The sequence below is a fragment of the Hippoglossus stenolepis genome, chromosome 5 (assembly GCF_022539355.2).
Source record: "Hippoglossus stenolepis isolate QCI-W04-F060 chromosome 5, HSTE1.2, whole genome shotgun sequence".
NCBI lineage: Eukaryota > Metazoa > Chordata > Actinopteri > Pleuronectiformes > Pleuronectidae > Hippoglossus > Hippoglossus stenolepis.
In genome coordinates, this window is record NC_061487.1 from 20,371,311 (window position 1) to 20,490,982 (window position 119,672).

Genomic DNA, 119,672 nt, shown 5'->3' on the forward strand with positions numbered 1-119,672 from the left:
ACATTGGAGTCTGTAATCCATCATCTGACATCACTTCAGGGCCTCGACCAGTCTGATCCTGTTCTTCATCCCCACTCATCTCTTCCTTATTGAATTTAAACGTGGTGTTGCTTGGTCAGCTGAGCTCATAACCCTGGGCCGCTGTGTTGTGTGAGTCAGATCGAGTCAGATGCAGAAAATGAGACGATTGCTTGACAATAAAAGAACCCAGTAGCAGACTGACAGGGAAATGGTTAAAAATGCTGAGGGCTAATGATGAGCGCATGTTAATTTTGTTGCCCCTTCATATTGTTGCGTTACCATAGTTCCTAGCCTAATGAAATGTTTGTGTTGAAACAGCCTCCTTGTGTCATTAGTATGCCGTGTCTTACAGGCCTAATATCTTTTGATGAGGTATGTGGTTCTCACTTTGGAAGCTACATCATTTTCTGTTTCTTATTTGTGGTTTGTGCACTACTTTATGTCAAGATGCTGAAATCATGTCCCTTTTCGAAACCTTTATTGTGCTCTGCCACATTGTACTACCGGCCTGACAGCGGCTGTTAAGCAGTGCAGTTGATCAATGCCCTTCCAAATATCAGCTCTGCCCGAAAATACATGCAGCAAAACATGCTCTGACATTTCCTCGGCTTTCCTGTCGCAGCCTGACATTTACTCCCCTGACTGCCGCCCGCCAATCTCTGCTCGCCAATCTCGTTAAATGTAACAGCTGGATAAGAGAGCCGCCAGACCTGAGGTGATCAGATATTTTTCCCGCCAAGGTTTTTGATGAACTGCACGTAGGTTCTTGAAGATAGCGCGGCGGCTCGGGCAAGGTGTGCAGGTCAGACTCATGGACGCACAGTATGCTGCAGAGGGATGGAGGCAGTTGCTATGGCGACAGAAGTGGGCAAGCGAGCACTTCTGTTGTGCTGGTATTTGGATGTCCTTCAGATATGTTGGGCCAAATAGCAAAATGGGCCTGAATGAGTCTGCACCACACCCGTTTCGCTATCCAGCTCCTCCCCGTCCTCCTGGGCTCTGTCATAGATGGGTTCTCCATCTACCGCATGAATGAACTGGTCCAAGACTTCCAAATGAAATCAAATGGATTGTTAACGGATACTTTGTCTTATGAAGGAAGCTTGTGTTTGGCAGGATAAGAATAAAGGATCAATTATGAATCATTTGCTCACTTCACAGGAAAAATCCTAATGGTTTTATCCAATAATAAACCATTTCAGGCAGGAATCTGTGAAAGTGAATTAGTATGAAGCATAAAGTGTCTGTTATCTATGCTTTTGTAACTGTATTGATGTGAATACCATACGCCTGTCACATGCTCAGGGGATGTACAGTAAGTCCAGTGGGGGAGGGGCTCGTAAACATCTTGTCCTTGTGATCAGCTTGTGACCAGAGGCTGATGTTGAATATATGACTCTTGTTATAATCTGAAAGTTTTCACTTGTAAGCAACAGAGGGTCAAAGATTGGTGATTGATTTTCATCTGGAACCATAAACAGTGACATATTTTTCTTTCCTCTCGTTCCCTGACTTTGGCGCTTTACAGGGAACTTTCCCTGGTCTCCCTCACACACTCAGACACACACATTTCCCTGTGTGAATAGGCTTAGTGAATGATCGCCAGTGTTGGGGAGTGGCTTGCTCTCATCCACATTATCTCACGCTCAAGTTTGTTCAACCATTGTTGACAGGATTTCCTCTTGTCTCTCTCCATTTTCCCTTACTGCCGGCACCTCTCTATTCACTCGTCTTTTATCTGAGTCGTACAATTTAAATACAAAAGCTGCCCCAAAGTTACCACCTTGGACTTCCCCTTCCTCCTTCTGTCTGAGCTCATCGACAATGTGCTACATTTAGAACTTTAGGTCATTTCTTTGAAAAGCCTCTTTTACCCAGCATCCTGAAAAAAATCGTGAAAAAGTCCCAATGGGTAAAACAGATACTGAAACAAAGTTACAAAAGCGGAATATACGGGTTGTCATAGCTTTTTTGTCTCAGTGTTTATTCACATGCTCCTTGGAAGCTCTATTTGTTCCCCAGTGAGTTGTGAAGTAGTTTTGGTGTGTGTCATGTGCTTGGAAGTCGAAATGTGGGAAAAACAAAGATGCTCTAAACAAAAGTTGTTGTGTAGAGCTTTTACTGCACTTCTCCAACATTTGCATGTGGGCAAGTTGACATTAGAAGCTACTATTTAGAGCGAATTGTAAAACTATTTAAAAAGGGATAACGTCAGTATCACGTGTCACCAACTTTTTTGTAGACTTTACATTTACGTAAATTTACCCCATTGTGCAGATAGAATCAGGAAACTGCAGCTTTTGAACAACTAGAACAACTGGATTCCAGAGTCCAGTACAAACCTTAATACACCTAAAGTAGTTAGACAATAGACAAAGGACAAAAAAGTGTGGCATCTGCAAACATTTCACCTGTGAGATCACAGAGGCTTATCGTGAGCGTCCTGACTGAAAGTACGACCCAGATGGGGGATGACACACGACATTCCAGTTGGCTATACAGTAGTCTGTGACACTCGCTGTCCAAACACGCCTGCTGCGCTGTCCCAGCACCCAAACACAAGCGAGACCCTTGCTTTGTTGTTGTTGCACAAAGCCCGGCCTTTTGAAGCAGTCCAGTCATGCTCCCATGACGCTGGCATAGCTCATTCAGTCCGAGACACTGCTGCGGTGAGGCAGAGCTCATCCATCGACCAAAGATACACAATCAGGGCACACTCCTAACAACCTCCCTCACCTCCCCCACCTCCAGCACGGGTTGCAACATAGACAGACCTTCGATCGCCCTCGGTAGCTTCACTGAAGAGAAAGAAGCAACAGGCCAACAAACGACTGTCTGATAAATGTCCTTCTTTAGGTGGCTCAGATCAAAATGTGTGGAAACTTCATGATATTTTGTCACCAGCTGATATTTTACAGAAATATTCTGGACCACAAACTTCACAAAGTAACGTCATTACAACACATCTGCGCAAATTTGGATGGATTTCATCTCACTTGCTCTGTACGTATATGGTCATCTCCTGCTCACATTCCAGTCAGTGCGCTGGATGGGGGGAAAAAGGCACGTTGCCTCAGAGGAATGCTGAGGAGGTGCCACTACTCGGCTGTTTCCACAATGATCCCCGGCCGCAAGGACGTCTGATGAGAACGCGCATGTGGGTGTCCTCACTGAGCAGCCATCACGGAAAGTCTGGTTCGGATGTGTGCTGGCTGCTGACTCAGCACTCGGTCAGATGTTTAATTTAGGCTCATGCCTCAGATACAGATGTTTTCTGTTGTCTGCTGCCGTGACGTCATACATCAAAGATGGTAAAGATATTAACCCTGGAGCCATCTGTGGTCAAGCTGCTGTGCTTACAAATCCGCTTTGTCCCTCTTCTTTCAAAGCCACTTCAGAATATAAATAAAGAGATATGATCCATTTAGGTCACATTCATGTTCACACAAGCTCCTAAACATGGACGATCGGCTGAACAAGTTTATTTTATTTGTTTAGACTGACGGTGATGGAGAGATTCGTGCATTCCGTCGCACTGAAGTGTTGACCGACTTGATCTTTTCTTAGCCTACAATGGGACATGTGTCCTTGTTCGACTGTTTGAAAAGAGATTTATCAATCACTGCAAATGTTCCACACCGACTCAACTATTCAATGAAAGGAGCCGATCGCCTTTGCTGCTTGTGTCAATGTTGTTTCTCCAGAGGGAGAAATGAGGACAGACATTGTTCAGAGAGGGAAACAAACTCAGGCTGGATAACAATTTATCTCCAGTGTCTCTGTCTCTAATGCTCAGTTTCTCATTATCTGTTGGAGGTTTCAATGTTTTACCTTTACCGCAGAATATAAATACATTTTTACTTTTAACATTTATAGAAAACACACTCATTTGAAATCACACTCTTCAAGGGCAAACTTTATTTATGTTGCGCATTTCATACCGAGAGCAAAAGTTCAGTGTGGTTTGCACACACACACAAAAAAAAGTGAACTAAACCGTGGTTTTCCTGCAAGGTGTAAACATGCTTGTTTTCTTACTGTCATTGCTACAGAGCAACGGTGACTATGGCAACAGGTGAAACAGGAAGTCACTCATACGTGTAGGGGGAGGAGGTGTGAATCATTTTCATCATGATCTTTTCTTTTGAAATAACAGGTGCGTGACAATTCATGAAAAGAGATACACTTTTAGAATCTGTGTTACGTAATATGCTGCATCTATAAACTCTCCAGTGGAATCCAGTATTTACCTACAGGCCATCAGTCTGTCAGTTTTTCACAATCACTAGTAAAACTTGACTTAGCTCTCTGATCTGCCCCAAACCAGAAGTCAAGAGGGAAGTCCAGGGGCTAGTCCCATTGACCCATTGGGACAACTCTATTGTTCTCATGGTTTTAAGCATTGTTTGAGTTCCACATATTCATTGCCTTGTCCATTCACAAATCAGAAGTAGCTGTGTGTTGGGATTCATTTTAAGGCTCTAATGTCAGCTTCTGTGCTCAGGTGTATTTTGGCATTTTTAGCATGGCTCTATCTGTTCTCTACCTAATTCCACACGGCAATATCTCAACTATTACATGAATGTCCATGAAATCTGCTGCAGATATCGTGCTGCCTTTGGAAACCCCCTGCTTTTCTCTCTTGTGTCACTACAAGGGTGACATTTGTGGCTTTGTGTGAAATCTCAACACACGCTTCTTGATTGATCGCCATGATATGTGGTGCATCCCTGATCCCCTTTGGATGAACTGAAATAACCCGAACCCTATAACCTCAAACCCCTTCAAGTCAGAAACCCCCTTATTTAAAAGCTTAGCTGGGGCTGCACTTCAAACAGAGGAATATAAATCAAAGAATAGACAAAGATCCATGTGCACCAGCCCCTGCATCACAATTGGCTCATCATTTCAACTGGAAAAAAAATCCAGCACTTCAATATATCTTTCTCCTAATTCCAGGTGTCTGTCTGTCTGAGGGTGGCTCGTATATCTCAAGAAGAGTTCATCACGGCTGATGGAACTAGTCAACCTAAGTGATGGTATCGATTATGACAACATACTTTTATTCTATTGCCTTTTTTTATATTATTATTCTTTTCTCTGCCTCATTCTGAGCTGCCTGCTGCTGTAACAACTGAATATCCACAGTGTCTGGATCAATAAAGTTTTTCTTATCTTATCTCATAGCGCATTACAACAATGGACGACAGCTGCTTCTCCAGTTCGGGGGGTTTCCCGAGCTTTGGATAAACAGGTGAGCAGCTCTTTGTGCAGCAGCGGTGGAGAGGAGTCCGTTGGTCTTTTATTTACCGTGGCCCAATTAATTAAAAAAGGTAATTAAAAAAATATAAAAAAATGCAACCAGCAGCATATTCCTAACAGACGTTTTTAGCTGCTGCACTAGTGAAATATTCCCATTATCCTCAGCTGTGCTCTGGTAAACATTAGCTATGTACTGCTAAACTAATACAATACTAAATAAAGATTGTTAACATGGCAAACAATAAAATTGCCTAATATATATTATATTACATGTTAGCATTTGTCGTTACGAGTAGAACTATGTTGTTGATCTTAGCATTTAGCCACTATACACTTACAGTCTTCTTGTCTTGTAACTTCATGTTTTTCACTGCTGAAGAGTGAAAGAAGTTTCCAGTTGAAAGAGACATAACTTATAATTTTGCAGTTTAATAACATTGCACACAGCCACAGGTTTAAATTGCTCTGAATATCGTTACTATTATTAGATAATCTCAACGTGAACAGAATATATTTCCTCTCTCTCCCTGCGGCCCCAGCCTGAATTCAACAGGTCCCAGCTCATCCTGATATAATGGAGTGACTTGTTTGAAACAGTTTAAAACACCATGAGCCTTTGATGGTAAGAATAACGGTTTGAGAGTGGAGGGCGGGCCAGGTCACATCAGTTTATTTGAGTGCTGTTCCCATGACTACAAAGTTACTGGCCACGCTGAGCCATTACACATTCTTTATGGTCGGTTGGTGAGGAAGTCACACAATTACAGACCAGCAGTCATGCTTTCTATTCACAGTTGTTAATCAAGATATTGCACATCACATGCAAACAACACAAGAGACGCTGTTGCCGGGGAGATTCCCAGGAGCCAAGATGACTCAATCCGTCCAATAGTGAAGTCAAATGTGAAACCTGAGGGTTGGAAGTGGAAAGTGATCTGGATGCTGAGATAAAGTAGATGGAGTAGATTTTCTTGACCATTATTTTTGCCATTCGTGCGTCTTGCGATCAGAATTTAAAGTGAGTGAATCCCTCTGCTGTAAGATGAGATAAGGAAAGCAGAGAAATGTGCGCAACAGGAGATTTCTGTCTCCGTCTTATGTATCTGTGAAAGCTTGAAGATGAGGTGTCTCTCTTTGAAATGGATGCGACCCCTTTCAATTGGTGGCACAGGATCACGCTGAGCAGGAGAGGAAGAGCGCGTGCGAGGGAAAATCAGATGAATCGAAAAAATGGACTGAGCAAAGAAAAAAAAATGGCCTCTCAGAAACTGTTGCTGTCAGGAACATGAAAAGAGAAGGAGGAGGGACGGCTAGGCAACAAAAAAAAAACAGAAGAGAGAGATCACCTTCTTCTTATCTCACCTTCCTCTCTTGCCCCCTCCTCCTCTTCCTGCCTTGACAGGAAGAGAGGGTGGAGGGCAAGAGAGGGGAAAGCAAAAAAAAGAGAGAGAGAGAGAGAGGCTGTATGAGGTGGGGCGGGACGGGAGGTGGGGCAAATGTGGGAGAGGCAGAAGGGTGTGTGGTCACATGTGTGTGTGTGTGTGTGTGTGTGTGTGTGTGTGTGTGTGTGTGTGTGTGTGTGTGTGTGTGTGTGTGTGTGTGTGTGTGTGTGTGTGTGTGCGTGTGTGCGTGCCACCAGCCTCTGCGTCTCTCGGGCACAGAATAGAAAAGTTGGGGTAAAGTCTGAGTCAGCTCCAGGAGCGACCAGACACTCACAGCTACTCCCTCCACAGTACCAGTCCTCTCTCTCTCTCTCTCTCTCTCTCTCTCTCTCTCTCTCCCTTTTTTTTTTACTGCTCTCTCACTCATTCACAGCCTCTCTCTTTCACACACATACACACACACACGTGAGCACACACATACACACACACACACACACACACACACACACCACTCCTGGCAGAGGGAAGACAGGACCACAGGAGAACTGTTACACACCTTTACAACCAGATAGTCACTGAACGCCAGACGCTTTGCCCAGGATGTGGATTCTTCTCTTGGGGGTCACCTTTGGATTACTGGCCTCGTCCAGGTCAGAGCAACTTCAAGGTGAGGGGATTGTGCCTTCGCCCAGTGGATGGCTCTTTGTTTGTGGATTTAAATTTTTTTCCCCCCATCTTACTCTGCCTTAATTGTGACTGTCTGACTGTCTGGTAAACCTCCTTTGTTACCAGATTTTACAACCAGACAGTATTGATTACTTTTTTTTAATATTATTTTGCATCTTTTTCTTACAATCCTGAGCTTGTAATTGAGAAATTGTGTTCATGTGAGGAAGAAGACAGGGAAAGAAAAAGAGGCTGAGGCTGCTGCTCGTAAGAAGGGACAAGTGGATGCCGGCAAGAGAGCGCGTGCTACACCAGCACAGACAGGCTTACGTCTGGCAGCCTCAGACTCCTGTTAGACACAAAGGAGACAGGCGCTCTCGCTCATGCTCTGTCTCACACGCATTCACACGCCGGGAAGTATTTAGCAGGGATTTGGATGATCAGTCTATGGCTCGCAGAAGCCGTTCCTTGTTTTTAGTTAGAGGCAGAAATAAGAGATCTTTTCCTCTTTTCTCCCCCCCCCCTCCTTACAGTGCTGCTACAGCTGGAGTCTGTGCCGCCACGCTTAACGCTCTATTCTCTGACACAAAGGATGTTCAGCAGTTGCAGTTGCTGTAGCTTTTCTCCCCTCAGAGTCTCCCTCTTCTCTCTCTTTGTCTCACATGTGCGCTCTCTGTGTGTACGGCTTTGATGGGATTTATTGCTCGGAGCGATTTATATCTCTGGCGGAGAAGTTGGTGCTGAATCAAACAGGTCTAAGGGTTTTTTTTGGCTTGATCCCTTGAGGTGGTGGTGGTGGGGTTGCTCACAAAGACCTTTGGTACAAGTACAATCAGCATCAAGTTATACATTCGACCAATATTTTCCATGTATTCAAAGTGAAATAAGAGACTGTAGACGGACTCTATGTGGAAAGATGGAGGGAGGTGTATCCCCTCCCTTTGTTATCGGCTTGCGTGCATGTATCTCTATGTTTGAGTGTTGAAAGCAATTGGTGTCTGGTTTTGAATCAAAGCGCCCTGAGGTGGTTACTGGTCGTCCTGGTCCAGACGCCCTCTTTGAACCTGAAACTCATAGCTGCGTCTACAGCAGTAAGAGCAGGACTTGTGGACTTGTGGACTTGTGGCCAGACTTCCGTGTAAACCAAGATGGGATTTATAGAGGATGCACACCAACGCTGTCTGGATGCACACCAATAAGCATCTATGAGCCTGAATGGCTTGGTCACTGGTTTCTCTTGACTGAACCTGCTCTAAAGGCAGTAAAATTAGTTCGTTCCAGTTGCTAATTGAATTAATCTCATCTATTTAATTTCATAGCTATATGACCTCTGCAAGGGGTGTAATAAAAATCCAATTTGGAATAATTTCAATTCATTAGTGCCATTCAATAATTTAGTTGACGAGTCGACTGAAAAGAGTTATGACCAATCTGAGACCTTCCAAATTTAATAATTTCCTGTCCGTAATCTTTTTACATTGATGAAAAAAGAGATAAAGATATTCAGAGCTTTCAACTCATCTAATACTTTCCGTTACTTTATCTGATGTGTGCTCTCGTATCTTTTGAGTTTCCTCCATCAAGTGCAGATATGGTAACTAACAGACTGACCACAACCAAAGAGGATCAGTATCTTTCACCCACACACAAACTCAAAAGCATGCACTTGGGCAAACCTGTTCACTGAACTTCCTGCAAATGCTGTATTTGCCTCCTTGGCTTTAACCACCCGTCCTGCATGTTGCCCGTGTCATGTTTCAAGGTGACGGGCGAACAGGGGCCCCGTGGACTCGGACCGGGCCCTGACAAAGAGGGCTTGTGCCTGTGGAGCCTCTGAGTACCATCTCATGCCACCTGAAACTCTCAGACACGTGTTTGCCTCCTCTACCACGGTACCATTCTTTGCAAACCAGCCACCCTGAAGCTAAATGGCCCTGCACCAATATCTCATGTAACGTCCTCTCCTCGCTTTCCCTTCTTCTCAATGAGCCGCCGACGCTGATTGAGCTGCTCTTAAATGGTTAGGGGTTCTCAAATTTCGGGTTTTGTGTGCAGTTAAACCTACTAATTACTTTTTAACACCATTTTATGAGTTTCATGCTCTCCACACATACCAACCACCCCCCACACTCACACCCCCACTACACCCGTCTGCTTTCCCTTCTCATATACACTAAAGTCTTTGTGTCCCTGGGAAAACTGCTCAGTAAGAGCTCTGTAATGTACAAACATCTTCTAGCACGAGGCTGGGATTTTCAGTATCACCAGAAAAACAGAGCATTGTATTGAATCTTTAATTGACATTGAATGTTCGCGCTGGGCCAAAAACAACGAGGTTTCTTATTCATAGTTTTGCAAAGAAGACAAAACGTGATCAATAAAAACAACCATGGTTACATTAAAAGAATAGTTTGATTAATCTGATCATTTAAAAAAATTAAGAAATATGCTTTTTCCCCCTGGAATTATATTAGAAGATTAAAACTGCTTTCAGACATGCACCGAGCCCCAGACATTTTGTGGGGGGGCCGGATGTAAGGATGCAAATGTCAGAGTCAGTTGCTTCAGACAATCTGCTGAGTTATTCCTGCTACAGCCCTCGGGTAAAATGTCCAGAAAATATCTAAGTGAGCCCATGTGAGAATTCAGCAACATTCACAGCAAGCGAGTGGGCATGTTGATGACACGCACTAGATGCAAAACGGCATAAAGCACTAAATACCTCGAACAGACAATGAGATTGGAGAGCTTTTGGTGATAAGGGCGAATGCTGGTGTTATGTGCTGTAAACAAAAACAAATGATTTCCGCAGCGGGATTTTAACGTTATGTGTCCAGGCGCCACCACTCGCCTGAAAGTCCCGGACAATTTCCTGTTGTCGTGGACGTGAGAACCATCTCCTGATTTGGAGATGTTGCCTTTAATGTGCCAGTAAGCACATTTCTGAACTATGGAGCGAGCAAAAGATTTGTTTCTTCATGTTTTGTGAGCTAAGCTAGGCTAACAGCCTCCTGCTATCAGCTAGAAAAGTGAGTAAGGGCATTTTCTTAAACCACATTTGATAAAAAAGAAAGTAAAAAGGCTAAAAGACTAAAGAGACAGATATTTATTTGATAAAAACTTTGATCTGGTAAAATGTTCCTCAGGTTGCCAGTTAATAGTTCCAACAAAAGCAGCCAGTGAAAGGAGTCCTCTGCAGAGAAAGAAGTGTTGTTAAGTGTGTTATTTCCACCAAAGTCTCTATTATGACTGTTTGAACAGAACGGAGGAGGTCGAGCTTCTTATCGCAGATCGTCTATTTAGATTCACTGGATTTAATTCAGAGGAGAAATGTGAGGCCAGTCCTTCTAAAACAAATCAATCTTAAACAAATGATAAGAACATCTGCCTTTTATAGTTAGAGGAACACTTGGTGTTGTTTTCAACAGTGATGGGTGGAGGTGTTGGAAAAATGAAGGTCAGAAAGGAAAACTAAGTGCATGTGTGTGTGTGACAGTGTGAAGACATAGGTTTAGGGTTAAGGTTAGGGAAAGTTTTTGAGTTAGCCATTTATTGTGTACTTGTACTTGAAAGTGGGGATATTTTGGCTGGTCCTCACTTTTTCAAAGGCCTGTTTGAGGGTTAAGACTTGGTTTTAAGGTAAGGGTTATAATTAGGTTGAGGTTAGGGTTAGGCATTAGGTTGTGATGGTTACGGTTAGTGTGGGGGCTAGGGAATGCATTATGTCGATTAGTGTCCTCACTAAGAAGACATACAAGAATGTGAGTGTGTGTGTGTGTGTGTGGGTGGGTGTGTTTACTCACCCTCTTTAGGACCAGCATAAACACTGACCTTGTGAGGACCAGTAGTCCTCATGAGGGACCAAAGCCTGGTCCTAACGAGGCAAAACATCGTATCTGAGGTCCTGGTTAAGGTCGGGGGTAAGATGTGAACTGTTAAGGTTAAGCATGAAATGGTCATGGTTAAAGTTACGGTCAAGGTTTTGGTTAGGCTGTCCACAACGAGTGGAAGTCAGTGCAAAGTCCCATTAAAGATGACAAACTTGGGGTTAGCCATTTAGTTCTGATGGTTACAGTTAAGTTAAAAGGCTAGGGTATACAGTAGATTCTGTGTTCATGTTCTCATGATATTTCCAGAAAACTCTGGTGAGAACATTTACAGCAAAGTGTATGTCAGAAAGAAAAAGTTATATGAGCCAGTTTGGTGAGTGGTTTTAACCTTGACATCAAGATATTGACCTGATGTAGTCTGTTGCTCTTGTCCATGCAGGGTCACAGCTCAGCAAAAGTTATAACTCAAGGAATCATCTGCCGAAATTCAAGTGTGTTTGCGCGCCAGCCTGCAGGGGGTAATTTGTACTTTATTGCTGGCATAGAAAAGACAAACACAGAATAATGAGAGAAAACAGGAGGAGAGGAGATAGATGGAGGGAGGACTGTGAAAGTGAGAGTCAGACTTGTCTATTACTTCTTGAGCAGCTGGAGATTTTGGCACAGACACTGTGTTACAGCTCCCTTTCTCTCTGGTTCTGTCCACGCAGACTTTGCAGTCTCCTTGGTTTCAACTCCATTAGGTGACAATGGAGGCTTTGGGAGAGTCTGTGCTTTGGCATAGCCGGCCTCTGGACTGTATAAAGACACCCATGACCGTTCCCTCTGCATACTAATGATCAGGCCTCAGATTCATGTCAGCCCCCCTTTTCTCAGCTCACTGATAGCTGCGCTGTCTTAGATCTCTCTGGGCAGGTTTGCAAGGCCGAGACTGTTTTTCACCACTTTACTTTCAGGGACACTGAGCCATGTGGCAGCATGTGTAGAGGTCCTTTCAGATTTGTGTGTATGTGTGTGTGTGTGTGTGTGTGTGTGTGTGTGTGTGTGTGAGTGAGTGAGAGAGAGGGAGGGAGCGAGCGAGAGCGAAAGAGACAGAGAGAGATAACAAAGAACTGAAACTACTTTGCAAAACAAGTGTTGGCACTCCTGTTGCCCAGCTGCCACCAACAGTCGAGACTTCAACTTCCTGCTGTTGCGAGTGCTCTGTTTACTCATCGCAGTCAGTGGAAAAATCAGGGGATTTTAGTTTTTTAATCATACCTATTCATATCTAGTCTTTTACGAGCCAGCTTTCTGCACACCAATGAGATAAACACGTCCAAATCATTGGATGATTTCAAAATGTAATTTTCTTCAAGCCAAAATGCATATGTTTTTTTTCTTCATCTCAATATTTCACTATTTGCATTCTGCAATACAAGAGTCAAGGTCAGAATGTAGTATCAGAAACCTGTCCAAGTGGTTTCTAAACAGTGCACTTCCTTCTTTTCTGGGTTGAACTGAAAAGTGTCTATTAAGACTGTATTTGTCAAAGAAATTTGCTGGAACGTGGAACGTGGAACTACAACAAGTACAACCTACTGGAAAAAAGTTGTTGAGCAGTAAGATTATTGTGAAGCAACAGGTTTTATAGGTCCCAAAAGTTTTTTTCATACTGCCGCTAAAAGAAAAAAAATATTGTAGAGTTTGATGCTCTGTTATTACATAATGCTAACTGAAATAACATAAGATGTAGTGTGTCATCTTCCTGTACGAGTCTCATGTGGCTGAGACATCTTTAACAACTCGTGCACCCGTCGCCATGGTAACGCATTCAAACAAGCAGCAAACAGCTAATGCACATAGGGACTTTTTCCTCAGTGTATGTGCAGAGGCCACTTGATCTTCATCTCCATTCAGTGTTTGTGAAGTAGATTACTTTTTTCCCAGAAGTGGATATGAAAACCACTGATGCTTTTATTTTGTCCTACTGCACAAATCACTTCATGATCAGATTTTCACAGTTGATACATGTTGATAATGAATTTTAAGTCATTTGCTATTTCACCCGATGATCTTCATGGCAGCCATCAGATTTTAGTTCTATATTTCAATTAATGATCATGTGCTTTCAAAATAGCTGCACAGAAATTCTCTTACACTACATTGAACACTTTTTTTCTGTGTGGAAAGGGGAACCATGTAAAGAGCACATAAATGACTATGGAGACAAAGTCACGGGTAAATAGTCAGAGTACGAGCTCTGTCTCTGTTTATATTGCAAGATCTTCCCAGGTTCTTTCTCTGGTTTTCTTCACAATGCAAATGATTATCGGCTGATATCGGGAAACTCCCAAAGTAAAGTTAAGTGTGTGGCTATTTGAATAATGTGACCTGCATGTGCACACGTACTCATTTGGCTTGCTGGGCCTAGTTTGCATTTTTGGTTTCATCCCAACAAAGTTTCTCCTTTACTATGGCAAATGAAGCCAAGAAGAATAACACTAAACACGCGCTGTGTTCTAGTCTCCAGATTTTATTGTTCAACCTTTCATTGATCTATAACTTTAAAATATGTTTTGTACAATAAACAGTTTTTTGTGGTTTACTGGCAAATGACAACAAATTCATAGGCTCTTGTTGTAGAGATATTTTTGAGATATTGTCAATGTCAATTTTATTTATATAACACATTTAAAACAACTTGGTTGACCAAAGTGCTTTACAAATTGAAAGGTACAACAAGAAAACAGCAATACGCAATATATCAAAAATACTAATGATAAAATCTCCACTGAAAGAAGCTAGACCTGACAATGGAGGAAATCTGCTTGTCAAGTTTAAAAACACTGTCAAAATAAACACCTTCACAGAGGAGTGAATATTTGGGGCTAGAGGGCCACGGGTGCCCACATCCAGCAGTTCAAGGTTTCTAACACAATGACCTCAGTCTTGTTTTCATTTAGTTTGAGGAGGTTTAAGTTCATCCATGATTTAATGTCATTTAGGCAGTCAAACAGGAGCTGTATTGAACTATTTGTACATCATCCACAAAGCAGTGGAAAGAGACGTCATATTTCTAAAAAATGTACACTGTGGCAGCATATATAAGAAGAATAAGACGGGGCCTAGAACAGAACCTTGAGGGACACCACATGTAAGTGGGGCCGTCCCACCTGTTGGTAGGACTGAAACCACCTGAGTGCAGCACCTTTAATTCCTACACTGTTACCTAAACGTGACAACAGGATTGAGTGATCGGCAGTGTCAAAAGCAGCCGTCAGGTCTAAGAGCAACAGGATCTCCTGAATCAACAGTTAAAATCAGATCTTTAAAAACTCTCTCAAACACTTTTATACTGGTGTTATTTTTATATTTATTTCTTTTCTATCTAATTTTGATTTGGTGATAGCAAACGACTGCTATTTATAAGAACGCTAAGCATAGATCAACTGACAAGATGTGCTGGGATGACATTTGGTGAAAAGCCATGGTACCTGTTACACAGACGTGGTAACTTCTCTAATCCATTTGGCATGTGCCTCAAAAGCTCACCGGGAATGGGCGGGGTTATTCAAATTTAGCTTGACGACTATTGGTTATTAAATTCTATTGGCTTGCAAATCTGAGGGCGGGAGATATCTTGTTGCGGGGGAACGAGAGGCATTCCAGTGATAAGCCAATACATATTTTCACAGCCTTTATTTTACACCTTCAGGCATATAAGAATGTTGGGTGTTTCCATTTCGACAATTGGCTAAAAATGTTGTGCTGTATGCAGTTACAATTACTTGACTAATTTTACATGGCATGGATGCGAAAGCATTCACATGCTCCATCACGACATACGACAGAAATCAACAGCAGAATGAAAGATGTGGAATTGAAATCAAGTGAAAAAACTGCATCTCCTCAAACAGGACAAAAAAAGCTACAAGTGTCCTCAACACGCTGCCTGAAAAATATCACTGAGCAGTGAAGAGCTCCTCTTTCAAAACCACTGAATGAATCCCAGCTGTCTCAAATTGATCCCACTGTGTATTACATTAATCACGACTATGTGATCATTTCTATTGTATGAGCCACAGCATCTGCATCCTTACTGTGGTTTGTAGTCAAAAGAACTCTGGGTCTTAACCTTTATTCTATTTCAGTATCTGCTGTTATAAATATGATTTTGAGATGCTGAGGTATGAAGAAAATTAAATCATTTTTGATTTTACATGTATTTTAAAAAGATGTGTTCAGTGTAAATCTGGTATCTTGTGTTCTTGAGTGAACTGAACAGTTTTGTTACTCTTCTAAAAAATATTGTATTCCCTCTGAAGCCAAAACACTCAAATTATGGACATATCATCATTATTTACAATATAAAGTGTATTTTTCCCCCTTTTCTTTCCCTGCAGTGAATTCTCGGAGCTGCAGCTATGCCGGAGTATTCCTGGTTGAGGGACCATCCCGTCACTCCCTCACCTTCTCCATGGCTGAAAAGGTGTGTGAGCAGCTCAAGACCACTCTGGCAAGTCAAGAGCAAGTCGAGGAGGCCTACGTTAAAGAAATGGAAACCTGCAGGTGAAACTACAAGTCTTTGTATGAAAAAATGTTCATTATTGTGAACAACAATTTTAATTAAACTGATTGTACAGATTGGACATTTATGATGAAGTGTTTACTGGGCCCCATAACGTTGATCTTCCTGAAGATGTTCTCTCACCTGAAAGTCCAAACCAAGGTTCAAGTCTTTGTTACATTGCAAACATTAGACGTGTGTGTCTGATACCAGCGAGTTGTCCATTTGACTGGAAGTAGTTTTTTTGTTTGAATGGAGAAAATTTATGAACCTGTCCACATTGTTATTGTCGTTGCCACTCTCATTGTGGTATTACTACTAGCAAAATGAGATAACTGGACGGAAAGACTACGAGCAATCATGCGAGCTGCTTCTTTTTCTTCTTCTATTGTTCAATGCTGTTTCAACTTCCTGGAATTGGCCTGAAAGTCTGAACTATCAAAACCAAATGTTTTCACACTGTAACGATGGTTCTGTTTGATCTGGGGTCATATTTTGGTCCGTGGTCTGAAGGACCTTTCACACCTGTTATTTTAACTCAGACCTCCAACATCTGAAGATCAGGACTACACAAGGTCTGAAAGGTCACAATGAAATGCATTTTTTTTTCATTAACAATCAAAAATCATAGCTAAATTTAACTATTGAACTTCAACTTTAAGTGCACAAGATCACCCCACACCACACATTTATAGATGAAAAACCAGTAAAGAGGAAGAGGGTTTTCCATATGTGTGATGATACACCCTGTTTGTCATGTGGCAGAAATCCAACCAACTTCCAATAAAGCAAAACGAGCATCTGCTCTTCAACAGTGTTTGAATTAGTTCCATTTTTCATATGATGAAATATGTTCTGACGTGGCTACTTGGAGACATCTTGCATCAACAAACGTCTCTAAGTTGTGTCAGAAAATGTCTTCTAATAATAACATTGCTGTGTCCATTCAGGTACGGCTGGACCAACAATGGGAGCACCGCCATCCTCAGACACTCGCACCATGAAAACTGTGCAAAGAACTTGAGCGGCTTCATTGTTCATCGACCCACTGGAGCTGATGAAGAAGTTGATGCCTACTGCTATGATGACAAAGGTGACTATAACTACAGGAAACAGTCAGTTCTCGTCATGTGAATCTACAATTTGCATCTCTCAGACCTGTTGCTGTTTGCTTCTCCATTTTGGTAACATCTACTTCTTGTTCACCATGTTCCAGTTGGGCCTGAGAAGAACTGTGAAAAAGCATTCGCTCGACATTTACCCTCAGATGAACCAGGTCAGTTTAATATGCCTTGAATACAATAAGCTCATTCACCCTCAACTTAATTATACTCATATGTTGCCATATATCAAAGGTTTAAGCACGAATAATAACTGATAAACAAAGCTTTGAAATGATGAATGTTCATACAGCCCAGTTTCTATCATTACACCTACTGACTTTTAAAAACATGCAGTTTCCAGGTTATTAAACTCGGTTGATGTGAAATGTCATAAAACTGAAAGGGGACAAATTAAATTCAAATTCCTATTTAAAGTATAAATATTTGAATTAGAACAGAATTGACCTCAGTCTTGTAAGTAAATGATCTCATCGCTATTGTCAACGCCCAACATCCTCTCATCTCCGACCTACGTAACCTGAGGTTGGGACATATATTGTAACGCAGATCAATCTGACTCAGAAAGAAGACAACTGGGTGGCAACCTATCAGTTACTCAACCATTATTCATCCTGTTTACCCTTTTTTTGTTTTTAAATTGCAAAACCAAGACGCTGTAGTAACATTTTGCATTGCCTCATTTGTCTGTGCTGACAAAGAAATGCAGCAAATGCAGAAAATGGATTGAATGCAGGAAATCACGAATAACTTGGTGTAGTAAAACAAATACTATCACGTGGGATCTCAGAGAATGAAACCATATCAACTGGTCAATTAACACTTTTGTTAAGAAGCATAATCAAACAAAAATTGTGATTTTTAATGTTTGAAATTAAAGGGGAGAGAGATTAGTGTTTCAAGCAAGAAGTGAGTCATTTTGTTCTGTCATTCATGATCCGCTTTCTCAATTATTTAGCACTATTTAACTTTTTTAAAGATATTATGCAGTAACATAATGTGAAGAATGGCTCAGCGTCAAAATAATAAACTCAGCTTCACTGATAAACTCTACCATGCATTTTAATATGTATTGTAATGTAAATGTTGGCACGATAAAACTACATGAGATGATGAAGTGAACATTAGTTCCATATGAAATAATAATCAGGATTTAAAACCACTATAACATTATCTCTAGATTAATGCCAAGAGAAGTCTAATATGTGTACACAAGCGATAATAACCAATGTTTGAACTTTTCTATTCTCCAACCAGCCGAGCCCTCACCACTGCCTCAGGGCCCAACAATATCAGGCGAAGCAGACTCAGGGTCCACTCTCCAGTCACAACCCAAGGATACGGCTGACATTGAGGGGGGTGACACCACGGTAGCTCTCTGGAAAATTGAATTGACCACCATAGTCACCACCCCTCCGACAGAAGTGAGTGAGAACAGCACGGGGGGGTTCATTTTCACTCTGGCGGACCTCGACCAGCCCATTGGATCTGGGATGACGCCAGGCCTCCCTGAGGAGGAGGGAGCCTCTCCGACGGCCCCTGTTGGAGAAACAGAGAAACCACAAGCTCCCGCTGGAAAAGAGGAGGAGACTGGGGGCACAAGCGATGACGCCACCAAAGAGCGTAAGGAAGTCACATGCAAAAGTTAAACAGTGCACAACTAGACAGCAGTCATGTGATTACAACTCAGCTCTTTACTTTATCTATAACACAAAAACACCTCAGTGGTACAAATTGTATTCATGTTTTTGTGGAGAATGCTGATTTATCACTTTTGGGAGTATATTCTGCAAGTTTGCCGTTATGTGGTCCCCCCGCTATACATCCACAAAGACGATGATTCAAAATGGTGACGTTTTAGTTCATCTGTGCTCAAAATGCATTTTTCTGAGAACACCACATCCTCTCCTGTGCTGCAACAGGTTTCGAGGGGACTGAAGGAACTTTAAGAACACAGGACGCCCCCTTGTGTCAGTTTGAGCTGTGGAGTATATTTGCTACTAAACAGGCCTCAATGGTTCCATCACTTTGATTTTCTCAGTGAATTTAATAAACATTTCAAACATAAAACTGCGTGTTAAAGACATCAAAGTGAATATAAGTATAGTTCAGCTGGCTGTACATGTGAATTCAAATAAAATACATTAATCAGATTATTCCTGTGTAACTTTCAGTATTTGGTTAAATGACATTGTTTGTGATACAGCCACAAAAACTCTATATTTGTGTCATCCAGGTTTACGCTTATATATTTATTATGTCAGTGAATAATCTGTATCTGAGAGTCAATGTCTGCCTTTTGTTTTATCAACATGCAGCTCCACAACAACCAAATGACAAAGGACAGGTCCGGAGTCCTGTTGATCCGAAATCTGACCCAAAGGAGAGCCGCAGTTCACTGGGTGAGAATATTTCCTATTTCTGTTCCTATTCTCTCCTGACAGTGATTTTTTTTATTTCCAACTGACTCAGCTTTAATACTGTCGACTCGTGGCTTCTTATTTCTCCCTCCAGACTGGCTGGTAATCATTGGGGTGATTGTGGCAGTTGCTGCTATTCTTTTAGTATGTGCAGTTGTTGCCAAAAGAAACAGGTGGGACCTCCAGTTTATATTTTCATTTCATTATTCTACACTATAATGTAATGTGTTTTAGGAGCAGTAGACATTAGCCAGAGTTTACACATATTCTGCTGCAGGCTAGAACATTTTTTTTAATACTAAACAAATGTCTGCGTCCAGTTTGTGCAGCAAACGACAGACGCTGATGATCACGTCCAAGGATGGCGGCGAGGGGAACGGCGCCGCAGCACTGGCATCCAGCTCCCAGGAGCGAGAGCAGGAGATGGTGACCCTCATGAACAAGGAGAAGATCCAGGAGAACGGCAACACCGAGGAGTTCACCGTCATCACGCTAGAGGAGTCGCCGGATAAAGAGCAGCAGGCGTGAGACGGGAGTCGTGGAGTTTGAAGGCGAAGAGGGAGAGCGCGAGGAGAAGATGGAGAGAGTATATACAGACGTGGGTTGGGGGCTTCAAACACTGGAACCACTTCGGTGATCAGCAATGAATGGACGCTGAGTGAGGGTCTATGTGTGTGTTACTATAGAACGATTGTCTAACTTAAGTGTTTTGGGTCTGAAGCTGTTGCCTCTCAGAGGGGACCAGGTCTTTTCAAACCAACATGTGCAGCCGTTAGTTTGTGTGGTGTCCCCAGATGGTGACCCTCATGTGGTGACCCTTGAGTGGCGGTCAAAAGAGGGCCGTGCACGGTGGGGTGTCATGCGTCGGTGCGTAGCAGGGTGTGCGAGCGCGTTTCGTGTCCTGTTCTTTGTGTTTGCGAGAGTTGTGCGTTTGCGTGTCGATGACGGGACTGGAGAGGCATGGGTTTAAAAGGGAGGGGGGTGGGTAGAGGAGGGCGTCATTTGTGACGAACATGTTAATTACAGATTATTCTCTTTGTAATAGAATTGGTGAATCCTAAACTGTAGGAAGTCGATGATGAAAACTGTGTTATTTTATTTGAGAAAAAAAAAAAGAAGAATTTTCATGTGTTTTGTTTTATTCGTTTGCTGAATGTTGTAACCTTGTGTATATTTCAGACGTCGCCTGTGGACTGAAGCTTGTTTTTATTCCATTTTCAAGAAAACCTGAGGAGTTCTACCTTAATACCTTAATTTATGCATCTTTAAGTCCCCTTTTCCTTGGTCTCTGTATATAAAGTACATGTTTGGAAATGCCTTAGCATTAGATGCCCATGCTTTTTTTTATTTTTGGCAGGAAGGGGCTTTATATCCTCTTTAAGTAGAAGAATGTGTTCATTTTGAGATTTATTCAATCAGAAAAAGTACCTCTGAAGTAAAAATGGATTTTGCAATATTGCAGTGGGTATTGCATGAATCAGCTCGAGCATTCAAGAAATGTGCAATTTGTGCAAGTTAATATGGTATAAATTTACATCGAGTCCCTGATGTTATCCTGAGGATAAGCAGAATGATAATCATGATGTATATGAAAACACAGTGTGTACTTTGATTTGGGGGGGAAATGAGCAAAAGAAAGATTTGGATTGTATCTGTAGCAGATTGATCATTTTGTAAATGTGAGATTATTAACTTGAATGCTAAATATCATATATGATATTCAGCATGAACTAAATATTACACGAAGGGGGAGCCCATGTGCTGCAAACACTTGACAATGTAAAAGACTTCTCATGAGATTCTATTGAAATGTCTCTGATTGGAGATGGGTGGGTGGGTGGTGGGTGGGGGAATGAAGCCTGTGTTCTGGTCTCAACAAACCACTCACATGGAAATGCTGCAGTTTTTGCGACTGACCTTCTCATTGGCTAAATATAACATACATTGTGTCATTGTGTAATCAGTTTTATTCCCAGTGTGACAGCTTTTTTTTTTTTTTTCTGGTGTAAAAACTGAACTGTAAACAGATTTTTTGTTTCTGACTTGTTTCGTTGTCGCTCCTGCTTTTTGCTCTTTTATCATTGACTCCGACGGGAAGTAGCAGACGTAGTCGTGTAGGCAGGTTTCATGACCAATTAACAAAAAAGATGTTGCTGGTTAAGAAAAAAAAAAAAGCTTTGTGAAGTCATGAACGAAATAAACGTGTATAGAAAGAGATGGAATGTGGTGTTCACTCACTGATTGCTCACTGTGTGCGAAGACAAAGGCGAGCGGGTGAATGGCATGACAGGGGATGCAAATGGTGACATTGCCCCCGCACTGACATAAGAGGAAGTGAGGTTTCCATGGCGCCGGGGTCGTGATGAGAGAACATGCTAACGCAGAATACAAAGAGGGCCCTTTTGAAAGAGTTAAACTGCATGAAGCACAGTTGAATGTTCATCAATAACAGAGTAATACTTAATTAGCATACATTTATTTTGAAGTTCACGTAACGTTGGCATTAAAAAATGACGTAGCGGTGATTCAAAGGAAAATTATACTTCTTTGTCTTTGCAGGAGCCTATTAAACCAATGCACTTAAAGAGTTCTGAAACAAGCAGGGAATGTGACTGATGGGTCAAAAATAACATCAGCGATTTAAACTTTTTTCATTGATGAGGCCAATTTTCTTCTTTCATTTTCATATCTTCACTTAGATATTACATATAATCAGAAATATACCATTTTAGCCTTTAGCTCAAGTATAAACTTCTAAACACATACTTACATATACACATAACTGCTGTTGACCTATTGTCCGTATATTCATATATATTCATTCATTCACCAGGACCACCACCTCTGCAATATGCATTATTCCTCCATGAGCATCTTTTCATATTTTTTGTGATTTTTCAAGGATGCTGTTGCAGATCTGAATAGAATCTGAATCCAACTGATTTTTACATTTTCATGGGCGGTAGTGTTTTGTTAAACCGTAGCTCTTCGAGTTTGTGTTGCTATTATGTGAAGTTTATTTCCCTTGAGCAGATCCACGTAGTGAAGAGGTAAATATGTCACATTGGTTTTCATGTCCACATTAACATCAACATGTTCTGAAAAGTATATAATTCAGGTTGTCAGACCACATAACGATTTCTTTTGTATTTCTACTATAATAACAATTTAATGTATGGTTCTTCGACCTTGGCAGAGATACACACACTCTACTGAGTGTCATTCTAGTTCGTATTACATCAAGCTTCCTATATTGTCAAATCTCGCAAACTTGAGTTCATCAAAGGTTTGTTTTTCTTCAGCATGTGCATCATCTTTTCAAATTGAATTGATTAACTTACTCCCTTATTGACTCTGCAGGGACATGAATGACCAAAGCAGCTGAGATTCCTTTAGAAAAAGCCAATAAACAGATTATTGTCCATCTCAGGATATTAAACCATAGTCATTTAAAAGATTGTAGATAACATTAGTTTGCATTCAAACTTCGGGCCATGACGCAAACATTTCTGTGTTTGTGAAATTGTGCAAAAATACAAAAAGGAAGCAGAATTTAGTTATGAATCAACATTTATTAGTTATATTTGTATATGTACACCAAAGGTACAACACTTGATATGTAGAAACAGATTTTTTTTGTGTATACCATAGACCGAGGAAAGAATTCATGTTTTTTTTTTTGTCTTTTTTTTACTCGATAGTGTATCTCCCCCCACACATATGCTCTGCCTTTACATCAGAATTACAACAACTTTACAAAGAAGGAAGAAGGCCTAGAAAAGTAAGATGAGGAAAGCATGTTGTAGGCAGGAGTGAGACGGGTTATCAGCAGTAGAAAAGGACAAGCTTGAAGATATACTGGCTCTTTGTCGAAACACTGTCGGTCGATATCCATGTGATCGGTACCGTTTCACTCAGGTGTCTGTGTGTGCATAATATAGTTTCTGTTTTAGAAAGCGAACGAAAAGGCAAGCGGAGTAAAGGCAGATTGTGGAGCTGGGATTTCTATCAGCCTCCACGATGTTGCGTCTCAGCGGGTAAAATGTGTGACGATGCGGCAGCTCGACACAGGATCTAAAAGACCTAGATCTCTGCACGGGGTAAACAAAGACGCCTGAGACTAAAGCCAGTTTTCTCCACCGAAAAGACAAAATGCTTCAGATGAGTCACCTGAGGAATGTTGCTTGATACTGTAACAGGCATCTGAATACATGATGTCTGTTCTCTCGCTCAAATCTCTCGTCTATAGGTCGCGTTGGATTCCTCACTCTGCTCTACGTCCTGGGCTAAATTAGTTCCCTTTAATACGTCTCTCTTCTCTTCAGCCTTTATCAAAGTATAACTCCCTCCTAAATAACTCATGTTGGCCCCTATAGTCAAAGCAAAAACATCCCCTTGCTCTCTTTCTTCCTCTCTCTCTCCTTCCGACTCTCATTTCCCCTTTTCTTTTCTCGCCGTCATGCAAACAGCGTTTGCGTGAGGATCACTGTAATTCTGGAAAACTCTGCACTGCCATTGAACAGAACAATTATATATTTATTTATGTACAATGAAAATGAATGCACACGGCTTATATCTTCATGGAACAAACATTCAAAACGCTTACATTAGATACAAAAAAAATGATATATATATTGGTGTGTGACAGGTCAGTAAAACAACTAGTTAAGAGCTATTAGAGAATAAAAAAAACAAGCAATTTATTACACAGTTTTCCTCTCTATACATTTGTATCTAATCTAATTTTACTCAGGACAAAGATGATATTTTTTTCTTTCTAGAGGATTACATGAAAAATGTCACAGCAATGAAACTATACTCCTACGAACCATTTCAACGTCCCCCCAAGAGAAAACAAAAAGGAAAAAAAAATCTGTTACCTACAATATATACACAAAGTGCAAGGAGGCACTTCAAAATATCATGCTTTTAAGATAGTGGTGCAAAAAATAATCATCATTATATCTTGTTTTTATTCATGCTTCTAAAACTGTGAGGTTGAACGTAACAGCGGTCCAACACTCAATCCCCACGGGTGACACTATGGTCTGCATCGTCTCCTCGCTGGGGAGGTTTTTCTGTTTTCTATAATTATAATTTTTTTATCTTTTATTTTTTCCTGGAGATCACAAGGTCAAAAGGTCGGGCTCGAAGGCCTTGTTAGGGTGTCAGTGCTGTGCTCTGCAGTGCGCTGATTACAAATGAAAATGGAGTGACCTTCAGCGTTTGTATGCGTGTGTTTGAAAAAAGAAATGTGTGTGTGTGTGTGTCTGTGCATTCGTGTTTTGTGTATGTCTGCGCAGTGCACGGCAGAGTGTGCGCTTACGTCGAATCACACTTCAGTCAGCTGTGATCAATAAAAAAGCAAAGTGAAAGGTGTCATTTGAGAGGAGCTAAAATGACAGGGTGCTGCGCTATTTGCGTTAAAAGTCTCCTTTAGTGTTACTGCGGGGGGGGGGGCGCGGCGTGTTGTCGGCGTTTGTCTGAAGCGAACCCCGTCAAGGCGAGGTCTTCGTTAAGCACAAAAGAAAAAAAGAAGACAGGAGAGACGGACACCTATAAAATAAAAAATCTGATCCACATCACAGGAGTCTCACCTCTCACTCACACAGGCTAAAAAAAGAGCCAGTAGTCAAGCTATTTTTTTTTTTTAATGTATGCAGATTTCTTTACTTAAGCCATGTGGTTGTATGAGAGGAAAATGTGTGATATTACCTGATAGTTGGCAACATTCTGGCATTATGTGTGTTACTGTGTGTGTCCATTGAACTGTCTTCTCGCCTGTATGGACACACAGCTGCAGCATGTAGGGTTTGTAGGAACAGTCTTGAGCTCTGGTGGCGGAATGGATTATTTAACTTTTTTAGGTCTGGCTAAATGAGGAGCTGGAAAACTTCTCCAATGATCTGTCTGCCATATTTCTTCTATTTCCGATGGTTCACCCTTTATACTCTGTCAGTCGTCAATAGTCTGTGCTTTCAATTTATTCAACACTGGATTTAGCCTGAAATCTGTGTGTGTGTGTGTGGTTTTATTGTACGTCCTGGGGAAACGTCCCTTCCTGTGATTTTATCATTTTATAACGATTATTCTCTTTCAACATGGAAGGCAAAGCTTTCCACGCATGTGCTGCTTGTGGCTTTTTTTTCTTGAGGTGAAAAGCTCAAGTAGTGAGCGAGTAAACATTTTATCATTTTATTCCCTGTAAAAGAGTAAACATACAAGCCTGAGTATCTTTTTCTCTCCCTTATTTATCTTCTTCTTATTTTACTTGGAATGCGATCAGTGTCGACGTGGAACGATAATGTGCGTGACTTTTGATTTTATCGCTGACTGATAATTATCCTCATTTTGGCTTTGTTTGTGCTCTGTTCGCTTCGTTTGTGCTCTTTACAGATCTTTGCTTTGTGCTTCGTTTAATTCCAATATGTCAATTACATATTATTCTGATTCACTCTCGTCATAATCACGTCAACGCTAATTTAACTTTAATTTCACTGGCGTCACAATAGAGGAAGTCTTGTATAAACGTCTGTATTTAGGGTTGTGCTTTTCTTTGCGTTAAGTTGTTGAGGCTTCGCCGTTAAAAAGTGAAGCTGCCGCTGTCTGCGTCAGTCAGGGAATGGACGTCGATACGAGGAAACTGAAAGGTGTGTTGCGTCATGGAGGCAGGTCGAAGGCCTCTGTGAGTTGATTGATTTTCTGCCTGTTTGGTCCCAATACTTGACTTGGTCATGTTCTCTCTTGCTCTCTCCACCACACACACACACACACACTCACACACACACACAAACACGCACGCACACACACAAACAAGTGTTATATCTCTCAACAGGTGACTTAAAGAATAAAAAAGTCCCTTTTCTTCACAGTAGGCTAAAAAGAAGGAAAACAAAAGGGAGATAAAAATGGGCTCTATAATATTATTATTTGTGCTTTATAAGTGACTGTGCTTGTAAGTGTATGAGGCTCAGCATTGGTTTTCCTGTTTGTCTCACTACCTCCTGCCTGCTCATCAGTTTGCTGCACCTCAGGACTTGTGGGTAATATTGGGCAGTTACGCGATGGTCTTAAGATGAGAGACTGGGCTGGGAATGAAAAGCAGCGGCCTTCTGCGAGTACGTGAACCAGACAGGGATGCAAAGCGAAAAAGAAACTACGTTGGTCGCCATGATTAACGCTCTAACCCTCGCCATCCTGCGTTAGCAGAGTTAACCACCTGTACGAAACTTGGAAGATGATGTAAAGGCATCCCGTGTTCTACAGCCACTTCTTCTCTCACCTCGTCACGTGAAACCAGGATGTATTGCTGAGAATAACATTTTTATTTCTCTTCCTTCCTTCCCTCCCCCAAGCCTTGAAGTATGTTGTGCAAGTATCTGCTATAAAGGACAAAATTGTGCTCTAACAGGTAAAGTATACCTCTGTTATCCTTTCACGGTTAAGTGAATTATAGTATTATATATCAGTCAGATAGACAGTTACAAAAACCTTTAAAGGGACTAATGAAAAGAAAAGAAAAGAAAACTAAACTACATTTAAAAAACAAAACAATTAGTAGTTCTGTTCGTGTGACTTTTTTTTTCATTCACTCTTTTTTTTTTATCAGCAGGTAGGAAAGCTTGTGGAGCCCAGGAGCAGGGGATCTCTGTGCTGCCATTATTCATGTTTCCATGGTTCCTCCTCAACAAGCGTGCACTCCGCAGCAGAGCCGTTAGTGGCTGAGGTTACCTGTAAGCAGTCAGCAGGGACATCTAAATAACCAATCCAAGGCACAGATGATCATAAAAAACACACACTTCATTTCTAGGTTAAATAAAAACTTTGACTTAGCTTCAGCCCAGGAATCTGATTGGTCGACGGCTTTTACAGCTTGTAAAGCGAATATAACTAAAACCAAGCTATGACATCCAAAATAACAACTTTACTAATCAACTGTGCTACATATGCATGGTTTTAGATAATAAAGGCTCTAAACATCATATCAATGTAAAGCCAGAATACCATTTAGGTATTAAAATAAATTACATTATATTATATTTTTATAGTGTATTTGTCTTTTCTGAAATTTACGCTGTATGTTACTCGGCAATTAAAACACAGCCTCTTACTTATTATAGCTACTTTGCAACATGCAAATATGAAGGAGGAATATTGATCCCCTGTCCGACCACTAATGATCATGCGTTTGGTCCTGAGAGTTTCTGTTACTGACCTGGGATCAGACCAAACATTTATGACCAAAAACTCATCAGGCGTTAAACAAAAATGTGAATAAACTGTGAATGCAAAACAGAACATTATACAGACAACAAACACTACAGAATGAATGCAATTGTTAATTTTTGGCTAGTTTGCAAGCGATCTACAGTGGAAGAAGCATCTTTGAAAAATGGTGTTAGAAATGTGAGTCGATCTATTTACAGGCAAACAGAACAGAAACAGAAAAAAACAGTCATGGAATAGCAAGCCTTTGCATTTATATGTAAATGTCTGCTAATAAATGGAGACTCAGAGTGGAGGGTATAACTTTTTTTTACTACGGACAGATTGCTGGTGTGACAGGTTGCCAGTGTTGCTAGGCAACACCTTTCACCCTTTAATAAATGAATAGGCTCATCAGCAGACCTTTCCTGCCAGTGTGTGCGTGTCTCAGCAAAGAACTACATTATTCTAAAAGCCCGTGATACATTCAAAGACTGCATTCAAACTGTGTTATGTTTTACATTGTGGGAGCTGCTTCACAGCTTTTCGATTTCTCAACACAGCTTTCACAATGGGCAAAAATAGATGGTGTCAAAATACAAAAGCCCTGACGGGGAATGAGTCAGTGGCGACGCGGTACATGTGTGTATGTAGGGAATATATGAACTGTTAATTAGCTGCAACACTTCTCCTCTCTGCATTTTAAATTCTACAGCAAAGGGACGACCCCTTTGGAAGTATTTCTGTTAAACAATTGAAACCCTCTTTGTTTCAGGAGAAATCAGAACCGTAGATGTTAAAAGGTAAATTAGAGGAAATGCTCAGAGAAATGATATTCTATCAGGAGATATTTTGTTTTAGGAAACGGATGTAGTGTGAACTTTTGATGGATTGGGAAAGCTGCTAAATAATTCCTCAGGGTCATAATGAGGATTATCTGGCGCTGCCTTTTGAGTCAGAGCCAAACCCCAACGGCTTATAGTCATCAGATTAGCTACCTGTTGAGCTGGAGCCGAGTTATCCCTCATTTACATGCGCTGAAATTGACTCAGCTTTTGGTTTGTTTGAGTTCAAAAAACCCTTTGGCAAAAGCGCTTTAAATTCTTAGACATGCGATTGACACAAACGCTGCTATTCCCGAGAAATGAAATAAATAAATACATACACATGCATCTGTTGTTCTCTCGCTTCACTTCTGTCATAAAACAACAGTGGGTGTATTTACACAATTATAAACAAAGATACAATGAATAAAACAAAGAAATCAAGCAAAGGTGAAGGATGAACATGCAACAACAGAGAGGGTTAGATACAAGTCTCTATGTCCGTTAGCATTAATTGTACCTTGCATTCATCTACTACGACAGAATTGTTAGCAGTAGTGGAAGCGGTTGTAGCGGTAGCGGTTAGGACGCACTGGTTGGAATTGTTTTCGTGGTGGTTCTTCATGTCGTCGTAGTAAGACTGGGTCTTCGTCATCATTTCGATGTCGTCTGACTTAGCCGTGTTTGCATCCAGCTCGTCGAGCTCTGCCTTGGACAGGTGGTACACGATGCCTGCACCGTAGGAGTCACCAACCACGTTCACCGAGGTCCTGAATCGATCCCTGCAGGGAGAGGCACCGGGATATGTAGAGTAAATTAATAAACGAGGGCAATGCTCGGAGGAATTCGCAGATGCAAGAAAAACACAAACCTATAATCTATTTGTAACAACAATACACATTTGACTTGTCAAACTCACAGCAGCCAGTCAACAGCAACCAGCAGACTGATGTCTTGCGTTGGCAGGCCGACAGCAGTCAGGATCAGCAGCATAGTCACCAGGCCAGCACTGGGAATACTGGCTGCTCCTACACTGGCCAGGGTGGCTGTCAGACTGGAGGAAGACACAACAAATCAGCACTCAGTCACATTCTCTGATACACTGAAGGATCCACAGCACTCCTCTTCACCCCAGTGCAACTCTTCAGGCGCAAATGAACGAGAAATTGCTTCACCTCATTATTACAATTGAAGACATGCACTCTCTGTGGCGCTTGTGTAACAAGCTGAAGAGCACCAGAGTGGGTCCTCCATCGCACATGAAGTGATATAAATGTGGGAGAGGGGATGTTTAATTTGAGGGTTCATAGACTGATGCACCATAAAAATGTCAGGCTTAAGGTCATCCATCCTTGACTCACTCTATTAAAAGAGGAGTATTTGGGGATGTTAGTTACAGACACTCGAGACAAAGTAAATGGTGTGTGGAGTTAAGAGTGTTTACTGAGCTGTATCCTCAGGCCTGTGTAAAGTACCTTTAACATAAGCTGTAATTTGGTACTGTACAAATTGAATTGAATTAAAGAATTTTCCAACCTTTATGTAGAAATTGTTTACAGAACTAGAAGGACCCCCTGAGAGCGCATTCCTCCACTAAGGCTAACACCCTGTCACGCCATGTTGGGTAGTTTTTGCTTTACCTTGCTAACTAACAAACAGACAAACTCACACCAAAGAAAACATGACCTCCTAGATGGAGTTATCTAATGTTCACATTTGTTAACTTCAATTCAACAGTGCGACCAAATCTTAGATATTTTAAGCACAAAGACAAACTCTCAAAAGTGTTTCCTGACCTGACAGTGACAATCTGGCCCGGGTCAAGGTAGATACCATTCATTTGGGCAATGAAGATGGCAGCCACAGCCTCGTACAGAGCAGTTCCATCCATGTTAATGGTGGCACCGACTGGGAGCACAAAACGAGTGACTCTTTTGTCAATACCCAAGTTTTCCTCCAGACAACGGAAGGTGACGGGCAGGGTTCCAGCACTGGAGGGGAAAGCAGAAGAGTGTAGGTTATACATTGTATTGAATTAATACTCATTAAGAAGGCTCCATCCATTCATCCATCCTGATGCTTACCTAGATGCTGTACCCAGAGCAGTGATCCAGGCCTGGAAGATACCCAGGAAGAAGGTGAAGGGGTTTTTCCTGACGATAATGAAATAGATGCTGGGCAGGAAGATTGCTCCATGAATGATGAGGCCGATGATTACAGTCACCATGTACATGCCCAACTGCCTTCCCACCACCTCCAGATCCTTGATGGAGATGATCTTACCACAGATCAGACAGGCGATACCGAAGGGAGAGTACCTGATGAGATGTAGAAAGCTTTGGTTATTCCTGTGAATTTAGCAGTAAACCAAAACAGTTTGTCAGGAAACTGTCAAATTCTCCATTAAATTTCACAAAAATGTCGCAATGACTTAAATTTGGTATAAACAGTTATTTCTGTCTCAAAATAACCAAATGAGTTTCAAAATGAGTCAATGAGATTCTTAAGTGATACAAACCACATGATCAGGATGACAAGTTTCATCACAATCTCATTGAGGATGCTGAAGAATTCAATCATGAGTCTGGCCCTCTCTCCCATCTTGCCCATGCAGATGCCAAATGCAATAAAGAAACCAATCAGACCTGTGACAGAAAACCATAAATGTATCCTTAAATTTGAATACCAGTTTGTGTGTGTGTGTGTGTGTAGCATGAAAGAACTCTTATCGATAGGTGAGACATTTTAAGACTAATTTATGCTCAATGCTTGGTACATATACGGAAACGGACATAGCCTCTTGTCTGCGTTAATTTTGTCTGTACTTGTGCACGTCTTCTGAAAGCTTACGGGTATGGACAAAATGGAGCAGTACCATCTGAAATCATGGCAGTGATTGGACGATAGGACGATAGAACACGAGGAAGAAATTTCGACGGTGTAAATTATTGAGGAGGTAATTTTGTGGTTGGTAAGAGACAACAGGCATCAACGTTATGTTACTTCACTTTACACTGGAACAAACTTTTGTCTCTTTACATTAGGTACATTATCACAAACACCTCCACCTACAACTACATGTTAGTTGCTATCATAAACACTTGTCTCTATGCTGCTCTCTAGTGGATGCACGGCTCAACCGCTATGCCGACATAAAGGACCCATTTAAGTATGTGGGCAGTGATGGATAAAGTGTTTAAAATGGACGAATCTCTTTTTATGTGTTATGGCAGCATAAATGAGCTTTCACATTTACAACTCAAAGTCATCAGGTTTGTTCAATGGTTTGCTTCTGTCAAATTGTGGAGGTGTAGTAATGAAAGTGTTGATAATACTTTCAGTTCTAGCTATGATAGCGACATTGCTCCAGGGATGGTAACGTCTGTTGCTGGGGGCCACTACTTTGGTCAGATATCAATAGATGAATCTCCATGAAGTTTGCTGCAGACATTAATGGATCCTAATGACTTTGTTGACTTGTCTTCTGGTTAAATACTAATATAGCATGCTAGCAGTGCTAAACACTGCTAGCATGCTATAACACTAAAAAATGGCGGTGAACATGCTTAATGTGGTGCCTGCTTAGCTTAAGCATGTTAGCATTGTCACTGTGAGAATGTTAGCATGCTGTACATCCTCACACAGCAGCTAGCATTGCTGTTAATCTTAATGGGGGTAATCATCTTGTGAGCTTTTTAATGTGGGACAAAGAAATGGGGTCACACACCCAGGACATTCATGCCACTTTTGAAGTGCAGGGTCTTCTGGACGAGGAACTCAGGCTCCTTGGTGATGTTGGCCACCAGTCCCTCCATGGTGGTGGCATTGAGGTTCTCCTCAATAATTATCTCCGTCTTCTTTGTGACCGTCTGGATCTGAGGTTACAAAGGAAGATATATTAGTGCTGAGCTTATTGACTGACACTGGGCCCATTATGCTATCAAATGACACTCAACTGACAGTCATTGAGTTCCAGAGAGTCACTGGTTATCCTCTATGATTTATTGGGTGTTTGAATTTATGTGTTGATAAATCCTCTGCCAGGCTATAAAGACAGCCCCACGCTTCCCAATTTCCAGACATGCGCTTGTTCATCATCTGGTCCTCCATTACCTGTTGGAAACAAGCCTGCACCAGGTTCTCTGGGAACAGGTTCCTGATCAGATCAAAGAAGGCATCCAAGCTGGAGACATCATCATTTTTCTCGCCCTGGCCCAGATTCTCCTTCAGTTTGGGGTTGCCAGGGTGGATGAGTAACACCAGGATGACTCCCAGGACAGCGGCAATAATCGTGGTGGTCATGTAGTAGATCATTGCTCTGGTGCCCAGGCGACCGCTGGATTTGGCGTCCAAACCGGCCAGACCTGCAGCCAGAACAAGCGACATTGTGTTTACCTGATATTTGCTTGGTGACATTAATTGGAAATGTTAACTCAATACTGTGTTGCATGAGGCCTGAATGAAACGGACATCAGGAGATTGCATAACGGTGTTTGATCCTGTGTGCGATTCTTGCATGGTGAACAAAATAATATATTGTGAATTACAATTTCATTATCAAGATTACAATCAACAGGACTTTTGCATCATGTCTGTCATTATCAGTGAAATTGCCCTGACAATAAAACTCAGCAATGAACAAGCTGGTAACTCGTACTATCAAGTGTTTAAAGATTAAAACAATCGCTAAAGGTGAATCTTGTAATAATGTGATGTATGATCAGTCACACTGTACCTGTGATTAAACTGGAGATGATGAGTGGCAGGATCAACATCTTCAGCATCCTCATCAGGATATCTCCAGGAAAAGCGATCACCATGACGATATCTGGGTGTATCGGGGAGGCCACACGCAGCAACATCCCTGATACAGCTCCCAAGATCACACCTGAAGTGCAAGGCATGTGTTAGCGAGTGAAAGAAGAGCAGAAGAGCATCAGTAATGAAGTCAGACGGAGAAGTCAGAGAGAAGTGATTCCTTTTTTTAAAAGCCATTCCCGTGGGTGTATTCGCTGCTATTGAGAGGAGCTTAGATACAAATGATTGACAATTTTCTCCTTAAAATGGCCTTAATAATTGGCCAGTGCCTTATCGATGGAGTTGTTTGGATCTGTGCAAGAGGCTGTCTGCTGCTTGCCTAGCGAGGACAGTTGAAGAGATAAAAAGGAAACCTGCTATGAGAGAGTAAATCTCATAGAGGATTAAGATCAGATCTCTTGGCAGCAGCGGGGTGGCGGCAGCATGTCAGATTCTCCGGTGAAGCATCTGTAATGTCTGCAAACCCAAGACGTTTATCGAGGATTGTGGCGGCGAAGGTGAAAAAGACTAATACTAACTCTCAGTTAAAGGAGGGAAAGAGAGTTGACCCTAATCTCAGGCTCACTTTGTGCCTCACTGGGATATTGCGGCTATCTCATGGGTTTTTCTACCCCAAACCTGTTCCCTGGCTTCCATTTACTCCCTACCAGCCTGAAAATGTTAAAAGTTCAACCCCTCTCTAACAAAGCCTCTGTTGACCCTTGACATACTGTATGTCGCTTCCAAGCCAACAACTAATTCTCTGCCCCGAAGTAAAGATGACCTCTGTGTCCTCTCACCTCCCTGCAGCCCTGCCCACCAGTTCCCAGAAGTTGGCCTCCGACAAATCCCCAGCATCCCACCCTCTCACCCCCCAGGGCTGCACTTCCTCTGCTACCCCACCACTGCCAAAGATCATACAGCCCAAGAAGTTATTTAACAAAAAACACTTGGAATCAAAAGCCCTCCGGCCTTCTTTGGGGAAAAAAAAAGAAATCGTAAGCTGTCCTCTGGGATTCAATCTAACCTCCAGTCTAGCAGCATCCTGTGGATACTGCACACCCAACGGTTTTGGATGGCACTTGATTTCCTGTGCCTTCCCTTTGGCCAATTTGCAAGCTCCCATTCAGGCTCCTATCTGCCAAGTGACAGATGATCAATGATCATGCTGGCTCACTTGCTTTGCTAGAGTCCTGCCAAGCGGGGTGAGATGTACACATGCACACGAACACACAAGCAGCACACAGATAAGAGACACACACATTGCTGATCTTTATATACACATACACACACACACACACACACAGACAGCACATCCATATCGCTTACCCTTATAAAAGATTGTGAAGAGACCACATAGGTGTCAGACACAACAAAGTGTAAATGATGTGCTGGTTAAACACAAATCTGATTTAAGGCCTTTAACCACAAATTGCATCATTACTTTCGTGCCCTTTCCTCTTTTCATTATATCTTTTTCATTAAATCTCCCCCCTGTGGTGCAGTGAGTCACTGCTATAATCACGGCATTTTTCATGCACCACTGTTTTGGTGACCAGCGCCTCAGAGAGCTGTCGACAGCAACAGGTGGCATGGAGCTGAGGAAGGTCAGGACACCCAGTCATCTTTCTGTCTGGTACACTGAGCAAGCACAGATGGCCTCTCCTTCTCATTTTACCAGCAAGCTGCATAATCGAGCTCTGATTTAACAGAACGCTGATCTCAGTGGTGGTGCCCATCTCTAGCATGCCCTGGGAAATTTTAAAGAAAGAAAGAATGACAGTTTTAACAGCGACGAGGTGACTTACCGAGGATGGTGAGTGTGAGCAGAAGGTTCGTACACAGCTTGGAGCAGATTTTGGCACATTTGGACTGAGGCCTGGCCTCAATGGGCTCCAGGTGACTCTCGTGCATCCTCACCTCCACTTGTTTAGGCATACTGTTGGCACTGTGACAGACAAAAAGGAAACAAATTACTAAATGCACAACTTTCTTCAACACACACTTGTCCATACAGCGTTATCATTCAGTTTACAGTTTACATCACATGGTCATGTGTGGTCACGGTGAGAATAGGTGAAGCATTACACAAAGAAGAACACATAAAACATAAATCAGTTATTACTCTGCATGTGTATAATACCTTTGAAACCATAAATGGAAAGAAAAATTGAGATTTCAAGTGTGTTATCAATCTGTCAGTCCAACACTGTTCATGGTTACAACAACAGACAGAGGACGACAACAAACTGCTGCTTATAAAACTACTGTCCGAGTCTACTGACAGATTCAGTTTTTCTCTGTAGTACAGAGGAGACATCTGTAACAAAGTATTATTATGAACTGCTATGATTTTATGGGATTTTAGAAGAATTTACAAGCATGTCAACATTATGTAATGTTACTGATTGTAATAACTTTCTGGACTATTTTACCATCCATAAAGTAATATAATTAAATATATAATAATTACACAGATTCCCTTTGTTATATAGCAGCATTCTAGAACAGCATACAGATCCACAGATCACACTGAAAAAACCCACAAGTTTTAGACTCACCAAAATTTTGCACACATCGAGCATTATGTAATGTTTTTAATTAATTACAACGCGAGGCGCAGACAAACACTGACAAAATTCCCTGGTGGATGCCTTTGGGTATTAATTTAAGACGGCAATGAAAAAGAGAAACAGATGGAGAGTAAGAAAAAAACGAAAATGCCAACTTCACAGAACAAGCACTCCACAAATTACAGAGAGGAGGAGCAGACACATTGCCTGTGAAACACTCTCCTATGCATCCTCTGCCTCAGATATGATGGTGAAAGAGTTCATTTAGAATCACACAAAACCTCAAATTCAATTGTAGGAGAGAAAGGAAGAGAAGAGGCGTTATAGCTTTAGAGTCATTGTCTCCTTGAGAAGTTGCTGGAACAATTTATCAAATTGCGGGACTTGCTTTGACATATATTTTGTGTATAAGAAAATAGAAACGTCTCTGTGTTGCTATTCATCTTCAATAACCCCACAAAGAAAAAAAGTTCCGCTGGGGTGGATTACAAAGAGAAGCAAAGAAGAAATAAAGTGAGTCTGACCTTTCACCTCACCCCTGGGGTTCATGGCCTTAAACTCAAAAAGAGAAGCCACAATGGTGAAGTTAATTATGATTGTTTGCGCACCCTCCCCCTATAGTCCACTAGGAAGTCAGAACACTTCATAGATATTAATCAAGTCGCCTGTCAGGGTTTTTCTTTTTTCTTCACTGAAACTTGATCAAAGAAAAGACAAATCAATAGACTTCAGTGGGAGAACTTCCTTTCGACCGAAGGTTCTCTATTGTGTTATTGTTGCCGTGTAAGTAGTCACTAATAATTCCACATGAGCACGCAGACACACGGAACCACACACTTAAAGACGCACCTCCCCCGGCTTTGTGTATCGCTGCGTTGTGAGCTTGGCTATAGAAGACCACCTGGTCGGCTTCCAGGCGCACAGATGGATGTGTCCCATCTTATCTTATTCATTTCAAAGTGAGGTGGGAAAAACAGAGGATAGATGCAAACAGCAGGGAAACAGTCGCCGCCATCACACTCTACCTCTGCGCTATTCATACTTCTGACGTGTGGGGGGGGGGGACAGAAAAAGCTGGATGAATTAGTTAAACCCCCAGAAATAAAACGATGAAATATTATGCATTCAAGTGAGATCTCATTCCACGAGAGTGATGATGACTGCCGTTAATTGAATTTTCCCCCCTTTTCTCTCCCTTTTTCATTATTTTTAGCTCGAAGACAGAGAGAGGAAGCAGATGTTGGACGTCACAGAGGTCGGATATTATTCTGTCATGATCCTCTCATTAGAGCTTCTCCCACCAAGTCAGAGACAGATGAGAGTGGGCCTGTGCAACCCAATGATCGATGAATATGAGAATATACAGCAGGATAATAAACTCTGATAATAAACAGAGAGGTGCTATTTACAGTAGAGGAAAAGGTTTGTTTATTTTATCTTATGATTATACAAGATGGAAAATTCCCCTTGCGGATTTTTTAAATTTAAACTTTCATTAACATGGCATGAGATTAGAATTAATTATCTCGGCTCTAAAGAATCATTCTGGGCAATTGAATCTTTTTCTGCCTCCACTTAAATGGATTTGAGCTGCTTCTGTTGGAAACTGAATACAAAAGCCTTTACTGCGACGCTGAAAGTCTCCCATGAAGTGACTATAATTGATTTTGACGAAATTGTCCAGCAAACTTCATGATTCAAAAGTCATCACACACACACCCACACAGTTTATTCTCCTCCGTCTCTAATTGGATCATTTAAGAAATTGGTTAATCTCGGCCGAGGGCTTAATCAGATTAATTTCATTACAGGACCGCGAAAGCCATAAGGAATTAATGAAGATCTTAATAAAACAACTCCTGATATCGAGCTATGTGACACACAAGCTCAACTAAAAGACGCTAAAATGATCCAAAACTACAACTTGTACTCTAAATAAGTAAGAATGCATGAGTGTTCTACAGTGAATGAAGTAAGTTATACCTAGAAGTGTGAAGGGAATGCATAGTACTTACTTCATTTCTGGTGGAGTTGAGGTAAGTGCTACATACATTAACTATAGGATCAAAACTCCAGGCTTTGGTTTTTAAGAGGGAATCAGCAAAAGAAATTGTCAGTGGGATCACAACTGCTCCATCCCCCCAAAAAAAGAGAAGTGCTGCCAGATGTCAGAGGATAAGGTCCCTGGTAGAGCCGGCGGCAGGAAGCACCAGAGCTCTGCTGACAGCTAGAGGCTCTCAGCTGTCCAAGCAGCTCGTCCCAAACGCATCCAGAGAGGAGCGAGTCAACACAGCCCAGACGACGCACCCATTCACAGCCGCGGCAACCTGAATTGCCCCATCTTGATGTCTGCAACACCCCCCACCCCCCTTAGCCCCCACCCCCCTGACTCCATCACCAGCATCATCGGCCACAGCCAGCTAAGCCACACACCAAGACACACAGCATGCACACACACATCAAACAAACCTAGTAAATATAAATACCTACAAAAGAAAAAGTGGAGGGGAGGAGTCAATATTCGGAGCTTAACAGTCAAATCCATCAGGGATCCTCCATTCCCTGGACCCTGTAATCCCCCCAGAGAGCACAGTCACAGACTCATCCCAGCCACAAGGGATGGCGAGGGCAAGGCCGGGCTGCTGGGATGAGCATGATGATGCCTGCTAATGGCACAGTGCTATACTTTGTAAGTAGCCCTTTCGCTGAGAAGGGAATAAACGACAAAGGAATGACGGATGGGAAGATTTAATATCCATAATGTTGTGGTTTTGGGGCTTTGGGGTCAATTCTGATGGACAGCAGGGAGAGGTTAATGTTTACGGCTGCCTGTTGTTAAGCTGCAACACAATATTATACCACAGCAGGTGCTCTCTGCAGGATGCCACACAAGACCAATCATCAATATCCTTTGATTCAAAAGCACAGTAGATATCGGGTTTATATAGAACCAGTGGCCTCATGGATCATTTGTTATCATGGGAAGACGGACACAAAAAGGATGTCTTTTGACGATACTGTCAAAAAAGGTTCTCACATTCAAGTCACATGGTCTCCAACATATAGATTTACATATCCCCGCTACTCAATACGACCCCAGAGCTCTGAAGTCCGAAGCACAAATGGCCAACGTGATTCATGTGAGGATGGTGTCACACTGATTTCTCTGTAGTCTCCCAGCAGCATGGGACTTCACATCGTATTGAGCAGTATCACATTATTCTAATTAGGGAAATGTGTTGGAAAGCTATTTCCTCGTCAGACAAATGACCGGCTGCACAACAAAAGCCGGAGGAATGCCATCTCTGTCGGCTAAGGTTGTGTCATGAGAAATCACTCATCCTAAATCCCTTGACATGTCATACTCATTCAAAGGGCTCTCTCGGGGAAAGGGGAGCATTTTTCGGGGATGAGAGCGAGGGACCAAGACAGAGAAGAAGGGGTTACAGGGGAGGGGGGGTTTTGAGAGGGACACTAGGGGGAAAAGGGGTACTGGGGTCACACCAGCACCTCTCAGCCAAAAGAGGGGCCTGTGAGGGGAAGGCCGAGGCAGCCATCCCTGCTCTTGGCTGGTACCATGTGAAGCTCTCTGCTTCCTCTCTCTTCCTTCTGAGGGGCTTTGTTTCACACGCAAACAGTGGCAGTGGCCCCAACTCGCCCGGCCAAGCGCTGCATCCAAACTGGCAGGGGTGAGAAAGGAAGGGAGGGGGGCTTGAATGGGAGGAGGGGGGGTATTTGGGTATAGCGTGGGGAGGGAGGTCAGTGGGCATGTCCAGAATGCCAGTTCTTTTGGGGCACTGATGTCATGCCTGTGCCCACCGTGGGAGAGCAGCGGAGGGACCAAGGCGCCCCTTTCTCCCCCCCTATCCTCCACAGTCTCTTTTTCCAGGATGAATGAATCTTTCAGAAGCGGCACCCATTGTGTCCCATAATCGACAGCGATTATCCCGATTTTATGCTGCCTTCCCAGTGCGAGGAGGTTCCCCGAGTGCTGGCATTGAGGGCCAGCGCGATGCAGCAAGGACCACGAGGGGTTGTCCTAGCAACACTCTGTGGCTTAGTTAGAGGAGGATGAAGGGGGGGAAAGAGGAAGCTAATGCCACACACACACACATCCCGCACACACACCACAGTAAGATGGGATGCAGCTTGATAGATTAGCAGCTAATATCGTTACATCACCAATGTGAATTTCATACAGACAAAAAAGTTGTGAGGCATTGAAACACTTCTTTAGCGTCTACATAATTAATGACAATCAATGCCACTCTACCAACCACAACGTGAGCTTATATAATAATTAACACGTTTGCGTTGGAGACCACTGGTGTGATTATACTTGTCTAATTCAATATATGTTGATCCTTGCGATCGCACACGGGGGGAAATGTAAATGAGGACACCAGTTTCCCACTGGTCTCTCAAGGGGCCCGATGCCCGTTCTCATGACTGGCGCATCACAATATACTGTGAGGTAAAGACAACTGGAGCCGGGCCAGACTCCGGATATATCTGGCCCCCGTGGGCCTCACAGCCACTTGCCATGCAGTGGGAAGAAACGGGCTCACACATCGTGGCTGCCTAGGAGCTGTGAAAAAGCACCCCCCCACCCACCCCTCTCTCTCTCTCTCTCTCTCTCTCTCTCTCTCTCTCTCTCTCTCTCTCTCTACTTCCCCCAAATGAAGCTCTTAGCAAACACTTCAGGTTGTGCCATGCATAGGAAGTGGGAGATAAATTCCAGCATCAGAAGAAAGGGACGCATTGTCACTCTACGCCTCTCACTTATGTATCCCTAGATGGTCGTTGGGATGAATGCATTCAGTGATAGATGAGAGAGATGTGTGGACTATCATGCAAATCTGGTCAACTCCATCAGCCATGTAAACCGTCTGTTCTTCAATGGAGAAAGACCCTCTAAGAAACAGTATCTCTTATACGTGGAGGGACCAGTGCAAAACAGACTTTCCCATCAGGTGGAAGTTGCCTCAAACCTCAACCCCGACTACCGGGAATGAATCAACACTGCGACGGCCCCTCATTCCCAAGGTTTCTCCAACAAGCGCCCCCAAATTAAATTAATCTCCCAAGGTCTCAGGGGGTTAATGGAGATATTATTGCTCAATGATTGGAAAATATGTTTCATTATCAGCCTCTGCTCTGCACATGAATCATTTTAATATGTCTGCATTTGTCCATTCATCTCAGGCATGCAGGTCAATCTACTCCAGAGCCCCCAGCACACTCGGTTCCTATCAGCTACAACAGAGAGAATATCTGTAACAGGAGCGTAGCCTTTTTTTTTCTGCATTTGTTTCTTGTAAGAGAGTGACCCAACACAAACGTAGGTGAGTCACTCAGCGCTGCAACTTGATTCCAAGTGAACTCTGGAGTGAGAATACAGTTGGATCAACGACTGGGGCGGGCGGAGCCAAATAACCTGCACAATGAATGATGCTGATTTCCGCTGATATTCTCCAAAGTCAATTCCACATTCCCACTCACTATTCCTACACATTTACAGTCTACTGTCACAACATCACTAAGCTGCTGCATAGATCAGTTTGTTGCCATAGTGGAGCAAAAACAAATCAGACATCAAAAGTCATTAGAGCGTGTAATCAGTAATATATTGTTGAAGCTTTATTAATTTGTGGTAATAGAAAACACTTTTGCAGTATAATTATGTTTGCAGAATGAAGCCATTTACAGCCATCGACAATTACAACAAGAATCAATTAGGAGGAAAGAAATGCTTTAACTCTTAACAGTTCAAAAGCCTCAAAGACAGTGTCATGAAAAAGCTTAGATAAAGATGCTTTTCATAGTTTTACTTTTATTTTCTTTATTTATACTTTAGAGGAAGATGTAAATACTTAATTCTAACATTTTATTACCTGCTGTTGATCTGAATCTTTCTTGCAGTTATTGTCAAGGGCTATTTTGGAGGTAATTGAGCAGTTTGTTCTTCAAGGTGTGATCCTTGTAAACTGATATACTGGAGCCTTGAGCTCAGGTCAACCTGTCTCTCTGAAGAGTCCTGAAGGAGCCACAGTTACTAGTTCAGCACGAGACCCTGAAAGTTGTCACATTATTATCATATAGCAATATAAACTGTTTACACTGAGAGGAATTCATTCTCATTTTATTGTCTTTTATCGCTTTATGTTTTCCTATAAGAGCAGCCAAGGGTTTTTTCATGTAAATATTTGCATTGTTAATATTATCTGCAAAAGGTCCAAACTAAAAAATAGTTCTCTCTTCCACTTCATCTCTTTTAGGGGCAAGTAAACAAATTCTTCTTTGTTTTTTTTACTCCTGTGAACATGGATCATCTGCAGTGTTGCAGTATCACATGTTATAAGGGTTTGGTCACTACTTTAAAGTCAAAACTGTTCCAACATATACACATAAACTCAAAGGTCTCTTGGGAAACTCTATGAATCATCAGAACAAGGCTGAACAACAACATTGTCTCTGACCCCAACAATGTCCTGAACACTGAAAACAAACCAGAGATACCAGAGTTTAGGCTCAGACACTCTTTTGTGCTTTAATCAATCCTCAAATTAAATAAGGTGTTTAAGCCCAGATCAAATATTCATTGAAGGGTCATAGATATTTTTTGTGATTATAGTTTTTTAAATGTTAAATGTTTGCATCTTTGTCTTTTGTCCAAATGTAATGGGGTGTTGCATTTGGAGCCTCCCTCTGTATCTGCATGATCAACCTCCTTTTCAGTTCGTGCCAATTTGCAAAAAGAAACCTTTATGTAACAGCTGTAACACTGTCCCTGCGCTTTCACCACATTTCCAATTTTTACCATTCTGTTTTACAATCAGGCTGCAACGGCATCCCGACAACGCATGATTGAACCAGAGGTGGCCGTCCCTCAGCATCCTCTAAGGTTTCCCTTTGTTTGCCACGTCGCTTTGTGTCAATAATGAGACGGTCATTAGAGGGAGCCTCTGGGAATCCTGAGGCTAGTGTTGTAGTCTGCATTGGTCTCTCAGATGTGACCAGTCCCACTGTAATTATGTGCTAACTGCCCATTGTGCCTGTGAGCGGTTGTCATAGGACTGAATATGGTGATTCCCATCCGCCTGGATAATGTCTGCAGAGTTTGATAGCATCTAATCAAACTTGAGCTTGACACTCAGATATAATCATATGCATTTTTGCCACCTTCCCCTTTGGCTCTCCTGATTTCTCTATTTGCATTCAAAGTGCTCCCGAACTCAGAGACACTCCTATTCCACGATTTATCTTTTGTAACTCTGTTTTCTACATGATGTTCTGAGAGCGATGCTATTTTTTCAGTTGAGTCCTTTCAAAGGATTTTGCTACTCCCCTCTCCCCAGCCCCCATCTTTTGCCTAAAGCTGCTCAGATGAAAGGTCAGCGGTGGAAGAAAGATCATCCATAGTCAAGTGAGATTTTCCTGCCGCACCTCCCCTCAGCCTCCTCCATCACATGAGGTGTTCCACACCTCCAGCTCATTCCTAATCGCTCTCTTCCTATAGTCGCTCCTGGTTCACGTCGGCCGCATATGAAGCGATGCGACACTGTTATCATTAGCAAAGGCGCATCTGTTTGACAGAGCTGGCGATATATAGCAGCACGCAGCTTTTTGATGGCTTCGGCCCAATCCCCACAGGACCTCATTAAATCAGCCTATAAGGCAAGACCACCCCCACCCCCTACTACAACCACCGCGATGGCATACCCGTTACATTGCTGAGAAAGGGATGACAGAGGCAGAGAGATGTATAGTCGATGGAGGGAAAGGGTGGGAGGGATGAAACGGATAGATATGTAACAATGTATGGGGGAAGGGTGGAGGGAAAAGGGGGGAGGGTGGAAAAAGGGAAGGTGTGGCTGATGAAGGTATAAACATGGAGACAAAGGAATGAAATGGCAAACACACAAGGAAATCAGGGTTGGAGCGAAGGTCCGATTAAAGAAATCAATTGGAAATCAAAGTGGTGAGTGAGACGGTCTCTATAGTGATACGACAAGCTCCCGTGTTTCCAGGTTATCTGTGGATACATGAGGAGCCGACATCTGTGTTGGGCAGCTGTCCCTGGGAAAATGGGATTACTGCACAAACCACGTTTCATACATCGCTAGACTCACCTGCCACACTCTCAAATTTAAATGTGTGTAGACGATACGTGCAAATACTCTCACTGTGCCCCCCCGGCTAACATTAGTGCGAGCACAACAAATGTTGCAGGCACGCGCGCAAAATATTGCACTGTCGTCTGCGGCCATAAATCTCTGCTGGTCCAGTCCCGTGGTATCTGCGGGGAGGTGAGGGCGGGGTTACAGTCCCACTCAGGATTTGCCAATAAGACGACTAAGGAGGATGGATGTTCTCTCACTAATTAAACCCTGGGGGTCTGTAGGGACTGAGCACAGCCCGCAACAGTGTCCGTGCCCCGCTCTCCTCACACCACCCTGCAGTGTAGACAGGAAGGGCATTCCTGAACACACATGCATATACACACACACATGCACGCACACACACACATACACACACAAAGCTCATTTAACAGCCAGTGTGTCAGCTCATATGGTTAAGAAAATAAAAGAGTTTAAAATGTAGTAATTACCTTAAGATAAGATCTGTTATTAATTCCACTGGGGGGAAATTGGCCAGTTAATTAGATAATTTCTATAAAGGTGTGAAAGTGTGAATTTGAATATCATGCTAATTTATGTGCTAAGGCATATTTACTAAAAGTATATTAGCTGTATATTTAAGTTATCGCACCCTTGTGCCACAAAATATACTGAATACTTTCTCTAACATCATTTCTGAGATATTCACTACAACCAATTTTATAGTGTAGTGCTTGAACTCCAGTGCTTCTTGGATATGTGCCATATGGTATTTACTGGTTGGATGTCATGCTATGCTCATTACTGTAGACAGAAGCTGAAACATATGCAGACATGGCCTGAGGTGATGATGAACACACATTTTGTGTAAGGTAAGATCATTAAACAGCTGAAAACTCCTCATCTGTGCATCTGCACTGAAGAAAACACAGCGCGTCAAGGATCTGACCAGAACCCAACAAGAGGCGGATCAGGAAAGCGGGGAAGTGTGACAGAGCTGTCAGTGTCTCACTCTCTCTTCCTCATTACAAATTCTCTCTCTCTCTCTCTCTCACTGTCTCTCCCTCAGCTTCTCCCTGTTTCTCCCTCTTGGTCACACACACACACTTGTCTGATGGACAACACAATTTCAGTAAAGGCAGATATTTCGAACTGGGTCTTCGTCTTGTTTCGTCTTGTTTCTACGCACCAAAGCACACAGGGCACCAACAAAACCCTTGGACCTGTATGAAAACCTGGTGGGGTCTGGGTCCAGCAAACAGAGACAGGCAAACAGAATTAATATCAACAAATTCATTGATGCCTGACGCGAATATACAGAAAAATGTTGTAAGATACATTTCTGATTTGTGTTGAAACAGTAACTTTTGTTTATTTAGAATCTAAACTCCAGTCTGTTCTGTAACATGAAGGATGTGAAGCTTCTCCTCTCTTTACATCTGCTTTCCTTTCAGGACCATCTCACTGCCTCTGTTCTTTCAGAACCACGTCTATTCTGTGTTTTCCTCAGAATTCTTAAAATCCTGTGAAAATGGGAGCTAACTGTTTCCTATTACTGACTGCTGTTACATGTGAAAAGCCACCGGGGGGGCCCCTGCGACTCCTCAGCTCGTTGTTTTTCTTCCTGTGTCATTATTCGCGGCATACTTTGTCAAGCTATGTAAATATTTCTTCAGTCACATGCAGCACTGGAATGCCGTTGAGAGCAAACACGCTCACCTAATTCTGACAGCCTGCCTATACTCGCAGTCTTGTCAGAAGATCTGGGCAGGAGTATTTCTGACACATTTCCACTGCTTGATCCCCGACGCAGCCAAATCCCCAGAGCTCACTGATCTAGGGCCGCTCAGAGGAGGGTAAACCCCCCTATAGTGGAGATTGAAGGCGTAAAACACAAATTCCCTCCGAAATCCTTGTCCATTGTAATCCTCCTATTATAAGAGGAACCAGGATTCCCAGTGAAGACAGGATCCTGCTGCAGGAGCAGGAGACTGTACAGTGAGAAATAAATGAATATATAAATTAATTAAACTAAATTAATTTAAGTTGACAGCAAACGTCAACAATAATCTATTTAATTCACACATGAGGCAAATTCAAAGTCTTCGCTCAATGCAAAGACACAACATAATATTATGTGGTAAAAACGTTCCTGTTTACCGGATGATGGATAGATAGATAGATAGATAGATAGATAGATAGATAGATAGATAGATAGACAGACAGACAGACAGACAGACAGACAGACAGACAGACAGATAGACAGATAGATAGATAGATAGATAGATAGATAGATGGATGGATGGATGGACAGGCGAACGGACAGATAAATAGAAAGATATGACGATTGTATAATCGATGGATGATAGATAGATAGATAGATAGATAGATAGATAGATAGATAGATAGATATAACGATTGTATAATCGAGGGATGATAGATAGATGGATAGATAGAGCTCCTAATTAACCAGTGCATAATGTGGGGAGCCAAAACCCTCAAACAAAACCCTCTCTGTGTTAATCAGCCATTGAGGCGAGCCGCTCTTGGAACACGCCACCCCGACCAGAATAATGGGCCACTTTACAGGCCTCCAAGTTAGTTCACAGAACCTCGAGCTGGGAAACCGCTCGCACAGGGTTCATGGGGAGGAGGGGCAATTTAATTGTTTCCTCCGTTTTTGTTTTTGTAACCCCCCCCACCCCTGCCATCCCCTCCACACATACACACACACACACGCCCCCCTCCTCTTTTAGGTCTGAAAAGGGGGCTAACAAACAGGCAATGAAGGGGATTGTTGTGTGTTCTGCTGGACGAGTGGGTGAGGTAAACACAACTCGAAGGCAGGGTCCATCAGCTGGGCTCCTCGTTGGGACGGGATAGGCCGAGCAGTGGGGAGCAGCACACAAGCAGGAGGGGGATTGGTCGGGCATGTGTGGGGAGGGGGTGAGGGGCCACTGGCAGTTTTGGGGGAGAGAAGGGGAGGGGGGGTGAGAGGTCCTGAGGGAATCAGGAGGGGGGAGAGAAAAAGAGAGTGAAAGCGAGAGAGACCCAATAAAAAAGGTGGGGGGGGTTCCGGAAGAAGTGGGAGGTGGACGTGGGTGCTGATGTTACTCCTCCGAGTGTGGGCATTGTGTTTTCTTCTTTTTTCACCCAAGTTCTCATGCATGTCCCGTGTTTGGCTCCAGAAAACGTCCCCGAAAAGTGATGGAGCTCTCTGAGATTAAGCGGACAAGTGGCAGCTCCGCTCAGTGCTCCCACAGCTCGGGGCTATTTACATACTCAAGAGGAACATTAATGCCGACCGATGCCCCTGGAGCCGAACAAAGAGGCACACAAACCTGCCTCAGGGGCCCATTACGCACTTAATTGAGGATTTGTGGAATAGTAGAAAAAAAAAAGGGGCAAAGGAAGAGGAAGGTGGGGGAGATGGGGGAGAGGTAGTGAGTGAAGTTGGTGATTTTAACTTAAGGGTTTTCATGCGTGTATGGTTCCCAGTCACCTTCACATTCAGCGGATACAGCAGGAGGATCATATGTGAAAGTAATATCCAGCTACATCTTTGCCACCATATGGAACCTCGAGGCATTATCCAATCCTCCTTTTTCCTATTCATCCTCTTTATTCCCCTTTCGCTGATCCCCCCCCCCCATTATCCTCATTATGAAACTGTCATAAAAGCTTTGCTCTAGAAAAGGAAAAGGATGCGAGGAGACAAACATCCACGGCAACTCAATCTTTCAGTCGTCCTTAATTTATTCTTAAGCATATTCTGGTGATATGATCCAGTCAAAGATCCAGAATATTTTTCTAGAATTTAAATGAAAGTAAAAAGGTTAGAGATTTATTGATTTATATTGAAATGTCAGACTGAGGATCGGGACAAATCCCAGTGGGCCCCCACATGGGTGGGTGGGGTTGACTGTCAAGTGGGCCGTCATACTGGTGGGCCGGTGGACCATCCTGTCATTCAGGCGCTGGGCTCGCTTGCCAGTCACGTGTCGTCCAATCGCAGAAGTCTGATTTTCTTTCCCAGTTCAACCCTGGATATAATTTTTTGTGTGTCTTGAGCCATAATGTTTACAGAGCGATGACACACACACACACACACACACCTTATAACACGGTGCAAATCCGTCAGACTGAATCTGCAGATGAAGTCGTCTATTTGTTTTGAACGACTCACTCAATGTGCTTTAATTATGATTCTTTTGTTGCCGCACAGTGGGCTGATTGTTCTCACTGGCATGGTCTTTGGTGCCAAGAGAAAGGGAAAAAAAACAACAACACAAAAACGACCCCCCAGTCCGACCCCTGCTTCCCGTTCACTCTCGGAGCAATTCCGTGACTCCCCCTGCTGACCTGAATTCCGACGTAGCGGGTGCCAATGGGATGTGGGTGTTTTGGGGTTTTCGGAGGACAGTGGCAGTGGTGGAGCGGTGGGTGGGATGAGGCCATCACTGTACCAGTAAACACTGACTCAGTCCCCTCTGGGGCCCCCCAGCCAGTATGAGAATGTTAATGTCCAACGTTAACGCTGAGAAGCAACTGAATCTGAGTCATAGTGAAAATACATTTCTCAGAAATGTGTAAAAAAAATGATCAGAGGAGTTCACACTGTTTTTCAGGATGTGTTTGCCTCACACTCGTCTCTTAGCTTTGAAAATCAATGTACATTTCTTTAAGATGTGGACCTGACAGGCTGTTCATTACACAGTTACCATGACCTCTGACCTGTGTCTACCGGACAGGAACCAACACGAAATTCCCACATGTTGTTTGCACTGGCAACACAGACATTTGTTAGTTCAACTTTATACATGATTAATTACCAGAACATTGAAATCATTTCAGATTCATACATCTGAATTAGAATAAATTTAAATCATTTTGGTTGCGATTGAAAATTGTACGTTTATTCTTTAATTGAATAGTTGCTTTCATTCTACTGCAATTATTCAATGTTTTTTCTGTATTACAATATGTATATAACACAACTTTTCATGCTGCAGCTGATCTATGTTTTTATGATTTGTGGATTATTGTCCATTTCTGTTCTGACCTATGAGCTCATCAGACTCACAAAGTTTCCAAACAATATCTTTAGCAAAGTCAACTCAACTAAATGTATGAATGTGTTCTCTGGGTTTTCATCCCACGACAGATGTCATGACATGACAGCACGTGGAATAATCCTTAGAACACATGAAAATGGATTGCAAATAAGATGTTATTAAAAAGCAAACCAGATTAATAGCTGAAAAGAGTCCATTCAATGATAAACACACGTGCTTCCACTTTGGGAGGTTCTGCTCCTTCCCTTCCAGATTGTCTGGGCAGTTTAATGACTGCTGCTGTCTCATAGCAAAATCTGAAGAAATGCCTCGACCACGGCCAGCAGAGATCTATCGCTCTGCCGCCCAGCAGCAGACTCGCTGCTGAATGCCTGTGTTTCTGTTCCTGTGCAGTCATACAGAAGTGAAGGGAGCCAGGCTCTTTGTTTGGTCAACCCATGGGAAAGGCCTCACTCTGTTCAGCTCTCTGAGAACTGGTACACTGATTCTATAGGCAGGACTACAGGAGCAAAAAAACTAAACAAAAACAAGCATGAATCCCTCATAGTGGGAAGATTCACACCGGGATCACAGTGATGAAGAGGAGACGGATAACGATCCAAGGTCCGGCGAGCAAAGAGAGCGGGTAAATCAGGTGCAGAATTGAAGGAGGAGATATTAAAGTAATTGGGGAGGACTGAGGAAGTGAAAGGAACAGCTAAGGGAAGAAAAAGAGGAGTATTGAGAGAGTGAGAAAAGAAGAGACAGAGACGGACGAGCATGAGGGTGGTAAAGAGTGAAAAGAGGAACTGGATGGCACTTTGGCAGCTTCAGCGTGTTCCCAGGAGGATTACTCAAGCACTGGATGCCACAGACTGCCAGCAAGGCATAGAGGAGTTCCATGAATGGACGCACAAGGACACCCACACACACTCGGGGACGCACTAACATATTGCTAGATGCCTCCCCTGTCACCTGTTTCCTGTCTTCCATCTTTTACCCAGCTCCTGCCCTTTGAATTCCATCACCTTTGCCAGCGTCTTCTCCGCCTCCTTTTTTTTTCTCACCCTCTATCTACATCACTCTCTCGGCAGTGACACGAGAGGTTTGACTTGGCCAGCGCTTGGACAGGTGACATGTGCTGCACCCCCGGGCTGCGTGTGCGGCCCCTTCTTCACTCCCTCGTGCACTGGCAGAGCTCACGGAGACACATCAAGGAGCGGAGACGCTGCCCCAGCCTCTACCCTCTTCACTCACACACTCCCTCACTCCATCCTTTGGCCATTTATCTCCTTCGAACAACAGAGAGAGGTCTATCTTTTACTGTCTGTCCTCCTCGTCTTCTTCACTTTCCGTCACTCCCACATCTTGGTGTTACTCCCCCGCTCTCTCCAACACTTCTGGCAGTGTAAAATCTCAGTTTATCTGGCAGAAGACGAAGTGTTTCCACATTGTTCAAGGGTTTCATTGTTTTTCCGGGGTGCTAAACAGCACTGAATAACATTATGGAGCAGTGCACGAAACCAGAACACAAAGAGGGAAATAGACGAGGCCCTATCTGCAGCCTCTCAGGTCTTATATTAAAAACATAACGATGTCTTGCTATAAAAAATAAAACCATAAAGCCACATTCTCTCCATTACATGTGAAAATCCTAAAGTATTCAATTAATCTTCCAGCTTACTCTGCAGCAGTGTAAATGCAATTTTCTTTTAATCATCATTCCTGCTCGCTGGTGATGGCTCATTTGCCATCTGGTCTCCCATTACCACTCATCACATGAGTATCCCACACAAATCCATCCAGAGCGTTCGTCTTCTAATAATAATAATAATAATAACTCTCAAGCACAACACACCACTCAAACCAGTCCATAAAAACCAGTCGAGATCGATTGGTAGAAATGTAATTTTCACAGTCAATGGAGAAGCTGTCAGTTGATCAGCATATTGATTTTTTTTGGGCCAGTGTGCTGTTACTTCCTTTTCCTCTCTTTATTATTTACCCCTGACTTATTATCTACACAACTACCCTCCCCCTATGTGTGTGCATGTGTGTGTATGTGTGTGTGTGTATGTGCATTGGTATGTGTGTGTGCGTGTGTGCCTTGCAGAACAAAGACATGCTCACACAACACACATCCATGTAAACATCTCCTCTGCCCTGAGTACCCTGAGCAACTACCCTAATTAAAGGAGCGTCTGCACAGATGGTTAACATAACACGTTCTGAGAAATATGATTTTGACAAATTTCACTTCCACTTGGAGAAAGGCGACGCTGCAGGCTCTAGTCTGGGCATGTGACAGCCTGTAAGTGCGTGTGCGTGTGCGTGTGCGTGTGCGTGTGCGTGTGCCTGTGCGTGTGCGTGTGTGTGCGTGTGTGTGTGTGTGTGTGTGTGTGTGTGTGTTTGTGCATGAAAGGTTGGTCCTTTCTTATTTTCTTATTTCTTATTCTTACAATCCATGTTTACTGTCACAAACATATTCAAATAGTGATATCACAAAATTAATTTAAACTTAATTTTCATCCATCAGTGAGTTTCCTTAATAAGGTGTTCATATATTAAAGCTCACATCGTCTATAAAGAAAAAGTATCATTACATATATCTTGACTTAAATTCCTCCAATTGATTCAACAGCCTGAATTAATCAGGAAGCTGTTTGAACTGTGAACGTCACAAAATGTTAAGAGGAACATTAGAAAGAAGAAGGCACATGACAAAACATCCAGGGAAAAGAATTTGTTTTCTATTATTTCCTGACAAGCGCAGGTAAAAAGGATTAATGTAGCACGCCCAGATAAAAGTCGCTGCATGAATTCCCCTTCACTAATGATGCTCTCCTCTGTGAACAAATGCAAATTATGTGCATAATGTGGCCAAACACTCCCATTGATGTAAAATCTCATGTGTGTGAATTGGCTGTGACGGCAGCATGTACTATCCTTATTTAAGATTTAAAAAAAGACATGCGTTTTTCTTTCAAATGACTCATCCTGCCTTTCAGCGTATGTGCGCTCTCATTCATGTAAAGGCAGCAAATGCCACAGTACAGTAGCAGAGCAGCCTGTGGGAAAAGGACAAAACGCATTAGATGCATGGACACTTTCCTTTACAGACTCTCGCGGCAATTACGCTGAAGGCCAAGGCCTCTTCACATCACATCCCTTCAACACAGTACACATGGTACAGCCAGTTCCCTCCACCGTGGACCACCTACATGGGAGGCAACATGTCCAGTGAAAAAAAAAAACCTCACATCTTCTCCTTATCTGTTCCCTGCAGGAACCTCAACCTGCAACCAATCATCGATACACAGTTGACGAAGGCGTCTGCACACACACCCTGTTCACGTTTTTCATGTGACAAGCCAAGAGTAATGCTGAGGGCGATCAACTGATGGTGCCAAGACAGTCGGTTTCCATGGCGACGCTGATGGTGCTATCGGGAAACTGTGTGCGTGTTTGTGCATGCGTTTTATGAAGGAGGGAAGGGGCTGCAATGATTGGCTCAAGAGGTGGGTGGTGGTGGTAGCAAGAATTTCTGTTTTCCCATGTTTTGACCATTATCTGGGAAAAATTTACGCGCCCCCTTGATGTGGAGCTTTTTCTGGGAAAATCAAAAACACATGGACACACATGGAATTCCGTGGAAGACCCCCACTAAATAAAGCCTCAAAGGAGGGAAGATAATAAAAAGATAAAGCATCACGTCTGTCAGAGACGAACAGTCTGACAAAATAATGCCAATCTTGTTTTAGTGATCTGTACAAGAGCAGCAAAGCAAACTCGTGCAAAACAACTTGTTGGCCAAATTGGTCCATAAAAGTTGCAATGATTCTAACAGAAAAGCTGCTGCAGGATAATTCAGTCCAAAGCTTTCTTCTTCTCTGTGAAACACAAATGTTGTGCGCTTGGCTGAGGCGCACAAGGTTTGGCTGAAGCGCAATTTAAACAATTAAAAAACGCACAAGAAAGAGAATTAAGAAAGTGTTGCCCCGAGACATAACTGCACATTTGCTTGTTGGTCGGGGTGTAGTGGACAGAGGGAAAAAAGGTTATGCATAATATACATATAAATTGAATCTGAAGAAACCTGAAGAAAGGTGTGAGTAACTGCAGCTCTTTTGTTCAGCCCTGTAATGTAATGTTGACGCTCTGCGCTCCTGGACTTTTCCACCGCAGCCTTTAAGCCTTTATATCATGATCTATATGATAAAGTGTAGAATATGAAAACAAATCTGAAATTCACTGATGTGCAAAAAGCCCTCAGTGGATAATTTGAGGAAGATCTGCTGCTCAACTGGAAATCTGAAATGTTTTTTTTACGCGCAAACAACCTCTCGATGAAATCAGTGTTTTTTAATTGACCTGTAACTGATCGATAAAAACAAAATTAGGCTTTGATGAAGACGCACCACGCGTCATCCTCTCCACCGCTCGGCGTCTCTCATCTCCTGCTTGCAGACTGAAATAATAAGAAAAATAAAAAATAAAAAACTGCCTCTTACCTTTGTTGCAAACTGCGGTGATAAAAAGTTTTTGGTCTTGTCCCCTCGCAGGGTCTTGTCGCATCCGCTTCGGAGACGTGGGGCCACGGGGCGCGCGGTGGTCCAGGACAGGAGCGGATTCACACACCGACACGGAGGGATTTTCTCTGTAAAATCCTAGGAGCACCGCAGCTCAACGATCCCACTGAATGAGCTGAGCCTCACCTCGCACCACGGCGTTTTACTCCCCCACCCACCTCCTCCTCCGCCCGTCCCCCTCTTCATGGGAATGCCAGCTCCCGTTGGTTGAGGATGCAGCCTATACGGTACCCATCCTCTCTCACCCTCTCTCTCTCTCACGCTCACCGATTCACACACAAAGTGGATGCAAAAAAAACCTGTTTGTGAGGAAGAGAAGTGCCAAAACCCCAGAACCTCTCCTGAAAGTACAAAACATCCTTTACCCTTAGATCGTGTGTTAACATGCAGAGGACGAGCTGCTTTCATCATCCTCATGAGACAACTGGTTTTTATTACCTTTATTTCATGGCTCTGTTACATTAGAATATCTATGATCAAAGAACTAATGCATGTCATTTTAGCCTTTGTTAATCCATGTTAAACGGAATAAACGTTAACTGGGATATATGGTAAATGTAAGTAGGAGAGGGGCTTGAGGTTTCAATTCAATCAATGTAATGTGTGGTTAAATCTTTGTTGAGCGACATATTGGACATTTATGATGTTAATGAGTTGGTGAGAGACCTTTTAAAACAATGTGATAATAATAAAGTTCAGAGTTGCTGCACATCGTTATCACAAACACAATTTAAATACAAAACAAGGAAATATGGAATGATAACACAACTGGGAAGTGATTTCCTATTTCTACCCAATGTGCTATTTGTTGGGGAAGAAATATTTGAACAGGTTGATGGTTCTTGTTTGTGAGGCAGCCATGGACGCTGGGTAATTTGTTCAAATGGCTAAAACATAGGTTTACCCGTCAAGTACTCAAGTAGCCGTTCAAAGTTGAGCGTTGTCTGGATGGACCACAGGCATAATGAAGATGCTAGTATGCTACATCGAAAGTGCTTGGACTGGCACTTCTGAAACCATTTCCCTTCGTACTCTTCCAATATTGAATAAACAGGTGTTCAACTCTGACAGAAAGTTTGTTACCCCTATTGGAGCTTTTACTGCCCCTCACTATGACCACAGGCGTTTTACTATCCTTTGAGCGTGTCTTTAAACGGTTAGATGCCACTTTGCACGATCCAGTTTGCTTTCCAGAATTTACTGGCTTGTATAATCATGTTTTCTATTCATTAATTTGACAAGATAGACCCTTTTTGCATCCTGCTTCTTACAAAAAGAACACGTTGAGTGTCCGTCAACCTTTAAAAATCCAATAATACAACATGGCTCGTTAAAAAAAAAGCTGTTCTGAGACCTTCCCAAGATGGTGATACAGCAGCACTCGCGGTCATCCAATCTAACTAAAGTGCAAGCGCTGCTCATCAGACTACTCATGAGAGGAGGTGGAACTGAATTGTTTGAGCAATTACGTTTGGGTCAGAGCTCTGTATGTGTTCAGAGCATATTAGGCAGCAAATGAGAGCGAAGGGAGCAATATAAGAGAAAATTCCCCAAACTGCTCCAAGAAAAAGAGCCGGAGCCGAACACTGACGATCCGCGAGTGTGTGCGAATGGTGGAGCGACTACTCAGGTATGTTGATTTTCCACCTCTGCACCAGACGTGACATGTAATTCTTGCATAACTGGATCAGAGCCAACTGTTTAAACACTTTGATCTGCCTGCAGGCCATTATGCAACAGTGTTTGTGTTTGGTTTTAACCTCGCAACCTTTAACAGTTAAAATAAGAATAATATATATACGCAGCTGCTGTAGCACATATGAAAGCAATATGACATAATTCAGTGCAATTCAATAAATGCATTTATGTTACAGTCTCAGTCGTAGGTTTTGTGAAACATGTAAGTGACAACCAACAGAAAATGCTTCGAGCTGTTGGAGAATGAGAAGGTTCGGGCAGGATGATATAGAAGCTGGGCTGAGAATGAGAGAAGTTGTGCTTTTTGTTGACTGCCTGAAATAACTTGCAACTGAAGGATATCGTTAAACTTGAAGTTTCACGATAATGTTGACATTTTTCAAACTGAGAATGATTTGTACCACTAACATATGATTTTATTTTGGGACCTGTAGATGTTTAGTCCAGTAAAAACATGTCACAGGAAATGATATTCCCTTTGAAACGTGTTAATTTATGCTTCGTTATAATTGTGACTGACTCGTCCCTCCACCACCAGGCTACACACCTGTCTTCCATCAGGCCGCTCATCAACTCCAGTATAAAACCCCGGCTCTTCAACCACTCCTTGCCAGATTGTTGTACAACCCACTGCGGTCGTAGCGGCGCCGTTTTGTTGTGGTTTAATTCTTAGTGTTTGTTTTCAATCCTTTTGCCTCTGTTTGCTCATTGACATATTGATCACCTGCCCACGCCACGACTCGCGGCCATCTTGTCCACTTCCTCACTCCATCCTGCCTCAACGCTTCAAAATCACCCCTCCCTTCCATATTCATAACGTTTATAAAAATCTCATAGGTTGCCTGTGCAAGTCGGACCTAGGTGGCCTCTAGGGACCATCTCAATCATAGGAAGTAAAGGAAGACGTTAGGTGTAAGAAGGAAGAAGTCTTGTGTGTGAGACCAAAGCTCCAACGTGAGTTAAGCTATCCACTGCCTATTTAGGCCGAGTTCCTATACACATCACTGCTGATTGCGTAACACCTCTGACCCATCAAATGAGAGAAAACCGTTGAACCTGCACAGGTTTGTTTTGTTTCTGATGCGTCTTTGTTACTGTCACAAGTTGCTACAAGTTTGCAGTAGTGTAATATTTCTGTCTTGCCCGGTGTCCCGTCTGCATGTTGCCGCAAGTAAACCCCTGCCTGAAATTTCAGGTATTTGTATGTTAGACACAGACAATATATGACCCCGAGTTTCTCCGACACGTGGATGTGCTCAGTGAAGGAGAGTCAGTATAAAACCAGGATTCTCTTCTTTATGCTAAGCAGAGGGGTGGTCGGTTGGGTGCTCAATCATCCTACTCAATGTCAACTGATTAGAAAAAGAAATGAATGCAATATATAGCAGATATAGATATTAGTCTGTGTGATTTGACTCCATGGTGCTAATCTCTGTGACTCCGGTGGGTTGTCTTCCATTGTGAAATCTTTGTCCAACTAGGAAGCACGTGGGTCCGTTAGCTTCATTCCATCAGACCTTTGATGCAGAGGTTTCTAGTCTTTTATCTCAACCTTTCGCTGGCTGTGTCGTCCCAGTGACACCAAAAAGATTACAGATAAAAACGGGGCAGCAAATGTCCCAAATCAGTTGGTCTCCAGTGTATTCAGTGCAACTCTGGGGATTTAAACACACATCGGGCCCATGTGCACTTTGGTCTTTCTCTTCACGCATTGATCGTATTGTAACTGTGCCATGACAAGCGCAAAGCGATCGGTAGACTTAGACATTTGAATTTCCGATGTGGGAAAATCACTTTTAATTTCGTCTGGATTTAGTTTTTAGAACTCTACGTTTTAAGTATTATGCACCATTATAGGCTGTTTAGGGAAGAAACCATGATATACAGTTACCATTTACACCTGCACAAATACGATGGGCCTTTAAGGGCTTGGCCATCCTGGTGGTGATGGCTTCTGAGGAGCAATCAGCAAAACCAGAAAAGTGTTACGAGAATAATCAAGGGTAATCAAAGTGGCAAGTCTTCACAAACACCCCTTGGGAGCGGAGGTAAATGCAAGTATTGAACTGTGTGCTAAACCTTGTATATTTGAAAGATTGGTTTCGATGATGGTAAATGCTACGTTTACAAGACCAGCGAAACCGAAAGAATGTTACTGACTGGCCAAACAAAGGAACTACACCTGCGAACACATGCTCATACTTTGTATTTCCTGCTGTCTCGTTCATTCATCCTCTCTCTATCGTACTATCTTTATATTCACATTCTCCGGGTCCCTATCGCTCTCTTACACACACGTTCTCTTTCTCAGTTCAGTAGCTGCCATCGGATTTCACGCAGGCTTTCTGCAGCTGCTGTCAGAGTCAAACAATCACATCTATAAATCATACTGCCACCTTTTGGCTGTGCAATCCAGTCGCCTGCCTGCATATGGATGAAAACACAGCTGGGGCTTTGCATCAATACAGCAAAATTGCTTTGTGTGTTGAAACATGAGTGTCTTGTATATTTATTCATGGCTGTGTAGCGGTGTATAAATGACTTTCTTCCATTTTATATGGTCATATATGGTTGGTAATGACTGCATAATACGCCGCTCTGTTAAGGCTCAGGCTGTATATATTACTTGGCTGGAAGAAGAGTGGTTGTGGGTTTAGAACGATGAGTTGCTCAAGGCACAATTCGTAAAAAATGAGGATGTAGGGGATAAAATTATAGGGTTGTTAACACATTTCCGCTAAAAGAACAAGGCTAATGACACTTTATAATACCAACAAGCTAACACCAAGGCCGTGTCCCAAGTAGTCGTCCAAAAATGATCATGAAAAAAACGTTTAAATCCAGCGGAACATGTGATTGAATCGCTGTGACAATATTTAACATTTTTCATGTAAACATAAATGCAGATCTTTTCTTCATATCGAATCTATAAAATAAATATTTTCCCATCAGTATATATCGGCAACTATAAAGTGAAAGTGTCTAAAGTGTGTATAAAGACAAAGTGTCTGTGAAAGGCTCATATAAACCAACCAAGTGATAAACCAGTGAAGTTCCGGAAAAATCGACTGTCCCATCTTCAGTTGAATCAGGACTTCACATTAGCAGTCCCACATCGGTACATCACACCAACATACCCACAGTGGAGCTGTGTGCGGATTCTTGGTGCCAAGATATTTTAGTTCAAAGGGCTTTTCTCCTCAGTCCGAGGACAAAGCACAGAGGGTCCGTCAGCCTGACTGGGAAGCTGGACGGAAACCTAAACATTTGGTTTAAGTCCGGTGTTAAGTATCTTACCCCTCCGCCTCTCCAGCATTAGCTGCAGAGTTCTCATGGAAGCATTTTCTCATCATTACCCAGGTACTTTGCTCAGGATTACAATTCCCAGGCCAGTCAGCTTTGGGTTAAGAGCTGCCCATGTTTCTATTGATGATGCCCTGTGAGCGCACCAGGGCCTGTGAACAGGACAGTCTCCCAGCCCAAGTGGACAGGACTCTCCTCTGGGAAACATGGGACCATACTGAGCTGTTGTTCAGCCTCAGTAAATTGGGGGGGAAGGAAAGACAGAAAGTCTTTGAGAGGTGTTGTTTCTGTGGAGTGTGGAAAAAAGCAACGAGGCGGATGCATTGAAATCGTGATCTGACACGATTTACACCAATTTTTATTGGTGGCTGGATATTTTTTTTTATAAATAACAGGAAGACCAACAAAAGAACGACTACTTTTTGAAACAGCCCTTACGATGTGCTGTTGAAGGTCATTTGGAATTAGACTTAGAATACTTCTAATTATTATAACAATTAAAAACTTAAATATGCCTCAGAAGTAATACAAAATTAATTCAAGATGGTAAGACGAAATAAAGCTTTTAGAAATTTATAATAAATAATAAGGCCAAGTTATATTTTATGTGATTCCTTTTGAGGCACGTCTGCTCTACAGTCATAGACCAGCCGTTGAGTTCTCAATTTGAAGTGAGACGCTGTGTTACATAACCTGGGTTTACTCTGGGGATCAACTGATATTGACAGAGGTCCTTTGTGAGACGTTCACTGAAAGCTTTGGTTTGAATTTGAGCAACATTTGAAAATGTGTAGAACCTTATATGCTCTACAGCATTTAGAAAGTGCTATATACATAAAGTTTATTATTGTAGTAGCTCTAGAGAGGAAAATGGTCGTATTTGTATGGCTGCAATGAACAAAACTCAGAGACTCCAAAAGCGAAATATCTTGTGACAAAACACGACAGAATATGGGAAAGATCAGAAAATACATCTAAAGACACAGGCTGCAGAATCCTGACACGAAGACTGTGGCACTGGATTGCTAATAACACTAATGTTTAGGGCTTTATTTTGGTGCTCATGCTCCTATAAAACAGTTTTGATCAGGCACTGCACCACAGATTACATCCTTGCATCTCTCCTCCTTACACACTTTATTTCATGCTTTCTCTCCCCGATCTACACTGACTCCAAATACGCCCAAATCGACCCATCAGAGGAAATAAACGCATACATGGTTCCATGTCAAGGGGGATGCACCATTTGCCTGCAAGCATATGAAAGGAGCTCGTATATCAGTCACAAATTAAAATTTAAAGGTCTTCATTATCCGACTCACAGCTTTACTGCAGATTTTCTTGTACTCTGGAGATCACATCCTGGTTCCTCTGACTGCAGCCTAAATCAAGACTTTAATGTCCAGGCTTTATCAGTCAGGACCCTTCAGTTCTGGATCTTACTGCCTGAGGCTTGAAGACTCAGATAATTTCATTAAATCACTGCCCCCCCATTTGTTTCATTTCTAGAATCAGATTCGGGTTTTAGTGCCAAGCAGGAATTTGCTGTGGTGTATTTGTGCAAGTATAAATATGAAAAATATGAAACAAATATACAAAAATATAAAAAATACTATAAGTACCAGTGGAGGGATTGTGCAATATGTACAGTCATTCTGTTATTTACCATTTTGGAAGTTAAAGTGTCACAGTCACAGGCAGGGACAGCACAGCTCTCATATGTCTCAGATGTTTTATCGCATTGCAATTTATTTTATTTAGTTTTAAGAGAATCGCTTGATTTCACCACTCTCATTATTGCATTTTGAAGAAATTGATTATTTTATCATTGATTTACTACTCGATTCAAAGCCCCTTGTAAACTGAATTCATATCTAGAATCCAAAAAATGAAATGAAAAGAACAACCAAAGCTGAGCTTCTCTATTGAAGCTCCCACAGATGGAGAAATAATGTATTTTTTATTGCTCTTTTTTTTGGAACTCAATATAGTCTGCAGCGCCTCTATCTAGGTAAACTCACGTCTGAATAATGGAGGAGGGTCAGAATGGGAGTAATTGATTTAATTTGAGCACAGAAGCGAGAATTGATCTGTGAATAATGTGCTCCGTTTATGGCCGTTGTGCCGCTCTGACCTGGATTCATTTGCTCCACAACACAGACCCACTGTGTTCTTCATGGAGCAAAGAGTGAGGTGTTTCACAGCGTCTCAACGTGACGTATTAACTCTGTTCCTCATCAGCAGGATGCACATGAAAAGCAATCACTCTGACAAGCTTTACCACACCCACATTTCCTTTTTAATTAAAAACATCATTATTTTTCAGTCTCTCATTACAATATGTACATCTCATGGGTCATATAAATCGATAGAATAACTCATATATACATTGACTGCAACACAGACCATCGTTCGGCCGGAGGCTTGAAATGGTTTTCTGGTCATTTTTTTAAAGTCTGAAACCTCAGGCTGAGGGACCTGAACGCTGAAGTCTTCTCGGTTAAAGGTTGATTCCCCAGCACATCTAATGCGTTAGCACCCCCTTCAGTTAGATCACTGTGTTGTCCAGTGTTACTTCTGCATTAAGAAGGAAAATGCCCTTGTGCATAAAACCAAAAAACACATGAATAGAAAGGATGAATAAACAGAAATCTGAAGGGAGAGGACGGTGAGATATAAAGGCATTTGAATATTTTTGAAGTATAGGGGGGGGAACCTGGTGTGTCAGCGAGTATGATGTTTATTTCATATTGCTCTCTATCCATACTTTGAAGTTGGCCGCATGTGTGTAGACTGTGTAAAGGTCGGGATTGCACTCCCCATGGTCATAACCAAAGCTGACCAGTCCCAGGAGCCTCCACAGCCCTTTGTTCTGGCCCTGCACCGGTGTAAAGCTCAGAGGGGGCTGCTGGTTGTCAGAGAGCGCAGGGAGAACGAGGATTCCCCCAGTGTCAGAGGGGCATATGTTAGAGGCTCCATAGTCTGGCTTCTGGCTGGCACACAACATGTTCTCTGTGACACTGACCGGCACACCGTTACGAGCGTACTGCTGCTCACAAGGGACCACATCGGCAAGGCGAACGAGCCCAACCCTCGCCTTCTCATCAGCGCCTAAACTGGAATCGGGCAGTGGGGACCAGCCTGTCACCAGCCCGTGTCCGGGGGTCACCTCTCCCTGGCTTTCCAAGAAGCAGAGGGGTTGGACCTTCTCCCCAATCCTCGCTTTGTCCAGTAACTTGACCACAGCAATGTCAGAGTCGAGAATATTGGGGTCGTAGTGTGGATGAACTGCAATGGAGGCCACCTAGAGGACAAAGAGACACATGTATTGTGCAATTTTAAAAGAAATATGACAACAAACAATATTTATTGAACCTTGTGTAATAAGTAAAATGTTGTGAAATACTGACTGTGTTGTTTTTAAAGCAGCTTACCCTCAGGTGTTGGAGACCTTTACTTTCCCTGCGGTCATCACGATAATGCTTCCCCACCACCACTTTGATCTTGGCTGCATCCAGAGGATACACCTTCCCCAGCTCCGTCACACAGTGAGCCGCAACCACCACACTCCTTTGGTTGACCAGAGCCCCGCTGCACACCAGCTGCCAGTCAGCAGCCTGGTCGCGGCTGCCAGTTCCTGCTCCGCCATCCTTCTTCAGGGACCCTGCCAGGCTGTCTGCCTTGGTCACCTTGGTCTTTACGCCATTGGTGGAGCGGCGGTAGATGGCTGCCAGCCAAGGCCAGTGAGCCTCTGCCGGCCTCTCTTGGTCAAAGGTTGGATGCTTCCCACACACTTCCGAAGAGGAGGTGACAGGATGAGAGAGAAACCATGATCATGGGGTGGGGGGGGGCAGCAGGGAAAAATTAGACTTGAACAGAGACTGTGTCAACATTCCTCGCTGTGGCACTGAGCTTGTATTTTAAACACTGTTTGCCAAAATGCAAAGCAGTGGCACAAATGAATCTACACATAAAACACCCAGTTTTTCCATACGATCTTGTTAAATGTGAGAGAACCTTTAATGCATTGAATCTATTTAAAACTGAACAAAAGAAAAGGTCTAAATAGGCCATAAATATAAATGTATATTTGATTTATTATGTGTACCGTCGACAAAATGTTTCAATGTAGGAGATAAGGTTTCAGATTTCAACAAGAATGATAGAATGTGTGCAGAGCTCCTTCATTACAGCTGCCCACAGACCCACCACCTCTTCAGGTTGGGAATCCGAACAAACAGGCCATTTTGTGATTGCTACAAATACTGATTAAGTTTGATTCCTTCCACTCGGCACAGAGCAGGAAACCACTCAGATAAAGAGTGAGATAAAGAGCATGAAGAGTCTCCTTCCTTGTGTGATTAGTCCTGGCAGCGAGTGAAAGAAGCTGAGGAAAACCATTGGTTTCATGGTATCAGACTCGTGTATAATGGCTGTAGAAACATTTGACAAACCAAACAAATTAGGAGGGCCTGGTCTGAATGGATTTACAGTCTTTCCCACCATGTTCTGAATATATTGTTCCAGTATGACCAAACTATTTGAAATCAGATGAAACCAGGTATTAGACTAAACCCAACAAGTGTGAACTGCTGTTATGTAAAAAAGAGACTTACCATGGAAATCAATGACAGAACTGCTGTGTCATAAATACACCATTATTTTATCATATTTTATCATCATGTGGGACAAAGTGCAAACATCTGTGTTGAAACTTTTAGATTTTTGCAAACCAACTGTTTTATTGCACCTGTTTCAGCCACTTTCAACTCACTGGATATTGTCCATCACTTTTAAGGCCCTGGCTCCTGATTATATTCAAATAAATGTTATCCTATATGAACCTTTGCGTTGCTTTAGATCCTCGGACAGAGGTTTACCAGGTTGAAAGATGAAGGGGACAGATCCTTTCTACTCGGGGCCCGAAGCTCTGGAACGACTTTCTCGTCTGACTGAGCTTCATCTTTTATGTCCTTTCTAAAAACTTCCACTGGAAAGTCTTTAGTGATTTTATATCTATTTTTCTTAATTAATTAATGGTTCTTTTTTTATTGATTTTGTGTTTTGCTTTTTATCTGCCCCAACCATAACCTGCACTCCAGGGCCTTAGCTTAATCACTTAATCCTGCACTTTAACTAAACAACCTGATTTGTAGTTTGTTCTTTGTTGTGTTTCTTTTATGCTTCTGATCTTTACTTTTCTTATTTTATTTCCATAAAGCACATTAAATGGCCTGTGTACGAAAATGCCCCTGCCTTGCCTTTTGTGAAGTACGTATTTAGCGAAGTGCTATAAAAATAAAGCATATTATTATCAACATTATTTTGACGGATGTTGCTGTTGATGATATTTAACCGACAGGAGACATGTGTGTTGGTTGTACATTTGATCACAGCCCGGAGGAAACCAAGCTGCTGTCAGACTCTTCTCTCTGTTCCTCAAAGCTCTGCCGAACATGTCGGCTCATGGCATTTCTACTCAGCTGCTGAGGGAGCTTTCACAGAGTCGTAATGAGAGGCCTGCAGCTCTCTGGCTCACAAGGATCCCTGTGAGATGGGCGAAGAAGCTGACAAGGTATTGCTCAACGTCAGCAATTAGAGGGAGTGAACCGTATTTTTAGAAAGTGCCGCTGTGCTAGTGCCCCTAGTGGACATTCATTCTGAATCCACATATCACTGTAGATAGGAGTGAAATCACTGGAATAAAATACAGATGATTGACATATTAAAGGGGAAAACCTGATAAATGAAAGAGTTGTCGCTCTGCAATAGGTTCTGATGAGTATGTGATCATATGCTGTGGTGATGACAACCCACTGAACACCTACGGGGGATTTTTGACAGGACTCTCCACCGACATCATCAATACACCATATCTAGAGAAAGTGGTTTGAAGGAATCACGTCCTATCGTTCCGGATCAGATCCAAAAACTTGTAAAGTCGACGCCATGGCACCCTGGAGTTGTTCTGGCGACCTGTGACGGCCCAACGCTTTATCAAATACACACTATGTTGCTCTACCGTGTGTTTCTCCTGTGTTCCAGTGGGTACCCTAATCTAGCAATCCTCTGCTGCCCTCACCTGGTGAGCAGGAAACATGACGCCCGCTCCATTTCCCCGTCTTCAAGCAAGTGCGGCGAGGACTGCCGGAGTGGTGGTAGAACGGAGACGCGCACTCGTACTCTATTTGTGTGTAGAGGGGGTGGAAGCCCTGGGACAGCTGGGGAAGCACCGGGGGGCTTTTAGTGGGGGGCTGCAGCTGAGGGCCCAGCACAGAGGCCCTGAAGAGCTTGAACACAGGTGTCTTCCTGAGGGGAGAGGAGGAAGAGCGAGCAGGGGGTGTACATAAGACATTAACTTCTTAATGCTTTTGAATGTGAGTGTAGAAAACTGAACGAATGATACAAGAGTCATCATTACATCACTACAGCTCGTAACGTGGTGGTTAAAAATACCTGGATGGTGTCTGAGGTGGCAGAACTCTCTGTTTGACCAACTCTGACACTTTGGGCTCCCGGCATGCTACAAATAAACACACATATATGAACACACACTCATAACACACACAATAAATACACCAGTACTTATTATATAATCGATTGACACAGCTTGAGAAGATCTGATGTATCTTATGTTCATATTCTCTAGATAATTTATAGGCTATTTCATTATTTTTTATACTTTCACGTGTTCTTTTGTCTTCCTGATTTTGACTATCTGCTGCTGTAAAAAATGAATTTCCCCAGCATAGAATCAACTTATTTCATCTTTACCTTATCTTATCTCCATCTTATCTTGTCTCTACCTTATCTTATCTCTATCTTATCGTATCTCTACCTTATCTTATCGCTACCTTATCTTGTCTCTACCTTGTCTTACCTTACCTCACCACTCACATTTCTGTATATCAGCCTAACCTTACGTAAAGACAAGTGAAAAATTGAAAAACAGTTAACTTGGCTCTGTTCTTAAAAAAAAAGATCCCATACTATCACATCTTGAGCCCACTAAAATAAAAACTTTATATCTTGTTGGTTTCTTTCTCGTCTAACTCTCAGAACAGCTTTGCAAGGTTTTCGCTGCTGTACAGAACAAGCTTTTTCTCATGAGGAAAATTGAGCTGATCGACAGTTCAGCCTTTTGGTAAAGTGCTGCAGAGCCGACAGACCAAAATCCATTAAGAACTAATTAACATTTACAGCTCCAGACTTGATGGATCGCTGTACAGCAGAATCATTTACTCGCTGGCATTTAACATTGACATTTAGCATTTATTTTGCATTTAGCTTTTCAGAACGCTGGCTGTTATGAACTACACGTTTCATTACAACATGAAACCCAGGATCATTTATTAGATAATCATTTGGTAATGAAACGCTGAGTGTGAAGTATGTTAGTACTTATCAATCTTTAGAAAACACACCTTATTAGAAAGTGGTTCCTAATCATTATTGAAATAACAGTCAAAATGTTGTATGTGCTCTACAAACGGCGGATTTATGAATCAGTGACAAAAGCTATGACGGTACCTCTGAGACAGATGGGTTGTTTGCCACTCCAGGTTCCGTCTGCCTGGCAGGTGCGTCGAGTGTCACCACTGAGAGCGTATGAGTGGTTACAGGAGAACTCCACCGTCTCAGGCTCCAACCCTGGCACCACCTGGTGGTAGCCGTGGTGCAGTCGGGGGAGAGGAGGGCAGCTCTTCTCTGCAGGAGGGGAACGGACAGTAAGTGAGGTGAAGGTCAAAGAAAAACGTGGAACAGTGCATTTTAATGTGGGTTTTTTCTTACCGGAGAAGCTTTGGTTGACCTCTTTCTCCTTCTCCTTCTCCTCCTTCTCTTTATCCAACTCCTCTTTTGTTTTCTCAGCTGTTTTATCCTCTTCAATTGTTGGTTTTTCCTTTGGTTTCCCATTTTCCTCACCTCCAGCCCTGTACAGAGTGATCTGAGTAATGTTGACTCGAGAGGGAATGGTTCTCCTCCCGGGATCTGGAGAAGCTATGGTGTTATTCTCTGTCTTTGAGTCCTTCACATCAGTTGTAACTGTGTTGTTCTTTGTCATTTCCAGTTCAAATATCTCCACTGTGTTGTCCTCCTCAGATATGACCGTCCCCTGCTTGGTATCATTGGGGCCCACTTTGTCCTTATCCCTTTTTCCATTCACCTGCTCCTCTTTTCTTTCCTTCTCTTCCTGTCCTTTGTCTTTTATCACAACCGTCTCGGTGGTATCCGTCTTTCCTGTTTCCAGGTTTGTGTCTGGGCTGCCATCTTTTTTCTCAGTTGGGTTTGCACCCTCAGTTTCCTCCTTTTCAACTGTGTTCAGGCTGTTATCCTGCTCTTTACCATCCACCTTATCTTGGCTGCCCCCAGTAGGTTTCTGTGACCCATTATTTCTTTCCTCCAGCTCTTCTTCATTCCTATCCTCGGCCACAGGTTTCTCTGGAATGGACCCGGTATATTTATCTTCGGTGTTGACTGCTGTTGTATTCCCATGCTCAGTATTTATATCTTTCCCTCCAACGCTTTCTTTTTTTCCAGTAGTGTTGTCTGGGCCCTTCTCTTTAGATTCGTCGGTATCTTTGTGACTGTATATCTCTATGTCTTTATCCTTTTCTGTCTCAGTGAGCGTGTTATTCACTGTGGGTAGAGAACATAAAAAAAAGATCATTGCTGGATTGGTCATTTAGCTGCTGATTGCAAATCTGTTTTGTTCAAGTCTGGCTCATCACACTGAACGTCTCTAGGCACTGACTAATTTTCTCCTATCCAATAAAAGCTGCTACCCTTTCAAAAATGGATGCAAAATAAACTATTTGCAGTGACTCAGCCATTTTTTCTGGAATAACAGATATTGCACTGACCTTTGGTGCAAAGAGGAGGCGTCCCACTCCAGGTGTTGTTAGGGAGACACGTTCTCTGGGACGTCCCACTGAGTTCATAGGGTTGGTAGCACAGGTACTGTAGCGCAATGAGGACATCATTGGGTCCATAAACCAAGAAGTGGTCCCCGTGTGTTGGCTTGCGTGGTAGAGCACAGACTCTTTCCACTGCCACTGGAGACAGGAAAGAACATCAGACTTTTTCCACAATCAACAGCATCTCTGGGGGAATATGAATGACATCCAGCTACGAGCAGATGACACACACACGACTTTTCCAGATCCCCATATTTTATTCGAATAAACAATTCACATCATTGTCTTACCACACTCCGGGGCAGGCACACTCCAGCTGCCGTCGCTTAGGCAGATGGCAGTACGAACCCCCCGCAGCTCGAACCCAGCGTCGCAATGGAAAGTGATGCGTGCCCCCGAGTGGTGAAACACACCCTTTGTGGATCCATGGGTGGGCACCGGAGGCCTGCGGCATCCCACCACTGTGTGGAAAAACAGGCACAGGCACAGTTTACGTATGAAGACATGTTGTCCTACTTTCCTTTTTCTTCAATTAAAAGAGGAGCATGCATAAGTGATTTAAGAAGCATTTCAAGTATTCCTTTAACATCAGTTTACTGCATCTCCCTGCTGTAAAGAAACAAACAAATAAACCTTCAGTGAGTTCATTCCCCTCTGGAGTTCGCAGGTGAGACAAGTACCCGACAAACCAAAGCTCTCAGACCCATTACTCTTCATTTCCACAGCGAACTTAGCTGCTCTTTGATAAACAGTTTTCACCCGTTCAGGTGAAGTGTGAACAACTCACAGCAAAAGGCGTAAACACACACCTTGTAAATGAGGACGAAGTAGATGCAATAAAAGCTGTTCACTTTTCCAGTGTTGTAAAAGTGGATTTTTACGAAGTGGGGAAGTAAAGATCGGTCGTGTGGTTCTGGAATCGCGCGTGTGGCTCCGTTATATGACGGCCTACAGCAAACAGAACTACGTCCTTAATGGGGAAGTTGTGTAATTCCTTTAGCGTGTTGTGATGTGCTGTTTCTGTGTGGATGGGTTTTATTTCTATGGCAAATTGCGAATTTGCGCACAAACGTTGCAGAACAGTTCTTTGCCACCCACAACTGAATTCACAAGAACTCAAACACATGTGTTAACACTACAGTCATCATCCAATTAAGACACTTTCTGTGAAATGTTCCCTTGGGGGGGAGGGGGGGTTCTGAGTTGTTTATTTTTAAAACAGGTCAGATCTGTGGTTTTATAGCTCCAAACCAAGGAACCCTCCCTATAATCTTGGCGTTTGTGCCGTACGACATTTCCAACCTTCAGTCCCTCGGGGGGATTGAGAAATCTGCTACCCAACCAAAAAGCAGAGAAGTAAACTGTAGCTGACCTTTGTATTGTTTTTGTTGTTATTTTATGCTGAAGAACCCTGAAAGTGCTGCGGGCATTCATGTGTTTTGCCGAATGATCCCTTTTCCATGTCAGATTTTGCGCGCAGACATAATGAGATGAGTCTGGAGTTATTAAGGTGGAATGTGAACACACATACTGTAAGTGAATCATTATTCCTTTCATAAATACCCTGGAAGCTATGCTGAATGCTGCTCTCCAAAACAGATTAAAACTGTGCCGAGGAGAGAAGGGAAAAGAGAATTTATTCCCTATCTCAAGTTTCTGTGATAACGTGTCAGATTCTCTCTTGCAGAATAAGTGTCAGCTCAGGATTACTGCAGCTGACAGGTTGATTATTGCAGACGTAAAATATGTCTGATGTCAGGTACATACTTAAAATTCTCCATCCGACTCTAGGGCAGAAAATGTAGACCACGTTTTCCCTGCAAAATGTGAGTCATTAGTGTTGTTCCAGCTCAGTTCCATTAAAATTAACAGCTGAGGATTGAATGCAGATGAATGCACACTGTGTGCAATGAAAACAGCCGACCCCTCCTTTTATTAAACAGGTGTCTCCTCCTATGAAAACTACCTGGCGGATAAAAGATGTTATATAAGTGGAATTGTTTCTCCATCAGTTTCATAGACTCGAATTTAGCCCTGAAAACGACACCATAAAGAAAAACGGGAGATGGGTTCAGGAGGTCTGTTTTTGCTGGATCTCAGGGAGGTAAAAAAAAAACAAGTTCAGGTCCAGACGCTCGTAAATAAATTAGCTTGAAGGCCAAAATACCTGCAGCCACACCCTGAGGGAGCAGTACCCTACATGACTTACACAGTGACTATCCTCAGAAACTAGGAAACTAAAATAATTACCAAATTCAGAAATACTGTATTTTTTCTCCACCTCAGCTATAAACCTCCAGATATTTGTTGGACTACTTTCCCCCTTTCATGAATTTCCTCTGCCAGTTTCTGTCCCCAGCAGCATGAGCTCATACATTCGTTGACCCAGTGCCGCTTAATTTCATCAGTATAACATATTTGTTATTTCATATTTCTTATGAATATTGGCCAAGACTATAGATCATGGACGGGGGGGAAACCACAGAGCTCTTCTTTGTAACTGAGTCACCGTCAGTAAAATGGGATTTCAGGATGAAGTAAATCTCAGTGATTCAGATGAAAACTATTAAATCTATTCTGTTATTTGTCAGTACAAATGTGCCACCGGGTGCTTCATGGGATGGAAAATTCCCACAGTCATTCCCACAGTTCTACCCTTGGAGTAGAACCTGCAGGTTATTTTTTCCCCTCAAATATGAAATATCAGCATTTCTTAAGGACGATCAAACTTTAGGAATTTCAGTTATGTTTGACTCACCTTCCTCACACCTCTTGCCCGTGTAGCCAGCCAGACAAGCACAGTGATAGGTGGTAGAACTGTCCAGGATACAAGTCCCATCATGCAGGCAGGGAGAGGAGCTGCAAGCTGTGAACACACACATGCACTCATGTGTCATTAGGGTACAATCAAAAAAAGAAATGTTATATTTATAAGCTGCAGAATGACAGAATCTGTATATCAAAAAATGGCTGTAAACACCAAGTTACTCTAAGGGATTTAAAGTTAAAGCTGGTGCTTTTTAACTGTCGTGTTGACTTTTCATTTGTAAAGATGTGTGGGCATTTCTACACAGAAAGTCTCTGTTTACTTTTACTAGATCTGGCTTTGGCACGGGTGGAGTACGGGCACAGTTTGAGCACAAGTGCACGTGTGTGTCTGCTTTTGAGTTTAAAACCTTGAGAGTGAGGTCATTTATGGAAAGTGAGGACATTTTAGTAAACTTTGCCAGTGGTCCGTAAGCTTTTGCCGAAATCTGTTGTTGTCGTTAGATACTCTGGACTCTGGAGCTACTGTTTTAGAATCAATGCTTACATATTAATGATTCAAATATAATTAAACAATAATTAAAACATCTACTGGGCTATGACTGCAGAAAGGGGTTCGGGTTTTGGGTAGGGACTGAATTATATCACGAAGGGTCCTAATGTAGACGTAAATAAAAATCATTACCATTAATTAATATGATTAGTATTATTTTTATTGTTTTTGACTGTTATTGGTATTTGACCAACCTGAGCTCTCCTGAAAAGTGGCGAAGAACCCATCAAAGTTCTTGTAACCATCAGACACAAAGAGTACGTGTAAACTGTTGCCGGAGCTCTGAATCAGGGCCGGTCTGTTGCTCCCGCAGTATCGACCAATCACACGCGAGTTGATGCTGTCGCCATCTCGGACCTCCACGAAGTCATAGCGACAGGAATGGTGGAACTCCAGACTCATCATCATAACCCTGTTGGCACCAAGGGAAGAATATGAAAATGAAAAGTAGAAAAATATTCCACATTGGAAATTATTTGTGCTTTTCATTGATTTCACAAAGAAAAATGTTATCAATATGACGGTGAAGTGAAAGAAATAACAGTAGAAGTTATTTGTTGATTGCTCCGTTGTATTCCTGCTATTTTCTGTGGATCATGAGATCACCTGTGTTCCTTGGCAGTGCCACACCAGCTGGCATCGAGGTACCGGAGCTTTAAAAAACCTCCCGCCAGCAAACTGGTAATGGACAATAATGACAGCTCCTGATTACATTAACAGCTGAGTGTGATTTGCCCACAATTGCGTAGCTTACTGATCTTAATGTTGCGTTAAATGTGTCTCATTTTTACCAGGCACCACAGCAGTCAACAGTTCTCTTTAAGTGGAACAAAGATTCATGGGAGCTAAGATGTTGACACCTGGGGAGAAGAACCAGGGAAGAACTTGAGCAATTTTCGAAACCAAGGACGTAGATAAAAATGTTAAGAAACCACAGTCAACCTTTTTCACAGCAGACATGTGTGACAGGTTATAGCAGGTGTAGCATTAACAATGGTTCTGTTCAGTTCAAATGTCCTCGTCATGTATATCATTATAAACTGTGCTTCACCTGCGACATGACAAAAACAGGCAGACAATTTTTCATTTTGTCCTTGAAAGAACAAACAGCCAATGGGGAAGCCATAGACTGAATATAAAGATGGACGGCTGTTGATGACAGCTCCCCAACAAGAGAAGCCACAGCGTCTCGATCGTCCCCCTGGTGGCTGGCTAAAGTATTGGTCATAAATCCCGCCTCCTCCATGTTAGTGGATGGGACATTTGCCATTTTGGGAAGTTCATATCACACTGATGTATGTTCAAGTGTTCATTTTTCCAGTAAGTTTGGTTTCATTTATTATTTGATGCTATACAAACGGGTAAAACCTCGCGATTGGTTGAGAACCTGTAGCGCAGCAACCTCGCTAACACAGCTACATTCCCAAATCGCTATTTTGCAGACTCAGTCTCCAAAGGCGCAAGATGGCAGTGCTCACATCTGGGATATTAGCCTCATTGCTGGATTGAAGAAGAGACGTGTCATGCATATATATATATAAAGTCCAGGGGGGGAAATCCTAAGACCTATGGTGTAGCTTCAGTCATTCAAACGGCCCCTAGCCAACCAGTAATGAACACATGGATGTTCAGAGATGGAGCCTTCAGCCCAAAAGAGTCGCCTGAGTGAGATCATGACTGTGACAGGTAAAGGCAAGTAATACCACAATGTCTCTGTGTGAACTGACTACCTTAAAAATTACTCAATACTTGATGTGAAGCGCACTTGGCAGCAAATATAAAAGGGTACAGTACATTCCGAAGCCAAAAAGAGATGCGTATCTTTCTCAAGAATTTTCTCACACCTATATTTACGAGATCAGTTTTCATTAACGCTCATTATGTGCCCATTAAATTGCAGAAGTGCACATGTGACTGCCGTAACATTTATGTGATTGGTGAGAAAAGTAATTACTGCCGATTAACAGTCGTTCCAGTTTAAACAGGCATCTCGTGTTTTCAGATCTGCGGTCGTTAAACGTCTCAAAAATATATCCATCAACCCTGAATAAACATGTTGATTGCACAACATTACTTCCAAAGCAAGTCGTTCGCACTGGTAATTACTGGTGTGACATTTCAGGGTAATGTGTCTGCATGTCTTTGAGTGCTTTAATACAGTCAGGACCTCTGGAAGGATTGGCTGTAGGGCCAATTCAAATGAGAGTTTAGGTGACGATAATGACTGTTAGAAGAAATGTACACACGCCTTCATAAGTTGTTTGGTTGCAGTGCGAGCGTGACATGAAGATGACTGCCGGCGGGATTAGGAAAAACACGAACAGAGTCTCCTTTCCCCTCTTTTCTGTGATTTCAGATGTAATACCCTTGGCCTTAGACGGGAAGAGACATGAAGGACTGATGAACTTCACAGAAAACAATGACATGCTCCCTAATCCTCTAATTGTAGTCGTTATCACAGACCCTCTGGTCAGGGAAGCATGGACTAATACGATTTTCTGTGAAGCTACATGCGAGCCTGCAGCGGCTCCAACAATTAATGCCAGTTGTAATTCAGTACATGTTGCCTGTGATGAGGTTTTACTGTGGTAAAGACAAAGAAGTATATTAAAAATAGACCCTACTAATTACTTTCCACCTGTCTATCGCTGAGCTCAGCTGTGCCTTTTCATTCAGGGGTTTTATTGGATTTATGTCGTAACTGCAGGATATAAAAATACAACGTTTAAATATTAGTCATGCCTTTCTTGATATGTTTCCTTATTAAATGGATTCGGCGACGCCATCTACTGTACATATGTCACAGTTCATGGTTTATTGCAAAGCTTTATGAGAAAATCTTTCATTAAACCACTATAATGCACACAACAAACCGCTGCCATCTGCACTGCATGCTCAGCCTGAATCTTAACTGTATGGAGCTTTTGTTCTGTTAAAGCCCTGCACAAATGCTCGCCTGTAAAAACGCTGCATGTGTAATGGAGAAAATGACAGAAATAGAAAACTATCACAGGACTGAAAAGTAATAACTTTCCTGAATAAACTAAACGGGGTGTTGCGGTTTCCAAACGCTGTTGTCGACTTGCCACCGGTCTGCGACGTATATCTTAGCAGAAATATCTGAACCGAGGGGAAAGTTGACTGAGTGGGCCAGCCATTAAGAACTATCACAGATGGACAATGAAAAAACTGATCGTTTAATGCCAGATTAACCTGTGGTGACCTGGACAGTACTAACACAAAGATTCCCTGTATCCTTGAGTTTCCACAGACACATTTGTCCTTAAACTATGCTTGTTTGGCTGGTGTGTAACATAAAGGGCTTCTCTGTGGTTTTAAAGCAATTCTAAAACAGGAAGTAAATTAAATAAAAACTAAATAAAGCAAATTCATGTGATTATTCAGATTCAGATTGTTCCCTCAGGTGGGATACTGGACTCTTTTATGCTTATATATGATTCAAAAGATTGAAATGTTGGTTTGTCGTCCTGTCAGTTGATCGACCACTCAGAAAAAAATCTAGATGGATCTCTAAATGAAAAAGTGGTGCCATACAGATAAATGCTCTACCCAGTTAGAGCTGGTTTCCAGTTAGACCCAGTTTCCGGAATGATCTGGATTATTTCCTGTTGTTGTGAACACATCTGGCTTGGACAATCTCCTGCTGTATTCTTCATATGTAAAAGGCAAACTCTTAGTTTTCTCAACATTTTCCAGACTTCATGTCTAAAAACAGGTTTTATTTGGTAGCAGGATTATGCAAAAATTACTCAATCAATGAAATTTTGATGAGGGATGGGGCATGAGCCAAGGAAGAAGCCAGAACCAAATACATTTTGGAGCGGATCCGGATAAACAAGTGGATTCAAGATTTTTTTTCACTTTCGTTAACTATGTGCTGTCTGAGCGCCCTTTTATTTTGTAAAATGAAATAAGTAAAAAATGAATCCAATCGGACTGTTATTTGTGCTAATATTATCATGCTAACATGCTAAGCTATGATCGTACAATATAGCAAATGTTAAATCCTACTAAACAAAAAAATGTTGGCATTTAGCTAAGTAGTAAGATTTGAATAGATAGTGTCACTAAACTATACTGATACTTAACTGATTTGGACAGACACAAGTATAAAAATAGACAGTTTATTGTTATACCTGAGTTCTATGGTGAAGGGCCGGTCCACCTGTATGGTCCACTCACACCGAGCATTGTTGGGGTAACTTTCCAGCACCAAGTGGCCCTGTCGTTTACGGATTACTCCCCCACACTCTGAAACACACAGGAATTTACGTTGTGTAGCGATGGGGAGCCATTGAAATTGCAGCAGTTGTAAATTAGAGCTTAATTATAATTCTAGCCATAAACATTGAGCTGCTTTGGTTACCATTCGAACCAAAGGTAATTACATTTAAGATTCCAAGGGCCCTGTAAATGTCCTGTGTTGTGTTCATGGACATAAACAAGCATAAACACAATATGCACTGGGCCGACAAACACTTCCAGCTGCCTGTCCAGGTTCCTGCTTTTAATTAAATGTATTCCTCTCGTGCCCCGTAGCGGAATATTTCCATATTGAGAGCGCTATAGTCAGTGTCCAAGTGTAACACATTAAATTGTTTTATGGGATTCCTGAATGTTGACTCTGACTTGTCATTCAGCTCCTCGTGGAAAATCTCCTGGGCATATGGCCGCCTTCCAAGTTGGCACAGGAGATAAATCAGCAGGGAAGCAAAGAAAGTACATTCATTTAGCCTATAGAGAGAAATTATTTATAGCGAAGCCGTGTAGGATCCGTAATTAGGAGAGTGAAGAGACTCACTCAAGCAATCTCCACCAGACCAGCCGGGCCGACACTCGGCGCAGTATTTGCCTCTAATGAAGAAGTCATCCCTCGGGGCCCACGTCCCATTGTTGCAGCGCTTACAGTTCTCAAACACACTGCAACCTGAAAGAAGTAGAGCCAGGAGAGAAATTGGTGTAAAGCAGGAGCCAGACTGAAAAAAGCCAGAAGACAACAGGCACAAACAAATCACATTAGGTCTCACAAAAGAGCTGCTATTGTTTGTCAGGGTTGGGCACAAGTTGCACTGACATACATTTCCTCAACGTTAGCTCTGGTAAACTCATTAAGCTCATCTTTCACCACCACAGCTGCTTCCTAAAATAGAAACGGTGAGAAAACCATCTGAAATGGTTTCATGGAGGGATGGATTTTCACTTAAGAGGCTGCTCTGTCCGCCGAGAGTTGAAAAGCAACATTCAACCTGAGCATAGGTATGAATCTTAACAACAACATGCGCTGAGGACGTACAGATGGGGATTTATGATTGGTCGTTGAGGTTCGAGGGTAAATTTTTCTGCGTGTTTTACAGCAAAAACGTGACGTACAAGTATCTATTGAATTCTGAACAGCTGTTTTTTTTTCTCATAAAGCAAAACATGAGAGTATTCAAGCTGTGAAGACAACATGACATACTTCTATAGGCGAACGGCATGTAGGGAAAGAGCGTGAAGAAAACGAGAGTTTCAGCACATGAGCCGCAACACATGTCGTGCAGACGTCTCCAGGTGACTGTAGTCTTTTTATGCACCGTACATGCTTCACACCAGACAATGATGTGCTCATCTGTGAGCATAAAAAACACACTGATTTACAACCCTCTTTGGAAGTGTGATCACAGTCTCCCTCTCGGCCAATTCACGGGGATTCTGCCAGTAAGTCTAGCGAGGGAGTCGATGTGAAGTTAGCCAGGAAATTAGATCAGACACAGATACAGAAGTTATTTTCACTCTTTCTGTCGCACTGGTTGTCAGGCTACAATGCAAACAGCTGTGCAGCTGATAGGCAGCACGGAGTCTGATGGCAGATATTCAACGCTAAATTCTCACAGGCTAAATGAACAGATGTGCACGTAATAAAGAGAGTGCTTAATTCTGACAACTAAAAAGTAGAGTGAGACGACGGAGTGATTATTCCGTGCTCACTAAGTCTCTATACCTGGATGGACGATGCAGGGGTCACACTCGTTGATGGCGTTGCGACAGCAGGGCACGGCGTAGCCCACCGGAGTCCCCTGGATCGGACACTTGCAGCGAATCACGTCGTACTCACAGCATCCCCTGCACAGGACGTTCCATTCTGGGCCCGGGCAGTGGTTGTACAAGTACCTGTAATCTAAAGAAGACGACACCTCAGAGTCAGCAACTCGACAGTCTCACGCAAAAAAAAAAGGAAGTTTATGTAACCATCGCTTCATAAGTGGACAGAAATAGAGAGATGAGTCAAGCATGGAGAAAAGACATCAGATGTGATATATTTGGCCTTGTGGGAAAGTGTGAGCACACATGGGTCATGGTCAGCAGAAGGTTGAAAAGCAGTGGAAGGATTTTGGCGAGTTCAGTGTTTATCCGAGCTGCTGCTCTTCACCGTGCTCTCTGGTTATTTCCACTGCCGTGTGGTTGCAAGCTCCTCTTTAGGGGGGGCCGCGAGTCGCAATACTTTACCTCCTCTGCGTGTTCTCATCCTATGTTAGATCAGAGAACAAAGTACAACAATTAAGTCGCTCCCAAGGAAAAGAGAATCAAATAATTTCTCATAAAGTGCATCAAGCTTCTTCTTTTGAGTTTCTACCCAAAAGATGTGATGATTAATTGGAGTGGAAACCAGCAATTTGAGGAACTTTGAGCCCGAGTGGTTATAATTATGTAACAATCGATTTTAAGCTGAAACAGACAAGTGGAAATTCTCTCCTGGCAGATGTGGACTGAGAACTAACAGAAGCTGCACTTTAAACTTGGCACCGCATCGTTGCAGTGGTCTGCATGTACCCTGCAATCACGATAACTTCTCTGGCCCCAACAAAAGACTCCCACTATTAATTCTCCTCACTGAGAAACAGCCAGACACACTCATGCTGGCTTTATTTGCAAAATTGCTGTTGCACGCTACATTTATTTACTGTTTACGTAAGACTTTGGAAACGAAGAATTTCTGACAGAGGCATGCAAAGCAACACATGAATAATCTCTTTGCGGTCGCTTGTTGTGTTGCAATAGCGTGTATCGCCTGCACTGCCCTTCTACATAAATGATATCATAAATTGTATCTCAGTCCAGCGAGGATCTGGCCTCCTCTGCAGCTCTCTCTCTCTGGCTCTGCACATTGACATTAATCACACAGGAAGTAGGTTGTGCAACGCCACTAGGTCAAGTTTATCACGGGTTTCCTCGGGACAGAGTTTGTGCTTCATAAAACAGTTTCAGGCTGTTTTATGGTTCCTCTGTTGCTGGGGTCATTTGTTGTTTTGGATAGCATGGGCTCAGCTTTATTTGTGTTATACCCTGAAACGATGTTCAGCACGCCAGTAACAACATGTGGGCGAGTCTGCCCTCTCCGTGCCATGGCGTCTGGTGGATCTCAGGACGGATTAAATGTCCATCAGTATGAGGCCAATACGAACCCGTCACTTTCACAACGCCCATTCCACCACAACAACCACCGGTAATAGTTAACTGCGGTTAAAATGAATGTAAGATGTCAGATTTTCAGTTTTTTAGTGTGCATTATTTTGACCATATGTCATAACCACAAACATCCAAGGCATGAGCACGGCCTGCGTGCTGAGAGAAAGTCTGTTTTGACGAGGAGAAGGAACAGTTATGTACTTTACTGTGAGTGCAAAGAGATTTTCTTTTCATTCACAGCAAGGAAAACATTTAAGAAACACACAGAGACTAACTAACTAATTCATATTCACACTTACAGTCTCGTCCTAATCCCAGTCTGTTATTGCAAACTCCCCAATAAGATTCACCACGCTTCCAATAAAGATCAAATTCAATGCAGCACTACATCGTCCATCTATATCGCTTGTTCTTTGAGGGTTGCTGGGAGAGCAGGAGCCAATCAGGGTAGATCCCAGAGCCAACAGACACAGACAATCATTCACTCAGATTCACACCTACTGGCAAGTTAGAGTCTCCAAATAATAATAATCTTTAGACTCTGGGAGGAAGCCACCTGGAGAAACTCCATGCAGACCTGGGAAGAACTTGCTGCCTTCATTTCGAGCCAGGCACCTTGTTGCTGTGAGACGACTGTGTTAACCACTGCGCCACCGTGCCGCCCCCCTGATTCACCATATCCAGTTAAAAAAACAAAGCAAAATCAATGAAACATCACTGATGAAACAGTAAAGCTACTGATTGTTTGATTACAGTATAGACCTACTCCGACATTTCAGACTATGGCTTTTGTTATGATTGCAACATGACCCAAATTATATATGTTGGACCCCGGGGATTATTGACTGTTACTGGCCAGTTTGACTCTTCAGCCTGGGAACTGCTGTCGCTTGTTACCCTCTAATGATTATTAGTACAGTGTTTATAAGGTGTGATGCCTGCCACATGGGGACTGGGAGGTGCTGATCATCTCCCACCCGCCTCTGTGTTTCCTCACTGAGGTCTGTAAAGGACACATTGGCCCGACAGCTTGTGAAACCTGAGTTATTGGACATAAACATGAAAGAGTCAAAGGACTTTATGAGATGGTCTGTTGTGTCATCAGATGGCTTGCTGCTGTGCGGCTTGCCCTTCGTCACAGAAATGACATCCTGTGGCTGTAAGTGCCCTCGGTTCACTCCTACTCAAAGGCCCTGATTTAGAATATAATAACAAGGGATAGAAAAACATCTTTTGTGTGACCTCAGACAGTCAACGACATGTACTCATGATTAGTTTCCATATTGCAGCAAGCTTTCCCCCCCTCTATGCTCAATTGTCAGGGTAATAAACACAAGCAGCAGCGTTTTCACTCTTAAAACACTGCACAGATTTAGTTTGCTGACACCAGCTCTGCTGATAAGGCCGTTATGTTCTTCTCTGAAATGTGACTCACATGTCTCACACTCTGAAATGCATCTTTAATAGTTAATCTATTTCATTTTCATCGACTGCTGCTCAACTCAATAATAAATGTTCACCAGTTAACGAAATTGGAGGGTCATTTTTAATTAGCCGTGCTTCTACTTTGCAGCCCAGCAATTTGCCTTCACTCATTTCAACCCAGCTAAGTTTGCCACCTTGTTAAAAACACATCTGCGAGGCTTCCAGGTCAACACCTGTAGCTAACAACACACTGGACAGTAACAATTTAAAGTGCGATTTTTACAGCAGTTTAGGTCTGAACAGGTGTGGAGCTGCACGTGCACAGGGACGAGTCTACGAGTGGACATTGGTGCAAACAGCACAATGTTGTATTTAAGTGTCTTCTGCATGTACAGACACTATAATATAACATTAAAAGGTGAAAACAAGCATCACTATGCCGATTAACATTGTTTACATGATGTTCTGTTCCCCCAGACCTGTAATTTAACCCAAGACTGTGGTTGTACTTGCAAAAGGGAAGTGTTCAAAGTTTTAATAGAGGGTGTATAGAAAAATAAAAAACATCTGATCACAAAGTTTGCTTCTGTATTGCGCCTCTTGGCTGTCTGGCACTGTTGGTATCCAACCAGTCTTTTTGTTATGGTATGTCTGATGGTTTCCACAGTGAAAACAAAACTAGTATGTGTGTGTCATAGAGAGAGAGAGAGAGAGAGAGAGAGAGAGAGAGAGAGAGAGAGACTACTGGCCCGAAGCCATATGAACACAATTTAACAGCACATCACAAACATTTGATCCCCCACAGTTTTGTAGCTGTACAGAGTTTTGTGTGGGTTCATTGGCTTTCCTGGTCTGATGTAAGTAAGCATCTGTTTTTTCCATTCCATAGCAGATGCTGAACTCCTCTGAACGTACGCCCCAACGTGCTCGTCAAGAAGCCACAGTAAAGAAAATAGGAACGATGCGGATATCATGACAGAAGCTCCATGGCTTGATGGATGTGTCACAAAGAGCCTCCATGCAGTCAGAGGCTGTACAGGCCCAGCTTGTTAGCCGGCATGTCTCAGCCGCCCATCCCTGATGTGGATCCAGACACTGACGTCGTTATCACCTGGGGCAAGAGAAGCAGTCTCAGAAACTCACGTCCTGTGACCTTTACGTCTGAACTCACTGACCCGCAGATCCACTAAACTGTAAGAGAGCCACAGCAAACGCCAGACTTCTGACAAGGACGTTGTTGTTCAGTCAGTTGTGTATCTCTGTGAAAATATGAAGCTGGAAATGTGCTGCAGGTGCCAGGTTGACCTTGACAGTGAGTCGGAATCAACACTTTCTGGAAGCAACTGAGGTCCGCTGAGAATAAACCTCAAAGGTCAGCATCTGCTTTGTTTATTTGCTGTGATTTCACACCAGCATCCACTTCTGACCCAGTTACCATTCATAACCAGGCGCTGCCTTCAGAGCCTCACAAAAAAAAAACGTGTATAATTTGATATCTAAATGTTATCAGGGACGCAGCTGTGCACACTGATATCTGTGGCATTTAAACCACTTACTTTCAGTTTCTTGCTTTTCCCTGCTCAGAAACTGCATCTTATCAGCTTCCATATTGTCTTGTCTTGCTCCACACCACTCAGCTATTTTTAACTCCACACAAAGCCAGACATACGCTGCAGAGTGAAGCCCAGTGAGAACTGTAGGATGAGCTCAACATGCTCATCAAAAATACAACACAATGCTGTGGATCTGTCCCTGCGGTCAAAGGAATAGTTCAACCTATTGGGAATTGACCCCAAAAAAAAACATACTTTGTCACACACTCATATTGGCATCTAGCAATGGAGAGACTTTCACTTTCCTTATTACTTTATTAGGTCATATTAGTGTAATTAAAACACACAAAATGTATTTTCTTTCACTAGAGGTCTCTCAACAAAAGAAGGAGTTTGGTGATGCTGTGCACTAATGTGGGCTCATGGGAGTTGTTGTCTTCACCACCACTGCAATCAGCTTCTCCCTGTAAGGAGTATTTTACTGGGAGCTGAATTATCTTCCTCCTCTTTAAAACAAACAGACCCAGTGAGTAACCCCAGTAAAAACACTGAATAAAGCAGTTTCAGATTAAATAAATCTGAGTTTTTGCATTACTGCAGACACGGGACGTCTCGGGCTGTGATGTGTTTGCTCAGCTTTATTCTCTGATAACTTGCGATCTAGGTCCGATAACAAAAACTCAAAAAAATCTAAAATACATAGTTTAAAAGTATATTTAAAAAACGTGGCTTAAAAATGAGAGAATGCCTCATGCAGACAACCACAACCCTGACAAATACGCAAAAGGGCAAAGACACCGCAATCACAGGCAAATGCATTAAACCAGACCGCTACCTTGATTACAATTATATTCCTCTCATTAGAAAAGTGCTGAAAACATTTTGGATAATGAAAGCACACAACTCGACACAACATATAAATATATATAACATTTTCTTCTTTAAAAATTCTACAGCCTAAAACTTGCAAAATATATCTGAGTGAGAACTTGTGTCAGAAAAAGGTCCCAGACAGAAGAATGACAAATGACTGTATATCCAGTTCTGAAGAGTTTCCTCCTGACAGAGCGGAGTTCATTTCACATGGAAAATAGCTGTGAGTGCACACGTGTGCATGTATGAGCTAAAGTATAATTCCTTTTGCATCCTGCCCACAGCAGCTGTCTGGTATTTTGAGGTCACAGTGATTTAGCCATCATGGGCAAGGGAAACCCCCCGGAGGAGCTCGATGAACATTGTGTATCTGAATGTAGTCTGATACCAGTGCTCATCCTGTAGCTGGCTTTAAATAAACTTCCCATGACTATAGGAAACCACAAACCCAATAAAATAACCTATCGTGGTATTATCCACAATGGTGATATGTATACGGACACTAATATGTAGGTCGAACACGAGACTGGGATCTGCACTTTATGTTTTCAGGATTCAAATTGAAACTTGTCTGACAAGTGATTTTTCCAAATGCTCATTCAGTGGCCATGTTTTCCTTCTTGTAACTAAGCTCTGAGCCCAGATCTCTCTCCAGTCTAATGTCATTGCTTTAATGTTGATCTTTGTTCCCGACCGCCCGCTGAAGCCCTGACAACTTTCCTGTGGACTTTAGATAAACACAATCAGCAGAGTGTATCAGAAGAACGGGGCATCTCAGGATCCATGTAGGTGGGGGATCCTGAACAGGAAGCCTCAGTGGGGACAGCAGAACTTGCACAGATTCTAATAACACAGACGCACACAAAAAACCAACACTTCCATGACGTTGGGATTTGGGTGTAAACACTTCAGCTGCGCTTTAAAAACAGGGAAAAGGTTGCTCAACAGAAAACATCCATCACCAGCTGATTTAACACGAATTACAAGACAAGCCGTGCAGAGTCAGTGACTCAGCTGACAATAACATGAGAAGGTAAAACTCCCAGAAGCCTCTGAATCATTCGAGTTCAACACAGCTGTGCGCTGCCCAGCCCTCTGCCACAATCACCCACTATACAAATTGAAGGTATTATTTTGCTGCGTGGTTGCTGTGCAAGAGGGAATCAGCCGGAGGGCAGAGGTTTGGTTAGGTGTCTAGGAGACGGTGTATATGCTGCACACATGACAGCAGTCGGCGTGATCGACTCACACATGACTCACGTCTTCCTGCAGCAGTTCAATTGGTCACCGAGGGTAAACAATCAGAGACGATGTTGATCCCTGAGAGCACGACTGGGCTCAAGTGCCAAGATTCAACAGCCTTTTTTTTGCTTCATTTTACCTTCAGGAATTTGTTGCAACATCCAACTCTGTGTTTTGTTTTTGAAAAAAAAGTATTTTCACTTTAAACTCTCACAAAAAACACCCACTGCGATGAATAGTTGTCCTTTTTCAAATAGGACAATAAACAAACTCTGTATTACATAATACAAGTTGTAAAGACAGACTTCGCTGTACGTCTTTGCAGCCTGTAAAGAAAGTATGTTTTTTACATCACTGCCTCTCACTGGGTTTTCTTTTACAAGCCTCTCTGAGCGTTGTTGTGCTTTTAAAGCATAGAAAGGGAAAGAGGGGATGGAGAGAGTGCTGATGTCGGCTTTTTGAGAACAAAGAACATAAACCAAGAGGATGTGAAATAAGGTGAGGGAGGAAAAAGAAGAGCAGTAAAAACAAAGGTAAAGTCTTGGCCGGTGTCTTACCGTAGGGCCAGGCTCTCCCCTGGGGTAATGAGATGAAGATGAAGATGGAGATGAAGAGGAGCCAGCCCTCCTTCCCAGAGATAAAGGTGCTGGTCCGGGGGATTGTGCCGGAGCCCCCGTGGGTTTCCCCCAGCTGCAGTCCCCGTCCCGCAGACATCATGCTGCAGCCTGGAACTCTGTTTACTTTCTGAACTCAGCTGACATCACCTTCTCTCGGCCCTGCAGTCCTTCCCTCCCCTCGCTCTGTCTCTCTCCTCTCTCACTTTCCTTCTCCCTCAGTTTCTCTCTCTCTCTCACTTCTCTTTGGCTTCAGGTTACAGACCAGCCTCGCAAGGAGTTCCACTTGCAGTGGTCTCCCAAATACTCCCCTCGCTCTGCTCCGAGCACGACGTCACTGCTCATGCATGAAAGCAGGCTTCAGGGCTTTATGCTTAACTCATTATGGTGTCAGTCACACGCACACGCATGCACAAACACACACACAGACACACACACACACACACACACGTGTAACGACCAGCTTATGCTCTACACTAAGTGCCGGCCAAACTTTTCAAGGTAAACGATGCGGTGATAGAATTTATGTCCGCTTCACTACTTGTTCATGTCTAAAAAATCTCGAGGTCAGTGCCATTCAAGTTGACACCTAGCCAAGCTTTAATACAGTAGCTGTGCGTCGCCTCAGGAAGCTTCAACAATACAGAAAGGTGATTGCTGTGAGAACAAAAGCAACACTTAGACAGTATAAATATTAATATTGGCTTTCATGCAGAGAGATGTAATTAATGTTGGTCCGCTACAGCCAGGAGACTGTTAGCTTAGGAGGGAACCGCTGACCTGACGATATCTGAAGTCTACCAGGGCCTCTCAAGCTCATTAGTTAACACAAACTGTTTTGAATTGATTGTACAAACAACAAAGAGGAACAACATGAAGTATTTATAGTGGCCGAGAGAGCTCAACACACGCATGCAAATAGAAAAACACGTTCAAATTAAGAAAACAACTTCATCAATTTGACGACACATGCCCTTCAAAAAGTCCCAACACATGCAAATACAGAAACGCCTGCAAATTAAAACAACACCAGAAATGTTGCCAGGGGACCCAAACAAGTGATGAACCTGCTGGCTGTAGTTATATGCTTTGTGAAGTTATTGATGTCTGCTACCTTTTGCAGAGCATGTGTCGTCAATTTGATGAAGTTGTTTTCTCAATTTGCACCTGTTTTTTTATTTATTTGCATGTGTTTTCTTAATTTGCAGCGCGTTGAGCTCTCTCTCTTCCACCGTAAGTATGTGGCTGAATATTTCTCTCTTAGACTGAGACAGATTAGCCGCGATTCGACCGCAGGAACTTTCCCCAGGAACCGTAGGAAACTTTGCAGGAACTTCTTGCATTTCCACCACAGGGACCAGGGTCTAAATAAAGTTCTGGATAACACTTCTGTAGTACCCCCCAAAGACGTTCCATTTCGAGGGGAAGTACTTTACAAACGTACCGCAACCTCCGTTTGGGACTTGAAGAACCGGTTGAGTACTCCAGCATTTTAGTTCCGCCACCATTTCTTTTTTTTTAAACCTGTAGTTGTGTTTACATTTTTTTCATAACCTGGTACCTCTAGCTGTTTCCCTACATACTTGACTACATACTAAGAGCACTATTGATCTTCTTATATAGTTTTCTACCACTAAGTGAAAATGCATATTTCCTAAAATGTTCAACTATTCTTAGAACAACAACAAAATACACAAATGCTTTTCTAATGAGCCTTTTCTAATTTGTAACTTCCACCAGTTGGATACTGTACAAAGAAATAGTGTTTAACTACCTAATTAGGTTTATTACAGCTTTGGAATAGTCGCTGATGATACTTTGCAAATCAAATGGGGGAGTAAATTATGTTTAGATTTAGATTTCATCACAAACCTTGCTCTTAAACTTCAAGACTTAAGAGTAACAACTGAAATATAGCCAGTGACAACACAGTTGCTAAAGGATGTTTGTTTCTTTCATGTATTTATGTTTTTTAAAACCTTTGTTATTTATATGATCTCCTTGGTCTGTTTAATTCCAGCTGGATGCAGTGCTGGAATTAATTCATTTGTTGTTTTTTTCTCCACTGGGACTCCGAGCTGCATGCGAGAGCTAAAAGGGAACGCAGATCAAACGACTCCACCCAGGAGAGTCACATATCCCTGCTAGTTCTCTAAAGCAGCAGGATTTAGACCAAAGAAGAGGCACATGAGCAGTGTTTGGTACGGACACTGAAAAACAGTGGGATGCAAGAGGGGAAAAGGGAAAAGAAAAGATTGAGGGGGGAGAATATTGCCTGCGTCTCTGCACCTCTATCCTCCTTTCACCACCTCGTCGCTGTTTGTCCAGATGCCTAATAGTTTATTATGTGAAACCCAAAGCTCTCAGGTTAATGTGGACCCTGCTTCAGTATTCTCAGAAGGACGGCAGCTGCGTGTGTCTACTCTGTGTTTGTTAAACAGAGAAAAAGTATACAACTCTTAGTGTATATTTTAAATGGTACACTTACACATTGTCGAGCTATTTAGAAACTATATATTTTACTCTTTCAATTTTTACTCAAAAATGCTTTTATATATGTCCTTTTTATCAGCTAACAAACTATATTCCAAGAAGGGTGTCAGTCCCTTATTATAAAAAGGTAAGATATGGATAATATTATGCAGTTTTCTGGGTTGGGAGGTTTAAAATAACTGAACTGTCCTATAAATACTATACATATTGTCCATATGAGCAAAATATAGTTGTTTTTAACTCGATAACTATACATGTTTCCGTTAATTCTGTGGAATTCTATGTTTAGGTCAAAAGGAGTAGGAGAATGTTTTTGAAACATAAAGGAATATACATGTGAGGCTTTCAGACCAAAATTGCAAGTCTGACATTGTGCAGAGCAAAGTCTTCCTTTCCTAGAGAGCGGCTAAGTTCCTGGAACTCCACAACATGTGTCCAGTGGGATTTGATGAAAACCAGTAGCTATCACAGTTTAAAATTATCATAACTTATTCATACAAATTTATGTAAATCTACACTTTGATTATACTGGAACTAGACTCTATTTATATAGCACTAGCTAGTCTTAACAACCACTTAAAGTGCTATATACTACCAATGAAATCCACACATCGTCATAAAACACTAGGCTACTTGCAGCGACATGCAGTAGACGTCCCCTTTAGTCGTCAAAGTAATTTGGGGTTCGATGTCTTGCCCAAGGACACTTTGGCATACAGACTAGAGTAACAAGGGATCGAACCACTGACCTTGGCAGATTTATAGGGTTGTGTGCTGCTTTGAATTTTCTGTCCTACCTTGTGCAAATTAGTTATATGCACATTTGATAATAGCTGCTTTCAGACATGTACTGAAATCCAGATGTTCTCCTGAAATTATCCAGAGGGGTGAGAACACAAATGTCCAAATCAGTTGCTAGAACCTTTCTCCTGAGCTTTTATCCAGCCAGCTCCCGTGGGCGTGTTAATGACAAAAAGATTCAATAGCTGTCCTGCATGCTCTACCCAGGCGCCACTCCTCACCTTAACGCCCCTGGGATTTTCCTGTTGTTGTAAATGTGTGTTTGACAGTCTCCTGCTGCATTGTTCATATCTTAAAGGAAAAGTCTGGACAATAGGGTTCCAGAATTAATGTCTGAAATCGGCTTGGGAGACAAACAGATGCCTGCTGATACCGTCATACATCATGCTACTGTAATTTTAATTTTCTCATGACCCACAGATCATGTTCATCCATGGCTGAATAATAGAGGCAACTCATTTGGCACCACAGTGACTGTGGCTGGTCAAAAAGAATTGGCCCCCTGCCCACAGCACACAGTAAAATCTCATTACCAAGTACATGAAGGAAGTGGTGCAGTAGGGGCACAATAAAGTACCTAGGAGCCATTACACTTAATGACAGGCAGAGAGAACTCCACTGCTGACTGGTTACAGAAGTTAATTCAGAGTAAGTACACTTCCAAAGTGTTGTCTGATCAGTGCATTAGCTGTGTTTGTGTTGTCTTGGAGGTTCCAGTGTCCTTCCAGGGGCCAGACAAAATGAAGGTGTCTGACTGTGGAGCCATGTGGCTTAAAGTAAAGCCAGAATCTGATCTCGGCATCACATTCATTCCATTTCCATGGCTACGCAGTGGACACAGAGTAAACACGGCCACATCCCCCCCCCCCAACAGTTAATTCGTTCACTCTATCATGGCACGAACTGGCGTCTCCATCAGATGTGGTGGATGGAAAAGAGGCCGCCTGCTCCACAGGTAAAACGAAGGCCTGCAACTGTTGCCAGGAGCAAAGTGCCATGACGATGTGCAGTTTAGTAACTTAATAGTGCAGGAGCGGCGTCAAACTGTACAGACCGCTCTCATTTATATACTGCACTTAAAAGAGAACAGTCCACTTATGAAGACAACTGGTTTAAATGAAATCTTTAAGGTTAACTACTTACCCCGGCACAGCCACTGTGTTTATGCGTAATTATCTGCCCCCATAGGAGCAGCTCCTTTTATCTCACCAGTTACTTTTCTTTATTATACACATAAAGAACCGCAGGGAAGGAAAAAGGTTGGGTAAATATTTACAGTGACTTAATATTAAAGGGAGAATAATGTCAAATTTGTGTGTTCCCCAATAACTGTATTTCACATTAATGTCACTGCCCATCAGATTCCATATAGTCCCACAAATGCATATTAGATAAATTGTAAAAGATCTAAGTAGATTATATAAGGGATCTAGGCATAGTTTTGGCTCACATGAACCTGCTCTTTGCTTTCATGTTATATTCTGAATTGTCCCTGTCTGGCTTTGATCTACATAAACCTAAAGTCAGGTCAAATGCATGTTGCGTCCATGAAACTCTAAATCTGTCCTCCTGAGTCTCCACCCAGAGAAGCTATGCAATGCGAACCCTGGCGTGGAAATGACAAAAGGCTTGGATTTCACATCCTATTAATCCCACGGCAGAACGGTGTCCATCTGCAGGAGACTGCAACAGCAGGGGACATTAAAGAGAAGATTATTATAGCACCCTATAGATAGGATGCTGGAGGAACGGTGCACACATATCTGAGCATATGCACATGCATGTGTGACCTTGTGAGGGACACACCCAGCATGACCTCTTCCATGAGAACCTCCGAACAAGGAACATCCTGTACAGTCCAGGCAGTTTGTAGTTTGACTGTAATATTGGGAATTGGGAGCTTTGAAGTTTAATGTGAATCAGACCATAACTTGATCCTTACCAGAACATGCTTCAACATGAAACGGCTTTAATATGAAACAAACACATGTGTGAAATATTATCAGGCATCAGCTTCCCATGTAAGCCTGTGATGGCAGAGAACAGTATTACACATCAATTGTTCAATATAAATTAGTAGCAGTAATATGACAATGATGATAAAGCAGAAACTGAATTGACAAAGTAAACCAGTTAATTCATTTTCTCAATTCAAACAAAAACTTTTTTCTATGCACTTTATTCAACAAGGTTAGTGAATAAAATAGAAGAATTGACAACATGTCAGACACACGTCCGTCTCCAAAGCAATCAATCTTAAGAGCAGGTGGATGCAGCCCACGTAGGTGGTGACAACAGGATGTACATGTCACACAAAAGTCTTAAGTCCACTCCGTGATTTGCAATGTGAAACCTAAACAAACTGCAACAAAGACATGATCCTTGACCATGGTTCAGACTTTCAGGTGTGAAAATGCTCTAAATCAAGTACTTCTTGTCCAGATGAACAAGTGTGCTCCCTTGAGAATACATTGGAGACTGATGTTTGAACAAGTTCACCTTCTCTTTCAATACAGAGAGTGAGATTTGTCTCATGTCATCATCCAGACAGCTCACGATCATAACTCATGTCCAGCCCATGCTAGTTTATGGGGAAGACTGTGGACTCCAGCTGTGAGGGGGTCTAATGTCGAATGAGCCTCGCCACTAAACTGTTAAAGGGGTAAGTACAACTTGACCTGGCCTTAGAAGCACTGGACGCTCCTGGAGGAATTGCTGACTCAGCTCCAAGACAGAACCGCGCCGCAATGAAAACAAATGTCGCTCTTATAATGGAAACCTCAGAAGGACATGGAAGGAAACACCAGAGGGAGAGTGTGGTATGCAGAGGGAAGGAGGAAACTTTCCATCTGCTCTCGGCTCCAGCAGAGAGTCAGGAGGTTTCTGACATGAGACGCACGGACCTGCCTCCGCTTTCTGTTGTGGGACAGTTGCATTTCCTTCCCTTATAATTAAGTGACCCTTGTCGTGCCATTGCCCCTGAGGAACAGCCACGAGGTCAATGAACCAGACAACTGTCTCACGCAGAGAGTTTGTTTTGGTGAACCATGGCAACAAGGTTTCTGTTTTGGACATCAACTTGTTTTTTTATTATTATTATTCCCTTCCTGTCACCAAGAGAGGAGCACCACAGCTGCACCACTGTGGTGGAAATAATTTGCTCAGAGAGATAAAGGGGAGGTGGGAGAAGTGAGGGGAAGTCAGTGAGGTCACTTTAAGAGACCAAAATTGGAACCACCGCTTTAAAGCAGAAAAACAGCCACATTAACAGAAACGTTTTACAGCACATTACCTCCACAATCTACTCCTCTCCAACTTTGCGTCTGGAGAGCAGCTTCTCCTCCTCTCTGATCTCCCCACGTTTTATTTTTCCTTTCTCTCGGGCACAGGTCCTGAAGAGTCTCCAGACAGCAGCCGGTGATTTCAACGAGATCTCGGTGACATAAGTGGCGTTTTGTGTGCGAGGAATGGAACAGCTGACGGGAGGAATTCACAGATTGATAGAACAGAGCCACTTAATGAGGCTTAAAGTGGAAAACAAAACAGGAGAGAAATCATGCTCATTGTGCTGGATGTCAGGGCGTACAGGGCGTAGACGTGGAGTTCTACCTCGCCATTGGATCTGTGTGTGTGTATTTATAGTATTATTAATTCTGGATTTAGCTTTATGAGAGGGTTTGTTGCTCCGCACCCATGATAATAACACTGGGTGTAGGGTGGTATCCTTTTCTGCCACTCCAAAGGTTAAAGCCTGACCGTGAAGCATGCCTCAGCGCAGTCAAATGGGAAACGCTCCAGGAAAAAATACATAGAATATAAAGATGATGTGTAATATATGAATAATAGCACACAACGTTTATTGGCTTTGAAATCACAGATGATATGAGAATGAGTAGTTAGACTTCAAGTGCTGCTATTTCTGACAATTAGTGTTTTTTGTAACTGAGGTGTCACACATAATAGTTTTCATGATAACCATGGTTATGAGTAACTCACATATACAAGTCCGACATATATCCCACCATCGTGTGGTTTTACTTTCCGTACAAGCTGGGTCCATGTGATCATGTTCCCAATGTCACACTAGTTTACGTACAAAAAGATGATGAGTTTGATGTAAGACCATACGATAAAAAAAACACCTCCCTACTTGTTATACCTATCCATTAATAAGTCAGTTTAAAGACAACTCTGAGATTTCTATCTCCGTTCTGTTGTCACTGCCCTTTCCTGTCTCTCTTTCCTTTTAGCACCTCCACTACACGAAACAGCTTTAAATGTCCTTTAAGGCAAAGTTCTTCATAGTAGAAATATGTGCACAGCGGCCTCTTGTGGTGAAGAGACATCAGTGATTGTTGAAGTTGGCCAAAGTTTGGGCCGCTCAAGAAAACAACATATGTCAGAGTCGGTTTTAAGGAACCCAACGACCTTTTGGAAGTTTTGGGAGAACTGCGTGTGGTGCAGAACGAAGGGATGTGTGCGTTCTATGTAATGTGATCAACTTTTGTCTTTTTCAGAAATTAGAGCCCAAATTTGGATTAAGTTTTAATAACAAAGGTTTTAAGATTTTGCTTTTTTTCAAATGAAAAATTGTGTATAAAGACTTGTTGCAGAGTATTGAGAGTAAATAACTGTTCAGAAATGAAATGATTCATGAAGGACTTCTGCCATGTCAGTTCGATTTGATAACACAACTTACCGTAGATGCATCACACAATAGTCTTTGTGATGTACTGTAGGGTCCCCTTTTCAGAAACAGGCACATATAGTGACTGGATCTGTTATAGAATTCACATAATGGAGGGGAAAAGACTGTGTCCATAAGAACAGAAGAAGACTCAAGTAGCATGGTGTCTAGATTTGGGTATGGACAGAGGAACATGTCCTCACCAATATCAAGGTGTCCTATACTCATATGCAGAAACTCTGAGATGCCGGGTTTGTGTGGGATATGGGAAACTCAACTACAACCTGGCAACCCTCAACTCCATCTGGTGATGAGCAGTGGTGAGTCTGAAACTGTAGGCATTTCAACTTTGTGGTTTCGAGGTTAGTGCTAATTTGGGATGAGATAATGCCTCCTAAAGTGAATAAAGAGGTGGTTTTTCAAGAAGAGTCCAAGTGGAAGTGGATGAACTCAGCAAATAAGAATGTTTTTCAAGTAATCCAAAGATGCATCTTCTTTGAAATTGGAGAAATATAAATATCCCCCTCCCTCCCTCTCTCTCTCTCTCTCTCTCTCCACAAAATAAACATTATGGATGAGGTAAATTAGCGCTCAGCATGAAACATGTGTCAAGGTCAAAAGCTGAATGAAAAATAATTTTCTTGTAACATTTTCTTGAAAATCTGACACCACAGGAATTCTATTGATTTAGAAAATGTAAAATATCCATTTAAATCAGGGATAAAAATCATCCAGCCCAGTGTGTGTGTGTGTGTGTGTGTGCGTGCGTGCGTGCGTGCGTGCGTGCGTGTGCGTGTGTGTGTGTGCATGTGTGCATTTGTGCATATGAATGAGAACAGAGATAAAGAACAAGCGCACATGCATATTATTTTCGTCATTTGACAAAAAAATATCCCCCAAAAATATAAAAGCACTAACCCCTTGCAAAACCAAAACTTAAAAAAAAAAAAAATCATATCTTAGATGAAAACCTGATCCTACGGCTACTTTAAGACATTTTCCAGAAATAGCACCATGATCTCAAGTAACTGATAAATCCTCCTGATAGCTGAGCGCGTGTTTCTCTACCCTCACAGATCTGTTTCATCAGGCATTGCTCATACTGATGCCTGAGCAGCTGGAGATAGAGCACACGTCACAGCATATGGAATCAATTTCAGTGTGACTATGGAGACATTAACCTTCAGATGGAGGATAAATGCATATTGTCACACTTTCCTCGTGTATTGCATTGTGTCAAATGTTCTTTCGAGAGTAAAGCGGCAAATTTGCCAGAAGGAAAGCTTCAATATGACTATAACTGGAAGAATTCAGACGAGACGACAAGTCAGAGGTGGATGGGGGTGAACTTATTGGTAGAATATTCATAAGTAAGATCAGGGGACAGTCCTTTAAAATTCATTCAGAAATGAATATTCACACAGGAGAAGTCAGAAGCGAGAACAAAATGCGGAACCTAATTAGGAACAAGAAGCCAAGGCTGGATATCAACACCAGAAAACTGCCGACTGGTGGTGATTAAAGAACAAAGGAAATATTTTGTGTCCTTTCATTTAATCACTGAAAATTGGTGTGAAATCAAAAATCTTTATATTAAATGAGTGAGAGGAAGGAGCGTGTCGTTGTTGCCTATCGCCCGTTGTTAAACCCTGCTCCCTCTAGAGGGAGTCAGAGCCTACAAATCCCTGAAATGCCTTTCAAACGGAGCCATGAGATGTATGTAAAGCAGCCTTTGAGGATTTATTAAAAAAAGAAAGGCCTGATGTGGAAGAGAAGATATGTCCTTTTTTTTTTCTTCAGCAGCAGCCGACTCATAAAAAAACGTAAAAAGATCAAGGTGAAAAAAAATATATACGGTCACACAGCATATCTCTTTCTCGGATTTCACATGAAGCGCTTTTGCATCGTTTCCGCCTCCATCTGTTATGGAGCATATTGATTAACCATTTCAGCAGTAAAGTGTAATCAAGATGTCCACAGTGAGGATCTCAGTGGGAAAGGAATGTAAGTAGTAGGCACTGGACTGTAACCTGGCACTGTGAGTATAATCACTCTGATGTAATTTTATTATTTATATTCCCACGGTTGGGTGAGGGCTGGCTGTTTGATCAATTCTCCTCTCCCTTCTTTTATCAGCAACAAGCCACTGCCACAGCCCACCACTTAAATTATTCAATTGGCGCTGCTTTGTTGTTAATAGCAGTGATCATTCTTGCTTAAAGAGCATAATGTATGTACTGACAGCCAACAGTGATACAAACCTGTCCCATGGGACACAAATCTATCAGTGGCGAGCGTCTCTCTGCCGCATTAGAGATTCCAGGCACCAGTGGAGCAGAGGAAAGTAAAATACACTCAACATCAAGGCCTATGGAAAAGGGCTCATTCCACAAGGCTGCGGCCATAAATGATCAGCTTTTGCTCTGTAGCCGACTGTCGGTGAAAGAAAGCCCGATATCAAATGGCCATATAGCCCTGAGCCTCCTCTCTGGGGTTTTAAATGAGGGAATGTTAGCAAAGTTGTGCTGATTTTCGGCTCTTGCGGACGAGCAGGATGTTGTTATTTATGCGGCACAGTTCAGAGAAATGAGCAAAGATTAAAAAAGATAAGAGTAAAGCGATTATTCCTGATTTATTCACGCTGCGCGGGGAACATGAGAAGTTTAGTTTTTTTTTTAATCAAGACCAGGCAATTCTGTGAACCGAGCTGCACTTTCCTAACATCCAGTCAACACCCTGCACTGCATGCTCATTTGGAACGAGAGCCCGAGTTGAGTTCTGAGGTTTGGTTTTATTTGCAGCGGTTGCCTAGAAGTCGTTCCCATGTGGTGCGTTTGTTTACCCTTCCCCCACCAGGGTCCTGTCAACACAACCCGCCTCATGGGTAGAGAAAGGTCAACATGCCCAGGGGTCACCTCATTGTCCAGGATCGTGGCCTTTTCTTTACCTTAACACCACTATTACTGCAGCTGAGGAGTCGTTAAAGGGAAACTGCATTGGAGGAAGAACTCTTAGGGGAAACGAGGGAAGCGTTTTCAGATGCTTCCAGGTCCAAGATGTGTTTTTTTTTTTTTCTGTTAAGTTGCTCTTAAACGTCCAAATCACTGTTTTCTTTCAATTTAATAAAAGTACTTTATATAAGCCCCCATTTCAGGAACGAACGGATCTGTAATACGTGTTAATAACCACTGCCTGAGCCATCAGACTGTGAGCTGCTCTGTGCTGCTGACATTTAGGATTTTCTTTTGTCAACTAAAATCAGGATCGTATTATTTATAACATTTGAGGCTTTGAAGCATCCCAGCCAAAGAAATGTACAAAGAACACTGGTGCTTCAGTTTCTAGTCAACTAGCATGTGTTTACAATATGTCGCATATGGCAATATTGTGCAGCACGGGCCTATTAAACGGAAGTAAGACCCTATATTTAGCCATGTGAAACCGTAGCTCTCCTATCTTTATTCTTACAATGATCTTTTGGATCTACACAGTAAACCTTCACAACACTATACCTAACATGAGCAAGGGGCAGAAAGAGCAAAGATCTGCACATTCTGTTCAAATAAATCACTCCCATACACATATCTTTCTACATCTGTCTTAAAGTCGACGACTGAATTCCCTCGGCTCCCAGGGAAAAGCCGGGGCCATGTGCTGAGAAGGCAAAATGTTTGTCATTAGTGGTTGCTTGATTTGGTTTGAAAATCTGGAGAGGGCGGGGAGGAGCTGAGAGGGAAGATGCATGTAAACCACAGCGCTCCTGCAGCACACGCACAGAAACCATTCCAGTGTGATATGATAAGAGCAAGCACTTCACGCTGGTTGCCCATTGAACTTGAAGCTGCTAAATGTTTTCGCTGAAACGTTAGAGGAGGACACTCAACGTCCATCTCTAATCTTAACCGACCGTGTGACCCCCACCCATTCACACACACACACACACACACACACACACACACACACACACACACACACACACACACAAGGGCTGGGGCAGAGCCATATCACACTGAGCATTTCATCTGCAAAACACGCACTAATGCTTTGAATGTCATGACTTTGCTAATAGTGATCAGGTGTTCTTAAGCTCTCCCTGTAGGCAATTTAAGGGCGAACCTCACCACAAAGCACTGAGCACACTTGAGTCAATAAGCCTGTTAACAGAAAGGAAAGTAAAAAGAATTCAATTCTTGACTTATTTAATGGGGGATTTGGTGTGGCAGGTCAGCGGGTGTAATCCAGGAGATTGGACACTGATTCTTTAATCGAGTGCCGCGACAGTACATCTCTTTCCTTCCCTCCCGATTTCGCTCTTGTAAGAGGGTCTCCCTTGTGTAGCACTGAATTTCAATGGCCCGCTCCTTGGCTGGTTCAAAACCCCCCTATTTAATTGATGCTTCACTGAAACCAGATGGAGATGAGGGGTACAGTGCAACAATAAGCCAAGCTTACTGATGTAGCTGCTCCTTCTCCATGGCTGAGAGAATAATGCTGCACTCACTAACAATTAGCAATTCATTTAAAAAAATAAGTAAATAAAAAGCAAAAATAGGGTTGAGCCTGCGCATCAGGAAAATTGGCAAAGGCAGGCTAATGAAACCGCAGTGAATGTTGGACAGAAGCAGCAGTTTAGTGGCTCTGTGCCATGTTCAAGTCCCAGCAGTGCAGCAGATCCCTCGTAGTTGCAACAGCTTCGTTTGGATTCTGCATAGGCTGCTTGTTTTCTCCTCGCTGCCTCTAAGACCACGGTTTCTATTAAGATAAAGCCAGCAAGGAGGCCGCTTCGGTGCTCTTTTAAAAAAATGCGTCATCATGGAAATAGTGTGCTTGGGGAATAAACTGTGCAACCCCACATTCACCACCAGCAACATCTGCCTGCTAATAAAAGCCAAGAAAGTGTAGTGTGCCTGCACTAAAGTCAATTTGATGAAATTTAGACACTATTCCAAAGCGTGAGATGGTGCTGAGATAAGTGCTGACAAGATCTTGTCTCCATCGACAGTAGTTAAAAGAAATGTCTTATCTGTGTTTCGAGTATTGAAGCCAAATTCTTGCATTCTGTGTGGGGAGAAGCACATGCTGGGTTTCTCGAGCAGATTGCAATATCCGGTTTCCTGTATTCAATGCAGGTATTGACAGTTCAGTGTGCATACATCCTCACCACGAGAATACTCAATTAAACCATCACGCCTTCTCGTAATCTGCTCCACTCACTTCTTTCTTTCGAAAAAACACATTCAGGCACACACATGTGCAAAGAACACACATTCAGATAGCTTTATCACACTCATAAAGCAGGAGACGACGAATTTGTCCCAATAGATCTCCCCCCGCCCTGGGCCTGGGTCTCTGAGCATGAGTAATTGTCGGGCCCTGTGAAATAATCGTAGCTTTCAACACTAATGGAAGCCCTGCACATTCATTATTCAGTCCAGGAAACAGAGTGCTGCAAAGTGTCAAGGGACCCATGAGTTATTGCTCAGCGTGAATTAACCTCAGAATACAGGGGATGTGACCGAAAGCCCACCGCACTTTCTCCTCCTCCTCTGTCCCCGTCGCTCCATGTCTCCTCGGTCCATCTGCACGGGCAGACAGGCACCACACGGAGAACCCGAGATTGTATCACAGCTGCGGTGTGGTCAGACGGCCGCTGATGGGGTGTATACTGTGTCGCTGCGGACAGCATGACAGACGGTCTGGGCTCTCTCGTGTCGCTGCAGCGTTTGACCACGGACAGCGGCGAGTGCTGGAGCTAAAGCTTCCCCTGCGTTACAGCCCTCCTGGGACGCCTGTGGGGGGAATTTACGAGGAAAGCAGGGGGAGGAATGCGGCAGGAGGGGGGCGGAGGTGGCGTGCAGGGACTGGCTGACCTGCAGATAACACATGGCAAGAAACGGATAGGTTTGATATGTGAACATGCCCACACTTGTGCTCAGAGAACGGGACACCGCTGGCCATGCTGCTGCAGACTGCGCCCTGGTCAGTACAGTGACTCCAGCAAAAGCAACAGACATCAGGGGGAATTCCAGCAATGCACTTAAGCCTTCTTCATTTCCCACGTCTAGACCCTGCAAGATCAGGTCCTGCTGTTCGGGGTCTTTAAAGTGAAAGTGAAGCCACCACCCCAAGGTGAGGACAGACATTTAAAACAGCGTGGAGATAACTCGCCATGCTGATGTAGGCTACTGTAAAGGTTGAGCTTAAAGTGCCCCCAAATTTCAAAATCATTGGTGGTGTATTAAGTGACTGCATTTCTGGGAGACAGACCTAGTGTGAAATCTGCAAAGTGTTTAAAAGAGCAGATCGAAAAACCTCCACATCCACAAAGACCCACTCTAGAAAAACATGCTCAGCCATGCACCGCTACACAAAACCATTTCTTGAGAATCTTTAGGAGGACTTGTAAATGCTTACTCAGGCACAAACCCGAGAATTTTCCCGTCACTGCCGTCAATCTGCACTGCGGAATCAGACACAGGCTTTGAATCGAACAAATTATTCTGCTGATGGCAAAACAACTCAAAGATCCAACTCCGCAAAGAAGAGGTGAAGGCTACACAAGCAACATGTCCACTTCAGCATCAGTTTGCCGAGAAATCACCTTGTGTCTATTTCTGCACGTCATCTGATAAACTAGCAGGGTTACGCGCAGTTCTCTCTTCAAGCCATAAAAATAATGTGAATATCAGCAATGAGAGAACAGTATCAGAGCTGCGGGCGTTAAAAGCCTGCATTAGCGAACCCCAAGTTGAGTGGATGTAATTGAGTATTCCTGTCTTTTCGACTCAGGGAATTAAGCATGCCAGCATGTTGCTATAAAAATGACCCAATTAATTTGATTAGGAAAGTAAGTTTCAAGATACAGTGCGTTGAATGGTAAAGAGTGCGAGGGAATGCTAATGAGGAATCATTTAATGAGGCAGACATGTATAAAGGAGTTTTGTGTGCATGCATGTTTCATTTGGTTGAACAAAAACCTTGGACGAGGATTAAACCAGTGGGAGTTGACTTTATTGCGCCCCAGGTAAGGAACGTGAACAGCGGAAACAATAACTGTGTTCATGAATACAGAACAAGAGCGTGACGTACTAAATACTGGGAAAAGGCATTAGTGACAAAGATTTCATGATATCTGCTCTTTACGATGGGGAAATTATTGTTATTTCTGCATACAAATGCACTTAACGTAGATTATTTCAAATATCTCTGAAACCAATATGCAGTGCACTCTTAGGGAGGGTCACATTTTTTTTTGGGCTCTTTTCTCCATAAAACTGTAAAGATAGGAATAACTGTAATTATTAATTGAAGGGTCTTAACACCGATATCCGGGTGTGAACATAATTTAAAATATTCCACATTTGTGGGACCAGAATGTGTTGGACAAATAAACCAATATAATGTTACTACACTGGTTTGTATCCCGTGACTGGCTGAGCCTATAACTCCTCTGCCATTAGGCCTTAATGCAGCTATTTCACCCCTGGAGCCTTTTGCCGTCAGTCTGGTTGAACACATGACCCGTTGGATTGATGTCAGTTGACTGACTCAGCCGGGAACATCCTGAACTATTTGGGATAAATGGCTGCCTTGTGTGTATAATTTGGATCACGCAGTGTCCTGAAACTGGAGGTGTAAAAAGGGGGTAATGAGTCCCATGTCCACCCTGATGGATGTGAACTGTCCCCCAAGCTGAAAATCACGTCCCGAATCCAGTGTGCTGAAGTGCAGAGCCGAAACGATAAAGAGGACACACGTGCTGATTCCTCCTGTCTGGGATCCATGGTGATCTCATGTGGGTGTTACAGTGGAGATAGAGGAGAATTGGCACAAATGTTGGCAAACTGAGTTCAGGCAGGTTTTTTCCACCCACTCCATCCCTGCCTGGCTCACGCATATTCCCCATGGTGCACAGCCACGAAAAATAATTTGTTTTAAAATGTCGGCATTATTTCCAAAGTATTTCAGCCCTAGGTATCAATTATAATAATGGCCGTCTTTGCCAATACCACACACACACACACACACACACACACACACACACACACACACACACACACACACACACACACACACACATGCACGTCTCTCTATTTGTGAGGACACTCATTGACATAATGCATTCCCTAGCCCCTTACCCTAACCTTAACCATCACAACTAAATGCCAAACCCGAACCCTTAGCCTAATTCTAACCGTAAAATCAATAAGTCTTAACCTGCAAACAGCCAATTGAATTTGTGAGGACCAGCCAAAATGTCCTCACAATGATGGTATTGAACCAAAATTGGCCATCATAACTATAGATAGACACGCACACACACACACACACACACACACACACACACACACACACACACACACACACACACACACACACACACACGGTGCGGTGCACTTGCTCCACTCTTCTCTGCACCCTCCTTCCTACGATCCGCCCACCATCTCGGGACCGGAGTCACGTGTCTCATCGCCTAGTCTCTCTCTCTCTCTCTCCCTCTCTCTCTCCCTCCCTCCCTCCCTGCGAACCGTCACTCCACCACAAATCAAACTCACCCAGCGAGCGAGCGGCGGACAGAGGACGGGATGTGGAGACGCGGAGGGGTGCGCACGGTACAGACAGACCCCGCCACGCCACTGAGCCGCAATGGATCAGTAGAGGTTGTCCGCGGTGAGAGGAAAATGCTCCCTCTGTTTCCCGCAGAGGAAGAATCCGACAAGACGTGAACGGGACGGGGGATGAGAGTCAAACTGTGCCGGAGCTCCTCTTCGTCTCGTGATCTTACAACAGTCCGCCTGTGAACCGCAGGGCGTCGGGGGTGTACACGGGGCGCGCGGCTCCAAGTCGCTCCAGGTCCACTGTGGATTGAGGGGGAAACCGGCTCTTTCTGTGTTTTATTCAAACCTGCTGGAGCCCTGTGGGTGAAGGTGGTCCTCGCCATGAGGGTCGTTTCAGCAAACTTGTTCGCCCTGCTCCTCCTGTGCGCCCTCGCAAGTGTTTTCTACGTGTGGAGCCCACTGGAGACGCGCTTGGAGCGGCACAAGCGGAGGCTCACAGCCCCGGGCGGAGGGGCTTTCCACCAGGGTCTCCCCGCGGACCTCTCCGCTAAAACTTTCCGGGCATTGCTCGCTGTCCCGGCGGCACAAAGACCGCACTTGGGGGGCAGACTCGAGGCTCCCAACCTCACCCATCAAACTGTCTCCGCAGGAAGTCGAGATTACCATATGAATGAGGATACCAAGGGGTCAACGCGGAGGGAGGGCCCGGTCAAGTTGGGCTCCCCGGTGGAGGATGGGGTATTTTGGGGCGAATGGCTGGAGGATCTCCGCCCTGTGGGCTTCACGGAGGAATATGCTCGGGGCTGGCGAGAGAGAGCCAGGACGCACCGGGTGGTGAAGCTGGAGCCGGGATGCGGCAGGAGGTCCAACCAGCTCGCCACTTTCGCGGACGGGACCAAAGCGTGTGTGCGTTACGGGATAAACGCGGATCAGGTGCAGGGAGAAACTTTGACATATTACCTCGCCAGTTTGCTGGGCATCACCAACCTGCCTCCCCTGGTGCTGTCCCAGCTGAGCGGGGACAGCGAGCAGTGGGCGGCTGTGAGGACGCGGGTCGACGCTCTGCAGTGGAGCGACCGGGCCGTGGTGTCTCTCACCGAGTGGGTCTCCAACCTCACCGGGGTGGTCACACCTGCGCCGCTCAGGCAGGAGAGCAGCGGGCTGCACCCGGTGCTCGAGCAGCTCGGGAACAAGACGACGGCGGAGCTGCTGGAGCTGATGCAGTGGAGCGACCTGATCCTGTTCGACTACCTGACGGCGAACTTCGACAGGCTCGTGAGCAATCTGTTCAGCCTGCAGTGGGACTCGCGCGTCATGGAGCGGGACACCAACAACCTGCTGAAGACGCCGCGCGGTGACCTTGTGTTCATCGACAACGAGGCCGGACTCGTGCACGGCTTTCGGGTGTTGAACATGTGGGAGAAGTACCACAGCACGGTGCTGAGCTCCGTGTGCGTGTTCAGAAAGAGGACCACTGAGCGCGTGGCGGAGCTGCACAGGCGCAGAGACTCCAGGAAAAGGCTGCTGGAGCTCTACAGGGACAGCGAGCCTTTGTCTGTGGAATTAGGATTTCTCTCAGACGAGCACGCCGGTGTTCTCCAGGACAGGATAGACAGATTACACAAACACATTTTGCATTGCAGAGGCAAGTACAGCCAGCTGTGAGCATCCAGCACGCACAGGCGAGGGGATTCTGTTTTTTTTGCCTCCACAGAGTAATGAGTTTTTGCAAACGCCACTGGCACACCTGTGCTGAACCGATGCGCATCACACAAACTGTCTCGAACATCCAGCTGAACTACCTCCTGTGAATAGAATGTGTTGCCTACTTTATGAATAATTAAATTAAACACATGTTTATAAGCTCCCTGCACAGGTTTTCACTGTATGCCTCACAGAGAGGAATGATTTAGGCCATTCTCACTCATCTTTACTTCACCCCACCGAGGCTCACCTGGATAGGAAATCGATGTAAAGATATATTTGTGACTATAGGGTGTCATAACGCAGCCCTCCATGTGTGTGTGTGTGTTTGGATTCTTGCCTTGTGTTTAGAAATCCTAATGAAAAACTCCTAAGCCTTAACATAAGTTGACTCTTGAATACTGTATTACTGTTGACGTCTGGCTCGCTTTTTTATAGGAAATCTTTTGCACAGTACCTTGTACCTGCACTCTGGTAGTTTGGATTGCATTTTCAGCCTTAAAGTCACATATGTCCATTGTACATGTTGTAAGTAAGTTGTAAATATCGTCTGCCAACCTGTTTTGGATATTTGAAGCTCCACTAATTTAATTGTGCATTGTAACATTCCAAAATCTCTTGTCCTTTTTGATAAATACACTGTAATTTAATTTAACTATTGTCTGTGTCATATGTAGTTTGTGCCAAGCTGCTTTGTGAGAGTGTATCACATATATCTAATAACTAGTTTGTGTGGAGAGGTGGGATTTTTTATTCAAGCCTCCATACTGGCCCATTACAGTGCTCTCATTGTGCTGTAGACATTTCTTGTAAGGGCACGCAGTTCCCAAGGAGCCATTCTGTCAGCCACAGGCGCACTACCACAGGAATCTCTAATCCCCTTTATAATCTCACCCAGAATGATGAACTGAAGGAGACAAGTGACATCAGTTGACATCCTCTGAAAAGGGGTTTTTACTGTTCCATCGCTAAACCAAAAGACAGTTTGCAGAATATTTGTCATGCCAGAACTATAAACAGTCAATCTACAGCCAAGGCTGGGTGGCTTATTGGCTCAATCTGTTCACATGAAAAGTAAGAAAAACTCCCACAGTGCATGGGAGTCTGTGCTGCTGAGAGGCCAAACCGGCAATTAATGAGAGCTGTGCTCCCAGGGGACGGTCCTGTTTACATTTTCTTTCTCAGAGTTTGAATTTGTTATCAGGAAAGATTTAAAGGAAAAGTACAGGTATGGTGCTTAAAGGTCACATGTAGGATTTTGCCTTTTACTGTAACTTTAAATCCATCTTCAATTTGACCCTTTTGGAAGCAGCTCTTCCTTATTAGTTCCACCACAGGACCAACTCTGTGTCTGATTTCTGGTTCTTGCACATCAGAAGGAAAGTCAATGATCAAACTGAGGTTTAATCCTTTCCAGCCTTTCACTGTACTGCACCTCATCTGGTTTCTTTTACAACCTTTATATATATATATAGAGAGAGAGAGAACTCCAGGGCACGCCACTTCTGTTTGTACAGCTCCAGGGAGAAGGATGAGGGGATGGATGTATCTTGTTCAAATAGTGACTTGATTTGTGCTCTTGCTTCATTTAATGGATTATGGCATGTAAGTCAGAGATTTGCGGTTCTCCCGCTCGGTCACTATAGTTGCAGAGGAGCAGCAGAGCAGGCTTAAGCAGGTGTAACTGGAGGCTTTTTCCAGACTGCTGCAGCTGTAACAGGGACTTGGGGATCAATATGTGCACTGACAGTTGTATGGGGAAAAGCAGGTCATGTTAATGCGCTGGTCGCCGGGTGTAGGGTTAACATGTGGACATGTGTGTGTCGTGACGGCTGCAAAGACTGCACTTGCACAGCTGGACCTGGTGCACGTCTGCTAATGCCAAACACGAGGAGATTTATGACAGGCTGCAGACACCGGGGATTAAACACAACGCTAAACTAAGGAATGCATGTCTAAACCAGACCCACAACCTTTACTCCTTTCCTGCCACGCACAATCTCCCTTCCCCTGCATTCACCCACATCTCGCTCTTCCTGTCTCACATCTGTCTTCACTGTTAACACGACTGTCAACTTCATTTGTTCACTAAACGAAAATGAAACTTTCATTTTCCTAATGAGTTTTTGTTGTGGGTTTCTTAGCACAAGAAAGCCATTTTTTAACCAGTGACCATGCCAGCTGCAATCACACTAATGGTGAATTTCAAAGAGTTTGTTGAATCACCCTTTTAACTGTTTGCATATGTTCCCCCCTTACTCTTCGGGGAGGCCTGGCTTCTTTCAGATCACCGCACAAATTCCCAAGTCTCTTTTTTTCCCACCCTGAGGCAGCCAATACAAATATTATACCTTTGTGACACAGTCTAATGAAGTGCACTTGTGGCACCAGTGCAGTGGGTTATTATGCGTTAAGGAATATGCGGGTTAGCTATGCCCGCATGCATGCCAGTGCTCTGTGGTTCCTCCCAGATGTGCTTGTTTTATGCTTCAATAGACAGAATCACAGGCTCAGACAGTCATACAGCCAGGGGCCCGCAGCAGGTCCCGGCACAGACCCCAGGTTCTCGAGCTGATCTTCTTCTTCTTTGTGCACATTGCAAACATTCCAGAGGAGCTGAGGGAGGATCATCTCCATGGACACACAAACGCACACAGACACGTCTCAGGCAGGCAAGTGTAAGGAGTCCCAGCTGTGCACATAAACCTTTGAATAAGTTGGCGAAGCTCCTACTTCAAGATATTTCAAAATTCCAATAAAGTTGGGATTAGCAGTAGGTTGTATTAAAAGAAAGCTGCTCATACTGATGAAAATTGAAGAACTCGATGCTTATTATTGTAGCTTTCCTGCTGAGACTTTGATGATAAATCCTAATACAGGCAAGAGTTACTTACCCTTGCTTATAGCTTAGCTCTCTGGCTCCAAAGATAATGAAATCTGCCTCCCAACAAAACTAAAGGTCACTAATCACCACAATCGCTTGTTCTTTTTCTGCAAAAGAAGCAACAAAAAGACACACTGGTTTTGAAGGTATTTCTTGGCCACGGTAACTTTTTTAAGTCTCTGCTGGTTGCCTGGCAACCTCAAGGCGATGACAGTTACTGACCAAGAAACAGTCCAGCACACAAACCTCGTAAAACTGTCTCCTGTTAATTAGTGAGCTGCCGAGTGAGTGCTCGTAGGTGGATTTTGTTGTGCTCAAAAAGAGCCCAGCTATCGTTACGCAAGGCTCAGCTAGAGGCTGCTGACATCCCTCTGCGGACAGGCATGAGAGAGGTATCAATCTTCTCATATAATGAACAACAAAAGCAAATAGGCTTTTCCCCATCTTTTTCCTCTTAATATAGAAATCCTTAAATCAAACAAAATGTCCAAAATATCATCAATTAAAATTGCTTACAATGCAGTAAAACACCTGACAGTTGCTTAATTACACCGGGTATAAAAGACTCTGTGTTTTTGCCAAACATCAGGAAACTGACTGAAACTGTTCCCTTTTCCCAGTGGACCTGCCATGTGTGAGTGGATGGACATAAGTGGCATTCTTTCAGTGCAGGAACTTCCTGTGCACGACTGAATGATTTCATTACGAAACACAGCACATACTAGGGGGGAGAGTCACTTAGTCACAGCTGAGCGGATACGGGCCATGAAGGGTAAACCAGGGGGCTGGGGCAACAACTGGAGGGGCTTTGGTGGTGGTAAGGGCTGAACATCCAGACTGTGGTGTGCCTGGAGAGCTGGCACAAAGCCTGGCTTTGTCCAAACTACGGCTGTAAGCATAAGGTCAGGGCCTCTTGGGAATTCTTTCTCAAGACAAAGTAGAAGGTAATGAGTAACTTGAGGGGGTCTGCCCATTCCTCAAATAATAACGAGAGGAAAAACTGTTAAGTGTAGTGACCTCCCCTGTTTTCATCCCAGCATGTTGTGTCCAAATCTAATCAGGCCAAATATAAAGACGCCCTGTCCCTTTCTCTGTCTTTACAAATAAAGTTGATGTTAGATGCTGTATTTTTTGTTTAGAGACCATCCATAGGCGTGAGTTTTTGATTTGTGTATACGTGTCATCACACGCTGCAAGTTTAACAAGTCTTTGCACCTGGAAACTTCACGAGGGACGGCCAGCTCGGTTTATTTTTCCCAAATGGATGTAGTTGTAAAGTCGGCTGTGATTGCAGCCAAGTGTTTGATAAATGGGAGTTAATAAAAATGTAAAGAGTGAGAGAAAAAAGGTTAAAAAGAGAAGGTGAAGTTGGGGGTTATGTGTCAGGGCAGTGAGTCAGTGTGTGTGAGAGCATGTAAAACTAAAACAGATTTCTGCTTTCTTCAACACCAGATTGCCATAAATTCTGATGGTAAATGTCCTCAGTCAGAAAACGTCCATCCTTGGGTTGGGAATTGTTTTTGCTCGAGTCACATGGGAACCAACTAATACATCTGTCCAGCTGTTGTCCTCTCTCTCACGGTCGCCACGCTCGCAGATTACGGAGGAGATTACATCCATCATGTCCCTTTTCATCACAAAAGGCGGTTGCTGTTGTTGTTCTAGATTATTTTTCATTCTCTAATGACAAGTCAGATTTTGATGGAGGCTGTTGACAGAAATACACAGGATAGCAGTGATCTAATGTTTTAGTATTCCTCATTATACCACTTAATGGTATTAGTAGATATGGAGCAATAATATAGCCTGAATGTATGTATACAGGCAGACGGTGATCTGCATATAATCCATTAAACTGTTTCTGAAACAAGAACTGTGTAACCTCAGTTTGGATTCCCTCTATTTTCCCTTAATACGATTTGCGTCATGCCAGTCAACGCATACATAAAAATAAATCCTGATTAATTTCACCACTTAATTCCATCCTATTTGTTATGCTTCGTCCCTCAAGCTCTGTCTCCAAAACGTCAGACCATAGCCTGCAGAAATTCATAAGCCTCATTTGGTTTCATGTAAAACATTTGCATTTTATTGCATAAAGAGAATGGGAATGCTCCCCATTTCAGAATGTAAACGCCATATGCCGTGACACTATGAATAAATCTTCTGTATAACGACGGCTTTCCACACACTAACGGCACATTTAGAAAAAGTTGGGCCTATAGTTTATAAGTCAAACCTGCCGGAGGAAAAGTTTGAGAAAGAGCTAAAGCCTTTTTTTCACCATTGCAGCACATGTCTTTTTTTGTTTCTTTGATCTAGGATCACCCAGGCGTGACATTACCTGCCTTGTAAGAACCTTGTTGTGTTCAAATGTTTTTTCCCTCGCGTTCCACCTCCTTACATTGACCGAGAGGTTGCACAGCCTTTGATTGAAATGCTTGAAGGATTTTGATTTTGCTCTGGGTGATGCTTATTGACTCCTCTGTACAGTCTGTGGACGTGTATCTCGTACATACTGTTTCATTACTATGCATCCGAGTTCATCCGTATGCCATTCTGAAATGGTATGCTTATGGAAATGACTTTTCTGCCTCAAAGAATGACTGATCGCATTCATAGGGAGATAATCTATTATTTTTCTGTTGAATGCGTTCTTTCTCACGGCCACCTGCACCGAAACAGAGACTGTGGTCGTAATTAAGATGTTTCTATGCAAATGTTACGAGGGGAAAATATGAATATGAATCCCCGATGCCAGACAAAAAGTTGATTGGTCCAAATTAACTGTCTGGACATATGGTTACGTGCGCACAACAACGATGAGAGGACGAGTTTTCAAATACTGAAAAGGCTTAGGAAATCCTGCACCACTTATACTACAGCATAACTACTGCCAGTGAATAGCGCTGATAAAACCCTCCGTCTACTCAACAGCACGAAAGTATCTGTTCATTTTCGGCTCTCTCGCTCGTCAGTGAAAGCTTTTTTTTTTGCTTTGTGTGTGTGCGGTGACTGTGTCATAAGAGCTTTGTCCTCTCCATGCTTGAAGTGCAGAGAGAATCAATACACAGAAGGGCAAGGGGACGTGTGATACTTGATGACAAAATACCCACTACCTGCTGAAACAGCACATTCCTTCCTGCCGGCTGACCACTTGTTTTTTGAATGTTAGTGCTGGCTGGAGGCTGCGCCCTGTCGGAGACCTGCGTGGAGTTGCTCTCAGTGTAGTTGTTTTGAATTATGGCACTCAATGGTTGTGCCGATGCTCGGTAATTGTGTCATTTCTATGTAAATGACACTCTTTGCCGCCATAGTAAGCTGTTGTACCACACAAATGCTCTGGCTTGCCTCGTTCCGTAATGGGCCACTGTTACACTGAAATGATTAAAGCTAACTGTGAGAAAATGTCATGACAGTCAATCAGTTAAGTAGATGAGTCGACTGGAGCGTACAGAGGAGGGCATTTAGCAGCAATGAAGACAGGCATAAGAGGTAGGAAGTCATTTTGGGTTGCGTCCAGGCGCCGGCCTCTCTTTGTCGAGAGGGAAGTGCTCACTAGAGACAAACATTAGGGGGGGCTTTATGGCTGACTCTGCAGTATCATTGTGATTTGAACAACATTGGATATGCCTTAGTGAAGGTGAGATGGGAGTGCCTGGGCCAATGTTTATACATTATGCTGATATTATATACAATAAGCTAATAAAAGCTTGTGTAATTTCATGCCTACTCTACTTCAGGATTTCATAAAACTAGACCTTGTTGCAAATCTTGGCAGCACTGCATGCTGGGTAATCTCAGCTCCCACCAACATTATTATCTTTTCTGTGCTTGATAACAATATCACTTGACGTCGATGTTATTTGACTTTTCGGTGTATCTGCTATCTGTTCGCAGAGGAATCTCTAGTTTTTAACAAAAAGTGCAATCTTTTTTTCACAAGGCTCAAGAGCATATTAGTAGCGTAAAATTGAAACAGATGTTTTTTAACGACGGATCCCCCATAATGCACGTGCACAACAGCAGCACGTCCCATATTCCAGGTGCCGGCTTCACAATATTCAACTGATCTACAGTTTCTCGCTGGTGATAATGAAATAAGAAGAGCAGCAGGTGGCAAAGACAGGGTACTGTATGTGACTGGTGAGCAACTTTGATTCGAAATTGATGGGGGGGCCATTTTAACGCTTCTGCAGTCTTCTATGATATAAGTCGTCATCTTACATCCACCCCAGGTTAACTGAATGGCTGGCGATGGCAGGGTTACTATAAAAATCTGGCCTTGAAAAAACTGGAAGTAAAAAGTGAACAAAACTATATTCAGAGATACTTAAAATACAAACAAATATAGTGTTTCCCTTGTATTCTATGTGGTACTTTTAATTATATATTATTATGCACACTTAAAAGACATTCCTCCCCTTCCACACCTGTAACCTGACTCATCTCAAATAACAAGTCTAAGACATCCAGGCCTCCCACGCCAGCAGCCACAGCAATTACACTGTACTCTGACATGGCTGCAGGGTGAGGCTCGGTGTCGAGCACTTCATGACACCCTCACGTTACCCGAACCAAAGGAGAAAACAATAGAGGGTGTAGCGGTTCACTTCCCACCACATTGAGAGGCAATTCAAGTAGCAAAAGCTCTATAAGGTTCTAACCTTACACTTTATACAACACACATCCTGTAGCAATGTGACTGCAATGCTGAAAGTGGAAGGTTCCAGTATCCTCTCACTAAAAAAAGAGCTCTCGACAGACAGGGCGGGGATGCAGGAAATTCCGTATCATTTTGTGAATCAGCAAGGTTGAATTCAACACAACAAGGCTTTGATTTAGTGATGTGACTCCTGTCCTTGTTTCAGTTGTATCGCTCCCATGTCTTCTTTTTCTTTGCTCTAAGCCTTGTCCCTTAATTCCCCTCCTTCTTTCTCGTTCTGCTTCTTCTCATCTATTTGGCCTGTGCAAATATTGCCATTGTGAGATCCTGCGAGCACTGATTGATTGCGGGAGGGGGGGCAAATCATCTGGGCCGGTTACAAAGACATCTTCCACAAAATCAATGCCACTGAAAGAGAAACTAAGTCTTTTTAGGGTTCCACGATCCTTTGTAATATAGCACTGTCTACCACAGGGGAATATCTAGTATTACCACCACCCCCCACCCCCCACCCCACCCCCACACTCCTTCGATTTTTGAACCATCCCATTTGTTCTATATCATTTATCCTTTAAAAGAGAAAAGAGGGGTTTTATTGGATGCTTGAGGTTTGAAATATATCACCGTGATCAGCTCGTGTATATGAGTCAATTTTAATGGCAGAATTTATAGCCTCCCATCAGGTAATGGAGCAGCTATAGAGATTGGCTCTGAGGGACACGAAACAGACATCTCCAGCAAAGGGCAAAGAGAGTGCAACAGAGTGATATATTCATTTGTGTGTGACGTTTATGTTCCTCCTGCGTTTGCTTGACATGTGGACGACACAGGGAGCAATAGAGTGGTCGGCTTCACTCACATGTATAAGAAGACGCATACTGAGATGATTAGTTATTATCAGTTCTGACATTCCATCCCCTTTTCGCGTTTATCCAATCACAGCACATTGATGTGCTTTGCATTAGTTTTGAGTAAGGTAGAGTATTTCTTTATTTTTCAAAATCATACACAAGATGCACATTTTCATAGACTGGATTGAACCACTTGTTTATCTAACTGAGGGGAAGTGTGGATAATCAGGGGGAACATAGAGTTGAACTAACATGAATTCATGTGATTTATTTAGGGAAAATAAACAAACAAGAGTTTACGGCTGCTATCAAGCTGTCCTGACTCATTTCCTTAATCCCCCACCAAATTAAACTTGGCTCCTCTTGTATTCGTGGCTTTCCAAAATATTGTTGATAAAAATTGTGTTAGTGAGGGCATGAACTTTTTTTTGGCTGCGTTTTAACTGATTAAGCAAAAAGAAAAACTTGAAAGATGAATCAACTTCACCAAGGCTGAACAATCCAAGACATAAATATCCACCCACATGTGCGACTTTTTAAAGTAAGATCCAAGCATTATTCCCTCAAAAAGGAAATGATTAAAAATGCCCAATGTTGCAATGTTAAAAATGTGAAGAAAAAAAAGAAGATGCTGGATCCGCACATAAATCGACACAAGATGTTTTATGGGTTCTTTTGGGGCCCCATCCTTTCCCCATGAAAGTCATCAGTTTCATTAGACTCGTACATATAGTATATACACAACAAATAGCAGGAGACTAAAAGAAAGAACCAAGGACACACACCTGGTGCACAGTTTCAAACAAACCTCTGCTCTCACTGAGAGACAGAACAAGTGGAGTGCAGTGTAGTGACTGCACTGGGACGGGGACAAGCAGATGGGTGACTTTGAGTGTGCCGGCTCAAAGAATGCGAGCTTGCTGAGCAGGAACAGCGGAGTCAGGCTGGGCCACGACCCCAGCCATGTTCTGTTTTTATAACCTTCTGCCTTTTCAAAAAACACCGCTCTCCTCCCTACCCCTGAACCCTCTGCCATTTCTCTCCGTCTGAAGTTGCTGCTGGACACGCAAGCCAGTATAACACGCTCATGTTCCCGTCTCGTAAAAAAAACGAAAGGTGTGTGTGGGTACACGCACGCCGTCAGTAGATTTGTGTTTCATGCTTCTCCCGTGGTTCAAAGGCATATTACCCACACCTAAGATAGTTGACCACCAGAACTAATCCATCAGTCTCGTTGGCTGTCACCATGTTGCCCTTCATAGGTATAAGTACGCCTGAACACCCCCCTTTCTTCTCTGAGTCATGCCTGTGCCTCATCACCCCTCCCAGGTGTTCCCATAACTCATCGGGGGCCTCAAATCCCACGTGGACATTCCTGAACTTCAGAGGCACATCGGCAGATGAGAGCCTGGATTTATGGCTCGCTGATGGACGGCGAAGGGGGGGGTGGGCAGCGGAGAGGGGGAAGGCGATAGGGTCCACTTCAAAGGGGAGGAAGCGTTTGTTGTTGTTCCCTCCTGCGCTCGCTGATGCACACATATGCACGGCTCTCTCTTCCCCTCTGTGCCTCTGACAGCTGGAGTGCTCAGTCACTGGCTTACACGCAGTCACGCAAACAATTAGTTTAGCTTTCATTTCATTTTTTGCTGCTACGTGACTAGAAATAGGTGCCGTTTTTACAGTTTGTCTCTCATACGCTAGCTCATCGACGACATGCAGGACTATTACTATCGTTTCCTTTTTCATTATATCAAAGGTGACCCTTCAATGATTGCCTCCAAGCTTTTTATTATTACACCTGCATTAAATATTCTACTTGCTCTTAAATGCCACTTCCTGCTGCACTGTTATAATTTATTTGCATGACTTTGCCTATAACATTATAGGTCACAGGCAAGTTTGTGTGTGTGGATGTGTGCATGTGTGCATGTGTGCATGTGTGCATGTGTGCATGTGTGCATGTGTGCATCTATGTATATTTGTATGTGTGAGAGTGTTTGTGTTTGGGTGAGGAAGCACCTCCTCCGTTTCCCAACCAGCTCGAGTTACGTTGCCGTGTGTGTGTGTGAGGTTGATGGATGTGTGTAGTGGTGGCGTTCCTTTAAGCCGGATGTGTAATGAACCCAGCTTTGGCTCTGTAACTTTGGGGGTGATTGATTACAAACGCAGACCATTTAACATGCAAGGGTGCTGCCCCTTAACAATGCAACAAAGCCTTGCAGATGAGATCGCACATGAAACATGAGACACCCTGCCTTTTGTCCACAGCGAGCTGCTTATTAAATTAAAGCTAGGCTGTTATCAAGCTTTACCTCAGCCCTCGAGGGTAATCATCCAAAACGAGGAAAAAAGCTGCGTGCTGATTGATACACAATTTTCTCTTTCATACTGTAGAGTCATAAATGTACAACCTGTGTTACTGTTATAACACCGACTAACATTTTCCTCTTTGAGTTTCCCAACTCCTTGTTGGGGCCGGAAAGCTGATGTAGCCTGTAGCTGTTATTCTCAGTAACCAGGGCAATCAATGCTCCGCTCCTATGGGTACTTAATCAGTCCACTGTTTGTTCACTCTGCCCTTTCTTGTGGTCAGGCCCACCGACTCAAACCATCCAGGAAATACTTAAAAGCACAATCTGCATCTTTAATGTCAGCTGCAGAAATGCACTGGTCTACAGGGATGTGATATGATAATAAGTCATACACCGGCAATGACAAAGCAAACAATATTTTAAATCAAAGATTGAACTATATGAAATCTACAACAAAAGTATTCGTTCTTCGCTATAGCTCTTCAAATTGGGCTTGTGCATCCTATTTGGTTCTATTATCATTCAGATGTGTCTCGAACTTGATAGGAGTTGCAAACTAAATTGATTGAACAGAAAGACAGCACACACCTGCATGAGTAAAACCCCACAACTCACAACGCATGGTGGGATAAAAGGATTTCATGGAGACTTCACTAAACAGAAGCTTTTTTAAATTAGTGGCTAAATAGCATTAAGAGCTCTCTTCATGCTCTCAGGTCTCTAAGAAAAGGAGGAACTAGAGTCTCTGGTCTGATGACACCAATATTGAACCCTTTGGGCAAAACTCCAAACAGTGCACGTGGTGAACATGAGGCTCTGCTCATCACCTGGCTAATATCATACGGTGAAACACGGGGGGTGGCAGCATCTTGCTATTAAGGGTCATGCTCAGCAGCAGGGACAGGGTGACTGGATTGGGGGAAGGAAGGATGAATGCAGCTGTCCTGGAAGAAAACCTGCTCCATAGTGCGCAAGATTGGGGCAACAGTTAAATTCTCAGCACAACAATAACCCAAAGCATAGTTTAGGAGAAGCGTTGGGACATGTAAAACCCCATAAAACATCTGTGGGCAAATCTGATGATGGCAGCACAGACACATCCCATTCAATCTGAGGGAGCTTCAGAGAATCTGCCAAAATCCAGCTGTGCAATGCTTCATCTCTCATTGATTATGCATTTAAGCCCTGGAAAAGAATATGGTACTGGTCCTCTGCCACTGAAACAGCAGATCAACTCCCAACTATATGGCATGTGCACGTTTTGTGTGAGCATGAGAGAGAAAAAGTGGCAGAGAGCACTGGTTGGAATCTGTTGGTAGCTGGCGAGCTAATTCGCTGAGGTAGGAATTAAAGGTTGTGCCTATAAGAAGCGTTTTCAAAAGGGATGACATCAGCGGGGGCGCAGGCGAGGAGGCCTGAGGAGGTGGAAGAAGAGTTATCTCCTCTTGGTGTAGCGGGGGATGACTCAGGATGAGAGTGCACTGCCTCATCGACAAGCTGAGGCTGGTAAAGACAGGTCTTTAACTAGTCAGTCAGTCTTACTCAGCAGTTTTCTAACATAAAACGTGATTCCAAAGCACAGGAATTAGACTTATTTAATGGGAGACAGGTGAGCGATGTAAAACAAATGAACTGTGTTGAACTTGAAAGAGCAACAACGAACCAACAAGCACTGTTCACACTTCGGTGAGTAATAAAGTGCAACACTGCTGATTGGTGTACATCTGTTGCAGCAATGGATATTGGCATGTAGCTGGTCCCTAAAAGTGTTGGTGTGCTGTGTGACTGTATGGAATCATTAGCATTGATGAATGTTTAGCCCCAATGGGATAGAAATGTGCACTAATGGCTTGCTTGCATAATCTGATAGTGGTTGGTGTGTGTCACCTTCTGGTTAAGTCTATGTATAAGATAAACCTATACACACGATATGATATAAGACAGAGGAGAGGAAAAGAAAACAGGAAGAGAGAGATGAGGGATGTGACAGACAGATGAGAAGCGAACAGAGCTACTGGAGAGGTGAGTCTCCGAAAGACAGACCAGAAACACAGTTAACGCATGTTGGTCAGTTTCCAAAATAGAACGCCGCATTAGCAGCATGTGATCTCGTATCTGACTGCTTCATCAATGTCAAGGCTCCTTTTTTGTTTCCTTAGGGTTTTAGTCCTGCTGCTGAAAAGAAATGTAATAATAAAGTTGAATGAGTCCACAGTCTCACATCTAACAGCTATTAATTTTAAGCTGAAATATCAGGTGATACGTTTCAAAGCCTGGTTATTGAGTGTGAAATGATGGGCTATTTTATTTCAACCTAAATTTACATACTATAAAGTGTTTAAAAAAGTGGAGGGATCTGCAAATATAATACTTTCTGAGGCGACTGTATATATCCTGCCCCCATTTTGTCTCTGTGTCTGCCCTCACATCGTTTTCCATCTCTACTCCTTGCAGGGAGCCTCTCTAACCTGCCTCATTTCAGTCATTGCAGAGGAGCTTCTGCAAAAGCCTGATGCTCTAGATACGTGTGTGTGTGTGTGTGTGTGTGTGTGTGTGTGTGTGTGTGTGTGTGTGTGTGTGTGTGTGTGTGTGTGTGTGTGTGTGTGTGTGTGTTGTGCTGGCCCTGAAGTGACACACTGAGGGTATAAATAGAGCAGGCCCACAGATCACTGTGCCAGACAGAATGTGGCATCTGCTGTGCTGGGAGTGCAAAGTGTTAGAGAGCCACTAAACTCCTCTCCATTCCTCTTCCCTACTCTCTCTCTCTCTCTCTCTCTCTCTCTCTCTCTCATCTTCCTTATACTCCCGTCTGTTGATTCCCCTTCTCCTCACTACCTCCCTTCCGCTCTTTACCTTTGTCATCATCTTCCCTGCTCCCCTCCTACAAGTCCCCTTCTCCCTCTGTGTCTCTTTCCTTCTACCTTTGTCATCATCTTCCCTTCTCCCCTCCTACAAGTCCCCTTCTCCCTCTCTGTCTCTTTCCTTCTACCTTTGTCATCATCTTCCCTTCTCCCCTCCTACTAGTCCCCTCTCTCTCTCTCTATCTCCCTCTCTCTCTCTCTCTCTGTCTCTTTCCTTCAGTCCCTCCCTTGCTCCGTCTCATTTTCCTTTTGCCCTGTTCCCCTCCTCCTCTCACATTCTGCTACACATCTGCTGCTATGTGTTGAGTGCTGTGGAGCAGTCCCACTTTCAATTTAGGCTATAAGATCCTGTTTCTAAACACACAGAGGGAAACGGAGATGTGGGGGGGGAAGCGATATGAAATGAAAGAAGTGAGGAAGGAAAAGGCAGATAGCTGTCCCCGCAGTAGTTAACATCAAAGTCCCAATTTCCTATTTACAATGCTTTACAAATTCCTCCACTGCAATGCTATACATGCTCCATGTGAAAAACAATTTAATCCCACGGGATTACATGGTGCACTTGCGAGGCAATTTCAAGCAGGAAGGGCAATTCTGTAAGCGCGGGAGATAAAAGCAAAGTCATTGTGATTCTCAGCAGGTTATTTCCCACCCACAGACGATTATTAATCCTACTGATTTAGAGATTCATTCCCTTGCTCTCTGTGAAACCACAACAAAGTGACGGCAACCCCCCCCCCCCCTACATAAAATGGTGCAATGTACTGTAGCATATGATGCAGAAATGCACATCCAAACAATATGCCTCATTCATCCTTTACACCCACGGTCCCTCTATACATGCACGCTCCTCAAAAGCCCAATTAAGAATGAGTTCCCCGTAGCGGCAGTGTACTTGCTGTATTCATTCATGTGCCTGTTTTTTTTTTTTTTCCACATGCACACCACATTAATCTCATAATCTGCTTTTCCTGTGACGAGTGTTGTATTCCCTGAAAGACGGGAGATGAACTGATTGCACAAGCGCACATATGCACGTACGCACACACAGTCCCAGTGTCAACCAAATTAATAAGCAGCTTAATTGTCATTAGATTTCCATCTTTTTTTAAATGATTCATCCACTCTCTCTACTCCCCCAACATTTCTTTCTCTCTTTTCATCCTATATCCTGTTCCTCGGGTGTCTTCACACGTTATGACAGGTAGTCTTCCACATTTTGTTTGCTGACTCGGCGCTGTGTCCCCCCCTCTGGCAGCTCCATAATTGTTTAAGGAGTTGATGTTGGACACGGGCACCGAAAGACTCGCAGCGATACATGGAGTAAACAGGAGGGGGGCTGCAATCAGGCAGATGGGGGACTGTCCAACCGTCAGTCAGGGAACAGCAGCAGGTCAACTTTCCATCCTTTTGTTTGCTCGCAGGCAGTGTTCTCGCCTGTGAAGACGAAATTCAATCTTCATCCTTTCACTCAGTTCTCCTCTCCGCTTCTGTCTTCTAACCTGCTCTTCCCCTCTTTTCCCAATCTTCTTTTCTGTCTCTCTTCCTCCTCCTTTGTCACCACTCACATGAGCGATGCACACCCACACACACACACAACAGTCTTCTGGGTTTTGTTAGGCCTCAGGCGTTGCTGTCTGAGTGAACATTGTGTGATTGTTTTTTCGCCTTTAAATCTGTAATTACCTCAGCAATTGAGCCAAATGCAGTCTCACTCCATTATCTTCCCCATCCCCCAATTTTCCACTCTGACAAGGAAAGAAATGAGGCTCATGCTTCCACCTTTTGACTGGGACATCTCGAGATCAATGCCAGACACAAGTGAAATGACTTAGAAGGTCAGCTTCACCCTGATAATAAGAGGTTTGTGATGTGGAAGGCTTTGCTTTAAAGACCAGTTATCCTGTTACTTGGAAACCCTTAAATTCTTATCAGCACAATCCAAATTCTGAAAGCGTGGCAGCTAATTTGAATCATTGGCCGTCTCTCTCACTTTTCTCTCCTATTTTCTCGTGTCACTGTACACACTCACCTCGGAGCAGTCCCTCTTTCAGCGTTTTGTAAGCTGAGTCCGTGTCAGTAGAGCATGAGCCACATAGGACGCCATCTGGGGATTTGGAAGGTTGGAAGGCTTTTGGCACTAAGAACTTTCCAGGGCCACATCATTGCCAGGATGCCATACGTCAGGGGGCACAGAGGAGCATTGTGACCCGGTGCCCACGTTTTAGGGGCCTGCTGAGAGGGACCACAGAGGAAAACACTGAATGTCATTGTTATATAGTGCCAATGATCTGCTCTGTTTCCTCTGCTATGATGTCATGGAAGTTAGTGGTCCAGCTGTGGCCAAGCACGCATGACTGCTGAAAAAGCCTGGTAATCTTATTGCTTGTTACCATATTCTTGCATGCAAGCTCTATTCGATGTTCATATTAACTTGCAGACGTATGTACTGTATATTTACATCCAGTATATTTCAAATATTTGGATGTAGCTGATCTAAACATACGAGTGCTGAGTTGTCTGCTCCGTGGCGGGACTCGGTGGCAAGTACACACTTGTTTGCCTCTGATGAAGCACAGATGTTGCATGTCATGAGTAAAGCCAAGACATAACAACCTCAGACAAGCCTCGCTTTGTGTTTGACTCACTTATTTCTTCCCCCAAGAGAAAGACTAAAGAATATCTGTCTGTACTTATCAGATCTTAATCAGATTAGGAAATAGACAATCTTCTGTTAACCTGAGACAAAAACATTGAGACATTCTGAATAAGACTACTTATTCAAGAGCATCCCCATGTGACAGGAGGTAATTTTGCAAATAACCAGAGGAAGATAAAACATGGTAAACCATCAGTGTTTTAATTTAAAACTTAGAGACATAACCCACGCAGTTGATTTTTCCCTCCGTATCTGCACTACTGAAACATATATTCACACTACATTATTAAAACCCCCTTCACTGCTACAGATGTCCTCTTGGATTGAAACAAAAAATAAAAAAATATTCAACAAAACAACCCATCTGGGAGCCTTGTGAAATGGATTGGTCATGTGTCATTGAATTGGAGCTCCTGAGCATCTGTGTGAGATGCTCTGGTCAGTAAATGGCCTCACTCTTGCAGCCCCCTGGCACATCATACTCTCAGCGGGCCTGGATGGTGGCTACCAGCGAGTTGGAATCGTTAGCAGAGCTGTGCCGTTGCTGTGTGTAGCCCATGGAAAGTGTTGTGCTGCTGTGTTTCGGGTTCAACAGCACCGCAGTGAGCAGATGAAAGGTGTGGTCAGTGGTTGTGTCTCTAAAAGATGTCCCAGAGCAGAAAATGGTCGAAGATTTGCCCCTGCACCCGGCCGGATGTCATGTTTACATCACTACCAAATAGAACTGGAGCCATTCCGCTGTACAAACATGGGAAGGACAAATTGTTTTACATGGCAGAGAATCGTTTGCACTAACAAACACAAATGGAGTGTGACTTCACTCTGCTCAGTAAGACATTACTCCACTACCCACATATCTTTACACAGGAAACAGCTGTTGGATGTATACAGATGTTTAAAGCTCATCTTGAAATATACATTTTCAGCAAATCTAAACAGTGGTGCCAGAGATAACTTCTACTGTCCAAGCAGAGGTCACTTTCCAAGCCTCCAGATTGAAAAGAAACTTCCCATTTTCAGCCAACGCGCCTCATTCACTGAGGACTGAAACACAAACGTTCCATCCAGATGTCATTTCCTGGGACAAATTGTGACGCAGCATTGGTGGAAAGAGAAATGAATAATCCTGAAAAACTACTAAGACTAAAGAAGAGACAAACATTTGAATGTACTTGTAGCTCACCAGCAACGAGTGAAGGTGTTTTTCCTATGACGTGATGATGATTTATAACAGTTTTCACTTTTAATTTAACAAGCTTAATTAATAAGATACATATTAAACATAAGAGCCTCTAGATTCCTCTGCACTAGGTGACATTTATCAACCTTTCAAGGAGTTGAATTTCAAGGAGTCGCAGTTTGGCATTTATCATC

At 43.1% G+C, this 119,672-nt stretch overlaps 4 protein-coding genes across 5 annotated transcripts; 2 read left to right on the top strand and 2 right to left on the bottom strand.

Annotated features, from left to right (window-relative positions):
* The first annotated feature begins 6,905 nt into the window (after positions 1-6,905).
* cd44b (CD44 molecule (Indian blood group) b) lies at positions 6,906-21,468 on the top strand. The gene is made up of 8 exons (XM_035156981.2): positions 6,906-7,332; positions 15,547-15,712; positions 16,661-16,803; positions 16,927-16,986; positions 18,089-18,454; positions 19,150-19,233; positions 19,346-19,424; positions 19,572-21,468. The coding sequence occupies exons 1-8, from the start codon at positions 7,266-7,268 to the stop codon at positions 19,777-19,779; spliced, it is 1,173 nt and encodes a 390-aa protein (XP_035012872.1). The 5' UTR covers positions 6,906-7,265; the 3' UTR covers positions 19,780-21,468.
* A 1,335-nt stretch (positions 21,469-22,803) lies between these two features.
* Positions 22,804-37,978, bottom strand: slc1a2b (solute carrier family 1 member 2b). 2 transcript variants are annotated; one of them, XM_035156980.2, is made up of 11 exons: positions 37,666-37,978; positions 34,886-35,025; positions 33,016-33,168; positions 32,394-32,644; positions 32,008-32,155; positions 30,799-30,925; positions 30,365-30,598; positions 30,077-30,271; positions 29,200-29,334; positions 28,801-29,062; positions 22,804-26,982 (listed from the first exon to the last, which is right to left on the bottom strand). In XM_035156980.2, exons 1-11 carry the CDS (start codon positions 37,701-37,703, stop codon positions 26,911-26,913), a joined length of 1,755 nt encoding a protein of 584 aa, XP_035012871.1. In that variant the 5' UTR covers positions 37,704-37,978; the 3' UTR covers positions 22,804-26,910. The 2 variants fall into 2 exon arrangements, with proteins under 2 accessions (XP_035012871.1, XP_047195946.1); XM_047339990.1 differs by having other exon boundaries at positions 28,874-29,062; positions 37,666-37,976.
* A 22,712-nt stretch (positions 37,979-60,690) lies between these two features.
* Positions 60,691-84,141, bottom strand: pamr1b (peptidase domain containing associated with muscle regeneration 1b). Its single transcript, XM_035157014.2, has 14 exons — positions 83,766-84,141; positions 76,650-76,826; positions 75,471-75,596; positions 74,806-74,920; positions 70,843-71,060; positions 70,088-70,195; positions 67,620-67,790; positions 67,276-67,467; positions 66,206-67,051; positions 65,945-66,121; positions 64,871-64,937; positions 64,497-64,723; positions 61,849-62,207; positions 60,691-61,718 (listed from the first exon to the last, which is right to left on the bottom strand). Exons 1-14 carry the CDS (start codon positions 83,923-83,925, stop codon positions 61,155-61,157), a joined length of 3,507 nt encoding a protein of 1,168 aa, XP_035012905.1. The 5' UTR covers positions 83,926-84,141; the 3' UTR covers positions 60,691-61,154.
* Positions 84,142-100,327: 16,186 nt separating this feature from the next.
* fjx1 (four-jointed box kinase 1) lies at positions 100,328-102,720 on the top strand. Its single transcript, XM_035157902.1, has one exon. It carries the CDS (start codon positions 100,743-100,745, stop codon positions 102,024-102,026), a length of 1,284 nt encoding a protein of 427 aa, XP_035013793.1. The 5' UTR covers positions 100,328-100,742; the 3' UTR covers positions 102,027-102,720.
* The last annotated feature ends 16,952 nt before the right edge of the window (positions 102,721-119,672 follow it).

Bases quoted from the DNA above. Each gene is read 5' to 3' on its own strand.
- pamr1b (XM_035157014.2), bottom strand. From the start codon at position 83,925: ATGATGTCTGCGGGACGGGGACTGCAGCTGGGGGAAACCCACGGGGGC. The intron at 66,122-66,205 runs GTAAGAAAAAAC...CCCCTCCTGCAG, and splicing joins GGTCAACCAAAGCTTCTCCG to AGAAGAGCTGCCCTCCTCTC. The intron at 61,719-61,848 runs GTAAGCTGCTTT...TTTGTCCTCTAG, and splicing joins AAGGTCTCCAACACCTGAGG to GTGGCCTCCATTGCAGTTCA.
- slc1a2b (XM_035156980.2), bottom strand. From the start codon at position 37,703: ATGTATGTAGCACTTACCTCAACTCCACCAGAAATGAA. The intron at 30,599-30,798 runs GTTTGTATCACT...ACATCTCATCAG, and splicing joins CTTGTCATCCTGATCATGTG to GTACTCTCCCTTCGGTATCG. The intron at 29,335-30,076 runs GTCAGGAAACAC...GTCTTCCTCCAG, and splicing joins GGCCAGATTGTCACTGTCAG to TCTGACAGCCACCCTGGCCA.
- fjx1 (XM_035157902.1), top strand. From the start codon at position 100,743: ATGAGGGTCGTTTCAGCAAACTTGTTCGCCCTGCTCCTCCTGTGCGCC.
- cd44b (XM_035156981.2), top strand. From the start codon at position 7,266: ATGTGGATTCTTCTCTTGGGGGTCACCTTTGGATTACTGGCCTCGTCC. The intron at 15,713-16,660 runs GTGAAACTACAA...GTGTCCATTCAG, and splicing joins AAAGAAATGGAAACCTGCAG to GTACGGCTGGACCAACAATG. The intron at 18,455-19,149 runs GTAAGGAAGTCA...ATCAACATGCAG, and splicing joins CGATGACGCCACCAAAGAGC to CTCCACAACAACCAAATGAC.